At 50.3% G+C, this 144,179-nt stretch overlaps 1 protein-coding gene across 1 annotated transcript; it reads right to left on the bottom strand.

Moving 5' to 3' along the window:
- Positions 1-27,647: 27,647 nt before the first annotated feature.
- vipr1b (vasoactive intestinal peptide receptor 1b) lies at positions 27,648-118,631 on the bottom strand. The gene is made up of 13 exons (XM_085987419.1): positions 118,321-118,631; positions 116,289-116,391; positions 82,838-82,945; positions 78,139-78,242; positions 71,693-71,790; positions 69,402-69,534; positions 53,377-53,530; positions 50,120-50,180; positions 48,479-48,545; positions 46,965-47,056; positions 42,037-42,166; positions 41,012-41,053; positions 27,648-36,460 (listed from the first exon to the last, which is right to left on the bottom strand). Exons 1-13 carry the CDS (start codon positions 118,381-118,383, stop codon positions 36,272-36,274), a joined length of 1,344 nt encoding a protein of 447 aa, XP_085843545.1. The 5' UTR covers positions 118,384-118,631; the 3' UTR covers positions 27,648-36,271.
- Between the last annotated feature and the right edge of the window lie 25,548 nt (positions 118,632-144,179).

Raw genomic sequence — 144,179 nt, 5'->3', positions numbered from 1 at the left:
TAAGTTCGCAGATGACACGAAAATTGGTGGAGTGGTAAATAGCGAGGAGGGAAGCCTCAGGCTACAGGACGATATAGACGGGTTGGTCAGATGGGCAGAACAGTGGCAAATGGAATTTAATCCTGAAAAGTGTGAGGTGATGCATTTTGGGAGGACTAACAAGACAAGGGAATACACAATGAATGGTAGGATCCTAGGAAGGACAGAGGATCAGAGGGACCTTGGTGTGCATGTACACAGACCCCTGAAGGCAGCAGGACAGGTAGATAAGGTGGTTAAAAAGGCATATGGGATACTTGCCTTCATTAGCCGAGGCATAGAATATAAGAGCAGGGAGGTTATGATGGAGCTGTACAAAACGTTAGTTAGGCCACAGCTGGAATACTGTGTGCAGTTCTGGTCGCCACACTATAGGAAGGATGTGATTGTATTGGAGAGGATGCAGAGGAGATTCACCAGGATGTTACCTGGGCTGGAGCGCTTCAGCTATGAAGAGAGTTTGGACAGGCTGGGGTTGTTTTCCTTAGAGCAGAGAAGGCTGAGGGGGGACCTGATTGAGGTGTACAAACTTATGAGGGGCATAGATAGGGTAGATAGAAAGGAACTTTTCCTCTTAGTAGAGGGGTCAATAACCAGGGGGCATAGTTTCAAGGTAAGGGCAGGAGGTTTAGAGGGGATTTGAGGAAAAGCTTTTTTCACCCAGAGGGTGTTTGGAATCTGGAACTCACTGCCTGAAAGGGCGGTAGAGGCAGGAACCCTCACAACATTCAAGAAGCATTTCGATGAGCACTTGAAACGCCATAGCATACAAGGCTACGGACCAAGTGCTGGAAAATGGGAATGGAATAGCTAGGGCTTGATGGCCGGTGCGGCCACGATGGGCCGAAGGGCCTCTTTCTGTGCTGTATAAATCCATGACTCTATGACTATGATGTTTCCCCTCATGCGGGAATCTAGAACTAGGGGGCATAATTTCAGAATAAGATGTTTCCCCTCGTGGGGAAATCTAGAACTAGGGGGCATAATTTCAGAATAAGGGGGCACCCTTTTAATTCGGAAATGAGGAGGAATTTCTTCTCTCAGAGGGTCGTGAATCTTTGGAATTCTCTTTCCCAGAGAGCCGTGGAGGCTGGGTCATTGAATATATTTAAGGTGGAGATAGACAGATTTTTGAACGATAAGCGAGTCAAGGGTTATGGGGATCGGGCAGGGAAGTGGAGTTGAGGCCAAGATCAGATCAGCCATGATCTTATTGAATGGCGGAACAGGCTCGAGGGGCCAAATGGCCGACTCCTGCTCCTGTTTCTTATGTTCTTATGTTCTTAAATAGAATTATTGAGGAGTTCATATAATAAATTGGACTGTCGAAGCGATCATGGGGTTATAAGTAGAATTACTGAGGAGATCATAGAGTTATAGATGGGATTGTGGTGAAGATTGTGAGGTAATACATAGGATTATTGAGGAGATCACGGGATATAAATAGGTTTATTGAGGATATCATTTGGTAATAAATAGGTTTATTGAGGTGATTGTGAGGTAAATAAGATTAGCAGCATTTTTGAGGACTGATGGGTGACTCCCAGTCACCACAGCACTGCCATCAGTACTGAAACTGTGGCTGGAATGTTGACATTTAAACCTGCCCGGGGGTGGGGGGTGGTGGAGGGGGCCCGGTAGAGTGCGGAAACCTGCAAGTCTGGGTTTCCCCGCACACTGTGGAGTTTTAACACCACAGTGTGCGAGAGACGTCATCGGCAGGTTCCCCACCCGGCAGTCAGGTTGATTGACAGGTTGATTGACAGGTCGATTGACAGGTTGATTGACAGGTTGATTGAAAGGCCGTTTGACAGGCTGGCTTCCAGTCGGGCGGGGAACACTGGAGAAGAGGCCGCAACCACAGGCAGGTGCGAGCCCCGACCCCTGGGGAGGTGGGGGCAGGGGTGGGGTGGAGGTCTGATTCCGGTGGGGTGGGGGCGGTCCGATCCCGGGGGTCCAATCCCTGACCTTGGTGGGGTGGAGGTCTGGTTCTGGTGGGGTGGGGGGTGGGTCCGATCCCGGGGGTCCAGTCCCTGACCCTGGCGGGGACTGATGGTGAGGGAGCTTGGTGGCCGGCCCGCAAGGATTGCACCCCGAGGCTGTCCTCACCTCGCTGCCGCTGTCGGGAACCCCGAGGCGTGGGATCCCCAGCCAGCCATAGTTAAATCCGAGGCTTCCAGCCTCATTATAATATTTAAAGTACCAACCCGCCTCCTGGGAGTGGGTTGGCTGCCCGCCCCCTTGTCCAGCCTCCATTAAAACTGGAAGTGGGCGGGTTGGAGGCAGATTAAGAACATAAGAAACAGGAGCAGGAGTCGGCCATTCGGCCCCTCGAGCCTGCTCCGCTGTTGAAAAAGATCATGGCTGATCTTCTACCTGATCTCCACTTTCCTGCACTATCCCCATATCCCTTGATTCCCTTAATAGCCAAAAATCTATCGATCTCGGTCTTTAATATACTCAACGACTGAGCCTCCACAGCCCTCTAGGGTAGAGAATTCCAAGAATTCACCACCCTCTGAGTGAAGAAATTTCTCCTCATCTCAGTCCTAAATGGCCAACCCCTAATCCTGAGACTGTGACCCCTGGTTCTAGACTCCCCAGCCAGGAGGAATCATCCTTCCTGCATCTACCCTGTCAAGCCCTGTAAGAATTTCGTATGTTTCAATTAGATCACTTCTCATTCTTCTAAACTCTAGAGAATATAGGCCTAGTCTACTCAATCTCTCCTCATAGGACAACCCCCCATCCCAGGAATCAGTCTTGTAAGGTTCGCAAAAATTTCAGAGGATTTCTACAGCCCCGAAGATTATTTGTGATTAAAGAAAACCTGGGTGGAATATACCTTAAAAACCCAGGGTATCAAAATGACTGTCAGGCCTCGTGGCAGAAGACAAAGACAGCCTCTCCCATCGCTGGCTGACAAAAGGATTTGAAAACACCAGCCTGTGTGAATGCATGAAGTACTTGAAACTGTCAATCAACTGCAGTTTAGGAAGTTTCACCCACAGGACAAAGGATGTTTGTTTACAGAACTCTCTACAATGTTGACTCAAAGGCTTAAGTACTTAAAGCTGTCAATCAATTGCGGTTGGACTGCGACCGCAGGACAATGGTTTGTTTACAAACCACTTGAGTGCTATTGACTGAACACTTAAGTATGCCTGAGACATTTTGTATTAAGCACAAACCAGTTAAAATGAATGGGTAATACATTCAAACCCATTACAGTCAATGGGGACAGATCGATCACTTTTGTATAGCCCAGATACATCCAGATTTGGGTGCGAAGACAACGGCTCCCAATGGGGTATAAAGATAGCCTCTCAGGAAGCCATTCTCTCTCTCTCTCTGCTGCCTTGCCTCCGTGCCCTGCCTACAAAAAGAACAGCTCAACAGCCCGCCCAAAGAAGTGGAATACCAGCAGTTACTTTGAATTACTGGGGTATCTCTACTTTGGGGCGGTGAAGAATCCAAGGCAGACTGCAGGGACACGGAGCAGGCATTCACTGGTGAGCATAAAATGTTCTGGCCCATTACAAGGCAACCTAGATAGGTATAAGGGGTGGGAATTTTGTTAAATTGTAATTTTAGTCAATTTTCCCTCGATGTGTCCGTTTCTCCTCCCCTATTAAGTAAAAGTGTGCTGTATTAAGCAAAGTGTGCTGTATTAAGCAAAGGGTGCTGTATTAAGTATAGGTGTGCTGTATTTATCATTATTTTCAATTTATTCTTATTTTCAATAAATACTGGTCTTCTTTGCACCCAACCATGAGTCTCGTTTTGTCTACATCGCTACTGAAATAAGTCCGGCGGTCAGAACCAGAAAAGGGGAGCGATTCGAAACTGCACGGGGCTCTGGAGCAGCTCAGATACTTCTGATTGGCCAGAGACAATAACCCCAGTAGCCCCCCTATTTTCTACAGTCTGGTGAACCTTCATTGCACTCCCTCTCTGGCAAGTATATCCTTCCTTAGGTAAGGAGACCAAAACTGTACACAATACTCCAGGTGTGGTCTCACCAGGGCCCTATATAATTGCAGTAAGGTGTCTTTACTCTTATACTCAAATCCTCTTGTAATGAAGGATTGAGCTTGGGATTCAAATTGTTAACGCTTTAACCTCCCACCTGACCCCAAACTACCCATTTTTGGGGGGGTTAAAATCCCCCCCACCCCATGATTCTAAAATCCCACAATAATTTCTGACCTCACCGAAAGATCACAGTGCTGCTTTAAATAAGATGCACTATGCTTGCAAGGTGCACTACGCCAAGCAAAGAAATAGCAATCAAAATGGAAATAAAATATCTGTGGGTAACTAACCTTTTTTCCCACTGTCAGTGAGAGAAGATGAATCGCAGACTCATTATACACAAATGGGATTGCAAGAGGCCAGGCTATTTGGTAATGCAAATTTCTTTTTACTCCATGAAATATTGATACCTTGCCAACGTAAATTACTTGGCAGTTTTATTAGCGAGAGCGTGGAGGTCTACAAAACACACCCCAAGGGATAGAATTTGTACCTGCTTCCCGTCAGTGTACAGATAAGTGTTTGTACTGGGAAATGGAGGTGTGAATAATTGAAAGGGTTCCACATCAGACATTTAGATACCAGATCTCATAAAACAAGTCCCTGCAGAATAGTTGAAAAGGGAAATGGAGCGACCAGGACCTTGAGGGCTTTTGTTAGAGTAAACAAGGAGAAACAGGCGGAAGGGGGTCGGTAAATGGAGGACGCCGATTTAAGGTAATTGGCGAAAGAACCGGAGGCAAGGAGAATTATTTTTTTACACAGCGAGTTGTTGTGATCTGGAATGCGCTGCCTGAAAGGGCGGTGGAAGCAGATTCAATAGTAACTTTCAAAGGTAAGAAGTCACATGACACCAGGTTATAGTCCAACAGCTTTATTTGAAATCACAAGCTTTCGGAGCGCTGCTCCTTCTTCAGGTGAAGTGGAGAAATGCATAAAGACACAGCTTATATAGTCAGAGAATCATGTCAGATGTTTACAGGTAACCTTTCCAACTGCCATTTATCACACCTCGGCAGAGAGATAATCACAGCAGTCAAAGGTGTGAATGGTGTCCAAACAGGTCAGTCAGGGAAACATTACATCAAAGAACAATGAGGTGGGGTCACAAGGGGTCAAATATTGCAGATGCTGGGGTCTGTATGAAAAACAAAAAAACAGACAAAAAACATTTTTTTTGGCTGGAAATCACAGCAGGTCCGGCCGCATCTGTGTAGAGAGAACAAGCCAATGTCGACTCGAGTCTGGATGACCCTGCATCAGGTGGGGTTACATGTAGCGTGACATGAACCCAAGATCTCGGTTGAGGCCGTCCTCATGAGTGCGGAACTTGGCTATCAGTTTCTGCTCGACGATTTTGCGTTGTCGTGTGTCTCGAAGGCCACCTTGGAGAATGCTTACCCGAAGATCGGAGGCTGAATGTCCTTGACTGCTGAAGTGTTCCCCGACTGGGAGGGAACACTCCTGCCTGGTGATTGTTGCGCGGTGTCCGTTCATCCGTTGTCGCAGTGTCTGCATGGTCTCGCCGATGTACCATGCTCCGGGGCATCCTTTCCTGCAACGTATGAGGTAGACAACGTTGGCTGAGTCACATGAGTATGTACCATGTACCTGGTGGGTGGTGTCCTCACGTGTGATGATGGTATCTGTGTTGATGATCTGGCATGTCTTGCAGAGGTTGCTGTGGCAGGGTTGTGTGGTGGCGTGGTCGCTGTTCTCCTGAAAGCTGGGTAATTTGCTGCGAACGATGGTCTGTTTGAGGTTAGGCAGCTGTTTGAAAGCGAGTAGTGGAGGTGTGGGGATGGCCTTAGCGAGGTGTTCGTCGTCATCGATGACATGTTGAAGGCTGCGAAGAACATGGCGTAGTTTCTCCGCTCCGGGGAAGTACTGGACGACGAAGGGTACTCTGTTGGTTGTGTCCCGTGTTTGTCTTCTGAGGAGGTCTATGCGATTTTTCGCTGTGGCCCGTCGGAACTGTCGATCGACGAGTCGAGCGTCATATCCCGTTCTTACAAGGGTGTCTTTCAGTGTCTGTAGGTGTCCATCGCGTTCCTCCTCGTCTGAGCAGATCCTGTATATTCGCAGGGCTTGTCCATAGGGGATGGCTTCTTTAACGTGGTTAGGGTGGAAGCTGGAGAAGTGAAGCATCGTGAGGTTGTCCGTGGGCTTGCGGTAGAGTGAAGTGCTGAGGTGTCCGTCTTTGATGGAGATTCGTGTGTCCAGGAATGAGACTGATTCTGAGGAGTAGTCCATGGTGAGTTTGATGGTGGGATGGAACTTGTTGATGTTATCGTGTAGTCTTTTCAGTGATTTTCGCCGTGGGTCCATAGGAAGAAAATGTCGTCGATGTATCTGGTGTATAGCGTTGGTTGGCGATCCTGTGCAGCGAAGAAGTCTTGCTCGAACTTGTGCATGAAGATGTTTGCGTATTGGGGTGCGAATTTGGTCCCCATGGCTGTTCCGTGTGTTTGGGTAAAGAACTGGTTGTCGAAGGTGAAGACATTGTGGTCAAGGATGAAGTGGATGAGTTGTAGGATGGCGTCTGGAGATTGGCTGTTGTTGGTGTTGAGTACTGAGGCTGTCGCAGCGATGCCGTCATCGTGGGGGATACTGGTGTAGAGTGCCGAGACGTCCATCGTGGCGAGGAGTGTTCCTGGTTCAACTGGTCCGTGGGTGCTGAGCTTCTGTAAGAAGTCTGTAGTGTCGCGACAGAAGCTGGGCATTGTTGTACTTTACATTGTAGTTGACCGCTTAATCCAGGCCACCAGACAGAACACCTGGCTCGTTCCCTGCATTTTGTGATCCCTTGATGGCCATCATGCAGTTTGTCCAGAATGTCTTTCTGCATTGATGCTGGAATGACCAACCGGCACCCTTGTAGCAGCAATCCTTGTGCAATAGTGAGGTCACCTAAAACGGCCGCGTAAGGTCTAAGAGCGTTGTCAAGTTTCGCATGATCTGGCCAGCCCTCACGGCAGTATGTGTGTGATGAAATATGCCATTCATCAGGCACTGTATTCCCTGTGTTTAGTTTAGTTTCAGTTTCATTTCCTTACCTGTATTGTATTGTGTGTAGGGCTCCGCCCATACCTGGCCCCTACTTAAGCAAGCCCCAGCGTGTCTCACAGCAGTACAGCAGATCTCTGGATGAGAGACACTTCTCCACTGTGTATTACTTTCTGAGTTAATAAAAGCCTTGCTTTGCTCCGTTAACGTCGAATCTCGGATTCATTGAGGCACATCAATTTTATTAACTCAATTTTCAACGCAATGGACCAACTCTTGAAACCCGAACGTTTGGATTTGAACCCGCATGCTTCGGACGCATCGGCACGGTTCGGACACTGGTTTAAGTGTATGGAATTCTTCCTGGACAATTCCGCAGCCATCACAGGCACTACGGACGCTGAGAGTATGAAACTCGGAATCCTGCGGAATTGGGTAAGCCACCGGGTTTACCCCCTCATCCAAGACGCCGACACGTACCCGGCCGCCTGCGACATCCTAAAGGCGCATTACCAGCAGCCTACGAACGAGGCGTACGCTAGGCATCTGCTCGCTACTCGCACACAGCGACCTGGGGAATCACTGGATGAGTTCCTAGTCACCCTGAAAACGCTTGGCAAAGACTGCAAGTGCCAAGATGTAAAAGCCGCAGTGTACACTGACGAGCTTGTTCGTGATGCCTTTATCGCAGGCCTCAGCTCCACTTACATCCGGCAGAGACTACTGGAAAAAACGGGATTGGACCTGAAACAGGCTGTGGACACAGCACGATCCCTGGATGTGGCCCAGAGAAACTCGGACGCCTACTCTTCGGCCCGCGCCGCCCACGCCGCCACGTGTGCACCAAGGGCGCCACCATCTTGGAAGGCATCTTCCCCGCCCGGCAGCCCGACACCGTCGGGGCCCCGCTCTCCCCCCAGAAGCCCTACGACAGCCGCGACGCGTCGGGGCCCCAACTGCTACTTCTGCAGGCAGCCGAAGCACATCAGAAACCTATGCCCGGCGAAAGGCACCACCTGCTTTAAGTGCGGTAAGAAGGGGCACTTCGGGAAGGTGTGCAGAGGGAACCCCGCTGGAAAACCCGCCACCGCCGCGTGTGCGCCGTGGGAGCGGCCATCTTGGACGCCATCTTGCCCAACCTCGTGGGGTCCGTCATCTTGTGAGCAGACAGCATGGACGCCATCTTGTCTCGATCAGGGCCCTACAGTGGCATCGGTCACAGTGGACCAGACCAGACCGCACCCGCTATCCAAATCAATGGTGGACATCGAGGTAAACGGGTGCGGGGTTAAATGTTTAATTGACAGTGGAAGCACGGAGAGTTTTGTCCACCCTGAACTAGCACAACAACTCTCTCTAATGGTGGTCCCTGCTCGGGGCACCATCTCTATGGCTGACAAAACCCAGACATCGACCATTATGGGTTACTGCGCGGTACAATTGTCCATTAACGGAACTGTATACGATAATTTTAAATTACTAATCATGAAGAATCTATGTGCGAGCGTGATCTTGGGCCTGGATTTCCAGTGCCACCACCAAAGCATCACGCTCAAGTACGGTGGGTCCCAGCCGCCCCTCACAGTGTGCGGTCTGGCTACCCTGAAGGTAAAGCCGCCTTCGCTATTCGCGAACCTTACTCCCAACTGCCGGCCAATAGTGACCAAAAGCAGGAGGTACAGCTGGGAGGACAGGCGGTTTATCGCGACCGAGGTAGACAGGCTCCTGAAGGAGCATTATCGAACGCAGCAACAGCCCGTGGCGCGCCCAAGTGGTAGTGGTGAGGGGTAGCGAGAAGAAGCGGATGGTGATAGATTATAGCCAGACGGTTAATCTATACACCCAGCTAGACGCCTACCCGCTACCCCGCATATCCGAGATGGTGAACCAAATCGCCCAATACCGGGTGTTCTCCACCATCGACCTCAAGTCACCATACCACCAGCTCCCTATCAGACCAGAGGACCGCCCGTACACCGCCTTCGAGGCGAACGGACGCCTCTACCAATTCTTCAGAGTCCCCTTTGGGGTGACGAATGGGGTCTCGGTCTTCCAGAGGGAGATGGACTGCATGGTCGATGACCACCACTTGCAGGCAACCTTCCCCTACCTCGACAACGTCACCACCCGCGGTCACAACCAGCAGGATCATGACTCGAACCTCGAGAGGTTCCTGAAAACCGTACAAAAACTCAACCTCACTTACAACGAGGACAAGTGCGTTTTCAACACCACGCGCCTCTGCATACTAGGCAGCGTGGTGCAGAATGGGGAAATCGGACCAGACCCCGACCGATTGCGCCCCCTGCCCAACACTCCCAAAGCCCTGAAATGGTGCCTGGGGTTATTTTCTTATTATGCCCAATGGGTCCCCAACTACTCCGACAAAGCCCGCCCCCTCTTGAAAGCATCCTCTTTTCCGCTCTCTGCTGAGGCCCACGCCGCCTTCAAAAGCATTAAGCGGGATATTGAGCGGGCCACGCTACAGGCAGTGGATGAGAACACTCCCTTTCAAGTGGAAAGTGATGCGTCTGACTTTGCCTTGGTGGCCACCCTCAACCAGGCGGGGCGGCCCGTAGCTTTCTTCTCGAGGACCCTCCAAGGGCCCGAGATCAGACACTCCTCCGTGGAAAAGGAGGCCCAAGCCATCGTGGAGGCAGTGCGCCACTGGCGGCACTACCTAGCCGGCAAACGCTTCACCCTACTTACCGACCAGCGGTCGGTAGCGTTTATGTTCAATAATAAACAGAGGGGGGCCTAGAAATTCAGTTGCGTTTGCGCCCACTTATTGGCTATAAAGTGGTTTGCGCCTAAAGTTTTTTACCGCCCGAAATTCAGATGGACCCTAACATCGGCGTTAGCCGGTAGCGCTGCGCCGGCACCGATGATGTCATCGGTGTGCGCAGCGCCCCGGTTGCAATGCTATTCCGGCCCGATGGCCAAATTCAGTTGCGGCCGCCTCGCCCGTGGCAGCCGCAAACAGCGTTTGTGAAACGGGGTCTTGCAGCTCCGAAAGGCCGGCGCATAAAGGTAGAGCAGCGGCCGGCCGCTTTCCCGGTAGCCGCCTGCCCGCACCTCCCTCCCCGGACTCCTGCACCACCCCCCCGCGGCACTGATGTCTGTGTCCCGCGAGCCCGGCACTTGTCCGTGGTGCCGGGCTCATTTGCCGGGGGAATCCACCGGTGATCTGACGGCTGCAGGCAGCTCCTCCTTAAGAGAAGGAGGAGGCCTGCAGTACCCCAGCCTGCCGCACCGCATCGGGTGCCGCAGCGGGAGCTGAACGCCTGAAAGTGACATTTAACGCCCCTAGCGAGGCGGCCAAACCCTGCAATAGCGCCCGCCGCCGTCTTGGCCCGTCGCAACTGAATTTTAGGCGGGCGCTACGGGAATCCTGGCGAGCGCTAAATTTCGGGCGCAAAAGACCTGGCGGGGCCATACCGAATTTCTAGGCCGGGGAAGATTAAAAATGATAAGATTCTTAGGTGGCGGATCGAGCTCTCCACCTTCGAGTATGACATCATTTACCGGCCAGGGGCCCTTAACGAATCCCCCGACGCCCTCTCACGAGGGATGTGTGCCAGCGCCACCGGGGATCGGCTACAGACCCTCCACAATGACCTCTGCCACCCAGGGGTCACACGGCTGTTCCACTTCATAAAGTCCCGCAACTTACCCTACTCGATTGAGGAAGTTCGGTCTCTGACCAGGAACTGCCGCACTTGCGCTGAGTGCAAGCCTCGGTTCTACCGCCCAGATAGAGCCCACTTAATCAAAGCTACACGGCCCTTTGAGCGGCTCAGCTTAGATTTCAAGGGCCCCCTCCCGTCAGTCGACCACAATGTTTACTTCCTGAACATTGTGGACGAATACTCCCGTTTCCCATTCGCCTTCCCCTGCCCAGACATGACCAGCGCCATGGTCATTAAATGCCTCAACAGCCTGTTCTGCCTGTTCGGTATGCCGAGCTACATCCATACGGATAGGGGGGCGTCCTTCATGAGTGAAGAGCTACGCCAGTACATGCTGTCCCGGGGGATCGCCACGAGCCGTACCACCAGCTACAACCCCCAGGGTAACGGCCAGGTGGAGCGAGAGAACGGGACAGTATGGAAAGCAGTCACTCTAGCTCTAAGGACCAAGGGCCTCCCTATCTCCCGCTGGCAGGAAGATCTCCCAGATGTGCTCCATTCGATATGGTCGCTATTGTGTACTGCCACTAATGCCACGCCTCATGAACGAATGTTTGTCTTTCCCCGGAAATCCACCTCAGGCGTATCCATGCCATCATGGCTCTCCACCCCAGGTCCGGTATTTGTACGAAGGCATGTGAGGGGCCACAAGACGGACCCCCTCGTGGAGTCAGTGCACCTACTCCACGCCAACCCCCAATACGCGTATGTCCGGCACGCCGACGGAAGGGAGGACACCGTGTCCATAAAAGACGTCGCCCCAGCCGGTAACGACAACAACCATAGGGAGGGCATCACGAGGGAAATTAGAGAAGCGTGCAATAAGAGCACAGCTGTCATCATAGGTGACTTTAACTTACATATAGATTGGACTAGCCTAATCAGTAAAAATAATGAGGAGGAGGAATTCCTTGAGTGTTTAAGGGATGGTTATCTGGATCAATATGTCGAGGAACCAACTCGGGAACAGGCTATATTGGACTGGGTACTGTGCAATGAGAAGGGACTAATCAGTAATCTTGTTGTACGGGGACCCTTGGGTCAGAGCGATCATAACATGATCGATTTCTCACTCGAAATGGAGAGCGAAGAAATTGACTCAGAGACTAAGGTCCTGAATTTAAACAAGGGGAATTATGATGCCATGAGACGGGAACTGAGTAGGTCTGATTGGACAACGTTCCTGAGAGGACTGGAGGTAGATAAACAATGGCAAACATTTAAAGATAGAATGACAAAATTGCAAAAATTGTTTATACCAATCTGGCATAAAAGGAAATCTAAAAAGGTGACTCAACCGTGGATAACAGGGGAAATTAGAGACAGCATAAAATCCAAAGATAGGGCGTATAAAATAGCCAAAAAAAGCGCCAGAGCGGAAGATTGGGAACAGTTTAAGATAGAGCAAAGGAGGGCAAAGGGCATGATCAAGAGGGGCAAAATAGCTTACGAAAACAAGCTGGCGGAAAATATAAAAACTAACTCCAAAAGCTTTTATAAATATATCAAAAGGAAAAGACTGGTGAAAACCAAAGTTGGTCCATTGCAGTCAGATACGGGGGAATATATAATGGGAAATAAGGAAATGGCAGATCAACTAAATGCATACTTTGGGTCAGTCTTTACGAAGGAAGACACAAAAAACCTCCCTGGGATATCGGGAAAAATAGGGACATTGGCAAAGGAGGAACTGACGCAAATCAATATCTCTAAGGATATGGTGTTAAGGAAGCTAAAGGGATTGAAGGTGGACAAATCCCCAGGGCCTGATAACATGCATCCTAGGGTACTGAAGGAGGTGGCCCTAGAGATAGCGGATGCACTAAGGATGATTTTTCAGAATTCATTAGACTCGGGAACAGTGCCGATGGATTGGAGGGTAGCTAACGTTACCCCACTATTCAAAAAGGGGGGTAGGGAAAAAGCAGGTAATTACAGACCTGTAAGCCTTACATCAGTTGTGGGCAAAATGCTGGAGTCCATCATTAAGGATGAAATAGCGGAGCACTTAGCAAATGGGGACAGGATAGGACAGAGTCAACATGGATTTACAAAGGGTAAATCGTGCTTGACTAATCTATTGGAATTTTTTGAGGGAGTAACTGGTAGAATAGATGGGGGAGAGCCAGTAGATGTGGTGTACCTGGACTTCCAAAAGGCCTTCGATAAGGTCCCACATAAAAGATTAGCATGGAAAATTGAGGCTCATGGGATAAAGGGGAAAGTTTTGGCGTGGATAGGGAACTGGCTGTCAGATAGAAAACAGAGAGTTGGAATAAACGGCTCATTTTCTGAATGGCAGGCAGTAACAAGTGGGGTACCACAGGGATCTGTCCTGGGCCCCCAGCTGTTCACAATTTACATTAATGACCTGGATCAGGGAGTCGGATGCAGCATTTCCAAATTTGCAGACGACACTAAACTAGGAGGTGGGGTGGGCTCAGAGGAAGAGACCAGGAAGCTCCAGAGCGATTTGGACAGACTGGGCGATTGGGCGGATAAATGGCAGATGCACTATAATGTGGACAAGTGCGAAGTTATCCACCTTGGGTGCAGGAACGGGAGGGCAAATTATTATTTAAATGGCAATAGATTGGGAGAGGGGGAAGTACAGAGAGACCTGGGTGTTCTTGTACACCAGTCACTGAAGGCGAGCATGCAGGTGCAACAGGCGGTCAAGAAGGCAAACGGTATGCTGGCCTTCATAGCAAAAGGGTTAGAATACAGGAACAGGGATACCTTGCTGCAGCTGTACAGGGCACTGGTGAGACCACACCTCGAGTACTGTGTACAGTTTTGGTCGCCTCATCTGAGGAAGGATGTTCTTGCCATGGAGGGGGTGCAGCGGCGATTCACCAGGCTGATACCAGGAATGGCGGGAATGACCTATGAGGAGAGACTATGTAGTTTAGGGATGTACACACTGGAGTTTAGAAGATTGAGAGGGGACCTCATAGAAGTGTATAAAATTCTGACAGGTCTAGACAGACTGGATGCAGAAGGAATGTTTCCCTTGGCGGGTGAGAACAGAACTAGAGGACATAATTTAAGGATAAGGGCTAAACCATTTAGGACAGAGATGAGGGGGAATTTCTTCACTCAGAGAGTGGTGAACCTGTGGAACTCATTGCCACAGAGGGCAGTGTACGCCAGCTCATTAAATATATTTAAGAGGGAATTAGATATATTTCTACGGGCAAAAGGGGTTAAGGGTTACGGAGAGAAGGCGGGGACGGGATACTGAATTAAAGGATCAGCCATGATCTCATTAAATGGCGGAGCAGGCACGAAGGGCCGAATGGCCTACTCCTGCTCCTATCTTCTATGTATCTATGTATCTATAACAACAGCAACAGCGATCACAGCAATTCTTACCCACCCACTATCCTTTCACCACCCCCAGAAGAACATTGACCAACGGTGCCCCCACCAACTACCCCTTCAACAACCCTGGTGGCGCCCCCGGCAGAGACCCAGGAGGCCACCGGGGACACCCAGCCAACACCCGCGGCACCACAACAGCTATGTCGGTCACAGAGGACTATCAAACCCCCGAACAGACTAAATCTGTAGAAGGGGTGAATGTGATGAAATATGCCATTCATCAGGCACTGTATTCCCCGTGTTTAGTTTAGTTTCAGTTTCATTTCCTTACCTGTATTATATTGTGTGTAGGGCTCTGCCCATACCTGGCCCCTACTTAAGCAAGCCCCAGCGTGTCTCACAGCAATACAGCAGATCTCTGGATGAGAGACACTTCTCCAATGTGTATTACTTTCTGAGTTAATAAAAGCCTTGCTTTGCTCCGTTAACGTCGAGTCTCGGATTCATTGAGGCACATCAATGTGAAGACCTGACGAAGTAGTTCATCTGTTTCCTGTTCTTGACGAAGTGCAGCCAGGCGTTTCTCGGTAATGGGCAGTGCAGTGAGTATTGAGTGTACATAATTCTCTATGCACTGCACCTCAGGGGAATCATCCACCGGTGGCTGGTAGGGAGCCCTGGAGAGGACGTCGGCAGTTGCTAGGCTCTTCCCTGGCACATGTGATATAGTGAAGTGAAAGTGCATGAGTCGCATCCGAAAGCGCTGAATGCAGGGGGACAACTCGTCCAGGTTTTTAGGTCCCAATAGTGTAAGGAGGGGCTTGTGATCTGTTTCGACCTGGAATGTCATGCCTATTAGGAAGTCTCTATAGCGCTCACACGCCCATGTAATGGCCAGGGCCTCTTTTTCAATCTGTGCATAGCGCTGCTCTGTTTTTGAAAGGGCTCATGAAGCATAGGCTACAGGGCGCCAGTCAGTGTCAGGTCTCTTTTGTAAAAGGACTGCACCCAAGCCAAACGGTGAGGCATCAGCTGACACGTTAGTGAGTGCATTGGGGTCATACAGTGCAAGGCCTGGCGGGGTGGTTAGCTCCGTCTTTATCTCAGTGAAAGCTTGGGACTGCTGGGGTCCCCAATACCATGAGGTCTGCCTGTTGAGGAGATCCCGGAGTGGCTTGGTTTTATCGGCTAGATGGGGTATGTATTTGCCCAAGTGATTGACCAGTCCCATGAAGCGGCGTATTTCAGATACATTCCTTGGCGCGGCCATGTGTGCGAGGGCCTTGACTTTGTCAGGATCTGCTCTGACACCGGTCCCATCGATGACCTGGCCGAGAAATTTCACCTGCGTTTTGGCGAATTCACATTTGGAGTTAAGAGTAAGTCCAGCTTGCTGTAGTTTACTGAGAATTGCAAAAAGTCGCTGATCGTGCTGTTCTTGGGTTGCGCCAAACACCAACACATCATCCATTTGGCATAAGACACCATCAAGTCCCTCAAGGAGGCGGGACATGCGACGCTGGAAATGCTCAGGGGTGGATAGCTATCGGATTGTTGTAAAAATCCATCTAGTTCACTAATGTCCTTTAGGGAAGGGGAAAAAAGTCCTCCTCACCAAAATTTGTCAAGCAACAGCCTCACAGAATCATACTGTTCAGCCAATGTCCCAAACTTGTCCATCCCAGTGGCAGGGGTGGCTACACAGTCAGGAAGGAGTGGCTCTGGGAGTCCTCAACATTGACTCTGGACCTTATGGGCAAGGAAACTTCCTGCTGATTACTGCCCTCCCTCAGCTGATGAATCAGTGCTCCTCCATGTTGAAGAAGCACTGAGAGTAGCAAGGGCACAGAATGTACTCTGGGTGGGTGGACTTCAATGTCCATCACCAAGAGTGGCTCGGTAGCACCACTACAGACTGAGCTGAAGGACATAGCTTCCAGTCTAGGGGAAAACCTACTTGATCTTGTCCTCACCAATCTGTTGCAAATGTATGATAGCATTGGTAGCAGTCATTGTGGAGACGAAGTCCTGTCTTCACACTGAGGACACCCTCCATTTTGTTGTGTGGCACTATGTGATGAAATAACTCTGTGTTCTGGCATTTGTATTGTTGTTGTTGTACTTGTTTATGTCTGGAATGTTCTACCGGTGTAACCACTAATGCTCCTCCCTAGCCCCGCCCCTCTGGATCCTCCTGATTGGTGTGAGTCTTACTTATAAGAGCTGGGTCTTACTCATAAGGGCTGGGTGGGTGATGAATGATGGTTGCCCTGTGTTAACTTGATGCCATGTTCTTACTTAAGAAAAGCCTTTAGTTTTAAGGTTTAACCTCACGGATTCAAGCCGTTATTTGGCACATCAATTTTATTAAGTAACAACTTTTGGAAGATGGATCGATTTTTGAAACCAGAGCATCTGGATATTGATCCCCATTCGGCAGATGCGTCGAAGAAATTTACGCATTGGCTTCGATGTTTTGAACACTTCATCGCATCAGTCGATTCGACGGTTAACAAGTTGGGTCTTCTAACCAACTTGGTAAGTCATCAAACTTACTCGATAATTGAAGATATTACTACATATGAAGAGGCCCTCGCAGCCCTTAAGGCCCAGTACCTTAAGTCGGTTAATGAAGTATATGCCAGGTATCTTTTGTCTACTCGCAGGCAATCTCTGGACAATTTCCTGCAGGACCTTAAGGCTTTGGCTAAGGATTGCAACTACAAGGCTGTCTCTGCCATATTGTATCAGGAAGAGGCCATCCGCGATTCTTTCATATCTGGCCTCCGATCTGATTATGTTAGACAGAGACTTCTCGAGAACGACTCGTTAGTTTTAAAAACGGTCGTCGCTACTGCTTGATCGTTAGATGTAGCCCAGAAGAATTTAGAAGTGTATGCATCAGCCCACGCGTCTTTCTCAGCCTCGTGTGTTCCGAGTATGGAGGCATTCATAACACCAATGGAGCCTCCACTCAATCCTATTGTTGTGGCAGTACCCCATGGGTCTAAGTGTTATTTTTGTGGCCAATCTAAACACCCCAGGCAACGATGCCCAGCCAGAGAGGCTACCTGTTTTAAATGTAAGAAACGGGGACATTTTAGTAAAGTGTGTAAGGGTAATCCTGTACCCGATGTCTTTTCTGCTGCCGCCTATCGTTTTACTCTAGCCTCGGTTACGGTTGACCAGACCATACCGTGTTCCTTGTCGAAATCTATGATGGACATCAAGATTAATGGTCGTCCTACTGGGTGTTTGATAGACTGTGGCAGTACTGAAAGTTTTATACACCCCAACCTTGTTAACTCCTGTTCATTGAAGGTGTATCCTACTCGAAGTGAAATCGTGATGGCGTCCAAGTCCCTTACTTCGGAGGTAACTGGATATTGTAAAGTCACATTGACCGTTAAGGATACGGAGTATAAGGATTTTAAACTCCTCATATTACCTCAGTTGTGTGTGAACTTAATTTTAGGCTTGGACTTCCAGTGTCAGCATGAGAGCGTCACCCTTAATTATGGTGGATCCCAGCCTCTGCTCACAGTCTGCGGCCTTTATACTTTAAAAATAAGTCCGCCTTCTTTGTTCGTGAACCTTGCTCCTAATTGTAGACCTATAGCGACTAAGAGTCGACGGTATAGTTCAGAAGATAAAAAATGCATAAAAGAGGAAGTGGAAAGGCTTCAACGGGAGGTAATCATCGAACACAGTAATAGCCCAGGTGGTGGTGGTTAAAACTAATGAAAAGAAAAGACTTGTGGTCGATTATAGCCAGACTATAAACTTGTATACCCAATTAGACGCCTACCCTTTGCCTCGTATTTCTGAGATGGTGAACCAGATAGCTCAGTACTGCGTGTTCTCCACCATTGATTTAAAGTCTGTCTACCATCAACTCCCCATTAAAATAGAAGATCAACCTTATACGGCCTTCGAAGCTAATGGGCGCCTGTACCAATTCCTTAGGGTGCTCTTTGGAGTGACGAATGGGGTATCCGTCTTCCAACGGGAGATGGATCATATGGTGGATGAATACGCGTCGGAAGCAACATTCCCGTACCTGGACAATGTTACTATCTGTGGGCGCGACCAACGGGAGCATGATCAAAATCTCGCGAAGTTCCTAGAGACTGCAAACAAGTGTACCTTCAATACTACATGTTTGTGTATTCTTGGTTGCGTTGTGGAGAATGGGGTAATTGGGCCAGATCCTGAAAGATTATGCCCACTTAAGGAATTACCTTTACCTCACACTGTAAAAGCTTTAAGAAGGTGTCTGGGATTCTTCTCGTACTATGCCCAGTGGGTGGCTAACTACTCAGATAAAGTCCGACCTCTTATTAAGTCGACATCTTTTCCGCTATCGGCGGAAGCTCAGGAGGCTATCCTTAATGTCAAACGGGACATTGAGAAGGCAGTGGTATGTGCCGTGGATGAGAAGATCCCTTTTCAAGTGGAAAGTGATGCATCTGATTTTGCGTTGGCAGCAACTCTTAACCAAGCTGGTAGACCAGTAGCTTTCTTCTCTCGTACATTTCAAGGACCAGAAGTTCAACATTCTTCAGTGGAAAAGGAGGCACAGGCAATTATTGAAGCAGTCAGGTATTGGAGACATTATCTCGCTGGCCAACGTTTTACGCTCATTACTGACCAGCGATCTGTGGCCTTTATGTTCAATACTAAGCAGAGAGGCAAGATCAAAAATGATAAGATTTTAAGATGGCGAATAGAACTGTCAACATATGACTATGATATTCAGTACAGGCCTGGAGTATTTAATGAGCCATCGGATGCTTTGTCATGAGGAGTATGTGCTAGTCTAGGTATAGATAAGCTTCAAAGTCTCCACGACGCACTCTGCCACCCTGGGGTTACCAGAATGAACCACTTCATTAAGTCCCACAATCTACCCTACTCTATTGAGGAGGTCCGGACAATGACCAGAACCTGTCGTGTTTGTGCTGAATGCAAACCTCGCTTCTATAAGCCGTCCGAGCCAGCTCATCTTATTAAAGCAACTCGACCATTTGAGTCTCGATTTTAAAGTTCCCCTTCCATCGAGCGACCGTAATGTCTATTTTCTTATCTTATATATATAAATCGGTACATCTGTCTGTCATTCTGTCTGTCTGTCATCGCGTGTGCGTCTGTCGGGTATGCGCTCGAAAGTTACAGGGCGTACCTACGCGCGCGTTACCTCCAAAGAAAGCTTACGCTTCCGAGACGGTTTTAAGCGTATTTACGTTTCGGCCGGGCTAAAATCGCGCCCGCGGTATCCGAAAAACCTTAACATTCCGCTCATTAGCATCTCATTATCCGCTCATTAGCGACAGAGTGACCTCGAGCTCGACCAATTGTACGCCGGGTTGCTGGCGTGTGCCGCCGGGCCAATCGGTGCGTGTGTGGCCGGGCCTTATCGTTCTGAACCGAGGTGAGTCACCGCCATCTTGATTCCAAACTTTTCCTTTCTTTTTCCCGCTTTCTGCGTCTTTAAAAAAAACGTTGCTTTTAAAACACTTAGGGCTAGATTTTCAGTTGCTTGCGCCAGCAGTTAGCGCCTTAAGAGAAGTGATTTCCGGGCGCTATGCGTGTAGCGCCCGGGCGCAGCGCAGTTTGCGCCCCGCCCCAAATTAAGTTGCCCGTTAGCGCCGGCGCAAAGTTTAGCGCCCGCCCGGATGCGCGCGCAGAAAATGACGTCACATCCTCGTGCAACGCCCTTTGGCCGCCCCGATTGCAAACTTCAGTCGGACCGCCCCATTGTGCGGCGGGCGGCCGGAGCGTTTGGAAAAAGGAACGCAACACAACCAGCGCGGGCCCCGGGGGGCGCTAATTAAAGGGAACGTCCTCTCCAGTATAAAGGCCATCCATTATTTCAGAAAACAGTCTTGTGCAACGCATTTCTGGAGACACAACAAGGAGGATAGCTAACTGGTTTCAAGCAGCAAGAGCCAGGTATTTTTGGACTCAGGCAACAGCGCTGCAAGTGGCCATTTGGAAATTAGAGTGTTTTCCAGGATTTGATGGGGGTTGCATGGGGTGCCAACGCGGAGCTGCAGCTCCATGTCCGTAGGGCTCGCAGACGCATTGTGAGAGGGGCAGCCCTGGCTAGAGGCAGAGGGGGCTACAGGCGTCGGCCACGTAGGCCTTACCCAGTCAGGCTATACCGCCAGCAGCGCTCCTACCTAAACATGAGTGCCGCGCGATGTGTTAAAAGGCTCCGATTCCGGAAGGGGGTGATTGCAGAGATCTGCCACCTGCTTCGCCGAGATCTGCGGCCAAAGCTCAGGTGCAGGACGTCTCTGTCGGTGGAAGTGAAGGTGACAGTGGCATTGAACTTCTATGCCACCGGCTCCTTCCAATACGCTGCTGGGGACATAGCAAACATCTCCCAGTACGGCGCGCATCGCTGCATCCGCCAGGTGACCGAAGCACTGTTCAGAAGGAGAAGCCAATTCATCTCCTTCCCCATGGCCCTGGAGAGCCAGCATCAGCGCGCATTGGGATTTTCCAGACTCGGGGAATTCCCCTTGGTGCAGGGCGCCATTGACTGTACGCATGTGGCTTTGCGGGCCCCTCTGGAGCATGGCGAGCAGTATCGCAACAGGAAGGGCTACCATTCTCTGAATGTGCAGCTGGTCTGTGACCACAAGCAGCGCATCATGGCAGTCAATGCCAGCTTCCCAGGCAGCAGCCACGATGCCTTTATCCTGCGGCAGAGTACTGTGCATGACATGTTCCAGGCACAGCCTCCCCCAAGAGGATGGCTACTCGGGGACAAAGGCTATCCTTTGTGCACCTGGCTCATGACCCCGCTCCGCGCGCCCAGGACCGCTGCTGAAGAGGCCTACAACGAGAGCCATCAAACCACCCGCAACATCATCGAGCTAACTATTGGGGTCCTCAAGCAGCGGTTCCGCTGCCTTGATCGCTCCGGAGGAGCTCTCCAGTATTCGCCGGACCGGGTCTCCCAATTTGTGGTGGTTTGCTGCATGCTACACAACCTGGCTATCCGCAGGACTCAGGCACTGCCACCTGACGTTGGACCAGCACCTCAGGAGGAGGAGCAGGAGGAGCATGAGGAGGAGGAGGAGGAGGAGGAGGAGGAGCAGGAGTACGTTCCCAGGAGGGAGCGACCAGGGCCAAGGGCCGCACGACGCCACCTTATTACACGGTACTTCTAAGCCCCCTGTCAGGGAATGGCCAGGGGCCATGAGGGAAGATGAATGCAGCCGCTCCGCAAGCCCTCAGCCGGCGAAGCCAACAAACACTAAGAAGAACAACCATGGAGACTGCATGAATAAAGATAATTTTTTATTACACAAAAATGAAAAGCCCTTCCCACATGAATCCCCAACAACAATAAACGGGCCCCACAAAAAGCCCAACAAACGACTCACTCCCACAAACTGGGGAGGAGCCACTCCACCTTTATTGAAACCGGGCCTCAACGTCGGCCTAACGCAAAAAAAAAGCCCTCCAAAAGCACAACCATGGGCAAAATAAAGATGGCCACCGCCATATTAAAGGAAAGCTGGCCACACCCTCTACTGAGTGGCCCGCGAGGGCGAGACCTTGGCCAGCATTTTGCCTCCCCTGCCCTGCCTGCTGCTCCTTCGCAAGCTCTGCCCAGTGGCTGCTGCGAGGCTGGGGGAAGGCGCCTGAGGCTCAGATGCCCTTCCGCCAGATGCCGCTGGGGGGCGGCCTACACGGCGTTTGGGCCTCAAGGGGCCGTCTCCTGAGTGGCGCACCTGAGCCTGGCCACCATCAGCTGCAGCCGCTTGCCCTTGACGGCCCAGAGGGGGAATGGCGGCGACGGATGGCGCAATGTGGGCCAGCAGGCGTCTGGGATGCGCTGGCTGGTGCTGTGGCGCGGTGGCACTCGGCCGGGCCCGCACTGCAGGATCCGCAGCAATCAGCCGACGGCCGGCTTGCTGGGATGGTCCAGCGCGGCGCCTGCCCTGGCGATGCCTGCCTGAGACAGCGCGTGTGGCAGCAGTGAGTGGCCCTGTGGTCCTGGTGTGCGCGCGCATCACATCCGCCAGGGTCTTGACGGCATCAGTTAGCATGCGGCCAGTCGCAGCAGTTGCTGCCCCGAACTCGCGCACACTGGTCGCCAGCGACTCGATGGCCTCAGGCATGCGCCCCACCACGCTCATGAGCTCCGTGTGGCGCCGGTCCGAGTCGTCGGCCATCTGATCGAGCTTCCGCACCTCCTCCGAAGTGAAGGTGTCCGGACTGGAGTCGCGACTCTCCCGCTGGGGAGGAGGGGGCCGAACTAGGGGACCCTTGCCGCGTTGGTGACGGCGAGTGTGCCGAGCAGCAGCACTCCCCTCTGATCCTTCCCCCCTTTGGGGGGAAGGCCGCGGGCCACGCGCACGGCTGCTGGGTGGCTGGACGCCACTGGTCCCAGAAGCTGCATTGCCCTGCGACAGTTCCTCCAGGCACTCGTCCAGTGAGGAGGTGTCGAGCATTTCCTCCTCTCCTGCTGGACGTGACTGTTCCCCCGAAGGTCCGGCTTGCTCCTCCTCCTCCTCCTGGTTGGAGGTGCTGTCACTGGCAGCCTCAGGGTCCTGGTCGTCACCAGCTGAAAGCAGGAATGCACAAGAGTAGCTTCAGAGTGAGGAGACGGCGTCAGCGAGGGAGTTAGGACTGGTGGGATTCAGCGCATTGGTGGGACAGTGGCAAAGGAGGTAGCTCGGATGGGCCAGTGCGACGCGAGAGGGCCAAAAGGCGAGGTCCTTACCATTGCCGGGCAGTGGAGGGTCGGATACACCGCACGCTGTGGGGACAATCACACGTGCTCCCATGAGCACACACACGCGCTCCTCCAGCCGAGTGAGCTTCTGCAGCTTGGCGCGGCCACCCCTGGCACGGGCCTGGCGATTAAACGCTACTTTAGCCTGCAAGAGAAAGGACGGGCTGTAAGTGCGCAGTGAAGCCCTGATGTAGTGTGCACTGCCTCCCATGGTGGAATAGCTTGGACAGAGTGAAGCCCTGATGTAGTGAGCACTGCCTCCCATGGTGGAATAGCTTGGACAGAGTGAAGCCCTGATGTAGTGTGCACTGCCTCCCATGGTGGAATAGCTTGGACAGAGTGAAGCCCTGATGTAGTGTGCACTGCCTCCCATGGTGGAATAGCTTGGCCAAAGTGTAGAGTGCCGAATGGCCATTTGATGCTCATGACTGTCCCAATGCTGCTGGCTGAGGGCTGGCCAAAAGGACTTTCAGGTCCCTTTGCCCATCATGTCAGGTGTACATGCAAGAATGAGGAGGAGACTGGAAAGGCTACTCACCCTCACAATCCTGGTCAGATCGTTGTACTTCTTACGGCATTGTGTGTGGGTCCTGGGGGCCTCGCCGGTGAACGTCACCCTCTGGGCGATCTGCTTCCAGGCTTTGGTGTAGTCGTGGTGGGTTGGATTCCTCCCACTGTCTGGAAACAAGATCTTGCGCCTCACCTCCAGAGCTGTGAGCATGATGTCCAGATCACCCTCTGAGAAGCGCAGGGCACGCTGACGGGCCTTCTCTGGCGTTGCCATGACTCCCTGGGGCTGAGCAGTAGTGTTGAGGCCTCTTTGCAAGGCTGCAGTGTGCAGGGCGTGGCAGCAGACCAATTCGTCCCTTCCCCCTTTAAGAGCTGGTCGGCACCACGGGGTCTGCTGTCAGTGCAAAAATGACCGCACCCGTGCTGCGCCCCGCCTGGGCGCTATCCCTCTGGACCGCCGGCTTAGCGCCTAAAGAGAGTAGTGGAACGCCTCTTTTAGCGCTCCACCAACCTCTTAGGGCGAAGCCACTGAATTCCCGGCAACGGGGCGCTACTTTGGGGCGGGCGCTAACTTCGGGCGGGCGCTAAGGTTAGCGCCCCAAAACTGCCTATACTGAAAATCTAGCCCATATTGTTTTAAAAAAAAATGATTTAGAAACGAATTAACTTATCTAATCTCATTAATTTTCCTACCTTTCCCCGTTTTTCCAGGTAGGTCTCGAAGCCTCGGCTTCTCCTTCGCACCCACGCCCGAGCTAGGCACCTCCCGGCCCCACTCGAAGGCTGGAGGGCCGAGCCTCAGCCCAGCGCCGCTAGGGTGCGCGCGCAGCAGGAGCTGAGACGCGGCATCTCTCTCTGGCTCGGCCGGGGGGCGGGGCTTGCTGAGCATCAAGCATTACCCTGGCAACCGGGCCCGCCGGCCGTCTCGCACAGCCGCAATCGGCGGTCTTCACCTCGGGGGGGGGGGCGCGACCCTCGGGGGGGCCGCAACCCTCGGGGGGGGGGCCGCGACCCTCTGCGGGGGCCGCGACCCACGGGGGGGGGGGCGCGACCCTCGGGGGGGGCGCGACCCTCGGGGGGGGGGCCGCGACCCTCGGGGGGGCCCCCTGCCCTCCCTCCCCCCCCCCGCGGCCCCCCTCCCCCCCCCCCGCCCTCCCAGTCGCTCTCTCTCTCTCTCTCTTCCAACAACAACATGCCCTCGAAAAAGCCTCGGCACCGCCGGGCACTTCAGCTAGTAATATTATAGACGAGTACTCTCAGTTCCCTTTTGTTATCCCCTGTCCGGATGTGACTAGTGCTGTTGTAATTAAATGCCTCTGCCAAATGTTTTCCTTGTTTGGCATGCCTAACTATATACATAGTGATAGGGATTCTTCCTTTATGAGCGAAGAATTGTGACAGTTTTTGCTATCGAAAGGGATTGCAACGAGTAGAACTACCAGCTATAACCCTCGTGGTAATGGGCAGGTCGAGAAAGAAAATGCGACAGTGTGGAAGGCTATCGTACTGTCTCTGAAGTCGCAAGGCCTGCCGACCTCTCGCTGGCAGGATGTCCTGGCAGACGTGCTGCATTCCATAAGGTCTCTTTTGTGTACAGCGACGAATGCCAACCCTCATGAAAGGATGTTTAGTTTTCCAAGAAAAGCTACTAATGGAGTATTGTTACCCACATGGTTGACGACCACGGGCCCTGTGTTGTTGCGCAGACATGTGAGAGGCCACAAGACTGACCCACTGGTGGAAGAAGTACAACTCCTCCATGCTAATCCCCAGTATGCGTATATTCAATATCCGGATGGGCAAGAGGATACGGTCTCTATTAAAGATCTTGCACCTGCTGGAGCTCAAAAAGAGTTCGACTCTGAGAGTAGAGTTTTCAATCGTGGTATTGGACCTTCAGAGACACAAACCCTCAGTGTGGAAAATACTGATGATTCTGGGAATTCGAATGAACCGGAGTTAGTACTCCGGGAGGAGCCTCAGCAAGAGTTACGTCGTTCCCAGAGGATTATCAGATCTCCTGACAGACTGAATCTATAACAGGGGGTGAATGTGATGAAATAACTCTGTGTTCTGGCATTTGTATTGTTGTTGTTGTTGTTGTACTTGTTAATGTCTGGAATGTTCTACCGGTGTAACCACTAATGCTCCTCCCTAGCCCCGCCCCTCTGGATCCTCCTGATTGGTGTGAGTCTTACTTATAAGAGCTGGGTCTTACTCATAAGGGCTGGGTCGGTGATGAATGATGGTTGCCCTGTGTTAACTTGATGCCATGTTCTTACTTAATAAAAGCCTTTAGTTTTAAGGTTTAACCTCACGGATTCAGGCCGTTATTAGGCACATCACACCACCGCTAAATGGGATAGATTGAGAACAGATCTCGTGGGGCACCAGCAGAATTGTATTCCACCACAATCTGTAACTTCATGGCCTGGCATATCCCTTACCTTACCATTACCATCAAGCCAGGTGACCAACTCGGGTTCAACAAGGAGTGTAGAAGAGCATGCCAGGAGCAGCACGAGGCATATCTAAAAATGAGGTGCCAACCTGGGGAAGCTGCAACACAGGACTACATGCATGTTAAAAAGCGGAAGCAGCATGTTATAGACAGAGCTAAGTGATCCCACAATCAATGGATCAGATCAAAGCTCTGCAGTCGTGAATGGTGGTGGACCATTAAACAACTAACGGGATGAGGAGGCTCCATGAATATCCCCATTCTCAATGATGGTGGAGCCCAGCACGTGAGTGCAAATGACAAACCCGTTCACAGGCCATTAAATTAAAAATGGAGGGGGTAAAAGAGGCTTCCAGACTCATTATAATATTTAAATTTACGTTCTGCTCCCTGAGAGCTGGCTGGTCGCCTGCCATCCCACCGCCCCCCCCTCGTCCCGCCTCGGTTGAAACCGGAAGTGGGCGGGTTGGAGGCGGGATCAGGTCGGGAATCCCATTTTTAACAATTGAGCTGCCCCCCCTGCCACGCACCAAACCCACTTTTTTTTTAGGGGAAAATTCCGGCCCATGTCGGCCGATGGTGGGGCAGCATGTGGGTGAGGTGACCAAGGAATAAGGCTCAGGGGGAATCCGGAGGTATGAGGCAGGAAGAGAAGATACAGAGTGAAGAATTGAGATAGAAATATGTAGAAACCTGCACAAATTCAGGAGGTCCCTCCTTCTTTAGCTGGCCACCAAAGGTTGAGATCCCAGGCGGCGGTAAAGGGGCGAGTTCGGAGCGGGAAACCGAACTACTCGGTCTTAACTTCCCAGCCAGCGGGGTGGGCAGTAAGCGTTGGGTTAAAATACAAACCCAAAGGGCACGATTTTCATTAAGCCATGGAGGCGGGATTGGAAGCGTGTGGGGGGTTAAAATCTCGAAATTGGGCGGCACGAACCCATCCCGCCTCCATGCCAGTTTCAAAGGAGGCGGGTCCCTGACCCGCACTGGGACCCGCCTCCCCGAGGCAGGAAGGGGATTAGTGCCAATTAACTGCCTGTTAACAGGTAGTTAACAGGCAGTTTTTAGCCTAATCCCTATTTTTATTCCTGAAGTGTGGGATTCCCAACGGCTCCAAACCATGCCAAGTTAGCGAGGCGGACCGTCGGGCTGAAGGGCTTGGAGGGTCCGAGATGTCTGGTGTTCAGGTGAGTGATGGGTGCATGAGTGCAGAGGTAAGTGTGTTTGGTGTGTGTAAAGTGTTTAAAGAAGTTTTACTTACCTTTACAGCCTTCCTTCCTTCAGGTCACGGGATTCCCTCATCTCACCGGCACAGAAAGCAGAATGGCCGCAAGCTGTCAAAAGTTGCAGCATTCAGCTTTCTGTTCTGGAGAGATCTCTACATCAGCCTGAGAGGAAGGAATTACCTTAGAGTACAGATTGTCAGTGTTTGACAGCTTCAAACAGCTGTCAAACGCTGATATTTCATCTGTCAAAAGCTCTTGACAGATGAAATGTCAATCTGTGACGTCACCTCTTGCCGGGTGGCCCTTAATTGGTCTGCTGAGCCCGCTGGGCGGGCTCAACAAGGCCAATCAAGTCAAAATCGAGTGGGTTGGCCACAACTCAATGGAGGCGAGACTACAACCCCAAAAGTTGTAGTCCCGCCTCCTACACGCCTCCAGTATCAAAATCCAGCCCATAGAGTTTGAGAGGGATTTAAAATGGGTTATTGCGAAATACACTTGTACAACTTTTATTGCTTTTAAAGCTAGCTGGTTAAATATAATCAGAAATTGGCCCTTGGTCAACGAGGGAACTAACTGAACAGAAATGAACACACATTAGGCACTTGGAACGGCATATTTACTTCACAAGCTGTTTTTGCATTTCGGAATAAATGTTACACACAGCTTCACATTTCACTGGCTAATGGTACATAATAAACACGGTTCAGGCATAACGCAAACTGACTGCAGAGATTGCCTCTTACTTAGGCCACTTCTAATGGATCCTGGAGTTGCAGCTGCTGCTGACCAGAGGCTGAGACACCATCTTAAAATTAGAGCCGGGCCACTCAGGGGCGAAATCAGGAAGCACTTCTTCACACAAAGGGTAGTGGGAATTTGGAACTCTCTTCCCCAAAAAAGGCTGTGACTGCTGGGGATCAATTGCAACATTCAAGACTGAGAGCGATAGAATTTTGTTGGGTAAGGGTAGCGAGGGATATGGAGCGAAGGCGGGTAAATGGAGGCGAGGTACAGATCAGCCATCATCTAATTGAATCTCGAGGGGCTGAATAGCCCGCTCCTGTTCCTCTGAATGAAGAATGGGTGGAATAAATTGAACAAGCAAGCTAATTGAGGAACAGCAAAATAGTCTTTTGGGTTCATCCAAAATACAATTGATGCCGTGATGGGAGTTAGTGAGTTCATGTGCATAGGTCCCTGAAGGTGGTGGGACATACTGAGAAAGTGGTTAACAAAGCATACAGGATCCTGGGCTTCATAAATAGAGGCACAGAGTACAAAAGGAAGTTATGATGAACCTTTATAAAACACTGGTTCGGCCTCAACTGGAGAATTGTGTCCAGTTCTGGGCACCGCACTTTAGGAAGGATGTGAAGGCCTTAGACAGGGTGCAGAAAAGGTTTACAAGAATGGTTCCAGGGGTGAGGGACTTTAGGTACGTTGATAGACTGGAGAAGCTGGGGTTGTTCTCCTTAGAGCAGAGAAGGTTGAGAGGAGATTTGATAGAGGTGCTCAAAATTATGAGGGGTCTTGAGTACAAAAGTAGAGAAGTTATGCTGAACTTTTATAAAGCGTGGTTAGGCCACAACTGGAGTATTGCGTCCAGTTCTGGTCACCACACTTTAGGAAGGATGTGAAGGCCCTTGAGAGGGTGCAGAGGAGATTTACCAGAATGGTTTCGGAGATGGGGGATCTTAGCTACAAGGACAGGTTGGAGAAGCTGGATTTGTTTTCATTAGAGCAAAGGAGGTTGAGGGGTGATTTGATAGAGCTGTACAAGATTATGACGGGTTTGGATAGGCTAGATCGGGAAAGACTGTTCCCACTAGTTGATGGTACAAGGACTAGGGGTCACAGATTTAAGGTTTTGGGCAAAAGATACAGGGGGGACGTGAGGGAAAACTTTTTTACACAGCGAGTGGTGAGGACCTGGAATTCGCTGCCGACGGAAGTGGTGGAAGCGGAGACACTCAATGTTTTCAAGGGGAGACTGGATAGGCACTTGAGGGAAATAAACTTGCAGGGTTACGGGGATAGAGCAGGGGAATGGGACTGACTGGATTGCTCTACAGAGAGCCGGCATGGGCTCGATGGGCCGAATGGCCTCCTTCTGTGCTGCTATGACTAATGAGATAGCACTGCTGATCTAGGCTTTCCATGCAACTCGGGCATGAAGGGCTGTACAATTTCTATTTTGTTCATTAAAATTGGATGGAGATAATCAGAACACACTGACCTCCGCAGCGACACCCTTGACACGATCTCCCGTTGTAGGAGTCACTGCACCTTCTGAGTTAAATCACACAATTTACCACTTGAGGTGCTGGGCAGATTAGCCTTTAGTTACCTCCCCTCACCTCCCCCACCCGATGCTCGTTATGTTTCAAGAACAGAATCACATTGAGGATGCTCCTGGTTGACCTTCCCATGTGGGACTTTGATGGAGTAAATAAGGAGAAGCTGTTTCCAGTGGCAGGAGGGTCGGTAACCATAGGACACAGATTTAAGATAATTGGCAAACGAACCAGAGGGGAGATGAGGAGAAATTATTTTACGCAGCGAGTTGTTAAGGTCTGGAACGCACTGCCTGAAAGGGTGGTGGAAGCAGATTCAATAGTAACTTTTAACAGGGAACTGGACATAACAAAGTATTTACAGCACAGAAACAGGCCATTCGGCCCAACCGGTGTTTATGCTCCACACGAGCCTCCTCTCACCCTCTCACCATTCATTTCTCCTTCATGTGTCTAGATAGCTTCCCCTTGAATGCATCTATACTATTAGCCTCAACTACTCCCTATGGTAAAGAGTTCTACATTCTAACCACTCTCTGGATAAAGAAGTTTCTCCTGAATTCTTATATTTCTGGCCCCTAGTTCTGGTCTCCTCTGCAAGTGAAAACATCTTCTCTACATCTACCCTATCAAACCCTTTTATAGTCTTAAAGACCTCCATCAGTTCACCCCTCAGTCTTCTCTTTTCTAGAGAAAAGAGCCCCAGCCTGTTCAATCTTTCCTAATAGGTGTAACCTCTCAGTTCTGATATCATTCTAGTAATATTTTTTTAACCATCTCCAGTGCCTCTATATCCTTTTTATAATAGAGACCAGAACTGTGCACAGTGCTCCAAGTGTGGTGTGACCAAGGTTCGATACAAGTTTAACATAACTTTTCTACTTTTCAATTATATTCCTCTAGAAATAAAAAAAAAGTAAACCAAGCACTGGAGTTTATGTCCTTATTAACCTGTGTCGTTACTTTTAGCGATTTGTGTATCTGTACCCTCAGATCCCTCTACCCCATTTAGACACGAGCATGTGGCCTCCTTATTCTTCCTACCAAAATGTATTACCTCACACTTATCTATATTGAAGTTCATTTGCCAATAACATGCCAATTCTGCAAGTTTATTAATGTCCATATATACTTGAAAAGTAAGAATTTGCAGGGCTATGGGGAAAGAGCAGGGGAGCAGGACTAATTGGAGAGCTCTCTCAAAGAGCCGGCACAGGCACGACAGGCCGAATGGCCTCCTTCTGTGCTGTATCGTTCCAGTTTACGATTCACTCCACTGGGTGGGTTCTTACAGCAGGGGCAGGATTCCATCGTTAATGCCGCGGATTGCCTCGGAGCAGCGGCGAGAGGAAAACCTGGGGGGGCGCAGGGTCGCATGCCGGCAACAGAACCCACCCAATTTTCCTTCCTGCAGATACTAACGGGAGGAAAGTCCGGCGGGAATCTGTAAGGTGCCGTGTGATTTTCACCGGCAGGACAATACAGCCCCGCCTTCCTACACCAATTGGATAGCGAGCATAGGAACATAAGAAATAGGAGCAGGAGTCGGCCATTTGGCTCCTCGCGCCTGCTCCACCATTCAATAAGATCATGGCTCAACGCCACTTTCCCGCCCGCTCCCCATATCCCTCGACTCCCCTTAGCAGACTTTGTGTTACCCGATTGGATGATTCTTGGCTGTCAGTCAAACAGCCTGTCATGAATCTTATCATTCATGAAGAAATGACTCATGAAATAACACTGGGCGGCCAGCTGGTGGCGCCATCCAAGGAGTATAAATACTCGGGCGTGGGCCCAGCTTGCCCAGGACGTTTTTGTAACCAGGAACTAGTGATGTAACTAGAATTTCATGGTTGTGAAACAGTTGATTAAAGCCTTGTTTTACACTCAAACCAAGTGCTTAGTGAGTTTTCTTACATCACAGCTTTTATCCCTCCGATCTCCAATATTATTATAACTAATAAGCAAAGATGAAAAACCCACAATTTTCTTTTAATGACCCCAGGATTTTTCTCCTGGAGATTTGCTCGCGGCAGCCCCCGGGAGATTAAGCTTTAATTTCCTGGTGACGCCAGGGCAATCCTGGATGGCTGGTAGCCTCTGCGTGTTCACGTGCATGTCGGGAGGGTGGAGGACGTGCACTCACACATTTTATGGTAAGTTGCCCTGCTAACTCCTCCACTCAGGAAAGCTCCTGGAATACTTCCAGAGAACGAGAGTTCGAATCCCACCGCGGCCGTTTTGAGAATCTGAACTCAGTTTTTTTTGCAAATACTGGAAATAAAAAGCTGGTATCAGTAAAAGTTACCATGAAGCTATCGGATTGTCGTTTAAAACCCAACTGGTTCACTAATGTCTTTTTAGGGAATGAAATCTGCCGTCCTTTCCTGGTCTGGCCTATATGTGACTCCAGACCTGCACCGACATGGTTGACTCTTAACTGCCCTCTGATGTGGCCTAGTGAGTCACTCAGTTGTATCTAACCTCAGGGCAACTACGGCTGGGCAATAAATATCGGCCTTGCTAGCAACGTCCACGTCTGGAGAGCTAATGTTAAGAAAAGCCTGCTGGCCACCTAAAGACATGCCTATCAGTTGCCTCATGACTAACTAATTTCGCTCCTCCTTGTGGGGGAAGGGGCAGGAGGTAAGCAAAAGTGAATTGGCTGCAACATGACACATCTCGACGCTGGAGGTCGGAACCAATAGTTAGCCTTCCGTGTCAATCCGATACCCGAGGCAGTCACCTCCGCACAGCACAGTGGAAGATTGACAGGCTCGCTTGGATCCCTGGTGGGATCAGGGTTCAGATTCAGCTCATATAAACAGGATGAATTCTCCTCTCCCCCGCCCCCCCTAGTTTGTACACCCAGTTCCCAGCATAAAACAGCTCGTGAATTGCTTTGGGACCACCCGAGAGACTTGTGGCGATATGGGTACTGTAACGTAGTGCTTTAGAAGAACAGAGCCAGTGCACCCAACAGGCCCATCCTTTTACACAGATCCACCTCTTCTCATCATATCCTTCAACCAGTCTGAAAACATAAAATTGACTCCTTTTGCCTTGAATATCTCTTAATGTCTCTCAATGTCTCTTACTCTCTCCCGCCTTCTATCCTATCACAGGCCTTCCCTTTTGTTCTTTCATCCCCTCCCCCATTTCCCAGCCCCTACACTTGCTTAAAAATCTGTTCCATTTCCTGCTTTTTTCCCAGTTCTGACGAAAGCTCATCGACCTGAAACGTTAACTCTGTTTCTCTCTTCACAGATGCTGCCCTGGCCAGCTGAGTTTCTCCAGCATGTTCTGTTTTTATAACATATAAAATTGACATTCACCAATGCAAGTTACAAAGCGACAAGACTTAGATTCATTAAACGACTTTCGAAATAGTCGAGAAATTGTGAGTTTGTTGCGCTGTTCACCAATATTTCATCCATGACCTTTTGAATAGTCGGCCACAAGACCCTGGCTCAGAATCTTCCTTCAGTGGTCAGCTGAGAAACGACAAGCGACTCTGATAATTCGTCAGCAGTTCGTTGTAGTCTTTCATAAAGAGCAACATTTGTCTTTGATAATTACGTCTCGAAGTGGTCTCGCGTTAACCACAAGGAGAATAGAACCTCAGTCCTTGTTCTGGTCGTGTTCAATGAAACATGCCGCAGAGGATCGTGGCATTTACGTGCCACATTCAGCTGCCATTGTGAAAGGAGTCAATGTTTTTTTGTAGCGGGTTACACCAACAAACCATGTTGAGTCAGCATAACATGCACATCGGTACCTCACTGTATTGAAGGCAACAGCATTTCAACGAGCGTCCTGTTTTAATTTGAGGCTATGTCGTCAGCAGAATTCTGAAGAAGCATTGAGCTGTTGCTGGTATCTAATTTAGAAGGTCCTGATCGCCAGGAATCTCAATCCTAACCTTAATATATAGCAAAGGACAAACTTTGTACAAGGAACTCTACTTTGGTATTTACAATCAGCTGTCATGGCAGCAAGAGAAAGTACATTCATTGCAAAGCAAATTAACATGACAATTGTATGTACCCATGGACAATGATGCCTATGTACAATAGTCATTAAGTTGATCTATAGACACAGTACATTCACTTTCACACATAGATTGACTAAAGGCAGCATGGAACACAATATCAGCAGATTTCACTAATTGAGATAGACGCTCGTCTCTGCTTAGCTGATAGTAAAAACATGTCCTTCAACAAATGGGTTCTTACATCTATGGCCATTCCTCTGATTCTTTTCTTAATTCATTTACACATTCAGAGTGTTCTTCAATTGATTTTGACTAAGTTCTGATGATATCGAAGGTACCTTTAGTCTGTTGCTGTGCTCATCCAGGCCAGAGATGTTAGTCCTGGGAACCGGAACACTTTCCTACTACTGGCACCCATTGTCAGCAAAAAGCATTCCCATCTCAGGTACATGTACAGATCACAAGGTGGGTTTGGATGAATAGGGCTCTCCAGCCCAATCAATGAGGCCAGAGTAGGTGCAGAATAGAATTCCTGCTCTGTTCCAACTCTGACCTCAGCAGAGCACATTGCACCAATGGAACTCTTTTCCATTTCCCCCACTGGTCACCCTTGTGGCATCTTCCAGCGTGATTGTAAATATAATGCTAATGTTTGTATTATTACGGCACAGAGCTTTGCTTGATGCAAGTGTGAGTCAGAGATGGGGCTACGACGTCAGGTGCTCCCTACCCGTATCTCGCGGAGCTCCATGATAAAGAAAGAAAGACTTGCATTTCTACAGCGCCTTTCCTGACCACAGGACATCCCAAAGCGCTGTGCAGCCAATGAAGTACTTTACTGAAGCGTAGTCACTGTTGTAATGTAGGAAACATGGCAACAGCCGTTTACGCACAGCAAGGTCCCACAAACAGCAGTATGATAATAAGATAAGGGGGGAAAAATTTGGTTGGTTTGCGCCTCCCATTAGCGCTTTAAGAGGACGCTAATGGGGCGCAAAGCAACTAGCGCCCATGCGCGGCGATGCTTGCGCCGCTCACGAAATTGACTAGACATTTTGCGGTGGCGCCAAACACTACCGCCATGATCTCCTGCGCCCGCAGATCGTGACGTCAGTCGAGCGTGCAACGCCCCGGTAGCGCCCTGGACCGGATATCGAGTGGTGCCCCCTGTCTTACCACCTGCCGCTAGCAATGACAGGTTGAAGGGAGCGTTTTGCAGTTAGGAAGGGACTGGGGGAGCGCTATTTAAAGGCGACCGCTTCCTGCCTTTTTCTGTCAGCGAAATTTTTGCACCACGCATTCTGAGTGAGAGAGACTGCAGGAGATATTCAAAGCTGTGTTGAGGAGTTTTGGGTACTGAGCAGCACTTTGCAGGTTCTTTTGATTTGATCTTCCTTGCATCGATTTAGAAGACTATGGGGGCTGCACTCTGAGCTCTTTCCCTGGGCCTCTCCATTGTTCTTTCCAACAGATTTGATGTACAGGTCTCTCCAGGCCGAGATTCAAGGCTGCAATGAGCAGGGTGTGGATGGAGAGCAAGATCGACCTGCCCCTTTAAGAACTGGCCGGCGACAGTGTGTCTGTGTTCCATTGCTGACTGACATCACATGAGCATTGCCAGCGCTCTGAGGTAGCGCCTCGCTCCTCGGCGTTAGCGCCTTAAGAGAGGTGTGTAGCGCCTGATTTTGCGCTCCAATCACCTCCAGGGGCGATAGAAGCCAAGTTTGCAGTTGGAAGCGATAATTAGCGCCAGGCGCTAAACTTTGCGCCCGGCCGATAATCGCGCCCCAAACGGGGCAATACTGAATTTCTCCCCCCATCCGTTTTAGTGATGTTGATTGAGGGATAAATATTGGCCAGGACAGCGGGGAGAACTCCCCTGCTCTTCTTCCAAATAGTGCCGCGGGATCTTTTACACCCACCTGAGAGAGCAGTCAGGGGGACTCGGTTTAACTTCTCATCCGAAAGACGACATCTCCGACAGTGCAGCACTCCCTCAGTACTGCACTGGAGTGTCAGCCTAGATTTTTGTGCTCAAGTCCCTGGAGTGGGACTTGAACCCACAACCTTCTGACGAGGTTGCTACCCACTGAGCCATGGCTGTCAATGATAGCAGCAGAATCTTTTGGATTCGGCTCTATTAGTGACTGGTCTTTCGCTTCGGTTTGTCAATAATAAAAAGGTTGAGATTTCCCAACCCCATAAGATATACTTTTATCACATTAGTCCAGGTTGTAACTAAACCCAGGTCCCAGAGCTGATAGGTCAAGTGTGCTAACCCAACCAGCCCCTATTACGTTACTGAAAATCACCAATACTACAACCATAAATTGGGTAAAAGTGTTAAGAAAAAAATGTCTGACTTTTATACAATTGTTTGATTGACTGAAGTCGAAAAAATTATTCAAAGCCATAAACACCCCAAGTCAGAACAGGGACTGTGTAAGGAATAACATGAATAAGAATTAGCCCGACTTCAGTTTGTATGTCCCAACGTCATACTCCCTGATATCTGCATTAACTCGTGGGAAAACGGAATGACTAAAATGAAAATAATTTTACAGGACAAAGCTGGGACCTTACATTTTGTTTCAGTGAGTGGCATCTTAAATCCAGGTTTATATGTACAATAATTTAACTTCGTCCATTAGTCACTCAATCATTGACGTCTTTTGGAATTGGTTTGCAGTACATGACCACTGTCTTCATTACCAATCTTGACCCATCTGAAGATGACTGCCTTACCTTCTTACCATGGCAATTCTTAGAAAGGAAATAATATGCAATTCCCGTTTCTTGGAGAACTTTGCTTCAAACTGGTTTTTCAAATCAACTCGGTGGTACGAAGTTTCGCTGTGTTTTTTTTTTAAAATTCCTTTTCGTCATGTATGGGATTTAAAGTTTAAAATGAACTCTCAAGGTTAGGCACCTCCCGCTAGGCAATGGAAGACTCGGCTTGACAGCTTGAAGATCTGGTCTTGGGACTGCACTTGGCCAGCATCGAGATCTGGGTGGTGCAGTTGGTCCCACTGCTGCCTATGGAAGGGTGGTGGTACTTCAAGTCTCCTCCCACGTACCTCTCAATGTGCCATCGCCTCCATTTCCTCTTCAGTTCGGACTGAACCTATTCACGGATGACAATAAAAAACAAATGAGCAAAATGAACAATTCTGATTACAGTCATTTCTTCAAACAGAAGGGTCTTTTCGACGGATTTTCCTCCATCGGTTTGAAGGAACATGGGAACGTGAGTAGGCCATTCAGCCCCTCGAGCCTGTTCCACCGTTTGATTAGATAACGGCTGATTAGTACCTCAACTCCATTTATCCACCTTTGCTCCATCTCCCGATACCCCGACCTAACAAAAATCTATCGATCTCACTCTTGAAAGCTCCAATTGACCCCCAGTATCCACAGCCTTTCGGAGGAGCGAGTTCTGGATTTTAACCACCTTTGTCTGAAGAAGTCCTTCCTGACCACAAACTCCGTGCCCTAGCTACCGACTCCATCCCTCTCCCGAGCATCTGTCTGAGGCTGAACCACACTGTTCGTAACCTTGGTGTCATATTTGACCCTGAAATGAGCTTGTAATGAAACCTGTTTGTCTTGCCTGTATTCGTTTTGCACTCATGTATATTACCCTCCCCCACACGGTGTATAGTTTCACTTCCTCTTTCCTGACTAACCTGGAAGGTTCCAGGTCTTGGCTCTTGGCTCCGCCCCTGACTTCTCTTACTTAAAGATCCCAGGATCTGTATGACTCATTCCTGTGAGCCAGTCGGTGTGTTGAGATGTTAGCTCTGATCTTAGTGATTAAAAGCCAACTTGTTAAAGTCTATAACTTCTAGTTTTGTGGTTATTGAAGGCACATCAGAGCTTCCAACCACATATCCGCAGCATAACTAAGACCGCCTATTTCCATCTCCGTAACATCGCCCGTCTCTGCCTTTGCCTCAGCTCATCCGCTGCTGAAACCCTCATCCATGCCTTTGTTCCCTCTAGACTTGACTATTCCAAGGCACTCCTGGCTGGCCTCCCACATTCTACCCTACGTAAACTTGAGGTGATCCAAAACTCTGCTGCCAGTGTCCTAACTCGCACCAAGTCCCGTTCACCCATCACCCCTGTGCTTGCTGACCTATATTGGCTCCTGGTTAAGACTGCCGGTTAAGCAACGCCTCAATTTTAAAATTCTCATCCTTGTCTTCAAATCCCTCCATGGCCTCACCCCCTCCCTATCTCTGTAACCTCCTCCAGACCCACAACCCTCCGAGATATCTGCGCTCTTCTAATTCTGGCCACCTGAGCATCCCTGATTTTAATCGCTCAACCTTTGGTGGCCGTGCCTGCGGTTGCCTAGGCCCAAAGCTCTGGAATTCCCTGCCTAAACCTCTCCGCCTCTCTTTCTTCCTTTAAGACGCTCCTTAAAACCTACCTCTTTGACCAAGCTTTTGGCCATCTGCCCTAATTTCTCCTTATGTGGCTCGGTGTCAAATTTTGTTTGATAATACTCCTGTGAAGCACCTTGGGATGATTTACTACAATAAAGGCGCTATATAAATACAAGCCGCTGTTGTTGTTGATTTTACGCCTGAATGGCCGAGCTCTAATTTTAAGATGCTCTCTTGGTCTGGATTCCCCACCAAAGGAAATAGTTTCTCGCTGTCTACCCTATCAAATCCTTTTATCATTTTAAACACCTCAATTAGTTCGTCCCTAATTCTTCTATACTCAAGGCAATACCAACCACGTTGGTACGCAAGCTGTCCTCATAATTTAACCCTTTAAGCCCCGGTATCTTGGAAAGAACAGTTGAACCAACATGACCCATTTATGCCAATGGGACATTTTTTTATTGCCACTGGAATGTGAAGTCATAGAAAAGAAAAACTATGAATCACAGTACTGTAAAATGATCACGATGAGCCAAAAATGAGACTCTGGACCCTATAAAGAGACATATGGACATTCTCTGCCAACAATCTCTTTGAACATTCTCCAGAAAATGGTTTCGATTTATCAGCACCAGTGCCCCAATGCGGAGCTTCGCCCACTGGGAATGCCAATCAGAAAACTGGGCATGTTTTGCCCATGATTTGCCATCCATTCATTGGAAGGTAGATTGTTGGAGGCACGTGCTCAATTTTCAATGGGCACTCTGGGATAGGGGGAGGGGGAGACGGGGAGGGGAGAGGGGGAGGGGGGAGGGGGAGACGGGGAGGGGGTCGAGGTCGAAACTCTATGCCAGAGCACAAGACAAAAATCTTGGCCCATGTCTCTACCGAAGCGGATTCAGAAAGATGTGCAGTGGAGGGAGTGGTTTGTTCCACGCAGGGAATTTACTGAAAGCTAGAGGATTTTGTTTCTTCTCTGCAGCAAGGAATAAAAACACCTGGCACCTCGTCCCTTGGACTACATGTAGTACGTTGGACTAAGGAAAAGAAAGAAAGAAATTGCATTTATATAGCACCTTTCACAGCCTCAGAATGTCCCAAAACGCTTTACAGCCAATGAAGTACTTTTTGTAGTGTAGTCACTGCTGTGATGTAGAATACGTGGCAGCCAATTTGTGCTCTCCCTCAGCACTGCGCTGGAAGTGTCAGCCTAGGGTTTTTGTGCTCAAGTCTCTGGAGCGGGACGCGAACCCACAAGCTGCCGGCTCAGAGGTGAAGAGTGCTACCACTGAGCTAATTTGTGCACAGCACGATCCCACAAACAGCAGTGAGATAGTGAGCGAATAATCTGTTTTTAGTGATGTCGGCTGAGGGATAAATATTGGCCCAGGACACCGGGGAGAACTCCCCCTGCTCTTCTTTAAAATAGTGCTGTGGTATCTTTTACATCTACCCGAGAGGGCAGGCGGTGCTTCATTCAAAGTATAGCCCCGCTGACAGTGCAGCACCCCCTCAGTACTGCACTTTAGTGTCAGCTTAGATTATGAGCTCAAGTCTCAGGAGTGGAGCTTGAACCCACGACCTTCTGTCTCAGAGACGAGAATGCTACCACTGAGCCACAGTTGACCCACGGATATAACAGATGCAGCGACTATTTTGACTGGTAAGAGTCCTACAGAAGGCTCGGAATCAGAGGAAGCACGGCAAAAACCTTGTGGGGGGGACAGATGTTAGAGTGCACCAGCAAGTAGTCAGCAGGAACTAAAACTCAAAGAAATAATAAAAAGCTTGACCAAATAAAAGAAATAATCTACACAACATTTTTAGATACTGTCGTTTCATTATTATTAATATACTAGCAGATCTCCGGTGGCATTGCTCATGGCGTGTCAGAGGATACAGTAGAGCTAGGACATTTGGATGAGCACTTGAAATGCCATTGCATACAAGGCTATGGACCAAATGCTGGAAAATGGGATTAGACTGGACAGGGATGGATGGGCGGCGCAGACACGATGGGCCGAAGGGCCTCTTTCTGTGCTGTAAAACTCTATGACTCTATGACTCCACCTAGTGGCTGCAGCTCGTAACTACAGGGTCACCGGGAGCTGTTTACATAGAGAATTTGTATTGTAACACATTGCATAACAAATTCCAATGGTAAATGTTGACATAAAAAAGGTGATCTAAAATCATGACAACAGGAAATGAAGTTTGCGGGCAGGAAACAAGTATCTATACAAGATTTTTAATTTAATGGCAGTTAATCTCCCGCGGCGTTGAGTCCAGATCAAGTGTTGTCTCAAGGACGAGGTGGACTTAGAGGAACAATTGAAGGTGTGTGGATGTAGTTCAGTTCTCAGTTTAAAGTCACAGAATAATAGAATGATACAGCACAGAAGGCGGTCATTCGGGCCCATCGTGAAAGAGCTGCCCAATTAGTTCCGCTCCCCCCTGCGCTTTCCCCATAGCCCTGCCAATCTTTCCCCTTCAAGTATTTGTCCAATTCCCTTTTGAAAGTTATCATTGAATCTGCTTCAGGCAGCGCGTTCCAGATCACAACAACTCCCTGCATTAAAAAAATTTCTCCTCACCTTGCCTCGGTTTGTATTCCCAATTATCTTAAACCTGTGTCCTCTGTTTACCGACCCTCGTGCCATTGGAAACAGTTTCCCCTTATTTACTCTATCAAAAACCTTCCCGATTTTAAACACCTCTATCAAATCTCCCCTTAACCTTCTCTGCTCTAAGGAGAACAAGCCCAGCTTCTCTCGTTTCTCCAAGTAACAGATTTCCCACAATCTGTTCTTATTTCACTATATTATTTTAAAAGAAAGACTTGCATTTATATAGCGCCTTTCACGACCACCGGATGTCTCAAAGCGCTTTACAGCCAATGAAGTACTTTTTGAATTGTAGTCACTGTTGTAATGTGGGAAACATGTTATTATTTATACTCATAAAGCAAAATTAATGCCAATTTCACAGGGAAGCAAAGAAGTAGAGTTGTTTGGCGCATAGGCGTTTCTGTGCAGTACAGGCTGAGGAGCTGGGAGATGCAAAAGTCACACACTACAGTGCCACCACTGTTGGGTGGATGTAATTACAGCATGACAAATTTACATTTATAAATGTTGACACAGGAACTTAGAACGGGAAAAAAATTGACGCAAACTGTGACAAAAACTAACGTTCGGAAGTAGAATCTTGTAGAGAGGAATTGCGCGTACACATATAATAATGTGTGTACCACACAATGTCTGTCTCACGATTTCTCTTACCTCTCCATTCAGGAAACAGTACAGCACGGCCACAATGAAACCCTGTGGAAAATAACAAGTGGAGACCATTGTTATCGTAAGGGCCATGTTTCATCGATTGAGCAAGGGACAATCTACTATTCAACACAGTGAATCTATCGCAAAATATCTGATAACAAAGAGACATGATCTATCAACTACTGCATGCAAGATTTTAATGGATAGATTTAACTTTAACTGTGTGATTGACATTACCACAAACTCTCGTCATTAGATGCACGGACAAAAGCTCATAGGAGCAGAGGTGAAGAATTTAGATTTAACTACCTTACACAGAGGGTGGTGAATATATATATATATATATATATATTTGTTCTCGGGATATGGGCATAGCTAGCAAAGCCAGCATTTATTGTCCCTCCCTAGATGCCCTTCAGAACCTGCTTTACTACAAGTGACCAATTAAATCTACAGCGAGGGCCTGTTTTGGGCGCACAACAACTTGCATTTATATGGCGCCTTTGACGTAGTAAAACATCTCAAGGCGTTTCACAGGAGTGTAATCAAATAATAATTGACATCGAGCCAGAGAAGGAGACATTAGGACAGGTGACCAGACAAAGATTAGGTCTTAAGCAGCGTCTTAAAAGAGAGAGAGATGGAGAGGTGAAGAGGTTTGGCAGGGGGGTGGGGGAATTCCAGAGCTTAGGGCCGAGGCGGCTGAAAGTACGGCCGCCAATGGTGTGGCAAAGGAAGTGGGGGATGCACAAAAGGCCAAAGTTAGAGGAATGCAGAGCTCGCCGCGGTTGTAAGACTGGAGGAAGTTGCAGAGATAGGGAGGGGCGGGCTCATGGAGAGACGTAAAGAGTTTGGAGAGTTTTAAAATCGATGCGTTGTTGGTTCGGCAGCCAATGTATGTCAGTGAGCACAGGGGTGATGTGTGAAAGGGACTTGGTGCGAGTCAGGGTATGGGCAGCAGAGCTTTGGATGTGCTCAAGTTTTTGATGTGCTGTGATGGTGCACAAGGAATGGTAGGAATTTCTTACCTGAAAGGATCCGAGAATGAGATCAAAAACCAGCTTTATTTCCACTTTAAAGTTATCAGGGAAGAATGCAAACACAATATAATTGACTCCGAATAGAGGAATCAGCAGGAGAGTTGACTTTGCGAGCCTCCTGTTTAAATGGGGAAAGAAAAAAAAAATCACATGTAAAGTCACTTGCCCGGTTGGTTTAGGTCACTGCTGGCTCGTCTCTGTGTCAGGCTACTCCGTGTGAACATATTGGCCCATAATTTGCAGTCAAAATAAAGGTGAGGCTAATGGCGCTCGCTGTTATTTATGTGCAAATGCTACAGCAACTTCAGGTGAGGGTAGATGCGAGGTTAAACACGGAAATCCAAAGAAAATAGCGTCTCACTGTCTGGCTCACCATTGAAATGCATTGAACGGCATGAAGTTGCTGTATTTACCTGTAGATACGAACTAAACTCACCACAAAAAACTAGAGCTGGTCTGAAGTGAGGCAAAGAGCCTGTCTCTGAGCCATTTAAGATCCGTGCATATTTAATTAAGCCTGGACATTCTTTCAACAATGTGCTAATTGTTTATACAAAAGCAAAATACTGCGGACGCTGGAAACCTGAAATAAAAACAGAAAATGCTGGAAATACTCAGCAGGTCAGGCAGCATCTGTGGAGAGAGAAACAGAGTTAACGTTTCAGGTCGATGACCCCTTCGTCAGACCTGGAGAAAGCCGGAGATGGAACAGGTTTTTAATAAGTGCAGGGGCCGGGAGAGGGGAGCCTGACCTGCTGAGTATTTCCAGCATTTTCTTTTTTTATTTCAGATTTCCAGCATCTGCAGTATTTTGCTTTTGTATTAGTGTTTAATTCACTGCTTCTCTTTAATTCTCTTCTGGGAATGCCCACCTTGAAGAAGTTCTGCTCTTCTCTCCAACGGGATTTCTGTTTGTCTCTTTTACCTTGTTCATCTTCATTGCTTTCTGTCGCCCTTCTCGTGTTTGATCAGGTCCCTTTTGTCTCTTAATCTCTCCTGCCCCCCCCGCCCTATCACAGACCTTCCCTTTTGTTCTTTCCTCCCCTCCCCCCTTTCCCTGCCCCCGCACTTGCTTAAAAACCTGTTCGATCTCCAGCTATTTCCAGTTCTGACGAAGGGTCAGCGACCTGAAACGTTAACTCTGTTTCTCTCTCCACAGATGCTGCCTGACCTGCTGAGTGTTTCCAGCATTTTCGGTTTTTATTGCTGCTTGTTTATTACTGCCAATTAAGCTCTCTGGCACTGAAAGTTAACTATGACAAGCATGGAGTCTCATTCCTTCAGATTTTAATTGTTGCTGGATATATTTTTAAAAAGTGAAATTTAAAATTATATCTTTTTAAAAAATTTCCTTTTCTGTCTATTTTTTTTCTCTCTCTCTTAATCCAATCTTTCTTTTCCTCTCTTTGGGCTGGATTTTGTGGGGGGTCAGCGGGCGCGATCGGTGGCGGGTCAGATGGGAAAGTTTTTTCCCCCCAGCGGGTCGGGACTCTGCTGTGAACTCGCCGCCACGTGCCTTTCCCGATGTCGGGTCTGTCAGCGCTGAGCAGACCCGACACACAGCAGCGGGGGAGGCAATTAAAATCATTACTGGCTTGTTTACAGCCACTTATCAATGGTTTGTTCCCAGCTTTTTGGATTTGACAAGTTGCCTACCGGTTTCCTGCTGTGCCTAGACCTCGTCTGTGAAGCTGAGGCGGGAGGTCAGTGGCCATTGAATCAGCTGATGAGTTAACAGCTTCAAATGTCAAGTCAAAGCTCCCAGCTGATTGAGAAATGTTCCCTTAGCCACTAGCTTCTCTAAACTGCATTTCCACTACAGATTCAGAATGCTGCAAGTCTTTACACAAGTCTCCATCTAGTCTGGCCTCATTATCTCTCCCACCATTGACAGATTACTTTTGTCATCTCTACTTCACTTGCCATCTATTCCATCAGCATGGGTGTCATTGAAACTCTCTCACCTTGGTCCTCAGAATCCCACCACGATCAGCCCCAACACCAGCTTTACCAGGCACACCAGCATCACCAACAACAACACCAACCTTATCCACAATCACCTGATGCTGCACAGGACAGAGGGCATCAGCACCCGCTCACATTGTTGCCCGGAAGGCCAGGGATGGCCTCACCATGGCCAGATTTACTTCACTTGACGCTGTACACCCTGGCTGCCACATGATGCGCCAGGTTGGCACCACCCCACACAATCATCAGAATTGTGGGGGTACCGTTATGTCCAACATTCGCTGGAATCTGGAACAGTACCCATGGATTGGAGGGTAGCTAATGTTACCCCACTATTCAAAAAAGGTGGTAGAGAAAACGGGGAATTATAGACCGGTAAGCCTGACATCAGTAGTGGGGAAAATGCTAGAGTCCATTATAAAAGATGTAATAACAGAGCATTTGGAAAACAGTGACAGGTTCAGACAAAGTCAACATGGATTTACAAAAGGTAAATCATGCTTGACTAATCTACTGGAATTTTTTGAGGATGTAACTGGTAAAATAGATAAGGGAGAACCAGTGGATGTGGTGTATTTGGACTTTCAGAAGGCTTTTGATAAGGTCCCGCATAAGAAATTAGCGTGTAAAGCTAAGGCACATGGGATTGGGGGTAAGGTATTGACTTGGATAGAGAACTGGTTGGCAGACAGAAAGCAAAGAGTTGGAATAAATGGGTCTTTTTCTGAGTGGCAAGCAGTGACTAGTGGGGTACCCCAGGGATCGGTCCTTGGACCCCAGCTATTCACAATATATATTAATGATCTAGACAAGGGAACTAGATGTAATATCTCCAAATTTGCAGACGACACAAAGCTGGGTGGGCGTGTGTCCTGTGAGGAGGATGCCGAGAAACTCCAGGATGATTTGGACAGGTTGGGTGATTGGGCAAAAGCATGGCAGATGCAATATTACGTGGATAAATGTGAGGTTATCCACTTTGGTGGCAAAAACAGGAAGGCAGATTATTATCTGAATGGCAATAGATTGGGAGAAGGAGAAGTGCAACGAGACCTGGGTGTCCTTGTACACCAGTCGCTGAAGGTAAGCAGGTGCAGCAGGCGGTTAAGAAGGCAAATGGTATGTTGGCCTTCGTAGCGAGAGGGTTTGAGTACAGGAACAAGGATGTCTTGCTGCAGTTGTACAGGGCCTTGGTGAGACCACATCTTGAGTATTGTGTGCAGTTTTGGTCGCCTTACCTGAGGAAGGATGTTCTTGCCATGGAAGGAGTTCAGCAAAGATTCACCAGGCTGATACCTGGGATGGCAGGAATGACGTATGAGGAGAGATTGGGTCGATTGGGCTTGTACTCGCTGGAGTTTAGAAGAATGAGAGGGGATCTCATTGAAACTTATAAAATTCTGACAGGACTGGACAGACTAGATGCAGGAAGGATGTTCCCGATGGTCGGGGAGTCCAGAACCAGGGGTCACAGTCTAAGGATAAGAGGTAGGCCATTTAGGACAGAAATGAGGAGGAGTTTCTTCACCCAGAGAGTGGTGAACCTGTGGAATTCTCTACCACAGAAGGCAGTAGAGGCCAATTCATTAAATATATTCAAGAAGGAGTTGGATATATTTCTTAAGGCTAAAGGGATCCAGGGGTATGGGGAGAAAGCATGGACAGGGTACTGAATTTGGATGATCAGCCATGATCGCATTGAATGGCGGAGCAGGCTCGAGGGGCCGAATGGCCTACTCCTGCTCCTATCTTCTATGTTTCTATGTCTCACCATTCACTGCAACTCACTAAGCCACTTCCAAAGGTGCACACAAATCTGCCCAAGAATGCAAAGTGTTGAAAATAAAGGTTTCAATGTTTGACACCACATTAACAGAAACTTTACATGAACATTGCATAAAACACCCAAGTGCCTACCCTTCTGTGTTGTTAGTTGGTATGATTGCATTAGGGTGAGGGGTGGCTAGTGAGATGGGGATGTGATAATGTACTGTAGATAGAGAGGGATGGGTGCAGGTCCAAGGTGAGTTGGTGTGAGTAAGGATGTGCAGGAGTAGGGTTGGGAAGGCAGAGTGATGGGGATGTGATGAGAGGCACAGCAGGATGAGGCGGAGTGTGGCTTTGCAGTTACGTTTCGCGATCTAGTGAGATCATTGAAACATTGGCAGCACTGCAGCCTGGTCCTCTGACAACATCCCTATCTGTGCCCTCCTGTGCAATGTGCAACCAGGCTGCGTTGATCTGCTGGGGAGGTCTCTTCCGCCCATGGGAAGGGAAGAGGACCTCCCTGCGTGCTGTGACTCCTTCCATATATGGGAGATCCTGGGTGCAGCTGTGCACCTTTGTGCAGTGACTGTCAAGTGTTTGCAGCACCTCAATGCTGTAGAACACTGACAGTACAAATGTCTAAAGAAACTTGGCCATGGTCCCTTTAAGGAAACCGGCTGATGACGCGTCATCAAATGACGTCAACGGACCCGCTTCCTCTAATTGGCCGGGAAACGCGCTGGGCGGGCTTAACAAGCCCCATCAAGGGAACTTCATTCTACAGAGCGGGTTGGAGCCAGCAGCGGGGACAGGACCCGCCACCAACGTTGCCCGCCACGGACCCGCTGAGGTAGGGGAAATCGCGGCCAAAATCTCTCTTTCTGCGCCTGATTTGACATTGAATTCACTCACTCTAATTTACACTTCTTTCTCCGTCCTTGCGCTGTTAATTTCACACTCCTTCAATCTGATTGGTTAAGGAGATACGCAGTTGCTCGCCCCGTTCGCTCCGGTCCCAGATGGCCGGTTTCCCTCGCTGCAACGTTATCAACTCGCACTTTCAGCAACTTGCGGCGCAAGAAATCGTCAAGATTAAACGGGCAAGGGCAAGTGTAACCAACGGCGGACGCTGGTCGTTGCCCTGCTACAGCAAATTATGGGCCATTAAGAAGATCACTTACGAGTACTGGCTGGATTCGTTCAGTCCAACATCCGGCGAATGGAGTTTCTGTACCAGTATTCGAATGATACAGATGAAGAGAATAAAGTTCACCTAAAGAGGGAAAACGAGGTTTTAGCTGGGAATACAACTCTGGCCAATGGATTCCAGTGAAAGGCTGCCCCTTTAACCACAAACTCTCCCTGGCTACGGAGTGACGTTCTTAACAAACCAGGTGACTGGGTCACTGTGATAAAAACAAAGAGAAAATGCTGGAAATGCACAGCGAGTCAGCATCCGAAAGGGAAAGCTGGGACCCCCTTGGTGGTTCAATTCTGCTAAAAGAGACCCACCCATGGGAACACCACCACCTCCAAGTTCCCCTCCAAGTCACACACCATCCTGACTTGGAAGTATATCGCCGATCCTTCATCGTCGCTGGGTCAAAATCCTGGAACTCCCTCCCTCACAGCACTGTGGGGGTACCTTCACCACACGGACTGCAGCGGTTCAAGAAGGCGGCTCACCACCACCTTCTCGAGGGCAACTAGGGATGGGCAATAAATGCTGGCCTTGCCAGCGACGCACACATCCCAGGAACGAATAATAAAAAAAAGAGAGCCTATGCTTTTTACTTTTTCAGATGCCGGCATCTGCTGTACATTTTTCTATTGTTTTCCTGAGATTCCCAGCATTGGCAATTTTCCTATTTCATCATTCCGCCGTATCTGATGCGGCAGCAATGGATACAGAGCGGAAAGTGCTTCAGTCTCTCGCACACCATCCATGCAAGCGCAAGGAGAGCTTGCACTAAGTATTAAATGCCGCGGGAAGATTAACATGACATGTTTCATGAATTAACCGGGGGGCGGGCGGGAATTTTAACTCCTTCTGGCAGACGGAAACTAGGCAGAACGGGAGTTAAAATCCAAGCGGCGTGCTTCCCGCCTGTTTCCCACCCTGGTGGCTATTTTAACACTGCTGTTTTGTCGGGCGCTTGATGCGACCGCCTGACTCAGACCAGAGCCTCCGACATGTATGCAAGTCTTACCGCTTAGATCGGACCCCAATGTTATTTTAACTGCCTACTGAGCGGACTGCAGGCTCAGTAAATCCTGGCGGAAACCCAGTGGAGGTTCTGTGGTGCGACTGTAAAACTTACTTTTCTGGGGCCTGGAGGAGGCGCAGGAGCAGGAAGTAACCCTGCCCCCCCCCCCCCCCGCCCCCTCCCACTCTCTTCTGGGCCCCACCAAAAAACAAGTTTGGGTCGCTGCTACGTCAGGTTCCCACCATCTTAACCCTCCCTCCCGTGCGACTCACCGGACTGCCTGGGCTACCTGATCCTTGTAGGCCCAAAATGACGCCCATCTCGGGAGAGCAGCTGGCCAATGGGAAGCTAAAGAGCACCCCCGCCCCCCCACCCCCCCTCCCCCGCGTGGTAATATGGACCGGCCCGCCCGCTGTAGCTGCTGGGATGGCTTCCTGCCCGGGAGTTAAAATTTGCACTGCAGAGCAGAATGAACGGCGCTTTCTTACCAAAATGGATATTAGAATCGGGGCCCGAATGATCCACCAATATGGAGAGTCAATGCTGTGCCAACATCTGAAAGGTAAAGAATGATTCATCAGGTGAGACCAGCTTAGACTCAGTGGGCTTACCTGTACAGCAGAAACCCAGGCAGCAATTTACACCCGATGTTACTGAGCTAGGTCGAACACAATTCTCTTCGTCCACCCTACACACAGGACTCTTTGACATTTGCCTCCCTCTCTCTGCACACCCATGCCCACACCCACTTCCAACCTGGTCAGGGGTCAGGAGCGGCCACCCTGGCTGATTTCCCCTTCCTAATCTGTGGGCGGTGAGGCCAATTACAGCCTCGCTCTGGTTGAGAGCAGCTAACTCAACACAGAACGCCAGGCCGGCTCACTGACCTCATGAATTTTACAGGGTATTGTGGGTACTTAAAAACGTCTGGGCCGCTAGTCTTCTTACATCGAGTGATATCGAGTCTACAGCACGGATACGGGCCAGTCGGCCCACTGGTCAGTGCCGGTGTTTCTGCTCCACACGAGCCTCCTCCCACCACTCTTCATCTCACCCCATCAACATATCCTTCTATTCCTTTGTCCCTCTTGTGCTTATCGAGCTTCCCCTTAAATGCATCTGTGCTATTTGCCTCAACTACTCCTTGTGGTAGTGAGTTCCATATCCTTACTACACTGTGCAAAGAAATTTCTCCTGAATTCCCTATTGGATTTATTCGTGACTATCTTATATTAATGACATCTAATTTTGGATTTCCCAACAAGTGCAAACATCTTTTTTACATCGACCCTGTCAAACCCTTACATGATTTTAAAGATCTCTATCAGGTCGCCCCTCAGCCTTCTCTTTTCTAGAGAAAAGAGCCCCAGCCTGTTTAATATTTCCTGTTAGAACATAGAACATAGAAAAACATAGAAAAATAGGAGCAGGAGTAGGCCATTCGGCCCTTCGAGCCTGCTCCGCCATTCAACGAGATCATGGCTGAGACTCTATCTCAATATCATATTCCCACTCTCTCCCCATACCCCTTGATGCCTTATTAGCAACAGTTCACCAAGAATAGCGGAAATAAAAACATACTCCGAGCTTGCCAATAGTTTGGAATAGTTGCTAATTCAGTATAAGTTAGTTATAACCTCTCAGTTCTGGTATCGTCCTTGCACCTTCTCCAGTGCCTCTATATCCTTTTTATGATATGGAGACCCGAACTGTTCACTGTACTCCACGTGTGATCTTTGTCTTTTATTTTTGTGGGGCCAGAATGACCAGGAGTCCTCCTCCTCCTCCTCCTTCTCCGGGCTCCACAGAAGTACAGTGGCTGGCTCCCTGCTCCCCACCCATGCTTCCCTCTGCCGCCCCCTCCAAGGCCCGACCTACCAGCTGCCTCAGTGCAAGAGCCGACCAATGCTCCGAGCTCCCGCAACCGGTCAGCTGCAGCGGAGCGCCCGCGTTTGCCTGGCTTTGGCGCCCGCTGCCGCTGGCTGCCTGCGTTCACGTGAGGCACGAACTTGGGAACGGTCCGGGCTGCTCCACCCACTTCACACCCGTTTTGGACGGAAGTTGAAAATCTCTCCATGTTGGGAATCCTAAAACCGGCTTTCTACCTGAACGATCAAGACTGCACTTACCCAACATCATCATAATGAACTCTAGTGATAGTCCAAGTGGCAATAAACAGCATTGGCGTCCCTGTCGAAGAATTAAAGATGACTTTACTTCAGACACCATCCAGGACAAAGCAGTCCATTTAATCGGCATCCCTTCCATTGGCTTAAACATTCACTCCCTCCACCACCGGCGTACCGTGGCTGCAGTGTGTACCATCTACAAGATGCACTGCAGCAACTCGCCAAGGCTTCTTTGACAGCATCTCCCAAACCCATGATCTCCACCACCAAGAAGGACAAGGGCAGCAGGTGCATGGGAACACCATCACCTCCAAGTTCCCCTCCAAGTCACACACCATCCTGACTTGGAAATATAATCCTTCATCGTCGCTGGGTCAAAATCCTGGAACTCCCTCCCTAACAGCACTGTGGGAGCACCTTCACCACACGGACTGCAGCGGTTCAAGAAGGCGGCTCACCACCACCTTCTCGAGGGCAATTAGGGACGGGCAATAAATGGCAGCCTCGTTAGTGACGCCCACATTCTGCGAATGAATATAAAAATAGATGGGAGTCAGATATATTTTTTCCGCATGCTTGTGTAGGAGCAGCAACCCCTCCATCCTGCACTAGTTCCACTTACTGGGTTAGGTGGGCACTGGTCTCCTGCTCTGCACACAACTCTCACCCGTGGGTCCTCCCACTCAGTGCAGACCTGGGATGAAACCTGGGACCCTCCTGATTTAAATGGCTCACCCACCCACTGGGTAAACTTACTGAGCCATCAGGGGAACTGTCCTATAGCTCGTCAACTATCCAGATCTTCTTGTCTTTTTATTCATGCGCGGGATGTGGACGTCACTGGCAAAACCAGCATTTATTGCCTATCCCCTTATTTTCCCTGAAGGTGGTGGTGGACCTTTTCAGCAGTTGGATACAACAGACTGGTGTTGTTGGGCCAGTTCAGAGGGCAGTTAAGGGTCAACCACATTAATGTGGTCTGGAGTCTCATATAGGCCAGACCGGGTAAGGACGGCAGGTTTCTTCTCCTGAAGGACATTAGTGAACCAGTTGGGTTTTTAACACAATCCGGTTACTTTTACTTCATGGGCACTTTTACTGAAGATTTTTTTAACTGAATTCAAATTTTCAAACTGCCATGGTTGGGATTTGAACTCACGTTCTCTGGATTATTTATTCCAGTAGCTCACCCACTACGCTACCATTATCATTCGCCAATGAGTGTCCATCTTAAGGCTTCAAATACGCTTTGAGAATCTGGAGGGCAGTGCTCAGTTCCATTCGCCACTCCTCAGATAATGAAGCAGTCCATGCCCGCATGCAGCAAGACCTGGACGACCTTCAGGCTTGGGCTGATAAGTGGCAGGTAACATTCGCACCACACAAGTGCCAGGCAATGACTATCTCCAACAAGAGATTGTCTAACCACTGCCCCTTGACATTCAACAGCATTACCATCACTGAATCCCCAACATCAACATCCTGGGGGTCACCATTGACCAGAAACTTAACTGGACCAGCCACATAAATACTGTGGTTACAAAAGCAGATCAGAGGTTGGGTATTCTGTGGCGAGTGTCTCACCTCCTGACTCCTCAAAGCCTTTCCACCATCTACAAGGCACAGGTCAGGAGTGTGATGGAATACTCTCCACTTGCCTGGATGAGTGCAGCTCCAACAACACTCAAGAAGCTCGACACCATCCAGGACAAAGCAGCCCGCTTGATTGGCACCCCATCCACCTCCTTAAACATTCACTCCCTCCACCACCAGCGTACCATGGCTGCAGTGTGTACCATCTACAAGACGCACTGCAGCAACTTGCCAAGGCTTCTTCGGCAGCACCTCCCAAACCCGCGACCTCTACCACCTAGAAGGACAAGGGCGGCAGGCGCATGTGAACACTTCTACACACAAAGGGTGGCAGACGTTTGGAACTCTCTTCCGCAAACGGCAATTGATGCTAGATCAATTGTTAATTTTAAATCGGAGATTGATAGCTTTCTGTTAACCAAAGGTATTAAGGGATATGGACTAAAGACGGGTACAGGAAACTCTCGATTTACCGGCACCTAAATAACCGGAAATCTCTGTTAACGGGCAAAATTCAGGAGTAGGTTCAGGTAAGTTTTACTTCATATTAGTGGCCGTTCCTGGATCTGTGGCCGGGGTTCCTGCACCTGTTGCTATGCAACAGGGATGCCTGGTCTGTGGCCGGGGTTCCTGCACCTGTTGCTATGCAACAGTGATGCTTGGTCTGTGGCCGGGGTTCCTGCACCTGTTGCTATGCAACAGGGATGCTTGGTCTGTGGCCGGGGTTCCTGCACCTGTTGCTATGCAACAGGGACGCTTGGTCTGTGGCCGGGGTTCCTGCACCTGTTGCTATGCAACAGGGACGCTTGGTCTGTGGCCGGGGTTCCTGCACCTGATGCTATGCAACAGGGACGCTTGGTCTGTGGCCGGGGTTCCTGCGCCTGTTGCTATGCAACAGGGACGCTTGGTCTGTGGCCGGGGTTCCTGCACCTGTTGCTATGCAACAGGGACGCTTGGTCTGTGGCCGGGGTTCCTGCACCTGTTGCTATGCAACAGGGACGCTTGGTCTGTGGCCGGGGTTCCTGCACCTGTTGCTATGCAACAGGGACGCTTGGTCTGTGGCCGGGGTTCCTGCACCTGTCGCTATGCAACAGGGACGCTTGGTCTGTGGCCGTGTACGGGGCTCTCATACCTTTTAACTATACCTCTCTGTAATCCGGACTTTTTGATAAACCGGCCCCACGCCGGTCCCGTCGGTGCCGGATAAAAAAAGAGTTTCCTGTATATGGAGTTAGGTCGCAGATCAGCCATGATCTCAATGAATGGCGGAACAGGCTCGAGGGGCTGAATGGCCTACTCCTGTTCCTATGTAACACCATCATCTGCAAGTTCCCCGCCAAGTGACACACCATCCTGACTTGGAAATATATCGCCGTTCCTTCATCGTCGTTGGGTCAAAATCCTGGAACTCCCTCCCTAACAGCACTGTGGGAGTACCTTCACCACATGGACTGCAGCGGTTCAAGAAGGCAGCTCACCATCACCTTCTCAAAGGCAATTAGGGATGGGCAATAAATGCTGGCCTTGCCAGTGACATCCCAGGAACGAAAAAAACAAAAAGCTCCCCACAATCCGGTGAGCGTCAAACACAAACAACTGGAAGGGCTCCAAATGGGAACCAGAAATTTTTGACAGCCTGATATATCGACCTCACGTATACATACCCCAGCCGATTAGTATATACCACCAGAAGTACTTTTTCTCCGAGAAGAACGATATAACCAGCAACGTGTGCAAGTACAGGCCTTCCACCAGAAGCCAGAAGAAGTTTGCCATGATACAATATTGAAAGAAGACCATTGCAGCTTTGCAGCCAACCTGAGGTGAAGAGAGAAGTACATTACAAAGGAAATGTGTCGCCTTGTAGTCAAGTTTGGGAAAGAACAAGAAATGGTAACTTGGCCCATCAAGCTTTGTCCTTCTACAGAACTTATACATTCTGACCTACAATGGATTCTACTCCACCTATTTCACTTCCTACCACAGGCCCTGTATAATCTGCCCTAGCCTGGTCTTTAGTCCATTCAATTAATCTTCTTCCACTGACACGGTACAATCTTCCCCATTATAGACTCTATTCAATGTCCTTCCACGGACCCTGTACACCCTCCCCAAGCCTGGTCTTTAGCCCATTCCTTTAATCTCCTTCCACGGACCCTGTACACCCTCCCCAAGCCTGGTCTTTAGCCCATTCCTTTAATCTCCTTCCACAGACCTTGTACACCTTCCCCAAGCCTGGTCTTTAGCCCATTCCTTCAATCTCCTTCCACGGACCCTGTACACCCTCCCCAAGCCTGGTCTTTAGCCCATTCCTTCAATCTCCTTCCACGGACCCTGTACACCCTCCCCAAGCCTGGTCTTTAGCCCATTCCTTCAATCTCCTTCCACAGACCTTGTACACCCTCCCCTAGCCTGGTCTTTAGCCCATTCAATTAATCTCCTTCCACTGACACGGTACAATCTTCCCCATTATAGACTCTATTTAATGTCCTTCCACGGACCCTGCACAATCTGCCCAAGCCTGGTCTTTAGCCCATTCCTTTAATCTCCTTCCACGGACCCTGTACACCCTCCCCTAGCCTGGTCTTTAGCCCATTCATTTAATTACTTGAAGGAAAGTTATACAAAATTTCTCCAAAGGTAGTCAAGCAAAGCTCCATAACATCGACGTCCATTACTCAAGAGACTAACAAGTTGCTTTCCTCAGGTGCCATTTCCATGTTTCGAGAAGCACTGGGGCCAATGGAGTATTTCATTATCTCTCTCTATAGTCATGCTACAATATACCTATTGTTTTCCTCTTTTTTTTACAAAATGGGATTCAACGAGTGGATAGGCAGTGGAAAACCAGAGGACATTTGAAACCTTACTTATTACCGGACATTATCAAGCACAGTTATATTCAGTGACTCAAAATCAAAATATTAACAGATCGCTTCAAATGTAAACTATCAGCAAGTCTGAACGGACTGTGGCCTAGAAATTGGCCTGAGGCGCCCAAGCGGCGCAAAGTTCGCTTGTGCGCTGGAATTTGCGCCGCGATCGGCGCATTAGCGATCGCCGCAAATTCAGTTGAAGTGCCCCTAGAGGGAGACGGGGCGCGGGTCGAGGCGCTCCGCGTCCCTCTTAGGGCGCTGAAAGTGAACTTCACAGTGCTACGTGCCACAGCGCCACACGCTGCGGCACGGCACGCTGCGGTACTGCAGGCCTTCCTCCCCCTGTTAAGGGGGAGGGGCCTGCAACAGCGCGAGCCCCGATCGCGAGTGCCGGCAAAAGAGCCCGTCACCAAGGAGAAGTGCCGGGTTCTCGGGAAACAGCCGGCAATGCCGCGGGGGGGGGGGGCGGGGGCGGACCAGGAGGCCGGGGACGGAGGTGCTGGCAGGCAGCCGCCGAAAAAGTGGCCGCCCCGCACCTCCACCTTAACTTGCGCCTCTGCCAGCGCAGCAAGGCCCCGTGAACCAGGCGTGGGTAGCGAACGGCGCTACAGCGGCGTTCGCTACCAAATATCGCAATGGGGGCACGAATGGGGCGCTGCGCACACCGATGACGTCATCAGTGGCGGTGCAGCGCAAAAGGCTAACGCCACCATTAGCGCCCCTGCTGAATATCGCGGGAGGTGCAGCCAGTGGCGCTACAGCCACTGACTGCCTCTTTAGGCGCTAACAGGTGGCGCTACTCACCCAATTTTTTCCCCCTTTTGTCTTGAGCTATTGCCCAACAGGACGTTGTCTCCTGAGTCAGGTGTATCCCCAGGAGGTGGAGGAGCTATCCCTGAATAAAAGCTCATTTCCAGTAGAGCTTTGACACATTTTTTCTATCAGACAAATGGTAATGAAGTAATTTGAGTCATGTTGTGGCGAGTGTCGCATGCTTGGGAGGAACAGGTGACTATCGTTCCCAAAGCTCTCCACCACTGGAGGTTTTCCTCACCTCATGTCTGGGTCTGTTGTAGACTAATTGATAGAGATTGATTGCTATGATTAGTCAACAACTCCATTATCATTGTATCGTGTGATTACCAGGATGGTAGAAGGCGAACTAGATGGACGGTGGTCTTGTCTCATCTAACAATTCCGAGGGGCAAGAGGTCACTTAAAGGAGTAGAACAACCCCGAAGAAGTGGTTAGCTTAAGTTTTTGTAGGCCATATACGAGACCAGGGCTTACAAAGGTTGGTTTCTGGGGCTGAATAGGAGGGAGAGAGGAAACCACTCTCCCGCCAATCTCACAGTTTGGGGCATTCCCACCTCTACTTCAGGTGGCCCCAGAGCACGGCAGCAAGAGAGGAAGGCAGGAGGGAAATGGACTGGGAACCCAGGTCCTATCTCCCCGTAGGCTGTCCCGGTAGTGGAAAGGGGGTAGCAAAATCAAGGTCAGGGTGAGGAGGTGGCAGTAAGCCTCACCGCCTGATATTCTCCATTGTTTCTGCCACTATCCCACCTGATTCGGGGTTGGAGAGCGGAGGAAAAACCAACCGTTACAGTTTACTGAAATAGTGGTGTTTTGCTGCCAGGCTAAGTAGAAAGAAAGAAAGAAAGTTTTGCATTTCTATAGCGCCTTTCACAACCTCAGGATGTCCCAAAGTGCTTTACAGCCAATGAAGTACTTTGGAAATGTAGTCACTGTTTTAATGTAGGAAATGCCGCAGCCAATTTGCACACAGTAAGGTCCCACAAACAGCAATGTGATAATCACCAGATAATCTGTTTTTTAGTGATGTGGGTTGAGTTATAAATATTGGCCAGGACGCTGGGGATAACCCCCCTGCTCTTCTTCAAAATAGTGCCGTGGGTTCTTTACGGCCCCCCCCCCCCCCGCCACCCCACCGAGAGGGCAGATGGGGGTCTCGGTTTAACGTCTCATCCAAAAGACGGCACCTCCAACAGTGCGGTGCTCCCTCAGTACTGCACTGGAGTGTCAGCCTGGACTATGTGTTCAAGTCTCTGGAGTGGGGCTTGAACACAGAGGCAAGTGTGTTATCAACTGAGCCATGGCAGAGCAATAAGAAGTGACTGAAGGACACCGAGAAGCGCAGAGGTATCTTCCTTTAACTCATTTTAGTTTGTGCGACCTTTCCATAGAGTGCACTCCTCCATTAATGCTATCAGCTTCCTCTGCTAGAACAAGCGATTCAACTCTGATTGGACCATGCAGAACGACGAGTGCTAGGCCCCGCCGTTCAGCACTAACATTGAGGGGGAATAAAATGCACATTTATGTCAAAGCCTTGGAGAGGGTGCAGAGGAGATTTACTCGAATGGTACCAGTGATGAGGGACTTAGGTGGGGAGACTAGAGAAGCTGGGGTTGCTTCTCCTTAGAGCAGAGAAGGTTAAGATGAGATTTAATAGTGGGTGTTCAAAATCATGAAGGGTTTTGTAAATAAAGAGAAGCTGTTTCCAGTGGCAGGAGGGTCGGTGATCAGAGGACAGAGATTTAAGATAATTGGCAAAAGAACCAGAGGGGAGAAGAGGAGATTTATGCAGTGAGTTGTTGTGATCTGGAACGCGCTGCCTGAAAGGGCGGTGGAAGCAGATTCAATAGTAACTTTCAAAAGGGAATTGGATAAATACTTAATAGGGAAAAATTTGCAGGGCTCTGTGGAAGTGGGACTAATTGGAGAGCTCTTTCAAAGAGCCGGCACAGAAAAGACTTGAAAGACTTGCATTTCTATAGCGCCTTTCACGACCACGTCCCAAAGCGCTTTACCGCCAATGACGTACTCTTTAAGTGGAGTCACTGTTGTAATGTGGGAAACGCGGCAGCCAATTTGCGCACAGCAAGCTCCCACAAACAGCAATGTGATAATGACCCAGATAATCTGCTTTTAGTGATGTTGATTGAGGGATAAATATTGGCCCAGGACACCGGGGAGAACTCCCCCTTGCTCTTCTTCGATATAGTGCCACGGTGATCTTTTACGTCCACCTGTGAGAGCGCAGACGGGGAACTCGGTTTAAAGCCTCAGGCACGATGGGCCGAATGTCCTCCTTTATGCTGTATGATGCTATGATTATCTGTATCCTAGGATGTGAAGTTATGCTTCTCGGGGGACATCTGAATGTTCTGATGTTAAGCGACGCAGAGAAAATTGAGAGAGTAGAGGCTTGGGGGGTGGGTGGTGGGGGGAAACAATTCTTCGCTACTGTAGTCAATTAATTCAGGGGCACTGTAGTGTATGTAACCGTTCCACCTTTAAGAGAACTATTTTAAGGGTTGCACTACTTTATCTTGGCTGCTGTATACTGTAATACCGGTGGTGACCACACCGGTATATAAGTGCTGTGTAATGATTTATTGGGCAGTTCCGCCCTGACCTTCGACTAGTAAAGTCCTGTTAAAATTTACTCTTGTGGTCTGCGCCATTACAGCCAGCGGGGAGAAAGGCAAACGCGGGGAGCCGCCATTTTCAGAGGCGGGGGAAGAAGACAAGCGCGGGAAACTGCCATTTAAAAAAAAAAAAGAAAAATTTCTTTTTTTTTGTTTCTCAAGAAGATTGCGAGGATGCCTAAGCGTGGTAACATCAACGATTTCGATCCTGATGTTGAAGATTGGGCCACGTATGTAGAACGCATAGAGATATATTGTAAGGCAAATAAAATATCAGATGAAGATAAAGCACTAACCTTACTAAACTCAATGGGTGCGAAGACATACGGGCTATTGAAGCATCTTCTATCACCAGCTAAACCGGCGGATCAGACTTTCGCTAATATTGTTGCTGTCCTGAAGAATCATTTGAACCCCACACCGCTGATGTTAGCGGAACGATTTAAATTTTATGCGAGAACGCAACTGAAAGAGGAAAGCAACGCGGAGTATTTAATTGAACTGCGTAAGCTAGCGAAATACTGTCAGTTTGGGGAAAGCCTGACAGAGGCACTGAGAGACAAATTCGTGTGTGGATTGTCGAAAGAAGGAACACAAAAGCGGCTACTTGAAGAGAATGATCTTACACTTGATAAGGCTGTCACTATTGCAGCATCGCACGAAGCCGCAGCGAGAGGCACTGCGGAAATGCAGCTGAAGGCAGCGGTACTCAGCGTAGATCAAATGGCTTTGGGTACAACGAAATGTTATCGTTGTGGAAAGACAACACACGATCAGAACCAATGCTGGTTTAAAAACCAGGAATGTAGAAAATGTGGCAAGCTTGGTCACATAGCTAAAGTATGCTGGTCAGGAAAGAAGACCAGCAACAAAAAGACACCACAGGAAAAGTGCAGAAAGGTACATAAGGTGGCTGAGAAGAGTTCGGATGAACAGAATTCGGATTCAGACTCCAACAGCAAGGAACTGGGTAGTCTGAGAATTCACAATGTGAGTAAGGAAGCTGACCGACAAACTATCTGGGTCACACTGCAGATAGCAGGAGTCCAAGTGAAGATGGAATTGGACACCGGATCGGCGTTGACGGTCATGAATAAGCAAGATTACAAAAGGTTATTCACACATATTCCCCTACGGGATACGGAGATAGTATTGCAGACATACACGGGGCAAAAAGTATACCCCATCGGAAAGATAAAAGTCAAGGTGATACACAAGGGCAAAGAACACCAAGGAATGGACTTATATGTACTACCTGAGGGAGGTCCACCACTTCTGGGACGGGAGTGGATCAGGAAAATAAATATGGACTGGCACTCCCTAAAAGCAATGACGGTAGATTCCGGAAAAAGGAATGTCAAACCTGAACGATTGTCCAGAATATTGGATGAGGCTAAAGAGGTGTTCCAACAGGGACTGGGAACACTAAGAGGAATTAAGGCAAAAATCAAGATTGCAGAACATGCAAACCCAAAATTTTTCAAAGCCAGACCGGTACCTTATGCGATACGACCTGCTGTGGAAGCTGAGCTGGAAGGGCTAGAACGTTCAGGAGTACTGTCTAAGGTGGACTGGAGTGAGTGGGCCACGCCCATTGTTCCCGTCATGAAGCGTTCATCGAGTAACAAGCCAGGGGAACCGGGGAAGGTCCGCATCTGTGGAGACTTCAAGATCACAGTTAATCCGGTGCTTCACACGGTGCAATATCCGCTTCCGCGGATTGAGGATATCTTTGCTTCATTTTCTGGTGGGAAACACTTCACCAAGATAGACCTGGCACAAGCATACTTACAGATGGAAGTTGAGGAAGAGTCGCGCCAGTATCTCACAATCAACACGCACAGAGGCTTGTATCGATATAATAGACTGGTTTTTGGAGTGGCTTCGGCTCCAGCAATTTGGCAGAGGGCCATGGAGCAGGTATTACAGGGAATTCCAAACACTCAATGTTACTTGGACGATATCCTGATTACAGGAGATGACGATGAGGAACACCTTGCAAATTTGAAACTGGTGCTCACCAGGTTGAAGGAATATGGACTTCGAGTTAATCGCCAGAAATGTGAGTTCTTTCAGAAACGGATCTCGTACTATGGTCATGTCATTGACCAGGAGGGGCTGCACAAGTCACCTGACAAGATCGAAGCTGTTGTGAAGGCTCCCGCTCCCGAAAATGTATCCCAGTTGAGGTCGTTCCTAGGGTTGATTAACTATTACCATAAGTTTCTGCCAAATCTATCCACGGTGCTGCACCCGCTGAATGCTCTTTTGCAGAAAGAAGTACCATGGAAGTGGAGCGAGGACTGTAAGAAGGCCTTTCGCAAAAGCAAGGCATTGATCACCTCGGAGGAAGTGTTGGCTCATTTCAACCCAACGCTACCTATTCGTTTAGCTTGTGATGCTTCTCCTTATGGTATTGGAGCAGTACTCTCACACAAGTTGCCAAATGGCTTGGAAAGGCCAGTCGCATTTGCATCCAGATCATTGACCTCCGCTGAGTGCAACTATGCTCAGATAGATAGGGAGGCTCTCAGCCTGGTGTGGGGTGTAAAGAAGTTTAATCATTACCTGCAGGGCCAGAAGTTTACACTGCTGACAGACCACCAGCCATTGGTATCCATATTCAACCCTAAAAAGGGCGTTTCCATTATGACAGCGCAAAGGCTACAGAGGTGGTCCCTTTTCCTAGGGGCACACCAATATGACATAGAATACAAAGGATCAAAACAGCATGGGAATGCTGACGGTTTATCGCGCCTACCGTTGCCAACGGTAGAAGAGGCGCCTACAGTGGACCCAGTGGAGATGTTCCACTCAACCATAGTGGAGTGTCTACCAGTAACAAATTCTACCATCGAAAAGGAAACGAGAAATGACCCGACTCTCTCACGAGTCTACGATTTAACGGTGAAGGGATGGCCAGCACACGGCGAACCACTGTTGCCAGCATTCTCGCAAAGAAGAGAGCAGCTGTCAGTGTGCCGAGGAACTTTGATGTGTGGATCCAGAGTGGTGATTCCACCCAAACTCCAGCATAAAGTGCTAAAGGAACTTCACGAGGGGCATCTGGGTGGAGTGAAAATGAAGAACCTAGCCAGAGCGTTTGTGTGGTGGCCAGGTATCGATGGAGACATCGAAGAAATGACCAAGAGCTGTCTAGGATGCCAGAAGGTCCAAAACGCCCCACCACAAGCCCCTCTACATCCATGGGAGTGGCCCTCATCTCCATAGCAAAGGGTACATATCGACTTTGCTGGTCCATTTATGGACTCAATGGCCTAGAAATTCAGTGGGTTGCGCCAGCCGCTAACGCCATAAAAGGGCTATATTTCCGGCGCTAAACACTTAGCGCCTGAACGCAGTCCGATCTGCGCCGACGCCCAAATTCAGTTGACATTTAGCGCCGGCGCAAAGTGTTTGCGCCCGCTCAGGTGCGCGCGCAGCTTATGACGTCATATCGTCGCGCAACGCTGTTTGTGCGCCCCAAACCGGAAATTCAGTGGTGCCCGCCCAATGTGGGCGTGGCGCTGCTAAGAACTGTGAGGTGGAACGCAAAAGAGGCCCTGTGGGCCTCGGGGAGCGCAAATTAAAGGGCACTTACACTGACCTATAAAGCCCAGCCATTTTGCTGCAATGACTTTACTGCTTTGGATTTCTGGACAGAGACCAAGGGACAGAGCTTACTGATTTGGGACAACATAGGAGAGGTATTTTTGGCTTCTGGCCAGTGCTTTGACATTTGATTCATTGTGATTTATCTGTTCTCAACTTTATTATGGGGGCTGTATGGGGGGCCAACCCTCAGTTGCAGCATTATGTGCGAAGGGCTCGCAGACGCTGTGAGAGAGGGCCAGCCATGCCTAGACGCAGAGGGACCATCAGGCGTCGGCAACGTAGGCCTTACCCACTCAGGCAATACCGGCAGCAGGTGTCCTATCTCACCATGACTGCGGCGCATTGTGTGAAGAGGCTGCGCTTCAGAAGGGAGGTGGTTGCAGAGATCTGCCAGCTGCTTCACACAGATCTGCGTCCACAGCTGATGTGCAGGACGTCTCTCTCGGTGGAAGTGAAGGTCACGGTGGCTCTGAACTTTTATGCAAGCGGCTCCTTCCAAGCCGCTGCTGCGGACATAGCGAACATCTCCCAGTTCGCCGCGCATCGCTGCATCCGGCAGGTCACCGATGCACTTTACGCGAGGAGACACCAATTCATCTCCTTCCCCATGACCCGACAGAGGCAGGAGCAGCGTGCAGTCGGATTTGGCAGGATCGCGGGCTTCCCCATGGTGCAGGGCGCCATTGACTGCACGCATGTGGCTATGCGGGCACCTATCCACAATGCCGAGGATTACCGCAACCGGAAGGGCTACCATTCCCTAAATGTACAGCTGGTGTGTGACCACAGGCAGCGCATCCTAGCTGTCAATGCCCGCTTCCCAGGAAGCAGCCACGATGCATTTATCCTGCGCCAGACTACTGTGGCAGACATGTTCGAGGCACAGCCTCCACCAAGGGGATGGCTTATCGGGGACAAGGGCTACCCTTTGTGTACATGGCTCATGACCCCGCTCCGCGCGCCCAGGACCCCAGCGGAGGAGGCATACAACGAAAGCCATCAAGCCACAAGGAACATCATCGAGCAAACGATAGGCGTCCTCAAGCAACGGTTCCGCTTCCTGGATCGTTCCGGAGGATCTCTTCAGTATTCGCCGGATAGAGTCTCCCAGTTCGTCGTCGTGTGCTGCATGCTGCACAACCTGGCTATCCGCAGGACTCAGGCACTGCCACCTGGCATTGCACCACCACCTCAGGAGGACGAGCAGGAGGAGGAGGAGGAGGAGGAGGACCAGCCCAGGAGGGAGCGACAAGGGCCAAGGGCCGTCCGCCGGGGGCTTATTGATCGACACTTCTAGGCCCCCTGTCAGGGAATGGCCTGTGGCAATGAACGCACCTGAGGCAGCCGCTCCGCAAGCCCTCAGCCGGTTAACGCAACAACCACTTCAAACATGACACCTGGACATGCTGAATAAATCAAAAGCTTTATTTCACAAACTCAGGGCCCTTCCCACATGAAACAGAAAAACAGACAAGACCCCCAAAAAACAGTCAAAAACATCTGTCACTCCCAAAACCTGGGGAGGACTAACAAAACTTGCCCATCCGAAAGGCCTTCAACAGCGGCCTTACAAAAATAAGCCCCCCCCCCACAACAGAGACACCCCCATGAAAACAAAAAATGCCTTGATCCTTGGCCTTAACAAAATAATGCCCCCCACAACACAAGCCCCCCAATATAAAAGAAACCGCTCTCACCACACTCTAATGGGTGTGCCGAGAGGGCGAGTCCTTAGACAGGCTTCTCCGGCCCCTGGCCGACCTGCTGCTCCGCCTCAACCTGGGCCCTGTGGGTGTGGCGAGGCTGGGGGAAGGCTCATGAGGGCCACAAAGCGTGTCGGCAGATGACCTTGGGGGTCGGCCTAGACGAGGCCTGGCCCGGGAGGGGCCGGCTGCTGACTGCTGCAGCTGTGGCTGGGCAGCATCAGTCTTAGCAGCAGCTCGTCGCACCTTGGCTGGGGGAGTGGCAGTGTCGGCAGCACCATTGGGGGCAAGCTGGCTGATGGCAGGTGCGCGCTGCTCGCCAGAGACACTGGCACTCGGCCGGGCTGGCAGTCGAGCAAGCGCAGCAATCTGGGGGAGGCCAGACCGCTGTGCTGCAGCAGGGCGGCGGGTGCCATGGTGATGCCTCCGTGCCACAGCGAGTGTGGCAGAAGTGAGTGCCCGAACTGCCCTGGTATGTGCCCGCATCAGCTCTGCCAGTGTGTGGACGGCACCACTCATCTCGCGAGTCGCGTCCTGCGCTGCCGCCAGTTGCTGCACACCCGCGTCCTGCGCTGCGGCCAGTTGCTGGACACCCCTGTCGTGCGCTGCGGCCAGTTGCTGGACACCCCTGTCGTGCGCTGCCGTGAGGTGTTCGAACCCCCTGGCCTGTGATTCCCCGAAAGCCACCACACTCTGAGCCAGGGACTCAATGGCGTGAGGCATCTGTTCGACCACCCCCATGAACTCTTGGTGGCGCCGCTCAGACGCCGCCGACATCTCATCGAGGACGCGCACCTCCTGGGCGAGGACAGTGTCCGGACTGGAGGGCGGACTCTCCCTCCGGGGAGAAGGCCGCCGAGCTGGCCGACCCTTCCCGCGTGCATCGACCCCACTTGGGCCAGGTTCTGCCCTCCCCTCCAACACCTCCCCCCTCTGGGGAGAAGGCTGGCGTGCTGCCGGAGCCTTCCCGCGTGCGTCCACCCTACTGGGACCAGCTTCGGCCCTCCCCTCCAACACCTCCCCCTGGCTCTCCTGCAGGCCAGACGTCTCCCCTCCATTGCCATCCCCTGGCGCGGAGGAGGGTTCCCCCAATGTGCCGCCTTCCTCCTGGTCCTCGACGTCCTCCTCCTCCAAGGGCCTGGCTCTCTGCGCTTCAGGGACCACCTCCTCCTCACCAGCTGAAAGCAGGAAGGCACAAGAGTAGCTTTAGAGTGAGGACAGGCCGTCAGCGAGGGAGGCCTGAGTGGTGCATTATGCGCATTTGTCGGTCAGTGGGAAAGGATGTAGATCTGAAGTGCGAGGGCAACGAGAGAGGTGCAACCGGTCATGTCCTTACCAGTGGGTACCAGTACAGGGTCCGCCTCGCCGATCGCGACAGGGCCAGTCACCCGGCCACGCATGAGTCGTGCCACGCTCTCCTCCAGATCAGTGAGCGCCTGGTACTCGGGACGGCCTCCACAAGTGACAGCCTGGCTCCTTACATTGCTCGCCAGCTTGGCCTGCAAGAGAAAGGACGGCCTCTAAGTACAGTGTGGTGCCCTGTCGCTGTGTGCACTGCCTCCCATGGTGGAATAGCTTGGCCAGTGTGGTGCCCTGTTGCTGGGTGCACTGCCTCCCATGGTCGAATAGCTTGGCCAGTGTGTTAAGTTCAGAAAGTGCTATTGATGAACATGCAAGTGCCATTGCTGCGGGAGGAGGGCTGCCCATTAGGCCTTTGAGGTCCCTTTGCCCATAATGTGAGGTGCACATGCAAGGATGAGGGGGTCACTGGAAAGGGTACTCACCTTCACCATCCGAGTGAGGTCGTTGAACTTCTTGCGGCATTGGTCCGCACTCCTGGGGACATCACAGGTGGATGACACCCTGCGGGCGATTTTGCCCCAGGCTCTCCTGTACTGGCTCCTGGGAGCCTTCCTGCCACTGTCCGGGCACAGGATCTCTCTTCTCTTCTCCACACCATGAATGAGCACACTCAGAGCATGCTCTGAGAAGCGCTGCGCTCGCTCACGGGCCCTCTCCATTGCTCCAGGCGCTATTTTGGCACACCAGTAGTGCTGAGGCCTAGCTGCAGGGCTCCAGTATGCAGGGCGTGGCAGCAGTCAAAGTTGACCCTTCCCCCTTTAAGAGCTGGCCGGCGTCAGGGTGTCTGCTGTCAATCAAAACATGACCGCACCTGCGCTGCGCCCGGCTTCGGCGTTATTAGGCCGCATCGCCGGCTTAGCGCCGGAACACAGCATTTCAACGCCAGTTTCAGCGCTCGGCCAAACTTAGGGCCAACTCTACTGAATTTCGGCGATGTGGCCTACACTTTCCGGCGGCCGCTAACTTTAGCGAGCGCCCGACTTTAGCGCCCCAAAAGTGTCCAGACTGAATTTCTAGGCCAATGTTCTTAATCGCGGTGGATGCACACTCCAAGTGGCCGGAGGTAATAAAGATGTCCTCCACCACCACGGAAAAAACCATCACAGTATTAAGGACCATATTTGCCAGGAATGGGCTGCCGGAACAGATCTGTTCTGATAATGGACCACAATTTGTGTCCGAAGAATTCAGGAAGTTCTTAAAAAACAATGGGGTTAAGCACTACACGTCCGCCCCATACCATCCCGCCACCAATGGATTAGCTGAAAGGTTTGTCCAGACCTTCAAGGAGGCCATAAAGGCCATGGGTAATGAAGACATAAATCTACAACATAAGGTAGATAACTTCTTGTTGGCGTACAGGAATGCAACACGTGGTTACAAACCAAACTCCCGCCATGATGTTTTTCAATAGAAGACTAAGATGCCGGCTGGATTTGATCAAGCCAAACATCAGAAGGGATGTAGAGAACCGGCAATTTCAAGGCATGAATGAAAGGCCAACTAGAACCTTCCAGATAGGTCAACAAGTTTTGGCCCGGGACTACCGTACCGAGAAATGGCAGCCTGGAACTATTTGCACACGACTAGGACCGCTGATGTATACCGTGGACATTGGTGAAAGCATAATAAGGCGCCATGTTGACCAGATCATAGAGTCATCCGAAAAGGGACAACCTACACCACAACTCTATACGCCTAATGATGAAGCAGAGATACCCATAGTATCTACCTCCGATCCGGTGATACTGGAACCAGATGAACCCGACACTGGCATTCAAGCCGAATCGACCTTGCCAAAAGAACCTACTACACCACCGAAAACTACTACACCACCGAGGCGTTATCCGGACCGAGTCAGGAAGCCTCCAGAGAGACTGAATCTGTGAACTGTTTTACATGAAGTTGTGTATATATGTTATGATGTTATGTTTAATGGGGAATATATACTGTTAAGCTAAAAAGGGAGGATTGTAGTGTATGTAACCGTTCCACCTTTAAGAGAACTATTTTAAGGGTTGCACTACTTTATCTTGGCTGCTGTATACTGTAATACCGGTGGTGACCACACCGGTATATAAGTGCTGTGTAATGATTTATTGGGCAGTTCCGCCCTGACCTTCGACTAGTAAAGTCCTGTTAAAATTTACTCTTGTGGTCTGTGTAGTAATTCTCATTATAACACACAGACTTAACAGGCACAGCGCTGGGATGAAAGGCACCAAGTCCTACTTTGATGGTCTTGTCCGCTCTTAATCCGAGATATCAAACTCAAAAATTTTGACCGTTTGAATATGGTCTCATGAAGAACAAAGAGAATAATTTTTGTGCGGTTTTGACAGATCGAACCGTAGAGTTGTCGACAAGGCAAATTTTTAACCACTTTGCCCATTCGCCCTGCCAATCAGGTGCCGTGTTTCAGTGAACCCTGTTATCTGGGCTGCTAGCTGGTTATTTAAATCTCCGCTTTATGCTTCTTGGAGTCTACCAATTAAAAAAAATATGGACCCCTTGGCTCTAACTATACTCGCAGGTTAAAGTTAACTACTGATGGGCCGGAAAAATAAAAACAGGTTTAGGGTTTTCAGCCAATGGATTTTGACCGACATAGAGCTGGCTGTGAAAATGGACGTTGGTTTGATCGAAGGTGAGAATAGGAGGGCCTTAAAACAAATGGATAAAAAGAATAAATAGAAAATAAAAGACAAAATGGTACAGAGAAGCCAGAGAATTAGGCATTGTTTGTGCTCCTAGAACCTCCTGGTACGAACTGCACGTGTGTGGACTTCAGGATAGGACAGGATCCCACCTGGTTCTGAGTTTTGGCTAAAGAGTTTGCAGTAGCCCTGCATCACGAGTGAGAGCAAAGTCCCAGAAGAGCAAGACTTGCAGCAGAGTAGAGGAGAACATTTTTGTTGGAGGTGCGGGGGCTCGGGTGGGGGCGGGCTGGGAGCGAAGTAAACTAAACACTTGCAAAATAATTCTGTGACGTAACGTCCCGTGAGCCGTGCAATACGGTTCAGAAGTGACAATAAAATGGCCTCCGACAGCCTTGACTGTAATTATGACATGGGATTACTGGATTTTCACCAGTGTTTTGGGATCAGACCACATCTGGAGTACTGCGTTCATTTCTGGGCACCGCTGCTCAGGAAGGATATATTGGACCTAGATTTAAAGTGCCAATTCATCAAAACCTGGACACATCCCTCATTAAATCCACCAGTGAACCCGGACACATCTCTCACTAAATCCACCAGTGAACCTGGACACACTCTCACTAAATCCACCATTGAACCTGGACACACTCTCACTAAATCCACCAGTGAACCTGGACACACTCTCACTAAATCCACCAGTGAACCTGGACACATCTCTCACTAAATCCACCATTGAACCTGGACACACTCTCACTAAACCCACCAGTGAACCTGGACAGGGTTAAGAAAATAACAGGTACAAGATTTCTCTTCAGTCACAGAAAAATAAGGATAGCGTTTCATGCTTTGAATTTCTCACTTAAGAAGTAGTTTGCTCCTTTGCCAAAAAATGTCACTTCACACCACATTTGCACTGGATTCAATTACCGACAGATGAAAAAAATAATACATTCCCTGCGAGAGGCTGCTGAGATATTCCAATCATCGCAATGGAACAGCTCAGCCTCCCTCTCCTCACTTTCCTCCCCCAGCTATTGAAAGAACCTCTACATGTCTTCGATCACAGTCTTACACCAGTGCTTCTTGATGCCTGTGGGTTTGCCGTTTCGAATTCCTGTGCTTTCAGTCCGTCTGACCTTTCAGAAAGGAGCCCTGACTATCTTACTGTTTGCAATGATGCTCACCACCTTCACAGTTGAGTTTTATCCCACTGAATCCTCCATTCTCTGCACTCTGGGCCTGACGGTATCCTTCCTCTTGTCCTCAAGATGTCTGCCTGGGAATTTGCCTCTTTCCTACCCCGTTCCTTCATCCCTATTATCATCATTGCTCCTCGAAGCCTTCCACTGTTGTTCTTCCTCAGCTCCAAAAACATTGTCCTACACCCTCCTTTTCCTCCCTGTATCCCCACTGTGTTAAAGTCAAGACCTTCAGCTGCAGGTCACTCTTACCCAAAGCCTCAAAACCGTGGAATTCCCGAACACCTCGAGACTTTGCTTCTCCCTGCAACTCTACAGAGCTTTCAAACCCCCCAAGTTTGGCCTCAACTAACCGCTACTACTTCTTGACTTGCCTCGTCAGATCTCCTACTCTTTTCAACCTTGGTCGTGTCCGGACCAACTGGCCCGAGCCCTTCATCTAAGTTTCTCAATGAAGCAGCTTAAAATAAAACAAGGAGGAAGCTGGCCCTTGCCTCCGGTTTGGCTTCCTGGGTCAGGAGGCTCCAGATTAACTCCTAGGTTGGTATGAAGTTGTCTCCTCATTGTAGTTAATGGAGCTGCTCTGGGCTGAGGCAGGCAGCTTCCTTTTGATGAGATCATGAAGTGGCCAAATAGGAAGGAGCAACTGGCCTGTTGGGGCCGCTTGCAGTAAGAAATTGTCACGTCAAAGTTCTTTTAAATTAGAAGTGTGTTTGAACCGAAAGTATTCCCGCCTTTAGACTTTCCTGCCCCCCCCCCCCACTTTTAAACGTATAGTAAATTGGGTTTGACGGTAAGAGACTTCTGCTGCTCGGTACTTACTGAGACTATGGAGCAATGGTCTGATTCACCAGCTTCAAACAAGACAAGGTCCTTGATGAAGACAGCGATGGCCCTCAGGACGAAGGACATAAACAGGTGCATGTGGATGTAATTCCGTGTACAGTGCAACTTCCTGCAGAGAGAATGGACGGTGATTAGTGTCAGCGCACCACATTCCCAAAAGAAGGAGTTAGATATATTTCTTAAGGTTAAAGGGATCAAGGGATATGGGGAGAAAGCAGGGACCGGGTACTGAATTTGGATGATCAGCCATGATCTCATTAAATGGCGGAGCAGGCTTGAGGGGCCCAATGGCCTACTCCTGCTCCTATCTTCTATGTTTCTATGTTTCTATGAAATGAGTCGCACAAACGGCCCATATTGAGGAGATGGTAGTTAAACAAAAACCTCCATATTACAACAGGGCATGTAAACAGGGAATGATGGTGGGCGCCTGCAAGTGTTGAGTTGTCGATACGTTTACGCGGACAGTGCTAAATCCTGCTCATTGACCACTGCTGTCCTTGATGACCTCAACTGGGTCTGGATCCTCAACACAATGATTTCACAATCCTCATCTTCATTTACAAATCCCGACTTCTACAAACCCCTCCAGCCCTGCACCTGACCTCTAACCTCCTCCATTCGTACACACGACCTCTGTAACCTCCTCCAGCCCTACACGCGCTCTCTGTAACCTCCTCCAGTCTTACACCCGACCTCTGTAACCTCCTCCAGTCCTACACCTGCTCTCTGTAACCTCCTCCAGTCTTACACCCGACCTCTGTAACCTCCTCCAGCCCTACACCGGACCTCTGTAACCTCCTCTAGCCCTCCACCCACTCTCTGTAACCTCCTCCAGCCCTACACCTGACCTCTGTAACCTCCTCCATCCCTACACCTGACCTCTGTAACCTCCTCCATCCCTACACCAGACCTCTGTAACCTCCTCCATCCCTACACCCGACCTCTGTAACCTCCTCCATCCCTACACCCGACCTCTGTAACCTCCTCCACCCCTACACCCGACCTCTGTAACCTCCTCCAGTCCTACACCCAACCTCTGTAACCTCCTCTAGCCCTACACCCGATCTCTGTAACCTCCTCCAGCCCTACACCCGCTCTCTGTAACCTCCTCCATTCGTACACCCGCTCTCTGTAACCTCCTCCATTCCTACACCCGACCTCTGTAACCTCCTCCATTCGTACGCCCGATCTCTGTAACCTCCTCCAGCCCTACACCCGCTCTCTGTAACCTCCTCTAGTCCTACACCCAACCTCTGTAACCTCCTCTAGCCCTACACCCGATCTCTGTAACCTCCTCCAGCCCTACACCCGACCTCTGTAACCTCCTCCAGCCCTACACCCGCTCTCTGTAACCTCCTCCATTCCTACACCCGACCTCTGTAACCTCCTCCATTCGTACACCCGATCTCTGTAACCTCCTCCAGCCCTACACCCGCTCTCTGTAACCTCCTCCAGTCCTACACCCGACCTCTGTAACCTCCTCCAGTCCTACACCCGACCTCTGTAACCTCCTCCAGTCCTACACCTGACCTCTGTAACCTCCTCTAGCCCTACACCCACTCTCTGTAACCTCCTCCAGTCCTACACCCGACCTCTAACCTCCTCCATTCGTACACCCGATCTCTGTAACCTCCTCCAGTCCTACACCCGACCTCTGTAACCTCCTCCAGTCCTATACCCGACCTCTGTAACCTCCTCCAGTCCTACACCCGACCTCTGTAACCTCCTCCAGTCCTACACCCGACCTCTGTAACCTCCTCCAGTCCTACACCCGACCTCTGTAACCTCCTCCAGTCCTACACCTGACCTCTGTAACCTCCTCCAGCCCATCCCCCGAGCTCTGTAATCTCCTCCAGTCCTACACCTGACCTCTGTAATCTCCTCCAGCCCATCCCCCAATCTCTGTAACCTCCTCCAGCCCAGCTTGCACCCTCTGCTGTTGTACTTCAGGCTCTAAGGATCCCTTTATCAGGCCCTCCTAGCCTTGACCTTAGATTCCCGAGAACAGGAATGCCAACCCCTATAAGATGATTATATTTGCCATATATTAATATCCATTCCTCATTGAAAATCAACCAAGTATCACCTGCAGGCAGAGTTCCTCAATAGCTGTAGTATATATTTATACACAAAACAAACATTTATCTAGGAACACTTGAAAATACACAGCACCTTTAGTGGATTATTTCAGCAGGTTTACACTGTAATCAAAAGATGAGGAATGTATTATACTCACAGAGCTGAAAATACAGTTCACGTCCTACCTGAAAATACAAAGGATGATCATAGCAGCCATCAGGGAAAAGAGGGACAAACTGTGTCCCACGGTGTAGCCGGTCTTCACTGCTCTGTAGAATTCTCTCTGTGTGGGGGGGGGACATTCATCTGATTAATATTTTGTCCCAGTTTTGCTGACACTGACACAGGAATTGCTAGACAAAAATAGACCCAAGTTCCATCTAACTCGCCTTCCGCCATCCTGAGAGTTACAATACGGGAATCCCTCCCCAACGGATACGTCCGTGGTTAGTAAAACCGCGATTGGCAAATTCACTATAAACACATTTAAAAAAAGAATATAAAAAGCATATAAAGAGCGTAAAAATCGTGTTTTTTTACCTTGTTCCTAAATTAAAAAGCGTGGATACCCGAATTTCACGGCCGCAGTTGACAAAAATTGTCGCAGAGTGGGAACCGTGGATACGTGAAATTCGCGTATGGCAAAACCCGCGGTTGGGGCGGGATTCCTGCATACAATGATAATGATGGCATTGTCGACTGATCATGTACTGTATATATATATACTTTTTTCATGCTCTTTGAACACTTTCATTTATTAGTTTAAAAAAAAACTGGCGATGGGGAGAAAAGCCTGTTTGACTGGACGGGCTGGTTGGAGACGGAAGGTCAGGAGTACGGCCAACTAAAGCTGGCAACCCTAACGCGCGCGCACACACACACACATATATATGTTTATTATCTTGCTGTTAAACGGGAAGGGTTATTATGTGTCATTGGCTGTCAGCAATCACAGTTACAATGGCCCAGAACCTTTGCAGAGTAGATAGCTCTCTTGTCATGGTCAGTTGGACACAAAAAGGAACAATTACCTATGACCTCTCTGAACATTCAGCAGCTGCTAAGCTGCAATGGAAGCACTTCACATCAAAGCTCACTTTTTGGTTACAGGCATGAATAAAATTGTGCCGGGGACTGGTTATCGCAAGGAGTGCCCGCTTAACTAATATATAAGTAAACATACAAACTTTACATAAGTTCAACGCTGGGCGTGAATGATTTCTGCCAGCTAGCTAGCTGCAGAAGTGAATGTCACTGCAGTAAATCTTTTAGTAAACGTTACTAAAACTCAGGTGGGAGTTTAAAAAAAAAGTCTTTTGCCTTTGAGATGAGGCTTTTGTCGATCAGGTAGGCCCGGATTTTCCACGTCTCCTCTCCCTGCTGCCCTGAGGAAAATCCGCCCTCAGGATTTTTATAATATGCTTCTTTAGATATATTTCTTAAGGCTAAAGGGATCAAGGGATATGGGGAGAAAGCAGGGACAAGGTACTGAATTTGGATGATCAGCCATGATCTCATTACAGGAAACTTTTGTTTAACCGGAGGTTAAAAGTCCGGAAAGCTCTATCTACCGGCAAAATTCAGGAGCCGTTTCCTATAAGTTTTTTTACTTCTCGTTGCCTTTTTTTTCCCCCAGTCAGGCTCTGCAAGGTCAAGCTGAAGCTGTTGCTTAGCTACAGAGACGCTTTTAAGCTGCGGCTGACTGTTTTGAAGCTGTTGCTAAGCAACAGGGTTTGTTGATTCACACGGAGCTGAAAAGCTCCGTATGTTTTAACATTAGCGCTGGTTTATACGGCAGTTTTGATGGGACGGCACCAACTCGGTCCCGTCAGTGCCGGATACCAGAAAGTTTCCTGTAAATGGCGGAACAGGCTCAAGGGGCCGAATGGCCTACTCCTGCTTCTATTTTCTATGCTTCTTTATTTTAGAAGGGACCAACAAATTATCGGTGAATGTGCGCTGCAAAATATCACGGTGTTTTACGGCACAGGAGGAGGCCATTCGACCCATTGTGCCTGTGCTGGCTCTCTGAAAGAGCGATCCACTTGGTCCCATTTCCTGCCCAAACCTCCATATCCTTTAAAATGTTTCTATTTCAAATATTTATCACCTTCCCTTTTTAAAGCTATTCCGTCGGGCATTCCATGTCCGATCAACCCTCTGCATAAGTTTTATTTTTTCCTAACCTTGCCCTTTGTTTGTTTGGCGATGATCTTAAATTTATGCTCTCCAGTTACTGACTGACTGACCGATGATAATGGATGAGGTATCTTCTTTACGCAGCAGCTGCTTTTAGTCCCCATTTCTAATTTTCCCCTCTGTCCACTGGAGGAGCGGACTCATGCTGTGTCATCTCACCAGAGGGGCCATTCTTCGTGTGTGAGCCCAGACCCTTAAGAACATAAGAAATAGGAGCAGGAGTAGGCCATACGGCCCCTCGAGCCTGCTCCGCCATTCAATAAGATCATGGCTGATCATTGACCTCAACACCACTTTCCCGCCCGATCTCCATATCTGTTGATTCCCCTAGAGTCCAAAAATCTATCGATCTCAGCCTTGAATATACTCAAAGACTCAGCATCCACAGCCCTCTGGGGCAGAGAATTCCAAAGATTCACAACCCTCTGAGTGAAGAAATTCCGCCTCATCTCAGTCTTAAATGGCCGACCCCTTATCCTGAGACTATGCCCCCTAGTTCTAGATACTCCAGCCAGGGGAAACAACCTCTCAGAATCTACCCTGTCAATTCCCCTTCAGAATCTTCTATGTTTCAATGAGATCGCCTCTCATTCTTCTAAACACTTAGCAGTAATAGTTGGCCATCCTTGTGCCCGTTTTACGGAGGGAGGTTTGGCCCTCGGGCGATTTTCAGGCATTCGGGGCGGCCGCCTAAGACAGGCATTAAGGCCCCCACCGCACATACTAATGAGCGGCCTAACGCCTGCTTTAGGATCCCGCCAAGAAATTAGGCCGAGCTGAGTGAAGCCAGGCACCGGGCTTGCTTCGCTGAGCTTTGCCTAGTGAGGGTTTGGCCTGCAGCAAACAGGCGAGTTAATTAAACTTAGATGTGGAGCCAGGAGGATGCGCTCCCGTCGACTCCGCAGAACTCCCCGGCTGCTGGCCCATGAAAGCCCGGCCCCCCACCCCAACCACCCGTTGTCTTTTCCTCTTCAGGGTGTTACCTGGGCTGGAGCACTTCGGCTATGAGGAGCAACTGGACAGGCTGGGGTTGTTTTCCTTAGAGCAGAGGAGGCTGAGGGGGGACCTGATTGAGGTGTACAAAATTATGAGGGGCATAGATAGGGTAGATAGAAAGGAACTTTTCCCCTTAGTAGAGGGGTCAATAACAAGGGGGCACAGTTTCAAGGTAAGGGGCAGGAGGTTTAGAGAGGATTTGAGGAAAAACTTTTTCACCCAGAGGGTGGTTGGAATCTGGAACTCACTGCCTGAAAGGGTGGTAGAGGCAGGAACCCTCACAACATTCAAGAAGCATTTAGATGAGCACTTGAAACACCATAGCATACAAGGCTACGGACCAAGTGCTGGAAAATGTGATTAGAATAAATAGGGCTTGATGGCCGGTGCAGACACGATGGGCTGAAGGGCCTCTTTCTGTGCTGTATAACTCTATGACTCCCCCCACCCCGCTCCCCGGGGCTTACCTCAAGGCCGCTGTCGGGGAGGCATTAGGCCACGAGCCAGCTGGCTCTGAAGGAGCAACGGGCTCCGGCAGCTCGCTCAGATGATTGAGTTGAGGCCCGAGGCCCAATTTTGGGTGCGCGTCGGGCCTCTTGGTTGGGTCGTACGCTTTGTGTGTGCCATGGGTTACGTGGCAGAAAACCATCACCAATTTCTACCCTCTTAGCCTTGGCAGGTTGAGGCATAAAAACATCGAAAAATAGGAGCAGGAGTAGGCCATTCGGCCCTCCGAGCCTGCTCCGCCATTCAATATGATCATGGCTGATCCTCTATCTCAATACCATATTCCCGCTCTCTCCCAATACCCCTTGGGGCATTGCAGCTGAGCTCAAAACTCTCATATACAATTGAAGATTTTTTTTTAGATACATCTTTGTTCTTGGGATGTGGCAAGGCCGCCTTTATTGCCCATCCCTAGTTGCCCTGAGCGCATTAAGAGTTGTACTGTGGGACTGGAGTCACGTGTAGGCCAGACCAATCCTCGATTCCCACCATCCCCCTCAATTCTCTCTAGCTAAGGCACTGAGACCAATCGTAGCCCTCCCAGTTGCCAGCACAAATCAACAGGATCAATACTTGATCGGTTTCTACAACAGGTGGGCCATCCACCAGATTACCCAGTGGGGGGTGAGGTGAAAATCACCCCTAGGGTTCCTACTCATTGCTACCCGGCGACGGTGCGTCCACTGGGAGGCCGAGGGGCAAGTACTTTTGGCACACAATTTTGCCCCTTTCTATTCCTGTTCTAAAGCTGGGAATTGCCCCTGACGCCCCTCTTCCCTCCGCCCCACCCCCCAGCTCTTTTATACATTGTTGCACCTCTGCTATCCAGTGACCAGTGTGTGGTGATGTCTGGTGCGGGCTCGGCTCTGACACTAGATGGAGGGAATATATTTCTTAAGGCTAAAGGGATCAAGGGATATGGGGAGAAAGCAGGGACAGGGTACTGAGTTTGGATGATCAGCCATGATCTCATTGAATGGTGGAGCAGGCTCGAGGGGCCGAATGGCCTACTCCTGCTCCTATCTTCTATGTTTCTATGAAGGTCTGATGATGCTGTCAAAGCTCACCCGTCAATAGTGGCCACCTCAGTGAGGTCTGAGGCCTACACAACATGGAGTCAGTCTCTTCAGGAGAGGGAGGGGAAGGAGAAAATTGACAAAAGACATTTAAAAAAAAAATTAAGATTACAGATTTTGATAGGTATAGCCGCTTATTTTGCAAATTAAATTGGCTCTCTACATCCATTTTATGCAAGACTTTGACCAGACTTGGATGGCGTCCTGTTTTGCTCATCTCCCTGGTGGCTGTGGTACTGGGCTCGCAATCCAGAGGTTGGGAGTTCAAACCCCACCATGACAAGGTGGGATATCAAATTCAGTAAATCTGGTTATCAGTGGGGTTGGCACCAGATCCAATGAATCATGAAAGCTGTCCAAGTGGCCCAATTGTGTCCTTCAGGGAGGGGAACCTGCCACTGCTACCCGGTCTGGCCTACACGTGTCTCCAGTCGAACAGTTAATGCGCTCGGGCCAACTAGGGATGGGCAATAAAAACGGCCTTGCCACATCTCAAGGACAAAGATGCAGCTAAAAAAATCTTCAATTGTAAACAACTTGCATTCCATCAGACCATCCTCACAGCTGATTGACTGATTCCGACACGGAGCAGCACCCCCAGGGAGCACTGACCGGGAAACCCCAGACTTCAAGTCCCTGATTTTCCTTCCGTTACAAAGAATTACACAGAATTTACAGCACAGAAACAGGCCATTCAGCCCAACAGGTCCATGCCGGTGTTTATGCTCCACACGAGCCTCCTCCCACCCCTACTTCATCTCACCTCTATCGCCATATCCTATTCCTTTCTCCCTCATGTACTTATCTGGCTTCCCCTTAAATGCTTCAAAGCTATTTGCCTCAACTATTCCTTGTGGTAGCCAGTTCCACATTCTTATAAAATTCTAACAGGACTAGACAGACTAGATGCAGGAAGGCTGTTCCCGATGGTCGGGGAGTCCAGAACCAGGGGTCACAGTCTAAAGATAAGGGGTAAGCCATTTAGGACTGAGATGAGGAGGAATTTCTTCACCCAGAGAGTGGTGAACCTGTGGAATTCTCTACCACAGAAGGCAGTTGAGGCCAATTCATTAAATATATTCAAGAAGGAGTTGGATATATTTCTTTAGGCTAAAGGGATCAAGGGATATGGGGAGAAAGCAGGGACAGGGTATTGAATTTGGATGATCAGCCATGATCTCATTAAATGGCGGAACAGGCTCGAGGGGCCGAATGGCCTACTCCTGCTCCTATCTTCTATGTATCTAACCACTCTCTGGGTAAAGACGTTTCTCCTGCATTCCCTATTGGATTTAGTAGTGACTATCTTATATTTATGGCCTCTAGTTTTCGACTCCCCCATAAGTGGAAACACCTACTCTACATCTACCCTATCGAACCCATTTTCATAAATCTAAAGTCCTCTATTAGGTCAACACTCAGCCTTCTCTTTTCCAGAGAAAAGGGCCCCTGTTCAGTCTTTCCTAATAGGTTATAACCTTTCAGTATTATCCTTGTCAATCTTTTTTGCGCCTTTGTCCAGTGCCTCTATAACCCTTTTATAATATGGAGACCAGAATGGTTCACAGTACTTCAAGTGTTCTATCCAAGCTTAACCGTAACTTCTCTGATTTTCAATTTGATTCCTCTAGAAATGAACCCCAGTGCTTTGTTTGTATTTTTTATGGCCTCGTTAACCTGATTCATTATTCATTTAAATGGAGGGAAAAATCAGAGGCCCTAAAAATTTTCCCAAGCGACGGCCGTTGCCAGGGTCGTCCGCCCTCGTAGTCGGCCATTTTGAATTACGCTCGAGTCACTCAACGAGACGGCGGGAACGCCCAATCAGGAACAGTAACTGGAAGCCGACAAACCTCTTCGTTGGACGGTGTGCTGTTGCCGTTATATCCACAGGCCGAAAAATAGGAAAGCGAGAGGTCCGCCCAACCTTTGCTCGTACAGTTCCTGCTGACGTTGGCTGGAAGGCAAACGTTTGGTGTTTTTTAATTATTTTGGTCAGACACTGAATTATGACACAACAACTTGCATTTAGATCATGCCTGTAAGGTACTAAAACAACACAAGGCGCTTCACAGGAGCGTAATCAGACAAAAATTTGACATGAGCCACGTAAAGAAAGACTTGCATTTTAATGGCACCTTTCACAACCTCAGGACGTCCCAAAGCAGTTTACAGCCAATGAAGTCCTTGTGGAAGTGGAGTCACTGTTGTAATGTAGGAAATGGGGCAGCCAATTTGTGCTCAGCAAGATCCCACAAACAGCAATGTGATAATGACCAGTTATACTGATGGTGGTTGAGGGATAAATATTGGCCAAGAAACCAGGAATAACGCCCCTGCCCTTCTTCAAAAGACGGCACCTCCGACAGTGCAGCACTCCCTCAGCACTGCACTGGAGGGTCAGCCTAGATTTCTGTGCTCAAGTCTCTGGAGTGGGACTTGAACCCACAACCTTCTGACTCAGAGGCGAGATGCTACCCACTTTTTAAAAATTATATATTATTTATTGAACATTAAAAACATTTACAACATCGTGATCATTCCATTGTATCATACAAATCCATTCAGTTGCTCTGCACAGCCATTCCTCCACCACATATTAACATCAAGTTTAATTTATCTTCCATAATAACTTATACTAACTATTGTACTTTAAAAATTTATCAGTAATCATGGCTCCAAATAAGGGAAGTGTGCCTGATAATCCTTTAATCTCTGGCCCTTCCCTCCTCTCATGCTCCTTTCCAACTTTTCCGGCAGCTGTTGCTTTTTCCTGCAGCCTCCGGCTCTTCTTCACCTCCTGTTTGAACCTTCCCTGCAGTTTCAGCCTCTTCCTTACATTAGGTTTGGGCCGAGGAGCTGCCCCTTCTCCCTCCTTCTGCCCCTCACTAACCTTTCCCTTTCCACACGATGCCACCCCACCCCCCACTTCCATGTCTCTGTCCCCCTCTGACTCCTCACTCTCGAGCTCTTCTGTAACCTCCCATCCCTGCTCCCCGTCAGATACATAGGGCAGGATTTTCATTGGGCCGTGGAGGCGGGATTGAAGGTGTGCGGGGGGATAAAGTCGTGAATTCGGGGAGCACGAACCCATCCTGCCCCCAACCCGCCTCCATGCCAATTTCTAAGGAGCCGGGTACCCGCCCTGTGCTGGGACCCGCCTCCCCGAGGCGGGAAGGGATTAGTGCCAATTAATCTGCCTGTTAACAGGCAGTTTTTAGCCTAATCCCTATTTTTAATGCTGAAGTGTGGGATTCCCGATGGCTCCAAACCATGCCAAGTTTGCGAGGCGGGCCGTCGGGTTGAAGGACTTGGAGGGGTCAAGATGTCAGTGTTCAGGTGAGTGATGTGTGCATGAGTGCAGAGATAAGTGTGTTTGGTGTGTCTAAAGTGTTTAAAGAAGTTTAAATTACCTTTACTTATCTTTACAGCCTTCCTTCCTTTAGGTCTCGGGAGTCCCACATCTCACCGGCACAGAAAGCAGAATGGCTGCGAGCTGTCAAAAGTGACAGCCTTCAGCTTTCTGTGCAGGAGAGATTTCGAACTGAGTCTGTGGAGAAGGACTCGTGTTAGAAGTAAGACTGTCAGTGTTTGACAGCTTCAAAGAGCTTTCAAACACTGATAGTTCATCTGTCAAAACCTCTTGACAGATGAAATTTCAGTCTGTGACATCACCTGTTGCCAGGTGGCCCTTAATTGGCCTGCTGAGCCCGCCCAGCGGGCTCAACAAGGTCAATCAAGTTAAAATCGCGTGGATTGGCCACATCTCGATGGAGGCGGGACAACAACCCCGAAAGTTGTAGTCCTGCCTTCATCACGTCCCCTGAATGAAAATCCTGCCCATAATCTCCCTTGGGAGTCTTCCTGCTATTACGGTTTCTCCAACAGTGCCACTCCCTTCAGCCTCATCTCCACCGCTGACCCTTGCTCCCCGTTTCTTCTCTCTCTGGGACAATGTTGTGTCTGCACCTATCTTGCTCTCTTCTGGAGTCTTTGTTTCCCCGCTCCCGTCCTGCTGCCCCTTTAAGGCTCCTGCCTCTTGCACCCTCTTGCTCCCCGAGATGTCCGACTCCCCGTCTTTCTTTGGAGTACTTACACTTACCCCGCACCCCGCTCCCGCCTCCTCTCTCCCCGTGGGCACCAGACTCTTTAGGGAAAACTGAGCTGTATTATGGCTTGACTCTGCCCTTGACCCGTGCTGCCCGCTGCTGTCTTTGTCCTTTTCCACTGTACTTGGTGTGTTTTCCACTATTTCCATCTTGTTCTCTGCTCCGCAATTTTCTGCCTCTTCCTGCGCTCTTATCTCCTTCCATTCACCAGCTGTGTCCTCCGCCTGCTCCGCTCCTCCGGCCGCTCCACTCACACCTCCTGCTCCTTCTCTCTTCTCCCATCTCCTTGTCACTCAAGGGGCTTCCTTCTGCCTCACACGCACAGTGGGCGGGGCCTTTGTGACACACACACAGCTCGCCGCCTTGCAGCTCCGAGCGATGTGTCCAGGCTCGCTGCAGTTATAACAGTACAAGTCTGGACAGCTTCTTACAAGATGGTCGTGTCCAAGACAATAATAACAAACATTTGCCTGGTTATCATGCAGTGCCCGGATCCCCTGCACTCCTTCCATTGTCTCGAATGTCATGCTGTACGGCAATGACTTCACTCTCTCTGGGAACCGCACCTTTACATAATGGGTTCCATCTACTACCTGCGTTCCTGGATAGTATCTCCTCTTTATTGCTGAGCAAATTTTAATGTCCCACAACTCCAACTTTTTTATTAGCACATCGTCCTCAATATAAACCGGCAGGTTTAAGAATGAGACCACCACCTCTTCAGAATATAGCAGAGATACCTCCAAGAACTTATCTCCAACCTTCAAACTGAGTAAAAGTATTTCCACCTCCTCGCTGCCACTGACCGTCACCTCGAACCCAACATTCGGCTTTGATCAGCAGGCAAAGCAGCTTCCCTCGCCGCAGTCCTCATGTACCGCTTGGATAATATCCCAAGCTCGTATCTCCTTATCCTCGCACTGAACCACCACCGTATTTTCTTTTCCAAACCTCCTGTGGACCCCGGCCCAAATCTTTGGGCCTTTCTTTCTCCCTTCCTCCAACATTTTCTCCCCTGATTAAATTCTTCCTGGGAACAGTGTCCTCTGAGGGGCTCCGGGCCCCTCAGCACCATCTGGCTGCTGTTTAAGGACCAAAAAGGCCCACCACCAACTTTTTACAAACTCACTCCAACTCCCTGCAGTAATCAAGCAGCCAGCAGCGCCTGCTCATTCCTAGCCCCTCCCACCTAGAGAGTGCTACCCACTGAGCCACGGCGGACACCATCTCCTCTGGAGTTTAGAAGAATGAGAGGGGATCTCACTGAACCTTATAAAATTCTAACAGGACTGGACAGACTAGATGCAGGAAGGATGTTCCCGATAGTCGGGGAGTCCAGAACCAGGGGACACAATCTAAGGATAAGGGGTAAGCCATTTAGGACTGAGATGAGGAGGAATTTCTTCACCCAGAGAGTGGTGAACCTGTGGAATTCTCTACCACAGAAGGCAGTGGAGGCCAGTTCATTAAATATATTCAAGAAGGAGTTGGATATATTTCTTAAGGCTAAAGGGATCAAGGGGTATGGGGAGAAAGCAAGGACAGGGTACTGAATTTGGATGATCAGCCATGATCTCATTAAATGGCGGAGCAGGCTCGAGGGGCCGAATGGCCTACTCCTGCTCCTATCTTCTATGTTTCTATGGAGCAAACAGCGGGAGAAACAGGCCGAAAGTCACATTGGTGCGTCAGGGCACCATCGAGTCACGGGATGGTATGACTTCAGCTTGGGCTGTCGTACACACTGAGTGCCGAATCATAGGTGGGGCATCGGGGGGAGACAACTCTCCGAGAGGTAGGTTAGTGCGCTCAGTCACCATTTTATGGGATGTTGTATCGGAGGCCAACTACAGGAAACTCTTTGGTATCCGGCACTGACGGGACCGGGATGTTGCCGGTTGATCAAAAATTCCGGATGACGGAGAGGGTTATCTACCGAGGCTATTTTTAACAAAGAAAAATTAAAAAATCAAGAAATGTGCAGTAATTGGGTACTCAGCTATAGAATGTTGTGTTAAATGGATGGTGGAAGATGCTTGATTAAGTACAGTACTGCCAGTTGAGGGTAATGCAATGCAATGACTACCGGCAGCGTGGGAGACACACAGTACCCCTGTAAAATGGCGGATCAGAAGAGACTACCGGCAGCGCGGGAGAGTCAGACTCCTGTTACAGGGGTATTGAGGTGTTCTGACTTCAGACAGCGCCAAGAAGCCGAGTAGTGGCAGTTTGGAGAACTACCCCCACTGACTAAATCGGCCACCGCGGGAGACTCGGACTCGGCAACATTGCCGGTTATTGAGGTGTTGTTTTCGGAGTGAGAATTTTGCCGGTTAATAGAGAATTCCGGATATTTAGGTGCCGTTTAAACAAGAGTTTCCTGCACCACCTAAGTAAGATTAGTGAATAAATTACATAGGTACAAAAGACAGTCTTGAGTTACCTTCAATATCCAGGAAAAGTGCAGGCAACCGTGGACAAGGCATCACGACAATCGCCCCAATGTCAGCGGGAGGCCAGCAGGTTATATTGTCCCACATCCCTCTGCATCCTGCAAATGAAAACATTCAGCCTTAAAACACTAGACCTTAACAATATTAGACCTTCAAACATTAGTGGGGGAAAAATTGGGTATCGGACTATTTTGGGGTGCTAACATCGCCTGGGCACTAACTTTAATTAGCGGCGGTGATCACGAAATTGAGTTTTAGCGCCCCAAGAGGGAAGTGGAGCGCTAAATCAAACGCTCCACTTCCTTCTTGGAGCGCGATCGGCAGCAGGCGGGGCGGAGACTTCGGCAGCGCTGCCCACTGGGCCGTGCAGCGCCGCCGCGTTCAAAGGCTCCTTCCCTCCCTTAAAGGGAAGGGCCCTCGCTGCAGGCTGCGCAATATAAAAAGTACCTGCCTGGACCACGAAGACAGTCGCGATCCCGCACGATCACGGGCAGGAACCCGCGAAATAAACTAGAACAGGAAAGGTAAGTTTTTTTCTCACTGACCGCCTCGCCTTTAATCATCGTCCCCGACGCGCCCGGCCACCCGATGCACGCCTCCCGCAGCTGTCGGTGTTTTCGACCGGCGCTGCCGCAGGGGGTGGAAGTCAATTTCGGGTCCGGGGCGCTACCGGGGCGATGCGCGCGCCAATGACGTCATGATCTCCGGGCGAAGGAGTTCGTGGCACAACGCTGCAGTGCCGCCGCAAAACTCCCACCGAATATGGCGGGAGTTGATGTCAGCGCCCCGCTCGGTCGCAAAGCCATTTGTGCCTCGTTAGTGCCCCCGGGCGGGTGCTAACAGGAAGCGCAGAGGCACCCAATTTCACCCCCAAGATTTAAAAAACATTAGACCTCAAAACATTAGATCTTAAGTTTAATGGAAAGAAAAATCAGGGGCTGCAGATCGCAATTTTCCGAGATCAAATCGCTGTGAATGTGGTTCGTTGCTGGATCGTGGAATCACCCCATGGATCTTAAAAGCCCAAGGTAACAGCTTACATAAAAGGGGACTGAAGTCCTCGGCACTAGTTCCAGCTCACTGGTTGATGTCTTTGCACCAAATGCCCTCCGCTCTATTTTAGCGACCTATTTATTTTACCTTTTAAAGGGGTTAATGTGGCTATCATCTCTGGGCTCGGTGGTAGCACTCCTGCCTGTAAGACAGAAGATTTGTGTGTTCAAGCCCCGCTCCACAGACTTGAGACCCTCCAGTATTGAGGGACCACTGCATTGTTGGAGGGTGCTGTCTTTTGGATGAGACATTTGTAGTGTATGTAACTGTTCTACCTTTAAGAGAACTATTGTATGTAACCGTCCACCTTTAAGAGAACTATTTTAGGTGTGGCACTACTTTATCCTGGCTGCTGTATACTGTAATACCGACGGTGACCACACCGGTATATAAGTGCTGTGGCAGAATTTATTGGGCAGATTCGCCCTGACCTTCGAATAGTAAAGTCCTGTTTAAGTTACTCTTGTAGTCTGTGTATTACTTCGCTATACAACCCACAGACTTTACAGTGGCGACGAGTTCGATCTTACCCTGCGGCATCAATACTTCTGAAGAAATAAACGAGCGTCGAGAAGAGGCACCCGCCCTCGTCGTTTTGCTGAGAGAAAACTCGAGTCTGCAGACCAAGAAAGGAGGAAGATTTCAAACACGAAGTCTTCCATCAGCAACAGGCACGGATTGTCCCTTCTGCCACGGTGGGGAGTGAGCCGATCAACACGAGAAGCAAGTCGGCCACGGTGACTGTGAGTAAAGGGAAAATAGAAACAAATAAACGGAGGATAAGGGCGGTGCACTCGACCACGGTCGAGGGGGAAAGGAGCCGGACAGAAGTCGGGCCCAGAGGCGCTGAGACTGGGGCAGCGTGGAGCAGAAGCCGTGGTACAAGCGGGCGAGGGACCGTCGTGAGACGGCTAGACCGCGACGGCGAAAAAGGCCGGACAACTACTGCGACCACGAGGCGCTGCGACCGGGATCGTAAGGCGCGGGAAGATATACAAATAAATAAGCCACGGAGAACTCAGCCACAGCCGGGGAGGAAAGCACCGGACTGCGAGAAGCTGGGAGGCGCGATTGGGGTGAAAAAGGCCAGACAGTGACTGAGGCCACGAAGCGCTGCGACCGGATCGTAAGGCACGGGAAGAGATAAAATAAATAAATCGCGGAGAACTCAGCCGCAGCCGGGGAGGGAAGCACCGGACTGCGAGAGGGCTGGGAGGCGCGATTGAGAGCCGCGCGAGCGGGAGAGACAGAGCCCGAGCGAGAGCCGCGCAAACGGGAGAGACAGAGCCCGAGAGAGAGCGAGCGAGAGCCGCGCGAGCGGGAGAGACAGAGCCCGAGCGAGAGCCGCGTGAACGGGAGAGACAGAGCCCGAGAGAGAGCGAGCGAGAACCGAGTGAGCGGGAGAGACAGAGCCCGAGCGAGGAAGGCTGAGCGAGATCCAGCCAGCGGCTGAAACTGTTCGCCGCCAACGGGTTGTACCCAGCACCGGCTGCCCGGCTGAGAGAAGGGAACGCGCTGAAGCCGAAGAGCAGGCTGCGAACCCCGAAAGCCAGCGGCCGTCACCCGAGGGAAAAGCTTACCCCTCCCGCCAGGGGAAGAAAAGCGGGAACCGCCATTTTGAAAGGGACGGGGAAAGAAGATAAGCGCGGGAAACCGCGGGAAGCCGCCAGGAGGCGGAGAAAAAGACAGAAGCGGGAACCGCCATTTTGAAAGGGGCGGGGAAAGAAGATAAGCGCGGGGAAACCGCCATCTTGAAGGGAAAGAAGATAAGCGCGGGGAAACCGCCATCTTGAAAAAAAAAAGAGTTAAAGAAATATTTCGTTGTTGTTTATCAGGGAGGTGAAGATGCCTAAGCGTGGTAACATCAACGATTTCGATTCCGAGGTAGAAGATTGGGCCACGTATGTAGAACGCATTGAGATATATTGTGAGGCCAATAAAATAGAGGATGATGATAAAGCTATAACCTTGCTAAACTCGATGGGGGCGAAGACATACGGGCTATTAAAGCATCTTCTAGCACCACTTAAACCGGCGGATCAAACCTTCGATAATATTGTTGCTGTTCTGAAGGATCACTTGAACCCCACACCGCTGATGTTGGCGGAACGATTCAAATTTTATGCGAGAACGCAACGGAAAGAGGAAAGCAACGCGGAATACTTGGTCGAACTGCGTAGGCTAGCGAAATACTGCCAGTTTGGAGGAAACCTGACAGAGGCATTGCGAGACAAGTTCGTGTGCGGGTTGTCGAAGGAAGGAACGCAAAAGCGACTGCTCGAAGAGAACAACCTTACACTGGATAGGGCTGTCCTTATTGCAGCATCACACGAAGCCGCAGCGAAAGGAACTGCGGAAATGCAGCTGAAGGCAGCGGTCCTCAGTGTGGATCAAATTACTTCGGGTGCAACGAAATGTTATCGTTGTGGGAAGACAACACACGACCAGAACCAATGCTGGTTTAAAAACCAGGACTGTAGGAAATGTGGCAAACTGGGTCACATAGCCAAAGTATGCCGGTCAGGGAAGAAGACCAACAACCAAAAAAAAAAGCCATCACAGGAAAGGTACAACAAAGTACACAAGGTGGTTGAGAAGAGTTCAGATGAACAGAATTCGGACTCAGACCCAAGCAGCCAGGAACTGGGTAGTCTGAGAATTCATAATGTGAGTAAGGAAGCTGACCTACAAACTATCTGGGTCATGCTAAAAATAGCCGGAGTCCAAGTGAGAATGGAATTAGACACTGGGTCAGCCCTATCCGTCATAAATCGAAGGGATTACAACCGGCTATTCTCACATATACCCTTGAGAGATACCAAGTTCGTATTGCAGACATACACGGGGCATAAAGTATACCCCATGGGAAAGATAAGAGTCAAGGTGAGAGACAGGGGCAAAGAACACCCCGGAATGGACTTATACGTACTACCTGAGGGAGGACCACCACTTCTAGGACGGGAGTGGATCAAGAAAATAGACATGGAATGGCACTACCTCAAAGCAATAACGAGTGAGGACTCGGGGCAGACAATCAGCTCAGACTCTGAAACGGATGACGATAAGACCAGCCCAAGCATGAAAGACAAGTTTAAAATGAACTTGCTGACTAAGGTTGGTAGAACGAATGTGGGCCTAAAGGCTTATGCTCCAGAGGAGAATAAAGTTTCAGAACAGAATTCCTCTGAACAGCAACAACACAGCTTGACAGAGAATTCTGAGTCTGTTCAAGTTACAGACATATATATTACTGAGGAACATCGAGCTCGAACGCAAACTTATTTCAGATTACGACAGCAATTAGAATAATTGAATTGCCGTCTCGAGCAAGAGATGAAAGCAATGAAAAAGTTCTATGATACCGAATGGGAGAATCTGGAAAGACAACAGAAGCAGCTGGGGAAGAAAAGGGAGCAGGAGCACACAAACCGTCTGCACGAGGAGGCCAAACGAATCAAAGCTGATTCGGCTTCTGAAGGGGCGTGCTCCAATCCGGTGGAACAAGATGTGCCGCAACTGAAGGCGCTGGTTAGCAGGTTGCAGACAGAAAAAGCTGAGTTGGTCGACATGACTTCTGAGCTCCTACTGAAGTTGGGTGCAGCATCACCGGACGATTCATTTGTGGAAATTCGAATGATGGGGGCTGCGGAGGATGGCGAAGTAGAAGCAGCAAAGGAGCCCCAGGACAAGGTTCTAAACAGCCCTGCAGCTAATGGAAAAGGGATGAGGACAGAAGAGTTAACAGTCAGCCAACTCCTCCAGGACAAGGTTATAAACAGCCCTGTAGTTAATGGAAAAGGGATGATGGCAGAAGAGTTAACAGTCAGCCAACTCATTCATATGCTGAGGGATAAAACTCTAAAATGGGAAAAACTTAAATACGAGCCTCAATCTTCAAGGGGAAGGGAGCTCTCAAAAGTCATTGGAAGAGCTGAGGTGGCAACCCAGACTGAGAAGTCTGCAGCAGAACAGCCCTTGGATGCCAAAAGTACGCTGACGCACGGCAATGTAGAACAACAGAATACTGAAACAGCTACTTCAGTAGAGGGATTGAATAGTCCGATCAATCAATCTCCGAATGAAGTTGAAGTATTGAAATCACAAATGAGGTCATTAGTAAAAGACTTGCAGGAAGCCCAGAAAAAGCGGGATGAATCTGAACGCATGATGAAGTCTCTTCAGGACAGATGTCGGGATTTGGAACAAAAGTCGGCTAACGTCCAGCTGGGTAAGGAGGAAATAGAAGACCCTCTCGCGGGCCTAGCTCAGGACGACACCGAATATTACCATGATCTGTTGAGTGACACTGAATATTACGAGGACCTGGTCTGCCCAGCTTGTGCCGAGAACTCCCAAAGTGCCGAAATCAGGATGAATCACTTAAAGTCTAAGGAACATAGGGAGATGGTGGCGTTACAGCTGGTAGCTGACAATGGAGCCCCGAGAGTCTCCAAGAAGCAAAAAAGGAAAAGACGAAGCAGAAGATGATAACCATCTGAACCATTATTACCTCTACCCGATCACACACGTGGTCCCCCGAACGGAGCCAAATCAGTTGGAAAGTAGGAAAATTTCCCAAGGCAATCCAACTGTTTTTTGTTTGTTTTAAAAAGTCAGCAATGCTGGTTCAGAAGTGATGGAAGTAAGCTGTTAAGTCTAGGGAAGGACTATGGGATGAGTCCCTCTAGCAAGGTGACCCGACTACACCAAGGAGGCGTGGTCCGGACCGAGTCAAGAAGATCAGAGACTGAATCTGTGAACTGTTTCCCGCAGAGACTGAATCTGTGAACTGTTTCCGCAGAGACTACCTCTGTGAACTGTTGTAACATGAAGCTGGATATGTTATGATGTTATGTTAATGGGGAATAAGTATGTTGTAAGCTAAAAAGGGAGGATTGTAGTGTATGTAACTGTTCTACCTTTAAGAGAACTATTGTATGTAACCGTCCACCTTTAAGAGAACTATTTTAGGTGTGGCACTACTTTATCCTGGCTGCTGTATACTGTAATACCGACGGTGACCACACCGGTATATAAGTGCTGTGGCAGAATTTATTGGGCAGATTCGCCCTGACCTTCGAATAGTAAAGTCCTGTTTAAGTTACTCTTGTAGTCTGTGTATTACTTCGCTATACAACCCACAGACTTTACAACATTAAACTGAGGACCCATCTACCCTCAGGTGCGAGTATTCGAAAGGGAGTTCTCCCAGTGTCCTGGCCAGCATTATTCAGCCAACTAACACTGCTATCTGGCCATGTATCATATTGCTGTTTGTGGGCGCTTGCTCTGCACAAATTGGCTGCTGCATTTACCTACATTATTACAGCTGACTATACTTCAAAACTAAAAAATTGGCTGTGAGGTGCTTTGGGATGTCCTAGGTGCTATATAAATGTAAGCTCGCTCTTTCTATAATGACTTTGTTAAAATAACGTGCACAAGGATTTGACACAGACACATTCATTCACAAGTGCAGTAAAAATACCACACAGAAGAATTTCAATTCCCAGGGAAAGGCTGTATAAGGGTGAAAGAAAGACTTATGAAATAATACTGAGCGGCCTACGGGTGGCGCTGTCCGGGGAGAGTATAAATACTCGGGCACGGGCCCAGCTTGCACAGGACATTCTTAACAGGAACTAGTGAAGGACACAACTAGACCTCCATGTTGTAAAACAGTTGATTAAAGCTCTGTTTAACGCTTAGACCAAGTGCCTAGTAGTTTTCTTATGTCAGAGGGTCTGGGTGCAATATTCAAACCCTCTTTTACCTTGAGACCTACTCGTGACCCAGGGCTAAAAATTGGGCAGCGCCCGCTTTGGGACGCTACCTTCGCTGAGGTACTAATTTTAGCGCCCTGAAAAAGTTAGCGCCCCCGCGGCCGATTTTCTCAGTAGCGCCCCGAGAGGGAGGAGGGGCGCTACTGGAAGAGCCCCGTGTCCCTCTTGGGGTGCTGCGAGCCAATATCGCGGCACGTGCAGGCCTTCCTCCCCTTATTAAAGGGGAGGGGCCTGGCGCAGCACGTCCCGGGGCCCAGCTGGGTCACCAGGGATCGGGAGTGCCGGCAAACGAGTCCGGCACTCAAGAGAAGTGCCGGGCTCAGGGAGAGCAACCGGCACCCCGCGGGGGAGGGGCTTCACGGGGGGCCGGGGACAACGACGGGGGGCAGGTGCTGGCAGGGCGGCCAGCAACAAAAATGGCCGCCCGCCACCTCCCCTTTAACTAATGCCGCCCCGACTGCAGGTAGGCCCCCCCCCGACCCCGACCCTGACGGACATAGCGTCCGGCGGCAAGTCGGGGGGGCGCCACCCAATAATACAGCCGGGGTGCGAGCGGGGCGCTGTGCACAGTTAGCGCCGCCGCTAACCTCCCGCTGAATTTCATGGGAGGCGTTAGCGGCGCCGTGCCCAGGCGCTAGTTGATTTGCCCTAAGAGGGCGCTAACGGGAGGTGCAAATCAACCGAATTTAGCCCCCCACCGTGTCGATGAAAAAAGATTTGCATTTATATAGCGCCTTTCATGACCTCAAGCCATCCCAAAGCACTTTTCAGCCAATGAAGCACTTTTGAAGTGGAGTCACTGTTGTAATGTGGGAAACACAACAGCCAATGTGTGCACAGCAAGGTCCCACAAACATCAATGTGATAATCTGCTTTTGTGATGTTGATTGAGGGATAAATATTGGCCAGGACATCAGGGAGAACTCCCCTGCTTTTCTTCGAAATAGTGCTGTGGGATCTTTTACATCTGCCTGAAAGGGCAGACGGGGCCTCAATTTAACATCGCATCTGAAAGACGGCACCTCCGACAGTGCAGCATTCCCTCAGTACTGCACTGGAGTGTCAGCCTAGATTTTATGCTCAAGTCTCTGGAGTGGGACTTGAACCCACAACCTTCTGACTCAGAAGTGAGAGTGTTAACCACTGAGCCACAGCTGACACTGTTTGCATTATTTCCCTACATAACAAAAGTGACTCCTTCCTTCCTTCCTTCCTCTCTCTCCCTCCCACCCTGCCTTTCTTTCTTTCTATTTCTCAAAATGTTTTGATGGATTTTAATGGTCATTACCAGATATTCCTGATCTAATCTGGTAGCTAATTATTCACAATTATTACAACAAAAGAAGACGTGGGATATTTTCCGACCTTTTGTTAAGCTATTGCAGTCAAACATATCAGCATTATCTAACACCTGAAGCTGTCATTATAAAGCTCGAGGCGGCAGCAGCATATTCTGAAGGTATTTGCCGATCATTAGTCTGTAAGATGTCGGGAAGCACAGCGGAGGATCTCCTGCTGAATACGATATGTGAGCCTGCTGTCACTAGAACTTCAGTGAAGCACAACAGTGGATGCGTGAGCATTTCCTATTCAGAGTACATTCACCAACATCCATCCTTAAAGGGGACTGCCATCAAAAAGGTCGTTTTTAAAAAAAACAATACTTACCTGAATGTGGAGCCGGGAGGATCAGGAGTGCCGTCTCCCGGCTCCAGGGCAGTCCTAAAGACTGTCGGTGGCCCCCTCCAGATCGCTTTCCCCCCTCCCGATCAGCTTCCTCCCTCCTGACCGCCACCGCCCCCCTCCCCTCATGATCGCCTCCCGAGTTCTCCCTGGTGACCTGGGCCAATATTTATCCCTCAACCAACACCACTAATAAACAGATTATCTGGCCATTATCACACTGCCATTTGTGGGATCTTGCTGTGCTCGAACTGGCTGTCGCGTTCCCCTACAGCGACCACACTTCCAAAGTACTTCATTGGCTGTAAAGTGCTTTGGGAGGTCCTGAGGTTGTGAAAACTGGGCTGCTAGTGTTGCTGAACGAAACATTTTCCACCTTGGGACACTCAATGGCAGCGTCAAGCTTGACCAGGTCAGGGGTCACACAGGTCGGGTGCAGAGTAAAAGCTCAAAAGGGAGCTGGACGAGTTCCAGGCTGAGGCTGTGTACAAGAGGCAGGTGGGATATCAGCGGGGGGGGTCTGGCACCGCTGGCTCCTGGAACTATTGCGATCGTTTCCCAGGGTCAGAGAGGAATTTCACTGAAGCCTTTTTTTCTGGCCTAGAATTGGCCGAGGGGTTTAAAATCTGTTTGTTTATCTCTCCCAGAGTAGCTCTCCCGGGGTTCCTGGCTAAGGCCCATCTAAGGCTTGTGGCACATTGGCGACACAAAATGGCCGCCGCATTCGCCTGCATGACAAGAGCCATTGCATCTCAAAGCAATCCATTGGACTATAGTCAATAAGATGCTATAAGAGTGAAATGTGTCCTCTCCCCATAATCCAGGCCGACACTCCCAGTGAAGTACTGAGGGAGTGCTGCACTGTCGGAGGTGCCGTCTTTCGGACGAGACGTTAAACCGAGGCCCCCGTCTGCTTTTTCAGGTGGACATAAAAGATCCCACAGCCACTATTTCGAAGAAGAGCAGGGGAGTTATCACCGGTGTCCTGGCCAATATTTATCCCTCAACTAACCTCACTGAAAGACATTATCTGGCCATTATCACATTGCTGTTTGTGGGAGCTTGCTGTGCGCAAATTGGCTGCTGCGTTCCCCAACATTACAACAGTGACTGCACTTCAAAAAAGTACTGCATTGGCTGCGAAGCGCTTTGGGACGTCCTGAGATCGAATACGGCGCTATAGAAATGAAAGTTCCTTCTTCCTTTTCTCCACAGATGCTGCCTGACCTGCTGAGTGTTTCCAGCATTTACTGATTTCCAATATTTAGGTTTTAGTTGATCAAACAGGAAGTAGCAGAACTGCACATTTTGTAACAGAACCTACGTCAGTAAAATAGAAACCAGCCTGTGGGTTAACCAAGTGCCGCCGGGCACACCGCCATCGCACAGCAAGCGCGTCGGTATAACTGGCCCTCCCGCCCCAGAGGCCCTGGCCCCAAGTTCCTACCAATTAGCATCGGCAGACTTCAGCAGAGTGCCACAGTGCAACAAAATGTCTGCCATGCTGAATGTGATGAAATATTCCATTCATCACTGCCTGTGACTGTGGTTGGTTTCAGGTTCCCCCTTACCATTGTATTGCCTGTGACTGTGGTTGGTTTCAGGTTTCTCCTCACCATTGTATTGTGTATTGGAATGTATGGAATGTGTTGTGTGTAGGGCTCCGCCCATACCTGGCCTCTATGTAAGCCAGCTCAGTCTGGTCTCACAGCCAGTACTGCAGACCTCCAGGGAAGATACCTCTCTCCACTTCTAAGTTAATAAAAGCCTTGTTTTGTTTCGCTAACATCGAGTCTCGGGATTATTGAGGCACATCAATTTTATTAACTTATTTTTCAACACAATGGATCAACTCCTGAAACCCGAACGTTTGGATTTGGATCAGCATGCTCCGGACGCATCAGCACGCTTCGAACACTGGTTTATGTGTATGGAATTCTTCCTGGACAATTCCGCAGCCGTCAAAGACGCTACGGACGCTGCGAGTATGAAACTCGGAATTCTGCGGAATTGGGTAAGCCACCGGGTTTACCCCCTCATCCAAGACGCCGACACGTACCTGGCCGCCTGCGACATCTTAAAGGCGCATTACCAGCAGCCTACGAATGAGGTGTATGCTAGGCATCTGCTCGCCACTCGCGCACAGCGACCTGGGGAATCGGTGGAGGAGTTCCTAGGCACCCTGACAATGCTTGGCAAAGACTGCAAGTGCCGAGATGTAAAAGCCGCAGTGTACACCGACGAGCTTGTTCGCGATGCCTTTATCACAGGCCTCAGCTCCACTTACATCCGGCAAAGACTGCTGGAAAAAACGGGATTGGACCTGAAACAGGCTGCGGACACCGCGCGATCCCTGGATGTGGCCCAGAGAAACTCGGACGCCTACTCTTCAGCCCGCGCCGTCCACGCCGCCACGTGTGCACCAAGGGCGCCGCCATCTTGGAAGGCATCTTCCCCGCCCAGAAGCCCTACGACAGCCGCGACGCGTCGGGGACCCAACTGCTACTTCTGCAGGCAGCCAAAGCACACCAGAAACCTGTGCCCGGCGAAAGGCACCACCTGCTTTAAGTGCGGTAAGAAGGGGCACTTTGGGAAGGTGTGCAGAGGGAACCCCGCTGGAAAACCAAAACCAAAACCCGCCACCGCCGCGTGTGCGCCGTGGGAGCGGCCATCTTGGACGCCATCTTGCCCGACCTCGTGGGGTCCGCCATCTTGTGAGCAGACAGCGCGGACGCCATCTTGTCTCGATCAGGGCCCTACAGTGGCATCGGTCACAGTGGACCAGACCAGGCCCCACCCGCTATCCAAATCAATGGTGGACATCGAGGTAAACGGGTGCGGGGTTAAATGTTTAATTGACAGTGGAAGCACGGAGAGTTTTATCCACCCGGAACTGGCACGACAACTCTCCCTAAAGGTGGTCCCTACTCGGGGTACCATCTCTATGGCTGATAAAACCCAGACATCGACCATTCTGGGTTACTGCACGGTACAATTGTCCGTTAACGGGACTGTATACGATAATTTTAAAGTGTTAATCATGAAGAATCTATGCGCGAGCGTGATCTTGGGCCTGGATTTCCAGTGCAACCACCAAAGCATCACGCTCAAGTACGGTGGGTCCCAGCCGCCCCTCACAGTGTGCGGCCTGGCTACCCTGAAGGTAAAGCCGCCTTCGCTATTCGCGAACCTTACCCCTAACTGCCGGCCAATAGCGACCAAAAGCAGGAGGTACAGCTGGGAGGACAGGCGGTTTATCGCAACCGAGGTAGACAGGCTCCTGAAAGAGCGCATTATTGAATGCAGCAATAGCCCGTGGCGCGCCCAAGTGGTGGTGGTAAGGGGTAGCGAGAAGAAACGGATGGTGATCGACTATAGCCAAACGATCAACAGGTACACCCAACTAGACGCCTACCCGCTACCCCGCATATCAGAAATGGTGAACCAAATCGCCCAATACCGGGTGTTCTCCACCATCGACCTCAAGTCAGCGTACCACCAGCTCCCTATCAGACCAGAGGACCGCCCGTACACCGCCTTCGAGGCGAACGGACGCCTCTACCAATTCCTCAGAGTCCCCTTTGGGGTGACGAATGGGGTCTCGGTCTTCCAGAGGGAGATGGATCGCATGGTCGATGACCACCACTTGCAGGCAACCTTCCCCTACCTCGACAACGTCACCATCTGCGGTCACAACCAGCAGGATCACGACTCGAACCTCGAGAGGTTCCTGAAAACCGCACAAAAACTCAACCTCACCTATAACGAGGACAAGTGCGTTTTCAACACCACGCGCCTCTGCATACTAGGCAGCGTGGTGGAGAATGGGGAAATCGGACCAGACCCCGACCGATTGCGCCCCCTACGGGAGCTGCCCCTGCCCAACACTCCCAAAGCCCTGAAAAGGTGCCTGGGGTTATTTTCTTATTATTCCCAATGGGTCCCCAACTACTCCGACAAAGCCCGCCCCCTCTTGAAAGCATCCTCTTTTCCGCTCTCTGCTGAGGCCCACGCCGCCTTCAAAAGCATTAAGCAGGATATTGAGCGGGCCACGCTACAGGCAGTGGACGAGAACACTCCATTTCAAGTGGAAAGTGATGCGTCTGACTTTGCCTTGGCGGCCACCCTCAACCAGGCGGGGCGGCCCGTAGCTTTCTTCTCGAGGACCCTCCAAGGGCCCGAGATCAGACACTCCTCCGTGGAAAAGGAGGCCCAAGCCATCGTGGAGGCAGTGCGCCACTGGCGCCACTACCTAGCCGGCAAACGCTTCACCCTACTTACCGACCAGCGGTCGGTAGCGTTTATGTTCAATAATAAACAGAGGGGGAAGATCAAAAATGATAAGATTCTTAGGTGGCGGATCGAGCTCTCCACCTTCGAGTATGACATCATTTACCGGCCAGGGGCCCTTAACGAATCCCCAGATGCCCTCTCACGAGGGATGTGTGCCAGCGCCACCGGGGATCGGCTACAGACCCTCCACAACGACCTCTGCCACCCAGGGGTCACGCGGCTGTTCCACTTCATAAAGTCCCGCAACTTACCCTACTCGATTGAGGAAGTTCGGTCTCTGACCAGGAACTGCCGCACTTGCGCTGAGTGCAAGCCTCGGTTCTACCACCCTGATAGAGCCCACTTAATCAAAGCTACACGGCCCTTTGAGCGGCTCAGCTTAGATTTCAAGGGCCCCCTCCCGTCCGTCGACCGCAATGTTTACTTCCTGAACATTGTGGACGAATACTCCCGGTTCCCATTCGCCTTCCCCTGCCCAGACATGACCAGCGCCACGGTCATTAAATGCCTCAACAGCCTGTTCTGCCTGTTCGGTATGCCGAGCTACATCCACACGGATAGGGGGGCGTCCTTCATGAGTGAAGAGCTACGCCAGTACATGCTGTCCAGGGGTATCGCCACGAGCCGTACCACCAGCTACAACCCCCGGGGTAACGGTCAAGTGGAGCGAGAGAACGGGACAGTATGGAAAGCAGTCACTCTAGCTCTAAGGACCAAGGGCCTCCCTATCTCCCGCTGGCAGGAAGTCCTCTCAGATGTGCTCCATTCGATACGGTCGCTATTGTGTACTGCCACTAATGCCACGCCTCATGAACGAATGTTTAGCTTCCCCCGGAAATCCACCTCAGGCGTATCCATGCCGTCATGGCTCTCCACCCCGGGTCCGGTATTCGTGCGAAGGCATGTGAGGGGCCATAAGACGGACGCTCTCGTGGAGCCAGTGCACCTACTCCACGCCAACCCCCAATACGCGTATGTCCGGCACGCCGACGGAAGGGAGGACACCGTGTCAATAAAAGACGTCGCCCCAGCCGGTAACGACAGCAACCACGGCAATAGCAGCAACAACGACCACAGCAACTCTTACCCACCCACTACTCTTTCATCACCCCCGGAAGAACATCGACCAACGGCACCCCCACCAACTACCCCTTCAACAACCCTGGCGGCACCCCCGGCAGAGACCCAGGAGGCCACCGGGGACACCCAGCCGACACCCGCGAGACCACAACAGCCACGTCGGTCGCAGAGGACTACCAAGCTCCCGAACAGACTAAATCTATAGAAGGGGTGAATGTGATGAAATATTCCATTCATCACTGCCTGTGACTGTGGTTGGTTTCAGGTTCCCCCTTACCATTGTATTGCCTGTGACTGTGGTTGGTTTCAGGTTTCTCCTCACCATTGTATTGTGTATTGGAATGTATGGAATGTGTTGTGTGTAGGGCTCCGCCCATACCTGGCCTCTATGTAAGCCAGCTCAGTCTGGCCTCACAGCCAGTACTGCAGACCTCCAGGGAAGATACCTCTCTCCACTTCTAAGTTAATAAAAGCCTTGTTTTGTTTCGCTAACATCGAGTCTCGGGATTATTGAGGCACATCACTGAATATACAAGTGAACAAAACCTGCACACAATGCAAGCTACAGAAGAAATCCTGCCCACACTCATCTAAGGGGCAGCGTCAGACATATTTATTAACACAGCCCGTTCCAGTGAAGCGACGAGCTGACGGGAATAATTCTAGTAAGTTAACCTGCACAATCTGGAATCCTTTCTGATTGACTGCGTACACTCACGCACAAATGCTGGGTTTAAGCAACCTCGCACCCCCGAAAATTCCACAGAAACCCCCCCCACCCCCCTGCAACAGACCCCCTCAATCCCGCACTCCCACCCCCCACCCCCCGAAAAATGTTGTCTTCATGTTGGCTGATGGCGAAGGAATGATTTGCAGGGCTATGGGGAAAGAGCTGGGGGAGTGTGGGACTAATTGGACAGCTCTTTCAAAGAGCCGGCACAGGCAAGATGGGCCGAATGGCCTCCTTCTGTGCTGTACGATCCTATGTCCACTGATATCTTTTCTCTCTGTTCTCCCTGGTGCAGCCCCCTCCTTACTTGAGGCCAGGCACCTCTGGCGGCCCAGTGGACACTCGCTCCGACTGCAGCGGATAGGCAGGTCGCAGTGAACCATGGCCCCAGGAACAGACCCCCTTGCTCTCTACTTCAGAAGCAGTGGCGCAGCTGAGCAAATTCAGTCAACGGTCAATTTGCAACCAGAGGCCACCAGCAGGACCGACGGAAGGAGAGCAAATTAAAATCAGCAGCGGGAGCTCGGGTCAGAGTAGAGTGTTGCCATCTTTAGAGACACTCCTCCTCTGGAAGGCCATAGGGAGGTCTCTGTGGCCAACCTATACTTTTAACCCCAAATATGTAAATGGCCCATCTTTTACTCAAGTAGGTACAGTAGACTCTTCATCTATGTACTTCTATCTCCTACTAAGAATCTTTCACCCCTGTGCACTTCCTGTCTGCATCGCTTCTTGTTTCTGTCACACTTTTCGCACCTTCTCCATTATAAATTCGAACGTCCACATTTATAATGGGATCGGCCTCTGTAAATCTTGCCACGATCACGCTGCAACCGGATGATGGCTGTGCAGTGAATCTCAAAATGTTCTCTCTCAGCTTGGATACCATGTTGATAGTTTTTAGCAAGCACAGTTTCTCCCCCCTCAGTATTTTCGCCTTCTTGGCTTCCTTTACAAGTTCTAAAATTTTTCTGTTTTAATTTTATATATTTTGTATTTTTCTCTGCGTCCGCCCCCCTCCACCCACCCCCCTCCCCGAATTTTCAGCCGAGCGCCGTGCTTCCCCACTGGTCTGTCGGCCCACCACGGTCCGGTGTGACTCGCCCTCTACCCCTCCCAAACTCCACTCTTTCCCCACTGGTTTCCTGTGGCCCGTTCTTAGCCTCTGGCCTGTGTGCATGCTTCAAGCAGTGGCAGCAGCGAGCAGAAAGAGAGCGGCCCGAGAGCGAACCTGAATTAAAGCAGCGACAGCGGCGAGAGGATAAAGAGCGGCCTGAGAGTGGACCTGAATTAAAGCAGCGGCAGCGGCGAGGGGATAAAGAGCGGCCCGAGAGCGGACCTGAATTAAAGCAGCGGCAGCGATGAGAGGATAAAGAGCGGCCCGAGAGCGGAGATGAATTAAAGCAGCGGCAGCGATGAGAGGATAAAGAGCGGCCCGAGAGTGGACCTGAATTAAAGCAGCGGCAGCGGAGAGAGGATAAAGAGCGGCCCGAGAGCGGACCTGAATTAAAGCAGCGGCAGCGGCGAGAGGATAAAGAGCGGCCCGAGAGTGGACCTGAATTAAAGCAGCGGCAGCGGCGAGAGGATAGAGAGCGGCCCGAGAGTGGACCTGAATTAAAGCAGCGGCAGCGGCGAGAGGATAAAGAGCGGCCCGAGAGCGGACTTGAATTAAAGCAGCGGCAGCGGAGAGAGGATAAAGCGTGGCCCGAGAGTGGAGATGAATTAAAGCAGCGACGAGAGGATAAAGAGCGGCCCGAGAGTGGACCTGAATTAAAGCAGCGGCAGCGGAGAGAGGATAAAGCGTGGCCCGAGAGTGGAGATGAATTAAAACAGCGACGAGAGGATAAAGAGCGGCCCGAGAGTGGACCTGAATTAAAGCAGCGGCAGCGGCGAGAGGATAAAGCGTGGCCCGAGAGTGGAGATGAATTAAAGCAGCGACGAGGCTCTGATTCAAAAACAACATCAAAGAGTGACATCACAGGAGAGCAGGTAGGTGATTGGTTGGTGAGTATTACAGCTTTTTTCTTGTTCTCTAAGTTAGGGAATGGGGTTAAATTAAGAGCTGAGAAACTGTAGCTTTCTGGTACTTATTAAATTAATAACTTAAAATAATCAAACAATAAAACTAAAATAGCGAGTGAATAAAAGCTTTAACTAATTAATTAATAAATAAAACAAGGTTAGCGTTGGCAGGGCAGGTGGTGTGTCGAAACTGCGGCATGCGGGAGTTGGTGGAGAGCATCGCGATCCCGAGCAACCACATCTGCAGTAAGTGTCTGCGACTCGAGGAACTTCGGCTCAGAGTTGTTGAGCTGGAGTCTGAGCTGCAGACACTGCGATGCATCAGGGAGGGGGAGAGTTACCTGGACACTTTGTTCCAGGAGGCAGTCACACCCTTTAGGTTAAGTAGTACTTTAGAGTTCATCAGTGGACAGGGTCAGGAGGGTGTGACCGTGAGCCAGGAAGGGCGGGGCGGTGGGTTTGCCAACTCTGTTTGGGTGCATTCCTGGAGCTTTGGCCACATGACCCCCCGCCTCGAGCCACAATCCCGCTATTGGTCCATCCTCCAGGCTCACTGCCTTCTCACGGCCAATTGGAAAGGGAACAGACTCTTTGGTACCCAATTAGATTGGTCTTGACTGTCGCTCAAACACCCTTTCCCCCCCCCCCCATCTCCAATATTTTTGTAACTGATAAATGAAAGTGCTTAAAAATACAATTTTTTTTAAGGCCCCTATGATTTCTCTCCCGGGAGTTGCTCGCAGCGGTTCCTGGAGGTCAGTCTTCAATCCCTGGAGACTCCAGGGCAATCCCGGAGGGTTGGCAACCCTACAAGTTAGGTTAAAATGAAGCCCCTTGGTCGTGACTTGCTGTGCACGTTGCCACGGGATGGCAATTAGTACATTTAAATTAAACAGTCACGCTTGGTGAATAATTTCTGCACTCGCCGAGGGCTCAGTTGATACACGCGTGGCTAAAGCCATACTTGCCTTAGGCCTGTTCCATAGAGAGTCAACTGGTAGAAGGAACTTGCGTTTATACAGCTCTCTCACCCTAAGTACAGGAAACTTTGTGCTATCCGGCACCCACGGGACTGAGCTGCTGCCGTTGCCTTAAAACTGCCGTACTCTCCAGAGTTAATGTTGAGAGATACGGAGATTCTTATCTCCGTATTTGACAACAAACACACTGTTGCTTAGCAACAGCTTCTAAACACTCGGGTGTGGCCTTAAAGCTCTGTAGCTGAAGCTGTTGCTATAGCTACAGACCTTGCACAGCTTGACTGTTCAAACAAAGCAAAAAAAACAAACAAAAAGAATAAAAAACGGCTGCTGATTTTTGCCGGTGGCCCCAGATTGCCGGATAGCTCACCTCCGGATAGCACAAAGTTTCCTGTATGTCTCAATGCACGTCACAAGCAGTCGCTGTTATATCGGCAAACACAGCAGCCAACAAGCGCACAGTAAGATCCCACAGACAGGAAATGTTAACTTGTTTTTTTCATTTTGGCTGAGGAAGGACATCAGGAGAACTCCATCCTCTTCTTCTATGTCCGGCTGAAGAGGGCCTCGGCTTAACGTCTCATCTGACGGGTATCGCTAACAATGCAGCACTCCCTCAATACTGCACTGACAAGCCACCCAAGGTTATGTGCTCAAATGGGGCTTGAAGCCACGACCTTCTGATTCCAAAGCAAGCAATCTACTGAGGCAATAATTGACCTGAAGCCCCCTATGTTTGGGTGGGGTGCGGTGGAGGGGGTGGGGCGGAAAATCAGTCAGGGTTCTTGCTCCAGTAACCCTGATTGGGAAGTGCACGGGGGAAAAATTGAGCGCGCTCCCTTTTGGGGTGCTAACTTCGCTGGGGTGCTAATTTTAGCACCCCAAAAAAATTAGCGCCCCCGCGGTCGAAATTCATTGGTAGTGCCCCAAGAGGGAACCGGGGTGCTGCTGGAAGTGCACCCCCTCCCTCTTGGGGCGCTGCGAGTGAATATGGCGCTGCGGCATGTCACGCCGTGGTACTGCAGGCCTTCCTCCCCTTCTTAAAGGGGAGGGGCCTAACGTAGCGCGACCCGGGGCCCAGCTGGGCCACCGGGGATTGGAGTGCTGGCAAAAGAGCCCGGCACTCAAGAGAGGTGCCGGGCTCACGGAGCGCAGCCGGCACTCCGCTTCGGAGGAGGCCGGGGACGGCAACGGGGGGCAGGTGCTGGCAGGCGGCCAGCAACAAAAATGGCCGCCCGGCACCTCCCCTTTAATTTGCACCGCCCCGGCCGCAAGTAGGCCCCCCCCCCCGACCCCAGCGGACACTGCATCTGGCGGTAAGTCAGGGGGCGCTACCGAAGATCGCGGTCGGGGCGTGAGCGGGGCGCGAGCGGGGCGCTGACCTCCTGCTGAATTTCGCGGGAAGCAACCGAATTTTTAGGCCCACATGTTTGGATATCAGATAAGGATGGGATCAGACTTGATGGCTGCCCTACACAGCCCAACAGGCTGCCGAAACACACCGGTTTAGGCTGGCAAAACTATCGGGAAAGATTGAACAGGCTGGGTCTCTGTTCTCTAGAAAAGAGAAGGCTGAGGGGGTGACCTGAGACGTCTTGTGGGGGGAGTCCAAAACAAGAGGCCATAAATATAAGATGGTCGCTAATAAATCCAATAAGGAATTCAGGAAAAACTTCTTCACCCAGAGAGTGGTTAGAATGTGGAACTCGATACCACAGGGAGTAGTTGAGGCAAATAGCAGAGATGCCTTTAAGGGGAAGCTAGATAAGCACATGAGGGAGAAAGGATTAGAAGGATCTGCTGATAGGGTGCGATGACGTAGGGTGGGAGAAGGCTGGTGCGGAGAATAAACACCGGCATGGATCTGTTGGACCGAATGGCTTGTTTCTGTGCTGTACATTCTATGTGCATGTGAAGAATAGCCATTCGGACACGGCACTGGAGGGCAACTCTGTGCCCAGCGCCTTCGGGAAAGAAGTTGGGAAAACCATTGCATTTCCATTCAGAGGGTGGTGGAAACCTGGAACGCTCTGCCGCAAAAAAGCTGTTGAGGCTGGGGGTCATTTGAAAATGTCAAAAACTGAGATTGATATGTATTTTGTTTGGCAAAGGGTATTAAGGGTTGAGGAACCAAGGCGGGTAGATGGCGTTAAGATACAGATCAGCCGCGATCTAACTGAATGGCGGAAGAGGCTCGAGGGGCTGAATGGCCGCCTCCTATGTTTTTATGTTCCATTTGGAGAGAGGGTGATGTGAGTCGGACAGTGATAAACAGCCTTCACCACAGTTCACACGGAGACCTGTCGATCACTGAATGGGACCTAGGTAGACGGAATAGTGAGCTCTGAATCTCACCCTCTCTTCATCAAGCTAACTCAATATCGCTGCATTAAATATTACGGTATTGCTGCGTCCTCTGCTAACTCATGACTGACAGGCCGATGTTCAATAGTTTATTACAGCAGACCCGGCAGCACAATACAGCGTAAGTAGGATGTCAAGCGGATGCCTGACCTTTCAGCTTCTGACCAATGGGCAGCTTTTCAGATACTTAGTGGGCTGGAGCAGCTGAACCCAGAACAACACGGTTGGGCTGAACCAGGGCTGAAGGTCAGACGGGCACATGGTCAGGGTCACGTCGGACAAATTTAGGACAGGCATAAGGACCTATTTCTATACTTAGAATTATGTTGAAGCCACAGCACAGAAACAGGCCCTTTGACCCAATTAGTCAATGGTGTCTATCCGCCATATGAGCAGTAGTCCTTATCTCATGTGTCCACAACCCTTTATTCCCCTTACTCTCAACCACCTATCTAACCTCGTCCTCAATGTTGGCATGTTCTCTGGTTCAATCACTTCAGTCATTCCACGGTCTCACAAACCCCCTCTGTAAAAGAAATTATCACGCACTCAGTCCTAAATCTCTCACATTTAATGTCATAGCTATGTCCCCTCATTCCAGACCTCTCAACCACTGGAAACAGCTGGGCGGGGGGGGGGGGGGGGGAGTCAGGGTAATTTTAACCTAACTCTACCAGTGGTAAACTGACAGGATTGGATTGGGTTCAATGGAACGTAGAATCGGGCGGGGTGGAAAACGGTTGGAAGGGAACAGCTTTCGGTCTAAAAGCACCCGAGTTGAAATATTGTTAAATTATTAAAGAATGTGATTCGATGAGTGAAAAACAATCATGGCTCATAGTTATGTTTATTTTCACATGTTTATTCGTGAACCTGAGGGGAGATGAGGAGAATTTATTTTACGCAGCGAGTTGTTGTGATCTGGAACGCGCTGCCTGAAAGGGCGGTGGAGGCAAATTCAATAGTAACTTTCAAAAGGGAATTGGATAAATATTGGAAGGGGAAAAAAATGCAGGGCTGTGGGGAAAGAGCAGGGGAGTGGGATTAACTGGACAGTTCCTTCGAAGAGCTGGCACAGGCACAACGGGCCGAATGGTCACCTTCTGTGTTGCATGATTCTAACTCACTTTTAGTTCATTTGAAGCTCTCTTCCCGCCTTCCTGTCAGCAGCAATGGGCCGGGGCTGGGTCAAAGGTTGTTATTTTTTTTATGGAGAGGATATGGGGGTTGGAAACTCAACTCCGGGTTGAGTTGGACGGCGAGGCTGCAAACAGTCTGGTTCAGCCTGAGACAGTGCTGGAGAGATGGGAGTCGGTGGCGAGGGGGTTCAGAATTTGCGGGGGGCTGCTGAAGACGACAGTGTCGGTCTTACCAATGTTCAGCTGGAGGAAATTTTGGCTTATTTGGATGTCGGACATGCAGTCTGACAACACCAGAGGCATTCGAGGGGTGGAGAGAGCTGGTGGAGAGGAAGAGCTGGGGTGGGGGAGGGTGTGGTCATCAGCATACATGTGGAAGCTTACTCAATGTCACCAAGCGGCAGCACGTAGATGAGGAAGAAGCTGGGGCGAAAGGACAAGTCCTCGGTTCTGGCGAAAGGTCACCGCCCTGAAACGTTGGGGTTGATTTTCAGTGTGCCGTGAGGCGGGCTTTTAGGCGTGCGGGGGGTAAAAATCCTGAATTCGGGGGTCCCGACACCATCCCGCCCAAAACCCGCCTCCACGTAAGTTTCAAAGGAGGCGGGTACCCGCCCCGCACTGGGACCCGCCGACCCAAGGCGGGAAGGGATTAGTGCCAATTAACTGCCTGTTAACAGGTAGTTAACAGGCAGTTTTTAGCCTAATCCCTATTTTGAGGGGTGTCGTGTGGGATTCCCGACGGCTCCAAACCACGCCAGGTTAGAGCAGGCGGGCCGTCGGGTTGAAGGACTTGGAGGGGTCGCGATGTTGGTGTTCAGGTGAGTGATGGGTGCATGAGTGTAGAGGTAAGTGTGTTTGGTGTGTCTAAAGTGTGTAAAGAAGTTTAAATTACCTGTACTTACCTTTTAAGCCTTCCTTCCTCTAGGCTGCGGGAGTCCATCATTCAGCCAGCACTGAAAGCAGAATGGCTGCGAGCTGTCAAAAGTGACAGCCTTCAGCTTTCAGTGCCGGCGAGAGTTCTAACTGAGTCTGTGTAGAAGGACTCAGGTTAGAAGTAAGACTGTCAGTGTTTGACAGCTTCAAACAGCTGTGAAACACTGATAGTTCATCTGTCAACACGTCTTGACAGATGAAATTTCAGTCCGTGACGTCACCTGTTGCCGGGTGGCCCTTAATTGGCCTGCTGAGCCCGCTGGGCGGGCTCAACAAGGTCAATCAAGGGAAAATCGCGTGGATTGGCCACATCTCGATGGAGGCGGGACTAAAACCCGAAAGTTGTAGTCCCGCCTCCTTCCCGACTTCTGTAGGAAAATCCAGCCCGTTGACTCTGTTTCTCTCTCTCTCTCCACAGATTCTGGCAGAACCTGCTGAGTATTTCCAGCATTTTCTGTTTCTAATCCCAGGCGGAGTTGCGAGGTAATGGCGTGGAGCTGGGAAGAGAAGCCATTGCTGGCGATAATCTGGCTACAATTGGACAGATAAGAGTCGAACCAAGCGAGGGTAGTTCCATCGAGCTGGGAAGTGAAGGAGTGGAGTTTGGAGGAGGATGGTGCGGTCAACCATGTCAAAGGCTGTAGAGAGACCAAGTAGGGCTAGTGCACCACGGTCACAGTCACAGAGGGTGTCATTTGTGACTTTGATAAGGGCCTTTGCGGTGTTGTGGCAGGGCTGGAAACCTGATTGGAGAGGTTGAAAGCGAAAGTTGCAGGAAAAATGGGCACGCATTTGAGAGGTGACAACACATTCAAGGAATGGAGAGGAAAGGGAGGTTGGAGATGGTAGTTTGCAAAGACAGAGAGGTCAAAGGTAAATTTTTTTGAGGAGGTGGGTGGTTTTCAAAGGGAGGGGGACAGTAGCTGAAGAGAGGGAACCACTAAGGGAGCCAGGAAGCAAAGGCTCAAAAACACAACCACGAATCGACCCTGCAGCATGAACAAGGCAAACATAACACAATCATGAACATGTCGAGCAGATATTGGGTAGATTAATTGTTCTGTGTTACAACCATGCTTGCTCTGCTCATACTGTGGGGCACATTCATTTTCTGTGTTACGAGCCTGTTTACCCTAACAGGTTCAAAACACAACCATAAATCTGTCTAACGATATCAACAGGGCAAACATTCTGCTAACAAAGTAAATAGTTCCACAGCACAAGAGGGTAGAAGAGAGGCTGTAACTGGCCAACCTTGTATTTTTTGTGTCTCGCCCAGTTTCTCCATCGCTGCCCTGAAGTTATTTTGCTGGCGTACAGTTCCATGGCCGCTTAAGTGGCTCACGTTGCTATTCCACAGCTGAGCCCCTTTCCTGCCCTCGCTCGTCACACTCTATCTCACACACACCACGCACACACCACACACACGCCACGCACACCACATACACACCCCCCACACGCCCCCCCCCTACACCCCCCCCACCCCCCCCACACCACCCCCCCACACACACCCCCCCACACCACCCCCCCCAACACCACCCCCACACCCTCCCCCACCCCCCCCCCACACACACACACACACCCACACACCCACACATACCCCCCCACCCCCCCCACACACACACCCCCCCACACACACACCCCCCCCACCCCCCCCCCCCCACACCCCCCCCACACCCCCCCCCCACACACCCCCACCCCCACACACACACACCCCCCACACACACACCCCCACACACACCCAACACACACACACCCAACACACACACACCACCCCCCACACACCCCCCCACACACACCCCCCCCCACACACCCCCCACACCACCCCCCCCACCCCCCCCCCCACACACACACACCCCAGAACACACCCCCCCACACACACACCCCACACACACACACACACACACACACACCACCCCCCACACACACCCCACCCACACCCCCCCCCCACACACACACCCCCCACACACACACCCCCACACACACACCCCCTGTGATGAAATATTCATCATCATCACTGCCTGTGACTGAGATCGGTTTCAGTGCCATTTCCCTTCCCCCAGACCTCATTGTATTGTGTACTGGAATGTGCTGTATTGTATACTGGAATGTGCTGGAATGTGCTGTGTGTAGGGCTCCGCCCATACCTGGCCCCGTTTGTAGGCTGGCTCAGTCAGGCCTCAGCCTCCAGAAGGAAGACATCTCTCTCGCTTACGTGTTACGTTCTAAGTTAATAAAAGCCTTGTTTTGTTCTGCTAACTTCGAGTCTCGGAATTATTGAGGCACATCAATTTTATTAACTTATTTTTCAACACTATGGATCAACTCCTGAAACCCGAACGTTTGGATTTGGATCAACATGCTCCGGACGCATCAGCACGCTTCGGACACTGGTTTGAGTGTATGGAATTCTTCCTGGACAATTCCGCAGCCGTCAAAGACGCTACGGACGCTGCGAGGATGAGACTCGGAATTCTGCGGAATTGGGTAAGCCACCGGGTTTACCCCCTCATCCAAGACGCCGAGACGTACCTGGCCGCCTGCGACATCTTAAAGGCGCATTACCAGCAGCCTACGAATGAGGTGTATGCTAGGCACCTGCTCGCTACCCGCGCACAGCGACCTGGGGAATCGGTGGAGGAGTTCCTAAGCACCCTGAAAATGCTTGGCAAAGACTGCAAGTGCCAAGATGTAAAAGCCGCAGTGTACACTGACGAGCTTGTTCGCGATGCCTTCATCACAGGCCTCAGCTCCACTTACATCCGGCAAAGACTGCTGGAAAAAACGGGGTTGGACCTGAAACAGGCTGCGGACACCGCGCGATCCCTGGATGTGGCCCAGAGAAACTCGGACGCCTACTCTTCAACCCGCGCCGTCCACGCCGCCACGTGTGCACCGAGGGCGCCGCCATCTTGGAAGGCATCTTCCCCGCCCGACAGCCCGACACCAGCTGGGCCCCGCTCTCCCCCCAGAAGCCCTACGACAGCCGCGACGTGTCAGGGACCCAACTGCTACTTCTGCGGGCAGCCAAAGCACACCAGAAACCTGTGCCCGGCGAAAGGCACCACCTGCTTTAAGTGCGGTAAGAAGGGGCACTTCGGGAAGGTGTGCAGAGGGAACCCCGCCGGAAAACCAACCGCCGGAAAACCCGCCACCGCCGCGTGTGCGCCGTGGGAGCGGCCATCTTGGACGCCATCTTGCCCGACCTCGTGGGGTCCGCCATCTTGTGAGCAGACAGCGTGGACGCCATCTTGTATCGATCAGGGCCCTACAGTGGCATCGGTCACAGTGGACCAGACCAGGCCGCACCCGCTATCCAGATCAATGGTGGACATCGAGGTAAACGGGTGCCGGGTTAAATGCTTAATTGACAGTGGAAGCACGGAGAGCTTTATCCACCCAGAACTGGCACAACAACTCTCCCTAAAGGTGGTCCCTACTCAGGGTACCATCTCTATGGCTGACAAAAGCCAGACATCGACCATTCTGGGTTACTGCACGGTACAATTGTGCGTTAACGGAACTGTATATGATAATTTTAAAGTATTAATCATGAAGAACCTATGTGCGAGCGTGATCTTGGGCCTGGATTTCCAGTGCAACCACCATAGCATCACGCTCAAGTACGGTGGGTCCCAGCCGCCCCTCACAGTGTGCGGTCTGGCTACCCTGAAGGTAAAGCCGCCTTCGCTATTCGCGAACCTTACCCCTAACTGCCGGCCAATAGCGACCAAAAGCAGGAGGTACAGCTGGGAGGACAGGCGGTTTATCGCGACCGAGGTAGACAGGCTCCTGAAAGAGCGCATTATTGAACGCAGCAACAGCCCGTGGCGCGCCCAAGTGGTAGTGGTAAGGGGTAGCGAGAAGAAACGGATGGTGATCGACTATAGTCAAACGATCAACAGGTACACCCTACTAGACGCCTACCCGCTACCCCGCATATCAGAAATGGTGAACCAAATCGCCCAATACCGGGTGTTCTCCACCATCGACCTCAAGTCAGCGTACCACCAGCTCCCTATCAGACCAGAGGACCGCCCGTACACCGCCTTCGAGGCGAACGGACGCCTCTACCAATTCCTCAGAGTCCCCTTTGGGGTGACGAATGGGGTCTCGGTCTTCCAGAGGGAGATGGACCGCATGGTCGATGACCACCACTTGCAGGCAACCTTCCCCTACCTCGACAACGTCACCATCTGCGGCCACAATCAGCAGGATCACGACTCGAACCTCGAGAGGTTCCTGGAAACCGCACAAAAACTCAACCTCACCTACAACGAGGACAAGTGCGTTTACAACACCACGCGCCTCTGCATACTAGGCAGCGTGGTGGAGAATGGGGAAATTGGACCAGACCCCGATGGGGAAATTGGACCAGACCCCGACCGATTGCGCCCCCTACGGGAGCTGCCCCCTGCCCAACACTCCCAAAGCCCTGAAAAGGTGCCTGGGGTTATTTTCTTATTATTCCCAATGGGTCCCCAACTACTCCGACAAAGCCCGCCCCCTCTTGAAAGCATCCTCTTTCCCGCTCTCTGCTGAGGCCCACGCCGCCTTCAAAAGCATTAAGCAGGATATTGAGCGGGCCACGCTACAGGCAGTGGACGAGAACACTCCATTTCAAGTGGAAAGTGATGCGTCTGACTTCGCCTTGGCGGCCACCCTCAACCAGGCGGGGCGGCCCGTAGCTTTCTTCTCGAGGACCCTCCAAGGGCCCGAGATCAGACACTCCTCCGTGGAAAAGGAGGCCCAAGCCATCGTGGAGGCAGTGCGCCACTGGCGCCACTACCTAGCCGGCAAACGCTTCACCCTACTTACCGACCAGCGGTCGGTAGCGTTTATGTTCAATAATAAACAGAGGGGGAAGATTAAAAATGATAAGATTCTTAGGTGGCGGATCGAGCTCTCCACCTTCGAGTACGACATCATTTACCGGCCAGGGGCCCTTAACGAATCCCCCTGACGCCCTCTCATGAGGGATGTGTGCCAGCGCCACCGGGGATCGGCTACAGACCCTCCACAACGACCTCTGCCACCCAGGGGTCACGCGGCTGTTCCACTTCATAAAGTCCCGCAACTTACCCTACTCGATTGAGGAAGTTCGGTCCCTGACCAGGAACTGCCGCACTTGCGCTGAGTGCAAGCCTCGGTTCTACCGCCCAGATAGAGCCCACTTAATCAAAGCTACACGGCCCTTTGAGTGGCTCAGCTTAGATTTCAAGGGCCCCCTCCCGTCCGTCGACCGCAATGTTTACTTCCTGAACATTGTGGACGAATACTCCCGGTTCCCATTCGCCTTCCCCTGCCCAGACATGACCAGCGCCACGGTCATTAAATGCCTCAACAGCCTGTTCTGCCTGTTCGGTATGCCGAGCTACATCCATACGGATAGGGGGGCGTCCTTCATGAGTGAAGAGCTACGCCAGTACATGCTGTCCAGGGGGATCGCCACGAGCCGTACCACCAGCTACAACCCCCGGGGTAGCGGCCAAGTGGAGCGAGAGAACGGGACAGTATGGAAAGCAGTCACTCTAGCTCTAAGGACCAAGGGCCTCCCTATCTCCCGCTGGCAGGAAGTCCTCTCGGATGTGCTCCATTCGATACGGTCGCTATTGTGTACGGCCACTAATACCACGCCTCATGAACGAATGTTTGTCTTTCCCCCGGAAATCCACCTCAGGCGTATCCATGCCGTCATGGCTCTCCACCCCAGGTCCGGTACTCGTGCGAAGGCACGTGAGGGGCCACAAGACGGACCCTCTCGTGGAGCCAGTACACCTACTCCACGCCAACCCCCAATACGCATATGTCCGGCACGCCGACGGAAGGGAGGACACCGTGTCCATAAAAGACGTCGCCCCAGCCGGCATCGACAACAACCACGGCAATAGCGGCAACGACGATCACAGCAACTCTTACCCACCCACTACTCTTTCATCACCCCCGGAAGAACACCGACCAACGGCACCCCCACCAACTACCCCTTCAACAACCCTGGCGGCACCCCGGCAGAGACACAGGAGGCTACCGGGGACACCCAGCCGACACCCGCGGCACCGCAACAGCCACGTCGGTCGCAGACGACTATCAAACCCCCGAACAGACTAAATCTATAGAAGGGGTGAATGTGATGAAATATTCATCATCATCACTGCCTGTGACTGAGATCGGTTTCAGTGCCATTTCCCTTCCCCCAGACCTCATTGTATTGTGTACTGGAATGTGCTGTATTGTATACTGGAATGTGCTGGAATGTGCTGTGTGTAGGGCTCCGCCCATACCTGGCCCCGTTTGTAGGCTGGCTCAGTCAGGCCTCAGCCTCCAGAAGGAAGACATCTCTCTCGCTTACGTGTTATGTTCTAAGTTAATAAAAACCTTGTTTTGTTCTGCTAACTTCGAGTATCAACAGGGCAAACATTCTGCTAACAAAGTAAATAGTTCCACAGCACAAGAGGGTAGAAGAGAGGCTGTAACTGGCCAACCTTGTATTTTTTGTGTCTCGCCCAGTTTCTCCATCGCTGCCCTGAAGTTATTTTGCTGGCGTACAGTTCCATGGCCGCTTAAGTGGCTCACGTTGCTATTCCACAGCTGAGCCCCTTTCCTGTCCTCGCTCGTCACACTCTATCTCACACACACACCACACACACGCCACGCACACCACATACACACACTCCAAACACCCCCCCCCAACACACACACCCCCCCCCACACGCACACCCCCAGAACCCCCCCCCCACACACACCCCCCCCCCACGCACCCCCCCACACACACACCCCCAGAACACACACCCCCACCCCCCCCCCCACACACACCCCCCCCCCCCCCACGCACCCCCCCACACACACACCCCCAGAACACACACCCCCACCACCCCCCCCACCCCCCCCCCACACACACACACCCCCCCCAGACACACACCCCCACACACACACACACCCCCCCACACCCCCCCCACACCCCCCCCCCCCCCCACCCCCCCCCACCCCCCCCACACACACCCCCCACACACACACCCCCCCACACACACACCCCACACACACACCCCCCCACACACACACACCCCCCCACACACCCCCCCCACACACACACACCCCCCCACACACACACCCCCCCACACCCCCACCCCCCACACACCCCCACACACCCCCCACCCCCCCACACACCCCCCCCACCCCCCCCCCCACACACCCCCCCCACACCCCCCCCCCCACACCCACACCCCCCCCCACCCCCCCACACCCCCACCCCACACCCCCCCCCACACACCCCCCCCACACACCCCCCCACCACCCCCCCCACACACCCCCCCCACCCCCCCCACATACACCCCCCCACACACACACCCCCCCCCACACACACCCCACACACACACACCCCACACACACACACCCCCCCACACCCCCCCCCCACACACACCCCCCCACACACCCCCCCACCACCCCCCCCCCACACACACCCCCCACCCCCCCCACATACACCCCCCCCACACACACACCCCACACACAGACACCCCACACCACACCCCCCCCACACACACACACCCCCCACACACACCCCCCCACACACACCCCCCCCACACACCCCCCCACACACACCCCACACACACACACCCCACACACACACCCCACACACACCCCCCCCACACACACCCCCCACACACACTCCACAACACACACTCCACACAACACACACCCCCCACACACACACACCCCCCCCCACACCCCCCCCACCCCCCCCACACACCCCCCCCCACACCCCCCCCCACACACACCCCCCCACACACACCCCCCCACACACACTCCACACAACACACACTCCACACAACACACACCCCCCACACCCCCCCCCACACACACACCCCCCACACACACTCCACAACACACACTCCACACAACACACACCCCCCACACACACACACCCCCCCCACACACACACCCCCCCACACACACACCCCCCCACACACACCCCCCACACACACACCCCCCCACACACACCCCCCACACACACCCCCCCACACACACACCCCCCCCCACACACCCCCCCCCACACACACCCCCCACACACACCCCCCCCACACACACCCCCCACACACACCCCCCCACACACACCCCCCCCACACACACCCCCCACACACACACCCCCCACACACACACCCCCCACACACACACCCCCCACACACACTCCACACAACACACACCCCCCACACACACCCCCCCCACCCCCCCCACACACACCCCCCCCACCCCCCACACACACACACTCCCCCACACACACCCCCCCACACACACACCCCCCCACACACACCCCCCACACACACCCCCCCACACACACCCCCCCACACACACACACCCCCCCACACACACACCCCCCACACACACACCCCCCACACACACCCCCCACACACACTCCACACAACACACACACCCCACACACACACACACCCCACACACACACACACCCCACACACACACACCCCCCACACACACACACACATCCACACCCCCCACACACACACACCTCCACACTCTCACACACAGGCAACATGTGTCACTGGATAGTGATCAGCAGAGGAAACCCTGGTTATCACCAGGTCACACAACACAGACTGCAAATGAAAATGGAGTTTTCTTGGTCTGGCATGAGCTCAGAGACATTGAGCTCGATATTAACCACCCTGCACGATGGCCGGGAGAGGGTCATGGGAGGGCATGGGGGTTAAAAATTTAAAAACGGTCAAAGCATCCCCAACCCACCACTTATGCGCCTGCCGCCATTTTCACGGAGGCGGGCTTTGTAGCGTGCGAGTGTTCATTAACATATTTAAATCAGGCTTCCACAATGCAATTGGGAGACCAATTTAAAATTCATTGTCGCTGTGCGGGTGTTTCCCAGGGCTCGGGAAACCCGGCAGTGAAAGGGAGGCGGGAACAGCTGGCTAAAGAAGATAAGAGCCTTTTCCAGCACTCCTTGTAGGCCAGAAGGAACAGGAGTGCTCGCCCCGGCCCCTCAAGGATGCCTTTAGTCTCTCCCCTCTGCTGATCGCAGCCTCTCTCTCCCCCCACCCGATCTCCAGCCTTAACCCTCCAGAGTGCCTCGCTCTTCCACCGCCCTCTCACCCCCCTGATTTCTGGCTTTCCCTCCTCCCGATTACCTCTCTCTTCACCCTCCCACCCCTCCAAGCCCCGATCTCCGGCCTTCCCCCTCCCAATTGCCTCTCTCTTCCCCCCGCCCCACAGCCCTGATCTCCAGCCTTCCCTCCCTCTGACTACCTCTCTCTTCTCCCTCTACCCACCAAGCCCCGATCTCTGGCTTTCCCTCCCCTCGATGGCCTCTCTCTTCCCTCCACCCAACCACCCCTCAGCCCCGATCTCTGGTCTTCCCCCCTCCCGATTACCTCTCTCTTCCCCCCCCTCTTCCTCAAGCCCTGATCTCCAGCCTTCCACTCTGCCAATTGCCGGGTCCCTGCCAATTTGGCTGGTTGCCAAGCGGGAAACGGAAGAAAAATGGAACAATAATGAAGTCCTGCCATTAAATTCAGCCGGACCTCTGCGTCTTCGGTCTCGACACGTTCCCCGGCTGTTTGCACCCTCCTCCCCGCACCCTCCCCGTAAATAGCGGGACCATTGACTTCATAGTTGAGCCATCAGGGAGCAACTAATCTTGTGCTTAAACAGAAAGCAGTCACTCATCTAGCCCGTTCTCGGGAGTAATTCTTTTTAAAATTAAAGGCAGGGAATGCGGATTATTTTTTCACGAGGTATCAGCGATACCTGCGTTCGATGTTAGAGCCTGATTCTGTTTACTATGCCTGGGTTAAAAGGTCTGGAGTGTGTCACCTGGATCAATATTGCTTGCTAATAAAAAACAGATGCCCGTTACTTTTCAGTACGTAGGAGGCAGCAAGCTCCCTTACAGCCCGAGAAGAGTTACTGGGGAAACTTCAAATGGTAACAATAAGTAATAAGGAAACATTTACAGGGCTACGGGGAAAGAGCGGGGGAGAGTGGGACTAATTGGATAGCTCGTTCAACGTCTTCTGTGCTGTATGATTTGATGATACAGATTGTTGTAATGCTAGACAAACAAACAGACACATATGCTATAGATATATATATGTGTGTGTGTATATAATACGTGTGTGTAAATATATATGTAAAATATCCGGGGCTGTTAAAATGAATGGGACTTTGATCCCTCTGCAACAGATGTAAAATTCTCCTGGTCTAGCTCATCAATCTCACAAAATATGTGACCCAGTTGTTTGTGTTTCCTTACAATTTAACATGCAGACACTGTTTATCCATCAACCTGCCAAATAACAAATTGCTGTCTTTGCCAGCGATCCATCTGGGTTTATAATCATTGCACAGCTGAAATGAAATGGGTCCCTGTAACCTGCAACTTCAGAGCCTTACTGGGTTGAAAATGTCCAAAAGTTCAGGGGTCTCGGTGACAGATATCTGCCAAGCTTTCTCTACCACTCTGTCAGAGGTGCCGTCTTTCGGATGAGACGTTAAACCGAGGCCCCGTCTGCTCTCTCAGGTGGACGTAAAAGATCCCACGGCACTATTTCGAAAAAGAGCAGGTGGAGTTCTCCCCGGTGCCCTGGCCAATATTTATCTTTCAACCAACATCACTCAAAACAGATTATCTGGTCATTATCCTGTAAACACGAGGAACAGCACCTCATCTTCTGATTAGGCACTTTACAGCCTTCCGGACTCAATATCGAGTTCAACAATTTCAGATCATAACCTCGGCCCCTATTACATTTTTACTTATATTTTTTATCCACACCTTTGTTTTGGCCTTTCCTCCCCCACTTTCTTTTTTTTCTCTCTCCCACATGGCAGCTGTCTCCCATTCTGCCAGCGCATTTCACACCTAATCTAGAGCTGTCTTTTGTCTCCACTAGTCCTATCACCATCTCGTCTCGTTTTGAATACCTCTTAATGTCTCTTCTCTTTTGTTCTCTCCCAGCCTGGCCTCTTAATCTATTTCATTTCCTGTGCTTCTTTAGTCTCGACAAAGGGTTTTCACCCAAAACGTTGACTCTATTTTCTCTCCATGGATGTTGCCTGGCCTGCTGAGTTTTTCCAGCATTTTCTGTTGTTATCTGGTCATTATCTCATTGCTGTTTGTGGGAGCTTGCTGTGCGTAAATTGGTTGCCGCGTTTTCCTACATCACAGCAGTGACTACACTTCAAAAGTGCTTCATTGGCTGTAAAACACTTCGGAATGTCCCGAGGATGTGAAAGGCACTATATAAATGCAAGTTCTTTCTTTCTTTCTCTCATACCCGTTCCTTGTCCATATTGATCCATACATTTTTGGGATGGTGCTCCAGTGCCCCACCCCCTCCCCAATGCAGTTCGCTCACCTGTCTCCGAGCTCTGATTGTCTGCGTCGAGCCTCCTGAGACACGCCTCGTGAAGCTGTGTAATCTTCAGCAATATCTCACAGGCCGCATGCACACCCAGCACCTGCAGACAACACAGTCCCGTCAGAAGCTGCATCTTCATAAAGTCCACAGATTCCAATCAGGAAAATCTCATGTACAAACTCTGAACGCGCTCGTGCCATGTGTGGCCGCACTGACTTTATTTTGGGCACATTAACACTCTTGAGTACCGATGGCACTCGCTGGAGTCCAGAGCTACCTGGGGCCCTCGTGTCCATGTGGATTAGTGTTAAATGGTAACCCTTTACCATTTATCTTAATTTTAAGATACAGTAATTGGCAAAAGAAGTAGAGGGTGAGATGAGGAGAGTTTTTTATTTAATTGCAGCGAGTTGTTGTGATCTGGAAGCAGATTCAATAGTAACTTTCAAAAGGGGGATTTGGATAAATACATGAAAAGGAAACATTTGCAGGGCTGTGGGGAAAGAGCAGGGGGGAGTGGGACTAATTGGAGAGCTCTTTCAAAGAGCTAGCACAGTCACGATGGGCTGAATGGCCTGTGCTGTGGGATTCTAGGATTTTACGTGAACTTTGACAGTCGGAGTCTCCGTCTTCACCTCTCACCAGCGTGAAAAAAACACCTTTACTTCACTAACTATTTAAACAATGCCCCAAAGTACGTCACTTAGCTTGACCGGTTAAAAAAAAACTTAGCTTCAAATCTACTAGCGTTTATTAAAACACGTGTTTGACATACAAAATTCTTACAGGGCTTGACAGGGTAGAGGCTGGGAGGATGTTTCCCCCTGTTTGGGGAGTCTAGAACCAGGGGTCACAGTCTCAGAATAAGGTGATCGGCCATTTCGGACTGAGATGGGGAGAGATTTCTTCACTCGGAGGGTGGTGAATCTTTGGAATTCTCTATCCCAGAGGGCTGTGGAGGCTCAGTCGTTGAGTATATTCAAGACAGAGATTGATAGATTTTTGAATATTAAGGGAATCAAGGGGTATGGGGATAGTGCAGGAAAGTGGAGATGAGGTAGAAGATCAGCCCTGATCTTATTGAATGGCTCGAGGGGCCGAATGGCCGACTCCTGCTCCTATTTCTTATGTTGACACAACTATATTTTTTTGAACATAGCATTATGACATTATGCTTCTATCCAAATGTGGCGTTTCATCAATAAAGTTGCAACCTTCATCATTTTTCTTGCAATTTTCCCCCCAGTTCTCCTGAAGGCACTGACTTGTTACCCAGGTACAGTTTGATGAGCTCTCCCATACCTCTCCCAAGTGACTATCCTTCATAGTGGGTGAATGCCAGTAGGCTATTCGACCATGGGGGGTGTGGGGCGGTGGGCAAGACCCCCACAACTGAGTTGTATCCTGCCCTCAGTCCCACGCCCACACAGTATCCGGCAGAGGGGAGTGGGGAGTCACTGGATGGGGATCAGGAGGTGGGAAACCCGGTCTGGTTTATCCCCTTCCCTAGCCCAGTCCCACTTAAACCAAGTGTACCTGTCAGAACAGTAACATTCGAACTGCAAACGACGATAAACCAGAATTTAATGCTTGCAGTACCTTTATGGGCATAATACATACCCCTTAAAAAGGGAAAATAGTTGTATTAGTGGGACCCACCGATTGTAACGAAAACAAACCTCACAGTTATAAATATAAACACGATTTAAAGAAAAATATTGATGGGAATTAACTTTAATCACTATATCTGTTTTAATATAAATCTCCCGGACAATCGCAAAATAATTTAACATTATAGTTAATAAAACGAAATATATATATTTACACTCTTTTTTCCCTCTGTTACAAGCTGATGCTGACCCGGTTGCCGATTATTTATACCAGCAGGTCTAGCTGAAGTGCAGTTGGTTTTCTAACCTGCTCTCCCTGTATTTTAGTACACTTTAAAAGGTGCAAAATAACGCCATGGCTTTTAATCCTGTGGCGTTTTTAACCGCGTCTTTAATATAAAGTGAATGTAATGACTTACCCGGGGGATCCCGCACTGGCTCAGCAGGGCTGCGAGCAGGACGGAAACTTGACCGGACTTCATTGCGCCCCGACTGCGCCCCGCTTGCGGCGTTAACGCCGGGAATTTCGCCGCCGGGCGGGGGGCTCCCGCCGGCCGAACCGCTTCAGCGGGACCGGGAGCAATTCTCCAGCGTTCCCGGCTTACAATCCTCCTTTCTTTGCAAAGGTGCCGCCTCAGTTGGAAAATAAATAAAAAACATTTTTTTTAAAAAGAGCCCTAGAATCTGATCTTCTGTATTGTGTCAGTAGTAAAGTTTCTGAAACTGCTAAGATTTCTCACTCTCTGATCTGAGCCCAGATTTGACGGTGCCACTCTTGTATACATGTCCTCCTCCTGGTTGACAGTGGCAGTGACCAACCAGCGACCAACCTGCCTCGCCTTTCGCCAATGGCTGCACACTAAAGGGGGGTGGGACTATCAGGTACCTGACACGATCATTGCTCATTTTTTAGGTAGGTGAGTTTTTTTTTATTACATAGAAATCACAGCACAGAGAACAGCCCATTCAGCTCAAGCAGTCAGTGTCGGGTGCTTATCCTCCACACCATCAGTAGTCCTAATCCCAAGTGCCTGTCCTGTTCCCCTATCCCTCCATCACCACCCCCACCCTCTTTCCTTCAAACACCATATTCTCAAGTGTTGTGTTTCAATCACTAACTCCGGTTATGTGTTCCACAGCCCCACACCCCGTTGTGTAAAAGCAGTTCTCCTGCTCTCTCTCTCTCCTCTGCATTTGTCGGAGGCGCTGTCTTTCGGATGAGGCGTCAAACCGAGGACTCCCGTCACAGGTGGACGCAAAAGATCCCACGACACTGTTTCGAAGAAGAGCAGGGGGGAGTTCTCCGCCCAGCAACCTAGGGCAATATTTATCATCACTAAAAACAGATTATCTGGTCATTTATCTCAATGCTGTTAGTGGGAGCTTGCTGTGCGCAAATTGGCTGCCGTGCTTCCTGCATTACAACAAGTGACTACACTTCAAAAAGTACTTCATTGGCCATAAAGCACTTTGGGATGTCCTGAGGTTGTGAAAGGCGCTGTATAAATGCAAGTCTTTCTTTTCCATTTAATTTTACATCAATGTCCCCTCGTTCTAGACCCCCTCATCTAATATAGGTGAAGATTGAAGCAGAGGCTGCTGGATACACAGTATATTCACCTCCCTAAACAGTGACGCTAATACCGATAGTCGGCCTCCTGAATGCTCTCAGGCTGATTCACTATTAGAGCAGGAGTTTAACCTGGAGTCTTTCCTGTCTGTGTGACTCACTGAAGAAACACAACAAGCCACCGGGGGAGCTACCTGCTCAAACTTTTGCACGACGCCAATCTCCCACGCCACTGTCCCAGTCAGTCTTTTGCCAGCAGAGGGGAGCGCCAATTCTGGAGCAACAGGCTAAACTGGAAGAGATTTACGGTAATAAAATGTAGATAATAACTAGTTATGCAGCACATACTATGAGAACATCATATAAGAACATAAGAAATAGGAGCAGGAGTCGGCCATTTGGCCCTTCGAACCTGCTCCGCCATTTAATGAGATCATGGCTGATCTGATCTTGGGCTCAGCTCCATTTCCCTGCCCGCTCCCCATAACTCATCACTCCCTTATTGTGCAAAAATCTGTCTATCTCCACCTTAAATGCATTCAAGTTTGCAGACGACACAAAGCTGGGTGGGCGTGTGTGCTGTGAGGAGGATGCCGAGAAACTCCAGTATGATTTGAACAGGTTGGGTGATTGGGCAGAAGCATGGCAGATGCAATATAACGTGGATAAATGCGAGGTTATCCACTTTGGTGGCAAAAACAGGAAGGCAGATTATTATCTGAATGGCAATAGATTGGGAGAAGGGGAAGTGCAATGAGACCTGGGTGTCCTTGTGCACCAGTCACTGAAGGTAAGCATGCAGGTGCAGCAGGCGGTTAAGAAGGCAAATGGTATGTTGGCCTTCGTAGCGAGAGGGATTGAGTACAGGAACAAGGATGTCTTGCTGCAGTTGTACAGGGCCTTGATGAGACCGCACCTTGAGTATTGTGTGCAGTTTTGGTCGCCTTATCTGAGGGAGGATGTTCTTGCCATGGAGGGAGTGCAGCGAAGATTCACCAGACTGATACCTGGGATGGCAGGAATGACGTATGAGGAGAGATTGGGTCGATTGGGCTTATACTCGCTGGAGTTTAGAAGAATGTGAGGGGATCTCATTGAAACTTATAAAATTCTAAAAGGACTAGACAGACTAGATGCAGGAAGGATGTTCCCGATGGTCAGGGAGTCCAGAACCAGGGGTCACAGTCTAAGGATAAGGGGTAAGCCATTTAGGACAGAGACGAGGAGGAATTTCTTCACCCAGAGAGTGGTGAACCTGTGGAATTCTCTACCACAGAAGGCTGTAGAGGCCAATTCATTAAATATATTCAAGAAGGAGTTAGATATATTTCTTAAGGCTAAAGGGATCAAGGGATATGGGGAGAAAGCAGGGACAGGGTACTGAATTTGGATGAACATAAGAACATAAGAACATAAGAAATAGGAGCAGGAGTAGGCCAATCGGCCCCTCGAGCCTGCTCCACCATTCAATAAGATCATGGCTGATCTGACCCTAACCTCAAATCTTCTATCACTCTGCATCCACCCGAACCCATGTGATCTCCCGGGAGAGGCGAAAAACCAGATAAAGACCCAATGGCCAATTTGGGAGAAAAAAATCTGGGAAATTCCTCTCCGACCCATCTAGGCGATCGAAATTCTTCCAGGAGATCACTCTGTCCCTATATTTGTTACAGTACTTACCTTCTGTAAAGGCGATCTCCACCCCAGCCAGGAACTGGAATAAAACCATCTCCTGAAATCTAACAGAATTAGAACACAGTAGGAGCAGAACAAGGCTACACGGCCCCTGGGCCCGCTCCACTACCCACAGGGCCATGACCATTCCGAACCCAGACTCATGTCCAATTTCCTGCCCGCTCCCCGTAACCCTTTATTCCCTTTACTTCTAGGAAACTATCTATTTCTGTTTTAAATTTATTTAATGATGTAGCTTCCACAGCTTTCTGGGGCAGCAAATTCCACAAACCTACCACCCTCTGAGTGAAGAAGTTTCTCCTCATCTCAGTTTTGAATGAGCAGCCCCTTATTTTAAGATTATGCCCCCTAGTTCTAGTTTCACCCATCATTGGGAACATCCTCACCGCATCCACCCGATCAAGCCCCTTCACAATCTTATATGTTTCAATAAGATCGCCTCTCATTCTTCTGAACTCCAATGAGTAGAGTCCCAATCTACTCAACCTCTCCTCATATGACCACCCCCTCATCCCCGGGATTAACCGAGTGATGATCTCATTGAATGGTGGAGCAGGCTCGAGGGGCCGAATGGCCTACTCCTGCTCCTACCTTCTATGTTTCTATGTTTCTATGACCCAGCCTCCACAGCCCTCTGGGGCAGAGAATTCCACAGATTTATGACCGTCTGAGGGAAGAAATTCCTCCTCATTTCAGTTTTAAATTGGCAACCCCTTATTCTGAAACTATGCCCCCGAGTTCTAGATTCCCCCATGAGGGGACACATCCTCTCTGCATCTACCTTGTCGAGCCTCTTCAGAATCTTATATGTTTCAATAAGATCACCTCTCAGTTAAAGAAAAGAATGAACTTGAATTAGTTTATCCTCTTTCACGACCTCAGGACATGCCAAAGCGCTTCACAGCCAATGACGTACTTGTTTTTGATGTGTAGTCACTGTTGTAGTGTAGGAAACGTAGCAGCCAATTTGCACACTGCAAGATCCCACAAATATGCAATGACCAGATAATCTGTTTCAGTGACGGTGACTGAGGGATAAATATTGGCCAAGACACCAGGGAGAACACTTCCAAATAGTGGCCATGGGATCTTTTACGTCCGCCTGAGAGGGCAGACGGGGGCCTCGGTTTAACGTCTCATCCGAAAGACGGCACCTCCGACAGTGCAGCACTCCCTCAGCACTGCACTGGAGCGTCAGCCTGGATTTTGTGCTCAAGTCTCTGGAGTGGGACTCGAACCCACAACCTTCTGACGCAGGTAGCGAGAGAGATACCCACTGAGCTACTGGCTGACACCTTATTAATAAAGTAGCGCTACGATAGCAGTTTTTCCATATTTTGTGCTGGATTGCGTGTAGTTTTTGGGATATTATTGTCATATTGTGGTAAAACATTGATCATCAGAATGGAGACTGATTGGTTCCTACGAAAGGTCCACACCCAAAGCACTGCCATGCCTTATCGCTTCCCAGACACGGCCGGACCTGCTGGGGTAGATCTTGTCTTAGTGCGATGGTGTAAAGTGGATGAATCGGCAGCCCGTTTTGCATCGCTCCCTTTTTTTATTTCCATTGAAGCCAATGGAGAAATGTACAGCAGGCTGTCGACTCGCTGTCTCCCGTTTTACACTATCGCACAGAGTCACAATCTACTCTGATGTGCATTTCTACCATGTTTCTTTTTCAGTTGCCCAGCAATTGCCGTTTCTTTTTTTTATCTCTACGTATTCGGGTGGATTACAGCAATGGAAGAAAGAAAGACTTGCATTTATATAGCGCCTTTCACAACCTCCCAAAATGTTTTACAGCCAGTGAAGTACTTTTTGAAGTGTAGTCACTGTTGTAATGTAGGAAACGCAGCAGCCAGTTTGCGCACAGCAAGATCCCACAAACAGAAATGAACAATTCTGGTCTCCATATTATTAAAAAGACATGGAGGCACTGGAGAAGGTGCCAAAATTTAAAAGGATGATAGCAGAACTGAGAGGTTATACCTATCAGAAAAGATTGAACAGGCTGGATCGCTTTTCTCTAGAAAAGAGAAGACTGAGGGGTGACCTGATTAGAGGTCTTTAAGATTATGAAAGGGTTTGTGGGAAGATGTTTCCACTTGTGGGCGAGACCAGAACTAGGGGCCATAAATATAAGATTGTCACTAATAAATCCAATAGGGAATTCAGGAGAAACTTCTTTACCCAGAGAGTGGTTAGAATGTGGAACTCGCTACCACAGGGAGTGGTTGAGGTGACCAGCATAGATACATTTAAGCACAGAGGGAGAAAGGAATAGAAGGATATGTTGATGGGGTTAGATGAAATAGGGGTGGGAGGAGGCTCATGTGGAGCATAAACACCGGCATGGACCTGCTGAGCTCAATGGCCAGTTTCTGTGCTGTAAATACTGTAGGAATTTCCCCTCACCCCATCCAACAGGTTATAGAGTTCGGACTTGAGACTTATGAGAAATTACACCAGACACACGGTGACATAAGAAAACTACTAGGCACTTGGTCAGAGTATTAAACAAGGCTTTAATCGACCATTTCACAACATGGAAGTCTAGTTATCCTTCACTAGTTCCTGTTTACAAAATGTCCCTGAGCAAGCTGGGCCTGTGCCCGAGTATTTATACTCTCCCTGTACAGTGCCACCAGCAGGCCGCCCAGTATATTTCATAAGACATTTCTACATGAAAAGCACGATTTATGACACATGGGTTCTGTCTTTAACCTTTTATTGTTCCTAAGACAGATTCAAAACCCCAACCACTATTTGAGCAGTTCACCCATAATACATACAACCACCCGCGGATGATCAGTCCAGCGTTGATTGTAGGGCACTTCCTTTCGACTACAGCGCTTCACCTTCCAACTGCGGCTCTTCACCTACCGACTGAGGCTCTTCACCTTCCGACTGCAGCGCTTCACCTTCCGACTGCAGCTCTTCACCTTCCGACTGCAGCTCTTCACCTTCCGACTGTAGCTCTTCACCTTCCGACTGCAGCTCTTCACCTTCCGACTGAGGCTCTTCACCTTCCGACTGAGGCTCTTCACCTTCCGACTGAGACTCTTCACCTTCCGAATGAGGCTCTTCACCTTCCGACTGAGACTCTTCACCGTCCGACTGCAGCAGCTCTTCGAGTTGACACGATCAGCCAGGCCCCTCCTTCCGACTGCAGTGCCGATATTTTTAGTCACTGGTTTTTTACACAGTTTTCCTTGCCTTTTTCAGTAAATCAATTATTCAGAGATTGTGAGATGTTCCTTTAATGTTCGACTTAAGTTGTTTCAGCTGTCAAACTTTCACACTCACACATCCTGTGTGGTTACCCATTAGCTGCCTTTATCAAAGCCCAACATTGTTCATTCGCACATAAAAGTTTACAGAAGTGGCAGCGAGCCACTTGGTCACAGTTCACATGTTACGTCGCATCCTGCATTTCAGAACGCCAAAGGTTTGATTCCACCCCTTTGTCCACCAATAGTCGTTCTACAACCTTGTGGCCTGTTTTGTTGTAGACACGAAGGGCTGGATTTTGATACTGGAGGCGTGTAGGAGGCGGGACTACAACTTTCGGGGTTGTAGTCCCGCCTCCATCGAGTTGTGGCCAACCCACGCGATTTTCCCTTGATTGACCAGCGGGCTCAGCAGGCCAATTAAGGGCCACCTGGCAACAGGTGACATCACAGATTGACATTTCATCTGTCAAGAGCTTTTGACAGATGAAATATCAGCATTTGACAGCTCTTTGAAGCTGTCAAACACTGACAATCTGTACACAAAGTTAATTCCTTCCTCTCAGGCTGATTTAGAGATCTCTCCGGAACAGAAAGCTGAATGCTGCAACTTTTGACAGCTCGCGGCCATTCTGCTTTCTGTGCCGGTGAGATGAGGGACTCCCGAGACCTGAAGGAAGGAAGGCTGTAAAGGTAAGTAAAGGTAAGTAACACTTCTTTAAACACTTTGCACACACCAAACACACTTACCTCTGCACTCATGCACCCATCACTCACCTGAACACCGGACATCTCGAACCCTCCAAGCCCTTCAGCCCGACGGTCCACCTCGCTATCTTGGCGTGGTTTGGAGCTGTCGGGAATCCCACACTTCAGGAATAAAAATAGGGATTAGGCTAAAAACTGCCTGTTAACTACCTGTTAACGGGCAGTTAATTGGCACTAATCCCCTTCCTGCCTCGGGGAGGCGGGTCCCAGTGCGGGTCGGGTATCCGCCTCCTTTCAAACTGGCATGGAGGCGGGTTGGGGGCGGGATGGTGTCGGGACCCCTGATTTCGGGATTTTAACCCCCCACACGCCTCCAATCCCGCCTCCACGGCCCAATGAAAATCCTGCCCGAAGTCTTCAAATCTAAGGGGGTTTGTTTATCTCTGTTGTCTATGACTACCCCCTGCAGTCACAACCATGTTTGCTGCCTTTTAGTAAAGCACATCATAGAAACATAGAAACATAGAAACATAGAAGATAGGAGCAGGAGTAGGCCATTCGGCCCCTCGAGCCTGCTCTGCCATTCTTTCAAAGCTGGGCGGGAGGGTAAGCTGCGAGGAGGATGTCGGGAAACTCCAGTACGATTTGGACAGGTTGGGTGATTGGGCAGAAACATGGCAAATGCACTATAATGTGGATAAATGTGAGGATATCCACTTTGGTGGCAAAAACAGGAAGGCAGATTATTATTTGAATGGCAATAGATTGGGAGAAGGGGAAGTGCAAAGAGACCTGGGTGTCCTTGTGCACCAGTCGCTGAAGGTAAGCATGCAGGTACAGCAGGCGGTTAAGAAGGCAAATGGTATGCTGGCCTTCGTAGCAAGAGGGTTCGAGTACAGGAACAAGGATGTCTTGCTACAGTTGTACAGGGCCTTGGTGAGACCGCACCTTGAGTATTGTGTGCAGTTTTGGTCACCTTACCTGAGGAAGGACGTTCTTGCCATGGAGGGAGTGCAGCGAAGATTCACCAGGCTGATACTTGGGATGGCAGGAATGACGTATGAGGAGAGATTGTGTCGATTGGGCTTATACTCACTGGAGTTTAGAAGATTGAGAGGGGATCTCATCGAAACCTATAAAATTCTGTCAGGCCTGGACAGACTAGATGCAGGAAGGATGTTTCTGATGGCCGGGGAGTCCAGAACCAGGGGTCATAGTCTAAGGATAAGGGGTAAGCCATTTAGGACTGAAATGAGGAGGAATTTCTTCACCCAGAGAGTGGTGAACCTGTGGAATTCTCTGCCACAGAGGGCGGTGGAGGCTAGTTCATTAAATATATTCAAGAAAGAGTTGGATATATTTCTTGAGGCTAAAGGGATCAAGGGATATGGGGAAAAGGCAGGGACAGGGTACTGAATTTGGATGATCAGCCATGATCACATTGAATGGCGGAGCAGGCTCGAAGGGCCGAATGGCCTACTCCTGCTCCTATCTTCTATGTTTCTAAGTTTCAATAGGATCATGGCTGATCCGAATCTAGACTCACGTCCACTTCCCTGCCCTCTCCCCGTAACCCCTAATTCCCTTATCTGCTAGGAAACTGTCTATCTCCATTTTAAATTTATTTAATGTTGCAGTTTCCACAGCTCTCTGGGGTAGCAAATTCCATAGATTTACTACCCTCTGAGTGAAGAAGTTTCTCCTCATCTCAGTTTTGAAAGGGCAGCCCCTTATTCTTAGATTATGCCCCCTAGTTCTAGTCTCACCCATCAGTGGAAACATCCTCCCCGCATCCACCCGATCAAGCCCCCTCACAATCTTATATGTTTCGATAAGATCGCCTCTCATTCTTCTGAACTCCAATGAGTAGAGTCCCAACCTACTCAACCTCTCCTCATACCCCTTGATCCCTTTAGCCTTAAGAAATATATACCAAAATTAAAAATCTGTGTGTACTTAATAATGTCCAGATAATCTGTTATTTCGTAGCTATATTGATGGGGCTGTGGTTTAACGTCTCATCTGAAACACAGCACCTCCGCAGATAGTGCAGCACTCCCTCAGTACTTGACCCCACAACCTTTTGATTCAGAGGGCAGAGTGCTACCAACTGAACCACAGCTGACACCATATAGAATACGTGTCCTCCACATATCACACTTCAGTTTTCAATAAATAAAACTTTAATAATCCTATTTGTTTTTAATCAGTCAGCTAATAAATAAAAGGGAATTAAAAAATATGAGGATGTAGGTACCTGGAACAAATGTTCTCATATCCAGGGCTGCAATAAAACCAGCGACTCCACAGGGAGAATCGAATTAACCGAGCCCGCTATCAAAAGCTTCTCTTTGAAAAATAAAGAATCTGTGGCCCAGTAATATGGCACATGTGGGGGAGGGGTAACACCCCAGTATGATGGAAGTGTTTTGATTTCCCCCCAAAGTTCTCATCCTTGTTTTCAAATTTTACTCAGTGGCCTTGCCCCTCCCTACCTCTGTAACCTCCTCCAGCCCCACAACCCCCCCCCCGAGATCGCTGCGCTCCTCCAATTCTGACCACTTGTCCATCCCCCGACTTCCTCCGCTCCACCATTGGCGGCCGTGCCTTCAGCTGCCTAGGCGCTAAGCTCTGAAATTCCCTCCCGAAGCCTCTCTGTCTTTCCACCTCTCTCCTCCTTTAAACCTACCTCTTTGACCAAGTTTTTGGTCAGCTGTTCTAATGGCCCGTATATTCCGATGTCTACGGGTGTGTATGGGCTGTGTACATACCCGTAAGGACATCGGAAATGCCGGTTTCAGGCATGCGCTGAAAACTGGAATTTCTGATCTGTCAAGAATGCTCTCGACAGATCGGACGCCTGCCCTGGAGAAGAGCCTCTGCGGGCAGATAGTTCCACTTTCTGGAGAACCTCCGCCCGCAGAAAACCCTTAGAAATCGTACACCTGGTAAAAGCAGGCGGCGTAAGGCCTGCTTTTACCAGCCTAAGAGTTGAAAAAAGTAAAAAAATTAAAATTTTTCACTCATTTATAATTTTAAAACTTTTAAAAAAGGTAAGTTTATTTTTAGCCCTGTAAAAAACTTTAATTATTGTTTTCAAAAAATTAAATTTTTGTTTAAAATATTTAGTTTATTGTAATTTTAACTCATTTTAAAAACGTGATGGTTTTAAAAAATTTTATTTAATGTTTTACAGTGTTTTTGGGGTGCTCTCCATTCATATATTTGACAGGTCTGTCTGTCAAGTGTATGAAGGGAGGTTCTCTTCTCCTATTGGCTCCCCATGGCCCACGTGATCCCTTTGCCTCTGGGATAGGTGGGCCCAGCGCACTTCGACTGTGGAGAGACCCAGGAGCGGAAGTGTCTGGACCTCGGGGAGCCCTCGGGTAAGTTCGTAGATTTTTTTCCGGATCGGAGGCCTCCGCACGCAGGAAGCCTCCAATCGGAAAATACGGGCCAGTATCTCCTCATGTGGCCTGGTGTCAAATTGTTTCTGAAAACGCTCCTGTGAAGTGCCAAGGGGGCATTTTACTGCGTTAAAGACGCTATATAAACGTAAGCTGTTGGCATTCATGGGTGGGCTTAGGCAGTGAGGGCCTAATTAGAGGTGTTGTAGGTCAGCGAGCACAGGGGTGATGGGTGAGCGGGACTTGGACACGGGCAGCAGAGTTTTGGATGAAGAATGATGGGGGGAGGAGAGTTGGGGAAACGGTGGCAGTGCCAATGGGCCCTCCGTGGCAAGGGTCAGCAGCTTCAGGAGAGGAGGGGGGTAAAAACTGAAGGAGAATGTATCTGGAAACTCTTTGCTGTAACGTTGTGCAGGTGCTGCATAACAAGCATTTCACATTTCATCTAGAGCCGTCTTTTGTCTCTTTACTTCTCCTATTACCATCTCTGTAGTGTATGTACCTTTAAGGGGAGAACTACTTCTTACAGCTCCTGTATACTGTAGTACTGGCAGTGACCACACCTGTATATAACCCTGAGTAGGGATCTGTACAGTTAGTTTTAGAGTAACCCTCATCCAGTAAACATATGTTGATTGTTCTCTGCAGTCTCTTGTCTAGTTATTGAAGGACACACAACATCAAGATACACGGATTTAACATTGGCGACGAGAAGATTCGAACCTACCTGCAACTCTGCAGAAGAAGGCCGAGTCCAGAAGCACGGGCGTCGACCATCCGGCGGAGACTCCAGCGAAATGGGCTGGCAACAGGTACGGCGCAGACCCTTCCCGCACAGCGGCGGCTAGAGCCGACCGACGGCACAGAAAAAGGCCGAGCAGCGTCGACGGGAGAAGAGAGAGGGTAGAGCGCACAGGGCGCAGCCGGTGTTCAGGACCGAGCGGCGTCAACGAGAGAGAGAGGCGCGCAGGAAAACATGCAGAGCGCAGCCGGTGTTCAGGGGACGAGCAGCGTCAGCGGGGAAGAAAGGAAAGCGCGGGAGACGCCATTTTGAGCCGCAGCGGAGAAGAAGGGAGGGAGCGGGAGATGCCATTTTGAGCCAGTCTAACCACACCCAGGGATGCCGAAGCGTGGCAGTGTCACAGCGTTCGACAATGAAGTCGAAGATTGGACGACATATGTCGAATGCATAGACGTGTACTGCAAGGCGAATGAAGTGCCAGATGACAGGAAAGCGCTGGTATTGTTGAATTCAATGGGTGCAAAAATGTATGGCTTACTGCGAAACCTAGTAACCCCAGAGAAGCCAGTGGAAAAGGATTTTGAAAACATAGTGGCCTAGAAATTGGATATAGCCCCGCTTGAGGCGTTAGAACTGGCGCTGCGCAAAGTTTATAGCCAGACGAAACTTATCACCGCCTGGCGCGATATTGGGTTGCATCGCCCCCAAAGGGGATTGAGGCAATAATTCAGCCGTTGCACGGTGCTCTTAAGGCGCAAAAGTTCAGGCGCTACTCAATATCGACGCGGACGGGCGCAGCACAGGTGATCTCAATTACGGGAAACCACGAGACCTCCAGGCGCCGGCCGGCTCTTAAAGGGGTGGGTCAGTCAGCCTGAGCTTCAACACCCAATGCCCTGTAGGCCTCAGAATCGGCGCTCGCCCTTGTCTGGCGTTACAAACTTGTTCAGCATGGAGAAGGTTAGACAGAGAGCAGAGCGCTTCAGCACTGAGGCTCTGGACCACTTGGTGGCTGCAGTTGAACGCCGTTGAGAGGTCCTGTATCCGGATAATGGCAAGAGGCCGAATCAGAAGGCTTACCGACGATCTTGGAGGGAGGTTGCTGTGAGGGTCAACTCCAGCAGCATGGCGACCAGGACCCCTGCTCAGTGCAGGAAGAAATTCAACGACCTCACACGGATCGTTAGGGTGAGTGATGGTTTACCAAACTTGTGCTTCCCTCCATCTGCAGCTGACTTCGGGCACCCTGCTGCAATGATGCCCCAATGGCCATCTGTCAGCATGCACCCATGGCCCTTTCTGGGCACACACATGGACAGATGTCTCAATGCCTCATGTAAGGGCTCTTGCACCATGGGGGGCATGCGATGAGGTCTCAAGGCATCATGTTACAGAACTTCCCCTTCTTTCCCCTGCAGTCCAAGCTGGCGATGATTCGAAAGGAGCAGTGTCGAACCGTGGCGGACCTCCACAAGTGGTCACTCTCACGGATCTGGAGGAGAGAGTGCACCAGATACTTGGTGGACGTCTGTCTGGTCCTGTGACCACTGTATCTGCCGACCCCATTACCGACAGCGAGGGTAAGACTCTCACCTTTTTCACCTGTTGCCTTCCACTTGGTCCCCCCGCCAGCATGCATCCTCAGTGTGCAGCCATGTCAGAGCCTTGCCGCAATCTGGCATGCCTTTCAGCAAACCTGTCCTTTTGCTAAAGCCACTCTTCCACCTCCCACTTTCAGATGAAGCAGCACCAACTCGGGCTCAACGCGCTGAAGCTGCCAGTGCCAGTGCCACCGGAGGCGAGGACCAGGAGGAATCCGGACCAGCCATTGCAGAATCTGGGGAGCTGACACATCTACAGACTGGGGATAGTAGTCCCCTGGAGGGGCGGGGGGGGGCTCTGAGGATGAACCAGTTGCCGGACCAAGCGGCATGCAGCAACGCACGGGGGATAGGCAAGTTCGGCCACCGTCTCCCCGGAGGGCAAGGCAGGTCGTGATGACTGCTGCACAGAGTGCAGATGAGGTCCGCCGCCTGGCTGAGATGAGCAAACAGGCCCGGGTCAGACACACGGAGCTGATGGCTGCAGTCGAGAAGATGCCTGAGTCAATAGATTCATTGGCTAAGAGTATGTTGGACTTCGGGGCAACAATGGAGAGGACTCTCCAGGGCTTTGGGGCAACAATGGACAGGACTCTCCAGGTGTTTGGGGAAACAATGGACAGGTCTATCCAGGGCTTCGGGGCCACAATGGACAGGACTATCCAGGGCTTCGGCCCAACAATGGAGAGGACTGTCCACAGCTTTGAGTCGGCAATGGAAAGGGCTGTTCAGGGCTTCGGACAATCCCTGGAAAAGTCTGTGCAGGGCTTGTCCGAGGCAGTGGAGCAGTCGGCACCTGCCTTGTCCGAAGCAATGGGAAGAACTGTCCAGGCCTTCTCCGAAGCACTGGCACCTGGCACACAGGTCCTCACTGTTGCCACGCAGTCACTTGCTGGGCTCCTCCACAGCCAGATTGACGCAACGCGATCTCTCACTGTAGCCACCCTCTCTGCATCAGTTAGGATCACCCCGGGCCCTTCCAGTCCCATACAAGGCCAGGAATCAGTGGAGCATGCGATTGTGGCGGATGAGCTGAGCCGCTCCCCTCAGATAGCCAGTGTGTCATCCGACCATGGTGCAGGTGTCCTCTCTCGGCAGGAGACCATTGCACATGCCAGCGCTGGGACGCCTGCATTGCAGCTGCCACCACCTGCAGGCCACACTGCTTCCAGCCATGGTCACATCAAGCATCCTGCGTCCGCACCCTCCAAGCCCAGAGTTCGGCCAGGCCGTCCCTCAGGGGCTTCTGCGCTTCCAGACAGTCAGCAGGCGTCCCCCAGCCTTCAGGCCGCCACTGGGGTCCAATTATGTAGGAGCAGCAGGGAGGGAAGGGGCCGGGCGCGAAAGAGAAGTCGTTCTCCCTCAAGGGGCCAGTTGTAGAGGGAGGTGCTGAGACGTTTATTTGTCCAAATTCAAGGACACCCTCACCTGTTGTTATATTTGCAGAAGGTTTGTTGAGTTTTGCGGCTTTGCCGAACAGTTTACAGTTATTTTGAAAGTTATGGTTTCTGTTGACATTACGTTGTTTAGCTGTAATGAAAGACTTTTGTGCCAATAAACAGAAGTTTCAATGTGGCATGGTGCATGTGATTAGTTTCAGTGATGCTGGCATTCAGAGGCCCTCAAACATCCAAAGTGCGCATGAGTTAAGACTCTCATCATTCCGCCACAGGGGTGTCGACACGAGTCCAGATGAGCCTCTGACGAATGGCCCTTCCACTTTCAGCAGCCCTTCCATCTTCCTCCTCCTCCTCCTCCTCCTCCGCCTGCTCTTCCTCCTCCTACTCCTCCTCCTCCTCATACTCCTCCACCTCTGCCTGCTCTGCTGGTCGTTGAGGGACAGCTGGAATTGGCTGGGTGCGTCGAATCGCCAAGTTGTGGAGCATGCAGCAGACGACGACGATGTGTTCCACTTGCTGCGGCGAGTACTGCAGGGATCCCCCCGAATGTTCCAGACATTGGAAACGCTTTTTGAGAACACCAATAGTGTGCTGTTTACTGTGCCTGGTCGCCTGATGGCAGCTGCTGATCAGCTCTTCTGCTGGGGTGTCGGCCACACGGAGTGTTGTCATCAGCCATGGCCAGAGAGGATAGCCCTTGTCCCCAGTAAGCCAGCCTCGTCTTCGAGGCAGCCCCTCAAAAAGGTAACAAACTGAGGTCAGCCGCAGGAGAAAGGCATCGTAGCTGCACCCTGGGAAATGCGCGGTGACTGACATGATGATTTGGCGGTGGTCACAGACCAGCTGCATGTTGAGGGAGTGGAACCCCTTGTGGTTGCGGAAGTCCTAAGGATGATGGCATGGTGCCCTCAAAGCCACGTGTGTGCTGTCACTCGCCCCCTGCACCATGGAGAAGTCCGCAATAGAACCGACACCCTGCTTGTGCAGGGTCCGAGGGAAGGTAATGAATTGACGCCGTCGCCTATAAAGGGCATCTGTAACTTGCCGGATGCAACAGTGGACTGCAACCTGAGCGACAGTCGCAATGTCCCCAATGGTTGACTGAAAGGATCCGTTGGCATAAAAATGGAGGCCATCAGTCAGTTTAGCCATCACGGACAGAGAGGTTCTGCAGCGTTCACGCGGCTGCAGATCCTGACCAAGCAGGTGGCACAGATCAGTAACAATGTCCCTCCAGAATCGGAGCCTTCCCAAACACTGCTCCTCCGACATGTCAAGGCTTGTCACCTGCTGCCTAAAGACCCTCGCAGCTTCCCGTCGGATTGGCCAACCTCCATTGCCCCTCCTCCTTCTGGCCAATCCCGGCCCTCTCTCCCGCACAAGCTATCGAAACACTGCCAGTTTGGAACGGGACTGGCAGATACTTTAAGGGACAAGTTTGTGTGTGGGCTTCAAAGTGAAGGAACCCAGAAACGGCTTCTATCAGAAAAGGATCTTACGCTGGACAAGGCTTTCAGCATGGCAGTATCACACGAAACAGCAGCACGGGGCGCTGCAGAGATACAACGGAGACCGCAAGCATATGGCACAAATGAAATGTCATACGGAACAGTGAAGTGCTATCGCTGCGGCAGAACAACACACGACCATAAGGATTGCTGGTTCAAGGACCAAGTGTGCAGACAGTGTGGAAAAGTAGGACACATAGCAAGAGTCTGAAGGTCGGAAAAGAAAACCAGCGGCAAGAAATCTCCACAGGAGAAGTACAAGAAGGTACATAAGGTGACGGAGAGTAGTGCAGACGAACAGAAAAGTGATACAGACTCTGGAAGCAAGGAGCTGGGTTGTCTGAAACTACATAATGTGATCAAAACGGAGGATCACCAAACTATTTGGGTCACGCTCAAGATAGCCGGAGTTCAAGTGAAAATGGAATTGGACACAGGATCAGCCCTAACAGTCATAAACCGAAGGGACTACAAGCAGCTATTCTCACATATACCCTTGAGAGATACAGAGATTGTCTTGAAGACGTACACAGGGCAAAAAGTCTACCCCAAAGGAAAAATAAGGGTGAACGTTATATATAACGGCAAGGAAACACCAAAAATTGACCTATATGTATTGCCAGATGGAGGACCACCACTACTAGGACGTGAATGGATCCGGAAGATACAGCTAGATTGGCATTCCATACAAGCACTGACTGTAGATACCAAAAAGGATGACGACGTCACACCTGGACGACTGTCAAAAATGCTAACTGACGCACAAGAAGTGTTCCAGGAGGGACTCGGAACAGTAAAAGGCATAACAGCGACGATCAAAATAGAGGAAAATGCAAGCCCAAAGTTTTTTAAGGCCAGACCGGTACCTTATGCGATCCGCCCAGCTGTCGAAGCAGAGCTGGAAGGTTTGGAACGTTCAGGAGTACTGTCCAAAGTGGACTGGAGCGAGTGGGCTACACCCATCGTTCCTGTAATGAAGAGGTCATTGAGTAATATGCCTGGGGAACCAAAGAAAGTTCGCATCTGTGGGGACTTTAAGTTGACAGTGAACCCAGTCCTTCACACTGTACAATATCCGCTTCCGCGGATTGAAGATATCTTCGCCTCGGTGTCTGGAGGGAAACGCTTCACTAAGATTGATCTGGCCCAGGCTATTTGGCAGGGCAATGGATCAAATCCTGCAAGGGATTCCAGGGACCCAGTGTTATTTGGACAACATCCTGGTCACGGGCGAAAATGACAGTGATCACCTCGCCAACCTGGAGCAGGTGCTCAGTAAATTGAAGGAATATGGGCTCCGAGCTAATCGCCACAAATGCGAGTTTTTCCAGAAGCAGATCTCGTATTGTGGCCACGTTATTGATGAAGAGGGGTTACATAAGTCCCCTGAAAAGATTGAGGCAGCAGTCAAGGCTTCACAACTGAGGTCGTTCCTCAGGCTGGTGAACTACTACCATAAGTTCTTGCCGAATTTGTCTACAGTGCTACACCCACTGAACACCCTACTGCAAACGGGGGTACCATGGAAGTGGAATGACGAATGTAAACGAGCTTTCCAGAAGTGCAAAGAATTGATCTCATCAAAAGAGGTGTTGGCTCATTTCAACCCAGCACTACCAATTCGGTTGGCGTGTGATGCATCACCCTATGGCATTGGAGCGGTGCTGTCGCACAAATTCCTGGACGGCTCGGAGAGGCCAGTAGCCTTTGCGTCTCGGTCACTAACCTCAGCCGAGCGTAACTATGCCCAGATTGACAGGGAGGCCCTCAGCCTAGTGTGGGGAGTGAAAAAGTTCAACCACTATCTGCACGGGCAGAAGTTCACCTTGCTGACTGACCACCAACCACTTGTCTCCATCTTTAATCCAAAGAAGAGCGTTCCGGTGATGACTGTGCAACGGCTACAAAGATGGTCCCTTTTTCTAGGGGCGAACCAATATGAAATCGAGTATAAGGGAACGAAACAGCATGGAAACGCTGATGGGCTATCACGCCTGCCACTGCCTACTGCGGAGGAAGCACCAGCAGTGGACCCTGTCGAAATATTTTATTCGACTATAATTGAACGCTTGCCAGTAACTAACGCTGATATAGAGAAGGAGACCCAAAATGACCCGACACTGTCTCGGGTATATGACTTGACGGTGAAGGGATGGCCAACACATGGCGACTCACTTTTGCCAGCATTCTCATCCAGAAGGGAACAGCTGTCAGTATGCCAGGGGACCTTGATGTGTGGATCCCGAGTGGTAATTCCACCCAAGTTAAGGGAGAGAGTGCTCAATGAGCTTCACGAAGGCCATCTGGGAGGGGTGAAAATGAAAAGCCTTGCTAGGGCTTATGTGTGGTGGCCGGGGATCGATCAGCAAATCGAGGACCTGACAAAGAGCTGCTCAGGATGCCAGAAGGTTCAAAATGCACCACCACATGCCCCTCTACACCCATGGGAGTGGCCCTCATCTCCATGGCAACGGGTGCATATTGATTTTGCTGGTCCATTCATGGACTCAATGGCCTAGAAATTCACTTTGGGCCCGCCAGCTGGCGTGCGCCCAAAAGTTAGCGCTGAGCGCGGAGCCAGTTGCGCCCATCAGATATTCAGTTTTTGCGCCCCAAGTCGGAACCGGGCGCTATTCCAGGGTGTGCCCGCCCCCGCTTGGGGCGCTGAAACTGAATTTCAGCGCTCTAGGCGCCGCTGCGCCACCCGCTGCGGAGCGGCAGGCTGCGGTACTGCAGGCCTCCTCCTTCTCTTAAGGGGGAGGTGCCTGCAACGGGGAGATCGCCGTTGGATAGTGCCGGCAAATGAACCCGGCACCACGGAGAAGTGCCGGGTTCGCGGAAAGCAGCCGGCAATGCCGCGGGGGGGGGGGGTGGAGGAGGCCGGGGAAGGAGGTGCGGGCAGGCGGCCGCCGAAAAAGCGGCCAGCCGCACCTCCACCTTAAAGCGCCCCGCTAAGGCTACAGGACGGCCCCATTTTCTGATCGCTGTTTGTGGCCGCTGCGGAAGAGGCGGCCGCAACTAAATATGGCGGTCGGGCCGGTAGCGGGGCGGTAGCGGGGCACTGCGCACACCGATGACGTCATCGGTGGCGGCGCAGCGCTACTGGCTAACGCCGCCATTACCGCAGCGCTGAATATCGGCGAAAGCCCAGCAAGTGCCGCAAAAGCCCTCTTTGTGCGAAAACTGGTCGCAAAGCCTACTGAATTTCTAGCCCAATGTTTTTAATAGCCGTGGATGCGCACTTGAAATGGCCTGAGGTGATCAAAATATCCTCCACCACCATGGAGAAAACTATTGCAGTCCTACGGACCATATTTGCCAGGAACGGCTTGCCAGAGCAGATTTGCTCTGATAACGGACCACAGTTTGTGTCCAAAGAGTTTCGAAGATTTATGAAAAGGAATGGGGTAAGGCATTACACATCCGCCCCGTATCATCCAGCCACAAATGGATTGGCTGAGAGGTTCGTACAAACCTTTAAAAAAGCAGTAAGGGCCATGTGCGATGACGACATTCCACTGCAGCATAAGGTGGACAATTTCCTGTTAGCCTACAGAAATGCGACACATGCAGTCACCAACCAGACCCCGGCCATGATGTTCTTTAACCGAAGGTTGAGATCTCGTCTGGATTTGCTCAGACCAAATGTACAAAGAGATGTTGAGAATAAACTATTCCAGCACATCAATGAGAAGCCGACAAGGAGCTTCAATGTAGGGCAACCAGTCTTGGCCCGCGACTACTGAACAGAGAAATGGCAACCAGGAACGATATGCACACGGCAGGGGCCACTAATGTACACAGTGGATGTTGGGGAGAACATTGTGAGACACCATGTTGAACAGATCCTAGAGTCACAGGAATGAGTCAACCCCATGTCTCGCGTACCTGGTGATGAACCCGACATACAGGTAGCATCTACCCCAGAAACAGTAGCATCGGAAGCTGATGAACCAACCGACGACAGGGGGCCAGAATCGCCTCCGCACCAAGAGCAAGACACTCAGGAAAGGCGCTATCCAGAAAGGATCAGGAAGCCTCCCCAAAGACTGAATTTATAAATAGACTATTTTCAGTTAATGTTGCATGTTAAAAGTGTTAATTGTAATTAGTTGATATTTAATTGTTAAATGAATGTTATGGTACTGTTAATCTAAAAGGGGAGGAATTGTAGTGTATGTACCTTTAAGGGGAGAACTACTTCTTACAGCTCCTGTATACTGTAGTACCGGCAGTGACCACACCTGTATATAACCCTGAGTAGGGATCTGTACAGTTAGTTTTAGAGTAACCCTCATCCAGTAAACACCTGTTGATTGTTCTCTGCAGTCTCTTGTCTAGTTATTGAAGGACACACAACATCAAGATACACGGATTTAACAATCTCGTCTCATCTTGAATACCTCTTAATGTCTCTTCACTTCCCTTTTGTTCTTTCATCCCCTCCCCCATTTCCCAGCCCCCAAACTGGCCTTTTAATCTGTTTCATTTCCTGCGTTTTTTTTCAGTCCTGATGAAGGGTTTCGACCTGAAACGTTGACTCTGTTTCTCTCTCCACGGACGTTGCCCTGGCCTGCTGAGTTTTTCCAGCATTTTCTGTTGTTATTTCGGATTTCCAGCATCCGCAGTATTTTGCCATCGAAGTAATAAAGCAAAGTGGGTTAGAGTGATGGTGATTGCTCAGACACTGTGCTTTGAACTCTGTCTCGCTCTCCAAGCTCTCCACGGGAAATGGTAACTGATGGTTCTTATTTACAACAGATTCTGCAGTTCCTCTCTTAACCCAAGGCTCTTCCTTTCTGCTTCACCAGCTCCCTGTCAGGATCTCTGCGTGGCTAGGAGACAGTTTCTCTTGAGCTCGGACAGTAACGACGATCATAATTTTCCTAGATGCCCTTACTGTGTGGCAAGCAAAGCATTCAGACTTGGGCTGACAAGTGGCAAGTAACATTCGCACCACACAAGTGCCAGGCAATGACCATCTCCAACAAGCGAGACTCTAACCATCTCCCCTTGACATTCAATGGCATTACCATCGCTGAATCCCCCACTATCAACATCCTGGGGGTTACCATTGATCAGAAACTGAACTGGACCAGCCATATAAATACCGTGGCTACAAGAGCAGGCCAGAGGCTGGGAATTCTGCGGCGAGTGTCTCACCTCCTGACTCCCCAAAGCCTTTCCACCATCTACAAGGCACAAGTCAGGAGTGTGATGGAATACTCTCCACTTGCCTGGATGAGTGCAGCTCCAACACTCAAGAAGCTCGACACCATTCAGGATAAAGCAGCCCGCTTGATTGGCACTCCCTCCACCACCGGCGCACTGTGGCTGCAGTGTGTACCATCTTCAAGATGCACTGCAGCAACTCGCCAAAGCTCCTTCAACAGCACCTGCCAAACCTGCGACCTCTACCACTTAGAAGGACAAGGGCAGCAGACGCATGGGAACATCACCACCTACAAGTTCCCCTCCAAGCCACACACCATCCTGACTTGGACCTGTATCGCTGTTCCTTCACTGTCGCTGGGCCAAAATCCTGGAACTCCCTTCCTAACAGCATTGTGGGTGTACCTACACCATATGGACTGCAGCGGTTCAAGGCGGCGGCTCACCACCATCTTCTCAAGGGCAATTAGGGATGGGCACTAAATGCAAGCCTAGCCAGCGACGCCCACATCCAATCAATGAATAAAAAAAAAAAAAATCTTTCCAGTCACAACTATTTATCAGAAAAGGGGAGGAAATTTAAAATCATTCTGGGAGTAAAAAGAAAAGACCTTAATTTATATAGCACCTTTCACGACCTCCAGACGTCCCAAAGCACTTTACAGGCAATGATAGTACTTTTTGAAGTGTAGTCACTGTTGTGATGTAGGAAACGAATCAGCCAATTTACGCACAGCAAGATCCCACAAACACCCATATGAAAATGACCAGATAACCTGTTTCAGCAGCATTGGTTGCAGGATAGCTATTGGTCGGGACAGCCCTGCTCTTCTTCAAATAAAGTGCCATGGAATCGTTCTGATCCTCCTGAGAGAGCAGACAGGGCCTCGGTTTAATGTCACCCTTGACAGACAGCGCCGCGCTCTCTCAGTACTGCACTGAATTGCCAGCCTAGATTTATGTGCTCACGTATTACAGGAGTGGGACTTTAACCTGCAACCTTCTGATGCAGAAGCATGAGTGCTGCCCACTGAGCCACAGCCAAGGCGTTAAACTGAAAGACATTAGCAAAGTAGTTGGGGTTTTGACGACAATCCGCCAGCTTTATGGTCAATACCCAGTTTTTAATTCAGTTACCGCACTGATCAATGGTTTCTTCTGTCATTTGTGACTTTGATGCATTACATCTGGTACAATAGCCTCTTTGTTACAGAATCATAGAATTGTACAGCACAGAAAGGGGGAGAAATTGGGTGAGTAGCGCCACCTGTTAGCGCCTAAAGAGGCAGTCAGTGGCTGTAGCGCCACTGGCTGCGCCTCCCGCGATATTCAGTAGGGGCGCTAATGGTGGCGTTAGGCTTTTGCGCTGCGCCGCCACCGATGACGTCATCGGTGTGTGCAGCGCCCCATTCGTGCCCCGTTCGCGATATTTGGTAGCGAACGCCGCAGTTGCGCCACTCGCTACCCGCGCCCGGTTCACGGGGCCTTACTGTGCCGGCAGCGGCGCAAGTTAAGGTGGAGGTGCGGGGCGGCCGCTTTTTCGGCGGCCGCCTGCCAGCACCTCTGTCCCCGGCCTCCTAACCCCCCCCCCCCCCCGCGGCATTGCCGGCTGTTTCCCGAGAGCCCGGCACTTCTCCTTGGTGCCGGGCTCGTTTGCCGGCACTCGCGATCGGGGATCGCGCTGTTGCAGGCACCTCCCCCTTAACAGTGGGAGGAAGGCCTGCAGTACCGCAGCGTGCCGTGCCGCAGCGTGTGGCGCTGCGGCACGTTGCGCTGCGATAATCAGTTTCAGCGCCCTAAGAGGGACGTGGAGCACCTCGAGCCTCGCCCCGTGTCCCTCGAGCGGCACTGAAACTGAATTTCTGGCGATCGGAATTACTCCGATCGCTGTGCTAAATCCTGCGCTCGGGCGACTTTTGCGCCACTTTGGCGCCCCAACCCAATTTCTAGGCCAAAGAGTTCATTCGGCCCACCGTGCCTGTGCTGGCTCTTTGAAAGAGCTATCCAATTAGTCCCACTCCCCCTGCTCATTCCCCAGAGCCCTGCAAATTCTTACTTTTCAAGTATTCATCCAATTCCCTTTTGAAAGTTACTATTGAATCTGCTTCCACCACACTTTCAGGCAGTGCGTTCACAAATACTCGCTGTGTAAACAAATTCTCCTCATCTTCCTTCTGATTCTTTTGCTAATTACCTTAAATCTGTGTCCTCTGGTTACCGACCCTCCTGCCAGTGGAAACAGTTTCTCCTTATTTACTCTATCAAAATGCCTCATGATTTGGAACACCTCTATTAAATCTCCCCTTAACCTTCTCTGTTGTAAGGAGAACAACACCAGCTTCTCCAGTCTCTCCACATAACCGAAGTCCCTCATCCCCGGTACCATTCTAGTAAATCTCCTCTGCATCCTCTCCAAGGTCTTGACATCCACACTAAATTATGGTGCCCAGAATTGGACACAATAGTCCAGCTGAGGCCTAACCAGTGTTTTTTTTAAGAATTATGGTAGTCGTTACCAGCAACCCAGAAGTCATGAGTTGATAACCTCGCCATGGTAAGTTGTGAGAAAGTGTGATAGCTTCATTATTCAAAGCCGCCTTTCCCTGGAACACTGCCTACAGCTGTAAGCATCTGTGCTTCCTACTACACAGATTAATTAAAGAGTTTAACTGAGCGGAGAGCAAGATGATCTAATTAGATGGTTTTTGGATGAAGAAAGCAATTCTGTCCACACAAACTTATCCCTCTAGTATACCAACTCTACTGTCTCCTCATTACGGCATTTTCTTTAAAAAATATCTACCTGACCAGCCAGCAAGAACCCTGGATCAATGTCTTATCTGAACGATGACACCTCTGTACAATTTAGGTTCAGAGTTCAAAACCTATAACCTCTCCAATGGAGAGAGGTAATACCAACGAAGCCAAGCTGTGACGCTGAGACCAGATAGAACTCACACCCTCCCACTCCATACTGTGGAGGAGGAATTCCTAGAGTGAATACGGGATGGTTTCCTGGACCAATATGTCGAGGAACCAACTAGAGATCAGGCCATCTTAGACTGGATATTATGAAATGAGAAAGGATTGATTAGCAATCTTGTTGTGCGAGGCCCCTTGGGGAGGAGCGATCATAATATGATAGAATTCTTCATTAAGATGGAGAGTGAAGTAGTTGACTCAGCGACGAGGGTCCTGAATTTAAACAAAGGAAACTACGATGGTATGAGACGTGAGTTGGCTAGGATGGATTGGGGAACGTTACTTAAAGGGTTGATGGTGGATAGGCAATGGCAAACATTCAAAGATCGCATGGATGAACGACAGAATTTGTTCATCCCTGTCTGGCATAAAAATAAAACAAAAAAGGTGACTTAACCATGGCTAACAAGGGAAATTAGAGATAGCATAAGATCCAAGGAGAGTACATATAAATTGGCCAGAAAAAGCAGCAAACCTGAGGATTGGGAGCAGTTTAGGATTCAGCAAAGGAGGACAATAGGATTAATTAAGAGGGGGAAAATTAAGTATGAGAGTAAGCTTGCAGGGAACAAAAAAAACTGACTGTAAAAATTTCTACAGATATGTGAAGAGAAAAAGATTGGTGAAGTCAAGCATAGGTCCCTTGCAGTCAGAATCAGGGGAATTTATAATGGGGAACAAATAAATGGCTGACCAATTAAATATATACTTTGGTTCTGTCTTCACAAAGGAGGACACAAATAACCTCCCAGAGATGTCGGGGAACATAGGGTCTAATGAGAGGGAGGAACTGAATGAAATCAGTATTTGTAGGGAAATGGTGTTAGGGAAATTGATGGGATTGAAGGCCGATAAATCCCCAGGGCCTGATAATCTACATCCTAGGGTACTTAAGGAAGTGGCCCTAGGAATAGCAGATGCATTGCTGCTCATCTTCCAAAATTCTATAGACTCTGGCACAGTTCCCATGGATTAGAGGGTAGCTAATGTAACCCCACTATTTAAAAAAGGTGGTAGAGAGAAAATGGGGAATTACAGACCGGTAAGCCTGACATCGGTAGTGGGGAAAATGCTAGAGTCCATTATAAAAGATGTAATAGCAGAGCACTTGGAAAACAGTGACAGGATCGGACAAAGTCAACATGGATTTACAAAAGGTAAATCGTGCTTGACTAATCTACTGGAATTTTTTGAGGATGTAAATGATAGAATAGATAAGGGAGAACAAGTGGATGTGGTGTATTTGGACTTTCAGAAGGATTTTGATAAGGTCCCGCATAAGAGATTAGCGTGCAAATTTAAAGCAGATGGGATTGGGGGTAAGGTACTGACTTGGATAGAGAACTGGTTGGCAGACAGGAAGCAAAGAGTTGGAATAAATGGGTCTTTTTCTGAGTGGCAGGCAGTGACTAGTGGGGTACCGCAGGGATCGGTGCTAGGACCCCAGCTATTCACAATATATATTTATGATCTAGACGACGGAACTAGATGTAATATCTCTAAGTTGCAGATGACACAAAGCTGGGTGGGCGTGTGTGCTGTGAGGAGGATGCCGAGAAACTCCAGTATGATTTGGACAGGTTGGGTGATTGGGCAGATGCATGGCAGATGCAGTATAATGTGAATAAATGCGAGGTTATCCACTTTGGTGGCAAAAATTGGAAGGCAGATTATTATCTCAACGGCAATAGATTGGGAGAAGGGGAAGTGCAATGAGACCTGGGTGTCCTTGTGCACCAGTCGCTGAAGGTAAGCATGCAGGTGCAGCAGGCGGTTAAGAAGGCAAATGGTATGTTGGCCTTCATAGCGAGAGGATTCGAGTACAGGAACAAGGATGTCTTGCTGCAGTTGTACAGGGCCTTGGTGAGACCACACCTTGAGTATTGTGTGCAGTTTTGGTCGCCTTACCTGAGGAAGGATGGAGGGAGTGCAGCAAAGATTCACCAGACTGATACCTGGGATGGCAGGAATGACGTATGAAGAGAGATTGGGTCGATTAGGCTTATATTCACTAGAGTTTAGAAGAATGAGAGGGGATCTCATTGAAACTTATAAAATTCTAACAGGACTAGACAGACTAGATGCAGGAAGGATGTTACCGATGGCGGGAGAGTCCAGAACCAGGGGTCACAGGCTAAGGATAAGGGGTAAGCCATTTAGGACTGAGATGAGGGGGAATTTCTTCACCCAGAGAGTGGTGAACCTGTGGAATTCTCTACCACAGAAGGCAGTTGAGGCCAATTCATTAAATATATTC

This window comes from Somniosus microcephalus, chromosome 5, assembly GCF_052327205.1.
Source record: "Somniosus microcephalus isolate GS21.2 chromosome 5, FLI_Smic_1.0, whole genome shotgun sequence".
NCBI classification, from domain to species: domain Eukaryota; kingdom Metazoa; phylum Chordata; class Chondrichthyes; order Squaliformes; family Somniosidae; genus Somniosus; species Somniosus microcephalus.
The sequence above is the reverse complement of the archived record's forward strand: the minus strand, read 5'-3'. Positions and strand labels throughout refer to the sequence as shown.

What these genes read in the sequence shown, in the direction of transcription:
- vipr1b (XM_085987419.1), bottom strand. Translation starts at nt 118,383, where the DNA reads ATGAAGTCCGGTCAAGTTTCCGTCCTGCTCGCAGCCCTGCTGAGCCAG. An exon ending in ACTTTTCCTGGATATTGAAG is followed by an intron (nt 78,243 to 82,837) that starts GTAACTCAAGAC and finishes TTTGCCTTCCAG; the next exon opens with CCAACGTCAGCAGGAACTGT. An exon ending in ACCATTGCTCCATAGTCTCA is followed by an intron (nt 53,531 to 69,401) that starts GTAAGTACCGAG and finishes TCTTCACCTCAG; the next exon opens with GTTGGCTGCAAAGCTGCAAT.